This window comes from Doryrhamphus excisus, chromosome 9 (assembly GCF_030265055.1).
Source record: "Doryrhamphus excisus isolate RoL2022-K1 chromosome 9, RoL_Dexc_1.0, whole genome shotgun sequence".
Taxonomy (NCBI): domain Eukaryota; kingdom Metazoa; phylum Chordata; class Actinopteri; order Syngnathiformes; family Syngnathidae; genus Doryrhamphus; species Doryrhamphus excisus.
Window position 1 is genome coordinate 18,988,898 of NC_080474.1, and position 121,896 is coordinate 19,110,793.

Genomic DNA, 121,896 nt, shown 5'->3' on the forward strand with positions numbered 1-121,896 from the left:
AAATGTGCTGTATCAATGCATTTTTTAGTATCTGTAAAGATGTCATAAAGGCATTATTTTAAAGACAGGTTAGAAAGTAATAGAGTCGTCCCGTGTTTATTACAGTAACCGTGAAAGTAGGATTCCTTATTTTGAGATGAAATATTTTTTATTATATTTTTTGATAATTAAAAAAATTAAATTAATTAATTTAATTAAAAAAATAATTTATTTTTTTAAATATTTTTTTAATAATTTTATTAGAGCCCTCTAGACATGAAATAGCAACCCTATAGTTACCTTTACCAATTTCTACATTGAATATTTTTGTAGTTAAAGCATGGAGCACATGATTAAAGCCCTGTCGGCATGAAATAGCAACCCTATAGTTACCTTTACCCATTTCTAGATTGAATATTTTTGTAGCTAGAGCATGGAGCACATGATTAAAGCCCTGTCGACATGAAATAGCAACCCTATAGTTACCTTTACCCATTTCTAAATGGAATATTTTTGTATTTAGAGCATGGAACACATGATTAAAGCCCTGTCGACATGAAATAGCACCCCTATAGTTACCTTTACCCATTTCTAGATGGAATATTTTTGTAGTTAGAGCATGGAGCACATGATTAAAGCCCCGTCGACATGAAATAGCACCCCTACAGTTACCTTTACCCATTTCTAGATGGAATATATTTGTAGCTAGCGCATGGAGCGCATGATTAAAGCCCTGTCGACATGAAATAGCACCCCTATAGTTACTTTACCCATTTCTAAATGGAATATTTTTGTAGTTAGAGCATGGAGCGCATGATTAAAGCCCTGTCGACATGAAATAGCACCCCTATAGTTACCTTTACCCATTTCTAGATTGAATATTTTTGTAGCTAGAGAATGGAGCACATGATTAAAGCCCTGTCGACATGAAATAGCACCCCTATAGTTACCTTTACAGATTTCTAGATGGAATATTTTTGTAGTTAAAGCATGGAGCACATAATTAAAGCCCTGTCAACATGAAATAGCACCCCTATAGTTACTTTACCCATTTCGAAATGGAATATTTTTGTTGTTAGAGCACTGCTACCCTTCTCTTGTCAGGCAGTGGAGACCTGGTCTGCTTTTTAATGCTATTTACGTAATGATGAGAATAATTTCATTTTTATGTTTCACCGTAATGGTTAGCACAGTACATAAATCAGGTTATGAATCTCCTCCTCCACTGCTACGTTTTTTATGCAACAAGATAAATGGAAACGTTTCACGTTTTTTTCCGAAACATGTTCTTAGAATTTGACTGACTGCGAAGTCGTACAATTAGCATAGCGGCAACACATTTCTCAATTTACGACCCACTCTATTATGCTATTAATACTCATATGAGGTAATGAAGTACATGCACTGCCGACTGTGTTGCGTTCAGGCTTAATGTTGGTGTAAACATGCAGTGAGTGTCTCCATGTAAGGAGAAGACAGAGTGCAGCTGCAGTGTTTGTCTGTGAAACACTTCTTCTTGTCCACAGAGCAGGAGAAATACGCCATTGCACCCTGACTATTTATTCTGGACTCTATCCACAACCCCCCCACACCCCCTCTACGCTGTTACATTTCTGTTGTGGAGGCTGAGCTATCTCTCCGGTCCACCAAGGCATCTGCGGGAGTGAGCTCTGCTGTACAATAAATTGGGCGGCCCCTGGATCCACAACAGGCCCCTAAATAGGATGCCGATCTTGTTAAAACGTGGAGGACATTGCTAGGATTTCCTGTGCGGATAAAAAAGAAGAAACACTTGTTCTTCCACTTCGGGTGAGTACATACTATTTATTATATATATATAAGCATACCATATGGTAATGGATTTATTTCATTTGAACATGCATCAGATTACAATTGAATGCATCACATAATCAGTTCACAGTTCCACATGTCCAAAAGGAGTAGGAAGAAGCAAAGCTTATTAAATCCTACCCCTCCATTTGGTACTTTTACAATCAGTAACTGTTACATTTGTTCACTTCCTGCTTTCCATAATACAGTTTAAGGTTTTTTTGGGGTTTTTTTTTAAATAATGTACCTTGTACTGAAGTACAAGGTGATATGACCATCCAATGCCATAATGGGTACCATAGTAAGTGTCAATATAGTGATATGTATAGCACATCATGACTGGTTCAAGACTCTTCATCCTTGTATCCAAAAGGAGTAGGAAGAAGCAAAGCTTATTAAATCCTACCCCTCCATCTGGTACTTTTACAATCAGTAACTGTTACATTTGTTCACTTCCTGCTTTCCATAATACAGTTTAAGGTTTTTTGTTTGTTTTTTTTTTGTTTTTTTATAGATCATATTTTCCTCTCTTGTAGAGAAGTATTGGATGACATTTTTAGCTAATTGGTTATTTTTAGCCTTATGCATTATTTTAGCTGTTTGAAGATGAACTATATCAGCAAGTTGTAGTATTTGTGATTTTAGAAATAAGGAGTTAGTATGTTCTCTGTAGGCGGCATTATGAATTATCCTGACTGACCTTTTTTTGCAGTACATTACTCCATATTTCCACTCAATAAGTAAGATATGGTAGAACCAGAGTGCAATAAAGAGTGTGGAATGATTTCTGATGAAAAACGATGATAGTACAGTAAATCTTTATTATATTGCTACTGATGCCCCTTCGATGTATTTTAAGACCTACCTACCGATAGTTTATTGGCAATATTATATTACAACAGAAATAAAGTACAGTGCTTTTTATTGATGTGTTAACAAACATTAATTTAACAACATTTCATGTGAATAAATTAGATCAACTACAATAATAAACAATGTTAAATGAATAGCACTCTAAAGTAGGCAATGTTATGTTTCCATTATCTACTTTGTGTCGTAAAAGTGAAAGTAAAAGCAGTCCAAATGTGCACCATTGTCAGTGTTATGATATGAATATTGTGTTTTGTTTGCGATTTAATTTTATTTAGACAATGCATGACATTTAGAAGATAACTTTGAATATAAATCTTGTAAAGTTTGTTGCCAATATATTCGAACGTTGACACCAGCGATATTTTTTCCATTTTGTCAGCATTTCAAAGATTCCAGCTCTTTTCTAATCATAACATTGGAAGTACTGCCGGTTACGCATTCATGTTGAATGTTTTTCTTAAGTTGTTTATTTCTGTCGGCAGTCTGCGGGTTTGGAACGTGGGTCAAGAAGGTCTGTAATCGTTTATGTCTCCAGTCCCATGTTGCACACACATCCCGCCTCTTGTTAGTTTTTTACGTTTTTAAGAGCACTGATAGGTTTTAGCTATCATTTCAAATCAACACACTCATTCAGAGATACTGTTTAAAACAGGGGTCTCAAACTCAATTTACCTGGGGGCCAATGGGGCTAGGGTCAATCAAGAAAATCAATCAGTAATAAATAAATATAATAATAATAATAAAACGGCAAATAATAAAAACTTAAGAAACCACATATAGTTGGTGGGTAGACAAATTATTTTTTTCATATTAAAATGAACAAAGCATTATTAGAGCCCTGTAGACATGACAAAACACGACTATAGTCACATTTATACTTTTTTTTTTATTTACAACATATTGCGCAACTGCAGGGTCTTGAGACACATGCTAACTCGCAAACTAGAGCGCTAGCGACCTAAACGGTAGCCTTCAAGTTATTTCCTTTAAACTTAAATAGCCAAAAACGTACCACTTCCACACGGATTGGGAGGATAACTATTAACAGTTATTTAACCTTTAACATGAACATTAATCAAACGTAATAATTTTTTTCTGGGTACATGATACCATACAGCATCCATATCAAACTTGCGCGGGCCGCACTAACAAACTTTCATATCAAGGCGGGGGCCTAAAACTAGTGTCCTGCGGGCCACATTTGGCCCACGGGCCGCGTGTTTGAGACCCCTGGTTTAAAACAATGATAAACATTACCGGTTGCCATGGTTATATGAAGACACACATCATCATCTGGTCCCTGATTTTCAAGTGAAACCCTCTCCAAGTTAAACCACTTCTTCTCTGTCTTACTTAGTTCAGCAAAGAGGGGGTCTTTCCGACACAATGGCAATAATTCATATACCAGAGTTCATCTTACTGTACATGGTCCATGCAGCCATCCCTCAAGGACTGACCCCTCGTGGACCACGGCCAATTTCACTCCCGAGAGACAATCCAGATCAGAATCCACCAATCCGAGAAGGTTGTGAGAGTGAGTTTTGATTGGACACATGTATGGAAAATGATTTATTACAAACCTTACAGTCCAAGTTCCCGGTCTCCAGGCAGATTGGTCAACTGTCCCATCAAGCTCTTCTTCACCGTTGACACTTCCGAGACCATTGCCCTCCAGGAGTCCCCACCTGGAATACTGGTGGAAAACATCAAAGAGTTCATGCGGGTTTTTGCCCAGAGGCTGGAAGATGAGGAGTACCGGGATCGGGTCCGCATTACCTGGTCTATCGGAGGTCTACACTTCTCTCAGACGCAAGTGGTCTTCAGCCAGTTTGCAACTCGAGAGAGCTTCATCAGGAGTCTCAGTGGCATTCGATACCTGGGCAAAGGCACCTACATCGACTGCGCTCTCCGAAATACGACGTATCACATGACTCAGCACTACGCGGGAACAAGCGCCGCTCTTTTCTCTGTGGTTATCACAGACGGTCACGTGACAGGAAGTCCCTGCGGTGGCATCAAAGTGACGGCGGAGAAGGCCCGCGAGCAGGGAATTGGCGTTTTCTCCGTAGCGGCATCCAGGTCCGTGGATGAGACGGGAATGAGGGAGATTGCCAGTTCACCAGCTGAAGTCTTCCGGAATGACTACTTAGCTGTGGAGATCGTCAACGGCAGGCCGAGAATAAAGACGGACTCCATTGATCGTATTATAAAAACCATGGTGATCTCCTGCCTTGAATATTAATAAAGTCTAATAGATTGATGCTATCATCATCATCATTCATCTAAATCTTTTCCTTGCAGAAATACCAAGCTTATTCCGAGGTAAGAAACAGTACCAGGTATGACGTGTCTTACTAAGTCTTACAGTTTTCTCTCAAACACTGTATCTGTAGTGCTACCAACAGGGCTGCATTGAAACTCCTGGGATCCCTGGACCGAGGGGACCTCGAGGGCCAAAGGTAAGCTTAGAATCGACCGTCTGTGCATGAATGAAATGAGATCGAATGGATGGGTTGGGGTGATAGGGTTGAGAATTTTGGGTTGGGAAGTATTGGAATGCCATCAGTTGGGATGGTGTCGGTTCTCATAGACCGGATAGGATGGGATGGTTTGATTGTGATGTCTGCATTAAGATGGGGTCATGGGATTGCTTAGGTTGGGCTGGAATGGAGGGTGTGGTTGCAATTGTAAAGGATGGGATGGAATGTTTGGGTTGGGATGATTGGGGTTGAGATGAAATGGCTGAGAATGGATGGTGTGGTTTTTAAAAGAGTGGTCAGAATAACGGTACTGGGATGGATGGATGGATCACATGGTTTCAGTTCCGGGTACTCCGGTTTCCTCCTACATTCCAAAAACATGCTAGGTTAATTAGCGACTCCAAATTGTCCATAGGTATGAATGTGAGTGTGAATGGTTGTTTGTCTATATGTGCCCTGTGATTGGCTGGCCACCAGTCCAGAGTGTACCCCGCCTCTCACCCGAAGACAGCTGGGATAGGCTCCAGCAACCCCGCGACCCTCAAGAGGATAAGCAGTAGAAAATTAATGAATGAATGTTGCCTCTGACCTCACAGCTCGGAGACCCGGGTTCAATTCCACCCTCGGCATCTCTGTGTGGAGTTTGCATGTTCTGCGTGGGTGCATGCGTGGGTTTTCTCCGGGTACTCCGGTTTTGTCCGACATTCCATAAACATGCTAGGTTAATTAGCGACTCCAAATTGTCCATAGGTATGAATGTGAGTGTGAATGGTTGTTTGTCTATATGTGCCCTGGGATTGGCTGGCTTGGCTGTGGTTGCGATTAGCAGCAATATGGACCCAACAAGGGTACACAAACACAAATAATATTTGCTATAATATCAATACTTTGGCATATTTACAGGGTCCAAAAGGGGACAGAGGTCTTCCGGGGCCACAAGGTGCAAAGGGAAAACAGGTAAGAAGGTTGTGCAGATACTGAATCCTCTCTACTGAGACACTGAGATTCTGAATATGACTTTTCCTAAAACAGGGTGATCCTGGCATTGAGGGTCCGATTGGACGTCCCGGACCAAAGGTTAGCTTAGGGTTACTAACCAACCGTATCCATGTTGTTTCCATCTCAAAAACATGCCCTTCATTGTGCTCTGACGTAGGGAGAAGTCGGGTTGAAGGGTGACAAGGTGAGAGCGAATGTTCTTAGTGTTCCTCAGATGATCTACCAGTCTTACAACTTTCTTACCAACAGGGTGAAATTGGAACAAGCGGAGCAAAGGTACTTTTAATGGGATTGCTATAATAAATTATATAAAGTAGCAACATTGCCGCCATGATCGGTTTGTATTGATCTCCAAATACTCAGGGTTTGGTAGGAGTACCTGGAAGGAATGGAACTGATGGACAAAAGGTGAGCTTTGGACAATTTATAATGAATGTCCAACTCAGTGGGTGTCGCTAATGTTCCATATGGTGATGTGTTCAGGGTAAAATCGGCCATATTGGAGCAATTGGCTGCACAGGGGAACCAGGCGACAAAGTAGGTTAATTTTGTTTCCTTATAGTGAACTTTATAAGTAACATATTGGTTTTTTGTGTCTATAAAAAGGGACAAGATGGCTTCCCAGGGGATGCTGGTGATACTGGACCACCAGGTGGAAAAGGAGAAAAGGTTTGAAACAAAAAAAAAATAAATGAAGTTTCTTAGGTTTCTAGGTTTTCTAGTAGAAAATGAATGAATGAATGAGTGAATGATTTTTAGTGAATATTTTAGTGCACGGTGGTCGAGTGGTTAGCGCGCAGACCTCACAGCTCCGAGACCAGGGTTCAATTCCACCCTCGGCCATCTCTGTGTGGAGTTTGCATGTTCTCCCCGTGCGTGCGTGGGTTTTCTCCGGGTACTCCGGTTTCCTCCCACATTCCAAAAACATGCTAGGTTAATTAGCGACTCCAAATTGTCCATAGGTATGAATGTGAGTGTGAATGGTTGTTTGTCTATATGTGCCCTGTGATTAGCTGGCCACCAGTCCAAGGTGGACCCCGCCTCTAATTAATCTGAATTTGTGTCTTTCAGGGTGACCTTGGCCTACCCGGGAAATCAGGTCCTTTAGGCCCCGAAGGTGAACGAGGAGCAAAGGTAAAAAAAAAAAAAAAACAACAACAAACTAATACCGCCTCCGAAAATCCCAAAGACAAAAACACGTGTACTTACTGTGTGCAGGGCGAAAGAGGAATCCCAGGAAATCCAGGAGCCCCGGGAGACAAGGGACCACGGGTACGAATGAAGCTTGTTTTAATGGTCTTCAATTGCCAAATAACAATACGACTCTTTCAAGGGACCTCGTGGCTTACCTGGACCAAAAGGCGAAGTGGTATATTTCTACAGTATGATGATCAATGATGGACTTCAGGTGACTTTGTCAAGAACTGTTCCAAACGTCCACAGGGAAGGAGAGGGGATCCAGGACCAAAAGGAGCTCAAGGATTTGTTGGCAAAAAGGGAGAGAAGGTGAAACAATCAATCCGAATTGAAACCAGAAGTTTACATACAATCTGTAAAAAACTAAGTAAGGTCATATGACTTGAATATTATTTTTATAAAAGAAGTTAAGCACTGTAAAATATAAAAACAACAATATTAACCTTACATTAGTAAAGTATAATAATGTAATTAATTACCTGGCTCTCATTTGAAGGGAGAACGAGCTCCACTGGGACGCAGGGGACATCCAGGGGAGGAAGGACCCAAGGGAGCAAAGGTGAGCTTTCTGAGGATATTCCCAAGTCATCCTTGGACTAAGATTGGAAAAACTCTTTGAACCATATTTTGGTGAAAAATTTTCTACAAAGCGGCTGCACGGTGGTCGAGTGGTTAGCACGTAGACCTCACAGCTAGGAAACCCGGGTTCAATTCCACCCTCTGCCATCTCTGTGTGGAGTTTGGGTTTTCTCCGGGTACTCCGGTTTCCTCCCACATTCCAAAAAACATGCTAGGTTAATTAGCGACTCAAAATTGTCCATAGGTATGAATGTGAGTGTGAATGGTTGTTTGTCTATATGTGCCCTGTGATTGGCTGGCCACCAGTCCAGGGTGTACCCGGCCTCTCGTCCAAAGACAGCTGGGATAGGCTCCAGCACCCCCGCGACCCTCATGAGGATAAGTGGTAGAAAATGAATGAATGAGTTCTCCTCCTATTTTGTGTGGAAGTGGTAACTTTTTGGCTTCTTATTTTGTCTTTCCCTACTCTTGGCTATCTTTGTATGGAGTTTGCATGTTCTCCCCGTGCATGCATGGGTTTTCTCCGGGTACTCCGGTTTCCTCCCACATTCCAAAAACATGCTAGGTTAATTAGCGACTCCAAATTCCATAGGTATGAACGTGAGTGTGAATGGTTGTTTGTCTATATGTGCCCTGTGATTGGCTGGCCACCAGTCCAGGGTGTACCCGGCCTCTCGTCCGAAGACAACTGGGATAGGCTCCAGCACCCCCCGTGAGGATAAGCGGTAGAAAATGACTGAATGAATTAGCTAGCACACATGCTAGCTAAATTCTGAGTCAAATTCTAATGTTTCAACTGGGCTCCAACGTCTGTTTTTAGGGGGCCCCTGGACTGCCGGGACCAAGGGGTCCACCCGGAGACCCAGGGAGCTCTGGAGCAAATGTGGGTTGTTCAAAACATCCAACAATAGTTTACTTTGAGAACAAGATAATGACACATAACACATAATAATGAATTTTACGCAAAGCAGGGCACCATGGGGAATCCTGGAGATCCTGGATCGAGAGGAGACCCAGGCACCCAAGGACCAACGGTAGCAAAAATAGATGAATTTGTTTTATGAGCTAGCCCCGCAATTTAAGATCTGTGTACTCATATCGAATTGGTTCTGTTTTCGAAAAGGGTGACAAAGGAAGACAAGGATTCAGCTACCCTGGACCAAGAGGACCTACCGTAATGTTCCCTTTCTGGCATAAAATACTTAAATACTGCATACACTACCGCTCAAAAGTTTGGGTTCACTTGCAAATTTTGTTGTTTTCTAAAGAATTTTCATGCATTTCACAAACAATTAAAATTAATCTGATAATTTTCAAAGAACCATCTACATTTTTGCATAGAGGCCTACTATCAACAACTGTCAGTCCTCTGCATCAATCTCCTGCTATGGCTAATGCTAATCCAAGGTAATCATTTTATAAGGATAATATATCATTAGAAAACCCGTCTAAAATCTAAACTAAAACCTCTTACCATGCTGTTAACTACTCCCTACAGAGAGCAGCACAAACTGGGTCTAACAAGGACAGAAAAACGCTGCACAACTGTGCAAGAAGACAAAGTGTGTACTTTAAGTCGTCACCTGGCAGTTGCCCTAAATAGTACCCGTCAAAAACCAGTCTCAGTATCAACAGTGAAGCACGACTTCAGGATGCTGGACTTCATAGCAGGACTGCCAAAAAAAAAACATATCTCAGACTGGCTAAAAAAAAATTCCCAAGTGATCCCAAACTTTTGAGCGGTAGTGTACGTACTTTACACCTCCGGGAAGTAACTACTGTACATTCTGCAGGGGGACAGAGGTATCCCAGGTAGAAAAGGACCGAGGGGCAGTCGAGGTGAATGTGGTGCCAAGGGAGAATCCGGCGACCCAGGTCCACGTGGAGAGTTTGTAAGTTTAATGCATTCACGGTTTATTAAAAATCTAGCGAAATGGAGGGATGTGATGTTGATGCAACAGGAAATGTGTCAACAACTCCCAAGAATCTCTGATGCTGGGTGCACAATTGAGACCACCAGGGTTCAGTCGATCGATTTCTGTCAATTGTGTGCTCTTTTTTTAACAAAATTAGGGGGAACCAGGTCAGGCGGGGGAGCCCGGAGCTAGAGGAGCCAGGGGGGATCCTGGGCCCGATGTGAGCAATCAGTGCATACTTGACTGACTTTCAACAAGTGCATTACATAAGGACTCGTGATGCGTGTGTGCAGGGTGGCCGTGGACCAGAGGGCGATGCTGCACTCACTGTGAGTATATCCTTTAGGAGGCCTTTGGTCAATAATTCATACTAATTATAGCCAGGGTGTTTATTCACCTAAAACATGCGGTCCGCGGGCCAAATGTGGTCCGCAGGACACTAGTTTGAGGCCCCCGCCTTGATATGCAAGTTTGATATGGATGCTGTATGGTATCATGTACCCAGAAAAAATTATTACGTTTGATTAATGTTCATGTTAAAGGTTAAATAACTGTTAATAGTTATCCTCCCTATCCGTGTGGAAGTGGTAAGTTTTTGGCTATTTAAGTTTAAAGGAAATAACTTGAAGGCTACCGTTTAGGTCGCTCGCTCGCTAGTTTGCGAGTTAGCATGTGTCTCAAGGCCCTGCAGTTGCGCAATATGTTGTAAATAAAAAGAGTATAAATGTGACTATAGTCGTGTTTTGTCATGTCTACAGGGCTCTAATAATGCTTTGTGAATTTTAATCTGAAAAAAATAATTTGTCTACCCGCCAACTATATGTGGTTTCTTAAGTTTTTATTATTTGCCGTTTTATTGTTATTATTATATTTATTTATTTATTACTGATTTTCAATCTTACTCACTTACTATGGTACCCATTATGTTATTGGATGGTCATATTTTTTTATTAAAAAAAAACAAAAAAAACCCTTAAACTGTATTATGGAAAGCAGGAAGTGAACAAATGTATAACTTATATTTTACCACTTATATAGTACCACTGCTACTTTTACCATCTGGTAAAAGTACCAGATGGAGGGGTAGGATGTAATAAGCTTTGCTTCTTCCTACTCCTTTCGGACATGTGGAACTGTGAACTGATTATGTGATGCATTCAATTGCAATCTGATGCACGTTCAAATGAAATCAAACCATTACCATTACCAAACCCGGTCCTGATTGAAAACATAAGAACTTATTTACGCAGCATTCATAGTATAACTGCATCACTTGTTACTGCAGGACTGCGACGTCATGACATACATCAGGGAGACGTGCGGTTGTTGCGGTGAGCAAAAATATGATCACCGTGTGCACTCAAGTCCAGTAAGAAGATCTTTTAACATGCTTATCTTTTCTTGTCTCAAGACTGCGAGAAGCGCTGCGGTGCACTGGACGTTGTATTTGTAATAGATAGCTCGGAGAGCGTCGGTCTCACCAACTTCACCTTGGAAAAGAACTTTGTAATCAACACCATTAATCGTCTGGGATCAATGGCCGCTAACCCCGCGTCTCCGACCGGTAAGATTGCCTTGTGAATGCTACCATAAAACGCCTCAAGTGACAGGAGTTTTTTTTGGGTTCCAGAGTTTCTAACATCTGCCTCTTTCAGGTACAAGAGTTGGAGTTGTGCAGTACAGTCACAACGGGACCTTTGAGGCCATTCGACTCGATGACCCCAACATAAACTCCATGTCTGCTTTTAAAATGGCGGTGAAAAATCTTCAGTGGATTGCCGGCGGCACCTTCACACCCTCGGCTCTCAAGTTCGCTTACGATCACCTCATCAGGGACGGCAAGAGAGCCCGAGCTAAAATATCGGTGGTTGTGATCACAGATGGACGCTTCGATCCGCGTGACGATGAGGATCTACTCAAATACCTCTGCCGGGACAGCAGCGTTGCGGTAAATGCAATCGGGGTCGGGGATATGTTTAGAAAAGCCCAGGATGACGAGATCCTGGGCTCCATAGCGTGCGACCAAAAGGGGCGAGTCACAGGGATGAAGAATTTCGTTGACTTGGTCGCAGAGGACTTCATAGACAAAATGGAGACTGTTCTTTGTCCCGGTCAGTGGTTAAAACATTCACGGTCGTGGTCTTAAATGTTGTTTTAACCATTGACTCCCCTTCCAGATCCAGTTGTTGTGTGCCCTGATCTCCCCTGCAAGACCGGTAGGTGCACTGGGTCTGGGTCTATTTTCCCTAAGCTAAACCTCCAATAAAACTCCAATAGAAGCTATTTATTTTGTTACTTGTTCCGTGTTTGTAGAGCCAGATGTTGCTCCCTGTGCCCAACGTCCAGTCGATTTGGTATTCCTGCTTGACGGTTCCGAACGCCTCGGAGCGCAGAACTTCCGTCACATCCGTGAATTCTTACAAACGGTGCCGGATAGACTGGTACTCGCCAGAACCAGAACAGATCGCCTGCGAGCTCGCTTGGCTCTATTGCAATACGGCGACGACGGTGAGAACTTTGTGGCTTTCCCTCTCACGCACGACCCTGTTCTCATCGCCGACGGTATCGCGCGTTTGGGTTATCTGGACTCTTCATCGAACGTGGGGGCAGCCATCACTCACGCCATCGACAGAGTACTAGGCAAGGGACCGGCTCGCCAGACGAGACGCCATGCAGAAATTGCATTTGTTTTCATCACGGATGGAGTCACAGACAAAAAGAACCTGGATGAAGCCGTTAGGGCCATGCGTGGGGCGCAAGTGGTGCCCACGGTGATCGCCGCAGGGAATGACGTGGATCAAGAAGTCTTAATGAAACTGGCAATGGGAGATGAGAATGCCGTATTCAGAGAAAAGGACTGGTCTGAGTGGCGGTCAGGCTTTTTTGACCATTTTTTCCGATGGATTTGTTAACGAGTAATCACGCTGGAGACGTATCTTGTATTGGTGCTACTGATGTTAATTCCATTTACTATTCCTCTTATGCACTGTACAATCTGACACTATATCCAATACACAATAAATCGGATTTAACAGGCCGAGCTATATTACAGTGTTTTGTTTTTTTTGGTCAATTTTCGGACCTCATTGTCCAATATTAAGCATTACAAAGAAAAACAATATTAGTTTTGTTCATACAAAAGTAGCAAAAGGTCTCCACGTGGGAGGTGAAACAATAGACGACTGAACAGATAAACACAGTGATGCATACTTTTCAGTTTTTTCGCAGTCGCTCCCATTGCCTTCATTCTTACATCATGTCCAGCTGCACAGGAAGAAGGAAGGGAGGGAAGGTTTTGAGTGTTTAAGATAAAGATTAGGCCTGGGACACACTGAGGTACTCGACTATGCAGGATTTTTTTTTTTTTTTTAAATGGGCCATATGTTTTGTAAAAGAATGAATGAAAATATATTTACCAAGTCATCAACATCGCCGGTGTCATCTTCTGTTATTGTGACCGCGTCGTCTTTCTTCTCCTCAGCAAGCAGAAACTGAAGATACAGCAGATGTCAGTTTGAGGTGTGGTCAATGACAGGGTGCTTTTTCTTTTTTTTTTGGGGGGGGGGGGGCAAATATATGAAACATTACAGTGCATTTCTTACATCAATCAAATTATTTACATTTGTATTCAACTATCAGATCACAAGCTCAAAAAGGAGTAGGCTGAAGCAAAAGCTTATAAATGCCTACCCCTTTTTGCAAGATATAATCATGTTCTTCTTCTTCTTAATTCTTAAAAACATGCATACTATGTTACATTATTGTTTCTCACATATACACTTACAATATCTATATATATATATATATACACATACACACACATAACACCTCATTACTACACATGTCTGAAAAGGAGCAGGAAGAAGCAAAGCTTATTAAATCCTACCCCTTCTCCACGCTATAGCAGTTACCAAAGTGATTTTTTTTCCACACATATAATCACAGAACAAAAGAAGAGTGGGAACATCGGACACCACAGCAAAACCCGAAGCACACCACCAACCCCCTGCCAGCCAACCCACCTGGCCCCGACCCCCCCTATAGTCCCTGAGTGCACCCACCTAGTGCCCAGCAACCCAGCAGTCCCCGCACACCCTGCTGCCCTCCAATAAGAAGCCATTTTGGCTGGACCCACAAATGTGTGAGATCCCTCGGCGGGCCTACATTTGGGTGGATTGTTTGGTCTGTTATTCAACAGTCCCTGTTATTATTAAAATTGTAATAATATTATTATTGTTATAATCTTTCTCATTATTACCATTATTATTGTTATCACCATTATTATACAGTAAACCTCGGATATATCGGATTCAATTGTTCCCACTGGTTTTGTCCGATATAAGCGAAATCCGTTATATGCGTATACCGGAAAATGTCCGTTTTACGCATATATCGGATTTATATCCGGTATATGCGTAAATCGGATTTTATCCGTTATAAAAAGGCACTTCCTTGACTATGTTTCCAATGTACCTGGACGCGCAGGCAACGCTGCAAACGCTGCAAATGACGTCGTATAGCGGCCTGTCACGATTCGGCGAATCGGAGCGCCATGATGCGGCCATCCGATATATGCGAGGGAAATTTAATGGAAATGCATTGGAACGGGACTGGAGATTTTGTCCGAAATAGGCGAAATCTGTTATAAAAAATCCGATATATGCAATGAATTTTTATTGGAAATGCATTACAGAAAAATCGGTTCTTTTTTATCTGTCCGTTGTGAGCGAATTTCCGATATATCCGAGTCCGATATATCCAAGGTTTACTGTAATCACAATTAATATTACCATTTTCATCATTATAGTTGTAAAAATTTTTGGATTTTTTTTTTTTTAATTTTACAGACTACATTAACTTTGTGAGGGACAGTTACCTGAGTGGCTTCGTGTTTGGATACAGAACTTCCTTGCACCTCGTCCTGGCTAATAAGAGATACGGCATCTATTGAGCAGGAAGCAACAGGATATGAGCAAAAAAAAAAAAAAAAACAGATTCTTATTTAAATTCATTATTAAGACTTTTTGGAAATTTTGTGACATCACAAATGCCAGAATGAATCGTTTGCTGAGCATACCTTGGACAAGCAGGTCCCAGAAGACCTCCAGCCCTCTTGTTGAGATGCTTCTTTTCAGGGACTGGAGGTAGCTGTTGTACAGATCGGCATTCCTCAGCTGTGTGCGCAAAGATAAGGAACATTTGGAATCCTTCAAATGTTTTCCAAGAGAAGCACATTGACTAGCGAGCACGTTTGTGCAAGAACTGGCACCGCGGTTCAGTGAGTGATACATAAATCTCTCTTGACGAAAATGACTCGCGTTGATAACTCAACATGACGTGACCCAGAAGAGAAGCACCTGCGTGGATTCCCCAAATGGGAGATAGCGAATGTTTATTTACCTTTACTGACTGCTCTCTGAAGGCCTGGATACAGGTGATGCTTTTCATATAGTACTGCGTGTTCTTGTTGCCTAGCAACTGCTCGATTCTGTGAGTCAGCTGCTCGCAGGCTGGAGGCGGGAAAAAGGGGAGGATACGGTTTCATCATCACAGCCAAACACAAAGAGCCGGCCATTAGTCGTGATAATGGCGTACTGGTCAGTGTGGCCTCACCTTTGTTGAATGGAAGTATTTTTTGTTTGATGAGGATGCGGAAATCCCGGGAAGGATCGACGCTTCCTACCTATAAGCAACGAGGAATGAGATTCTTAGAGGTGTGAACAAAGGGTCAGTCCTATACTAGAACCTGATCCATCTATCCCACCCAGATTCTTACCGAAGTAACAGAACCTTCAGAAATGTCAGCCAGATTATACTCCTCCTCCTCCTCCGCAGGAGCAGCATCTCCTTTTGCCTTCTTGGCATCGGGCTGCTCTGAACTGTGAGTGGAAGGGGTCAGATAGAAGGAGCAATACATGACTAATATAAACGTTTAACAGTGCAGTAAAAAAAAATGTTTCATGGCTCCATAACTGTGTATATTATATTGTATTTACAAGTCTTCAGTCATCCACTAGATCAGGGGTCTCAAACATGCGGCCCGCGGGCCATATGTGGCCCGCACGACACTAGTTTGAGGCCCCCGCCTTGATATGAAAGTTTAATGTTAGTGCGGCCGATGCAAGTTTGATATGGATGCTGTATGGTATCATGTACCCAGAAAAAATTAAATTATTACGTTTGATTAATGTTCATGTTAAAGGTTAAATAACTGTTAATAGTTATCCTCCCTATCCGTGTGGAAGTGGTAAGTTTTTGGCTATTTAAGTTTAAAGGAAATAACTTGAAGGCTACTGTTTATTATGTTTGATTAATGTTCATGTTAAAGGTTAAATAACTGTTAATAGTTATCCTCCCTATCCGTGTGGAAGTGGTAAGTTTTTGGCCATTTAAGTTGAAAGGAAATAACTTGGAGGCTACCGTTTAGGTCGCTAGCTCTCTAGTTTGCGAGTTAGCATGTGTCTCAAGACCCTGCAGTTGCACAATATGTTGTAAATAAAAAGAGTATAAATGTGACTATAGTCATGTTTTGTCATGTCTACAGGGCTCTAATAATGCTTTGTTCATTTTAATCTGAAAAAAATAATTTGTCTACCCACCAACTATATGTGGTTTCTTAAGTTTTTATTTGCCATTTTATTATTATTATTATATTTATTTATTACTGATTGATTGATTTTCTTTATTATTTTCTTCTTTTCTTTATTCTTGATTTGTTTATTTATTATTATTTATTATTATTATTTATTATTTATTATTATTATCATTATTATTATTTATAGTTTTGTGTAGAAAAATAAAAAGTAAGATATTTGAGAACAGTGGAATATTTTATCAGAGCTTTTCTTGTAGAAAATTGGAACCAAAGCAAAGTTTTTTCATTTTTCTGTTTTTAATAAATGCGTTTTTTTTTTTTTTTTTTGGAAAACCTGATGTGGCCCAGCCTCGCCCAGACCCGAGCTCCAGTGGCCCCCAAGTAAATTGAGTTTGAGACCCCTGCACTAGATCCAAAAACCAAACTTACTCTTTTCCAAAGATCTGAGCACTGGTCTTCAGCTTCTTTTTCTTCTCCACCTCTTTGAGAGGAAACATCCTTTTCACCTCCTCCAATGGTGCTCCACAACGTTCCTTAATGACATCTGGGCGGTCAAGTACAGCTGCTAGCCAGGGTTCCATCGGGGGTAAGGGGGTGCCGGGGTTGACAGCCCGATGATGTAAGCACTGAGAGACATTGGATTGGGTGACATGTTTAATGTCATTGGAGACAATCATTGCCTTGAAACTTTTGAAGCTGAAAGAAAGAAAGAAAGAAAGAAAGAAAGAAAGAAAGAAAGAAAGAAAGAAAGAAAGAAAGAAAGAAAGAAAGAAAGAAAGAAAGAAAGAAAGAAAGAAAGAAAGAAAGAAAGAAAGAAAGAAAGAAAGAAAGAAAGAAAGAAAGAAAGAAAGAAAGGCAAGGAAACAAGGAAGGAAGCAAGGAAGGAAGGAAGCAAGGAAGGAAGCAAGGAAGGAAGCAAGGAAGGAAGCAAGGAAGGAAGCAAGGAAGTACTCCGGTTTCCTCCCACATTCCAAAAACATGCTAGGTTAATTAGCGACTCCAAATTGTCCATAGGTATGAATGTGAGTGTGAATGGTTGTTTGTCTATATGTGCCCTGTGATTGGCTGGCCACCAGTCCAGGGTGTACCCTGCCTCTCGCCCGAAGGCAGCTGGGATAGGCTCCAGCACCCCCGCGACCCTCGTGAGGAAAAAGCGAAAATGAATGAATGAGAAATATTTACACTTATTTTGAACAGCACCTGCCACTTTTATATTTATATTGTTATTCCTTGTTTTATTTTTATGCTTTTCCTTATTCTTATTTTGACTTTCTACAAAATTCCCCGTGGAGTTGCACTCAAATTTCGTTGTATGCAATACAATGACAATAAAGTCGAAAAAGAAGAAATTTTCTGAGGTAAAAACGGTGCACAGAACCTGGAAATGCCTCTGGAATTGCGGGTTAGGAATGTTGTGGACTTTGACCATGTCTTGTAGATCTCCATCTTCGTCCTGCTCCACCAACATCATGGAGTCAATGAGAGAGTCGACAGCCTGCAGCTGTGTGTCTGGGGATACACAATAATATCAGTTGGGATTTGGTCGAGGCCAGAGATGTTTTCATTAAAGATTGTTTACTACACTGGCAGGCCAAAAAAACAAACAAAAAAAAGGTCACATACTCTCTACTTCCAGGGAATGCCTTTAGTATTACAGTAAACCTGGGATATATCGGATTCAATTGTTCCCACTGGTTTTGTCCGATATAAGCTAAATCCGTTATATGCGTATACCGGAAAATGTCCGTTTTACGCATATATCGGATTTATATCCGGTATATGCGTAAATCGGATTTTATCCGTTATAAAAAGGCACTTCCTTGACTATGTTTCCAATGTACCTGGACGCGCAGGCAACGCTGCAAACGCTGCAAATGACGTCGTATAGCGGCCTGTCACGATTCGGCGAATCGGAGCGCCACGATGCGGCCATCCGATATATGCGAGGGAAATTTAATGGAAATGCATTGGAACGGGACTGGAGATTTTGTCCGAAATAGGCGAAATCCGTTATAAAAAATCCGATATATGCAAAGAATTTTTATTGGAAATGCATTACAGAAAAATCTGTTCTTTTTTATCTGTCCGTTGTGAGCGAATTTCCGATATATCCGAGTCCGATATATCCGAGGTTTACTGTAATTACTGCATGCATTTTTTGTGGCATTGTTTCCACAACTTTCTGCAATTTCTGTCCAGAGTTTCATTATTCTTGTTATATTATTATTGTTCACTAACATGATGATGACGGGAGAGTGGGACCAGTGCGCACTTTCTGTTTTGCAAAACATCTCAATAAATTCTCAATGGGTTTAGATCTGGACACTCGAACCACACAATTTGAGCCGGTTGAATCCTGGCATTGTCATTTTATGGAATATTGGGATATTACAATGCCATCAGGGAAGAAAGAAAACAATAATAAACATTTTTTTGGCACACAATATGTTGCAAGAACTACAACCTGATGAACTGCAGCAAACCCAATCATATTTGTTTAGTTACAATAAATCCAGGGGGTGACTTTTTTTTTTTTTTGGTGAGGCAGTGTAGCTTGGCAATCCGAATAATAATAATAATAATAAAGCTTATTTCTGATGTGCCTATGGTTACATACAGAAATATCATCAGTAAACTATACCTGAAGGTGTAAATTTCTTGCTGTCCAGCGACGCAAAGGTAAAGTGACTAAGGTCTTCCATGAAGGGAAGCTGGACGTATATGAGACACTGTAGAGAGCAGCATGTGTACAGTTAGCATAAGTTAGCATAAGTTAGCATGTGTACAGTTAGCATAAGCATCACAGAACTAGATGGGGGTTCATTCTGCAAAAATATACCTCGTAGTGCTGCTTAATGCAAGGGAAAGCTGCTCCTATTTGAGGGTTAGCGCGGCGGTCGTAGGCGTAGCGAACGATGGCAACCATCTTGAGTTCATCCAGTGCCCGCACCAGAGCGGACAGCGCCACTCCCGCATGCTGATATCAGAAGAAATATATATTATTACGAACACAGCGTCACCTTTTTACTTTTTTTTTTACCTGATCGTTAAGTGCAGCGAATATCTTGATGGCTTGATATCCCATGAAAGAATGGCGCTGAACCTGCAGGCGGCACACATGAATAACACAGAACACGTCGATGCCATGCGGAAATATGAATAACAGTACCAGATTCCGTTTGGTGAAGCCAAGAACAGCAAAGCACTTCCCATCGTGTTTGTACTTCATCTGCTCTTGATCCACTTTGGAGAAGGGAACAATATCACTTCCGTAGCAAAAACCTGGTAACACAGAACAGGGGCACTCATTTTTGAAATGTCATTAGAACTCTTTTATACACTGTAATCAATTAACTTGATCATCATGGAAATGATAATTGATTCATTCCATCTTGAGGGGAAATGGAGTGCACTACAATAAGCAATTTATGTAATGAAATATAGTCAATGAGGGACTGATAAAATTATTTATTTAGTTATTATTTATTTTTTGGTATGATACTATTTGACACTAGCATGGAAACATATCATCATGCTTACATATTTACAAAAGTAATACTGCGGAACCATGGTTTTTGCCCAAAAATTACACAATTATGTCTAACATACTAGTTGAGGGCTGCACGGCGGACGAGTGGTTAGCGCGTAGACCTCACAGCTAGGAGACCAGGGTTCAATTCCACCCTCGGCCATCTCTGTATGGAGTTTGCATGTTCTCCCCGTGCATGCGTGGGTTTTCTCCGGGTACTCCGGTTTCCTCCCACATTCCAAAAACATGCTAGGTTAATTAGCGACTCCAAATTGTCCATAGGTATGAATGTGAGTGTGAATGGTTGTTTGTCTATATGTGCCCTGTGATTGAACAAATCAATCACAATCATCTTTATTTTCAAATTTTCTGTGTTTGTATGCTTTACTTGTTCGTGGAATACAGGATTAAGTTGAATGAGATGTGTTTTCTGAGGAGAAAAACTGCTATTTTGGGTTAAATAAATAAAAATCCATAACAAATCGGGCCATGGATGCTGGATTGCGAATGAGTGGGGTAATAGCTTTAACTCTAATAGCAAAATGTGCAGCAAACCTTTAAGCACATTAAGTAGCGCATTCTCATTAATTTCCTTTTTTTGTTATAACATCATGACGGTCCTTTTCTTATCACCGCTACTCCCCTGTCAAATGGTAAAAATAACGATTGGAAAGGTCACATAAGTGGCCTGTTTTGTTTGGATTCTGGATTCTTTCTTCTTTAAATTCTTTAACCGGGTTTCCATGAAATGAACTGTTGAAATTCTGATGGTTCACTGTTGATAAATACTGTGATATGTTTTTTTTTTCTTATCACATGAGGCATTTTATCCACTCATTTTTAAGTCCATTGGTCACGGATCCTGTTCAAGGTAACATGTGATGTTGGAGCCTACCCAGGTGAGTGGTCACCACAGGGTCAAAGTTACACATACAAACAACCTGAGCATTTCTTGGACGTCTGTGAACGCCATCAGGCTATAATATCTGACCTGTCCAACCTCAGGCAGAACAAACCATTGTCTAATACAATTAACCATCTGAGTCTTGGAGAATACCCCTAGTTTAGTTTTAGTTTCATTTTCCATTTATTTTGATGAAAATATTTTTCTCTCGCTGGGTATGACCACATACAATAACGTCTACCTGAGCTTGTTTCGTAAACAAATAGCAGAGCTTGGTGGAGGGCGGAGAGTTTATATGGCTTACAGCCACGTTCATATAAGGAAATCTGCTCCTCTGTGACATCACAAAAGAACAGTTTTACCACGCCTTTTAAAACCGAGCGTTTTGAGCCATCCCAGGTCTCAATCCCGAATGCGTAAACCTCATTATAAGAAACTTTGGTGTCGTTTAACATGAGAGTACTACATTCTAACTACATTTATAGGTCAGAAAAGTGGCAAAAAGCATTATATGTCTCCTTTAAAGATGTAGTTTGAATACCTTGAATAATGTCATCCTTTGGCACCTCCGTCTCGTTGTCATCATCCAGACAGTACACGGTCTCTCTCTTCACGTCGTCCTTCTGATTGCTCTGAGCATCAACCGTGAGCCACGTTTTCTTCAGCTTCTCCTCGGTCACCTGGTTGGACACAAGCAGGATAAATTGTGAAAATAAATTTTGGACTTTCGATAAAGGAAACGGATAGAACAAACATGTGGATCATGGAGCATCCACAACCACGGCGAGCGGTGGGTGAGCATCACCACCATCAGGTACACATCGGAATATCATCACTAGCACGTGTATTCAGGCAAACTACGGCCCGGGGGCCACATCCGGCCCGCCAAGTGTTTCAATATGGCCCGCCTGTTCAAAGTATTTTATTTAAACTCAACATACAACCTGGCATTGTGGCTTGGGCCAACTTTTTGATGGTTGAGGTAGCTGCTTTATCAATTTCGTTATTTGATGTGGTCTGTTGTTTACAAAATGCTCCTGGAAAAAGGAACACAAGCACAACAGTAAAAATAATAATAATAATAATAACAATAATAATGTTGTTGTTAATAATATTAATATAATAATAGTAATATTATTATTATTATTAAAAATAATAAACAATATTATTGTTATTATTATTATTAATATATAATAATAATATATTATATAATAATATAAATAATAATTATAATATATTATATTATATTATATAATGATAATAATATTACTATAACTAATAATAATAACAATAGTAATTTTAATAAAAATAATAATAATCACAATAATAATAATACATTTAATTTATAATACACTTCACATCAAATAAATGATTTCAAAGTTCACATATCGCAGATTGCATGACACTTTTACATGTAAAATATGTGTAAAAATATAGGTGTAAAAATTGACTGTTACATGTAAAATACTATATACCCCCCCCCCCCCCCTTCCCGGCAATTTTGTTAAATCAATGCGGCCCGTGAGTCAAAAAGTTTGCCCACCCCTGCCCTAGTCTCTACACTACTTAGTGTCACTGTAGTTATCCATGTAAAGGCTATCCAGTGTTGTGACTAGTGAGTGTCCAATTATACAATATACAGTAAACCTCGGATATATCGGAAATTCGCTCACAACGGACAGATAAAAAAGAACCGATTTTTCTGTAATGCATTTCCAATAAAAATTCATTGCATATATCGGATTTTTTATAACGGATTTCGCCTATTTCGGACAAAATCTCCAGTCCCGTTCCAATGCGTTTCCATTAAATTTCCCTCGCATATATCGGATGGCCGCATCGTGGCGCTCCGATTCGCCGAATCGTGACAGGCCGCTATACGACGTCATTTGCAGCGTTTGCAGCGTTGCCTGCGCGTCCAGGTACATTGGAAACATAGTCAAGGAAGTGCCTTTTTATAACGGATAAAATCCGATTTACGCATATACCGGATATAAATCAGATATATGCGTAAAACGGACATTTTCCGGTATACGCATATAACGGATTTCGCTTATATCGGACAAAACCAGTGGGAACAATTGAATCCGATATATCCGAGGTTTACTGTATATTGTTTAATATATAATGCTCTTATCAAACCACATACAGCTTTGAAGCCAACGATGCGGATGGAAAGACTGCTGCCGATGGTCAGCTGACAGGGCCAGGCCATAGGTCGTCTCTCAATGCACTTAAACATATGAAGTTGCTCAATTGCATTCCTACAAGTTGTTCAAACAGAGCGCAAATTGTTACGTCATCAAGAAATGGCATTATTCCAATTTAAAAATAGAAGAAAAAAAACAACAATAGTGAGCATCTAGTGTTGACGAAAGCCTTCAAACCTCAGCGTGTAAATTTGATCAAGACCTTCCTGCTCATCCAGGTTGAGCATGATGTGTTTGACCATTTCCAGTCCGCTCTTCTGCTCCCTGGAAAGACCTTTACCAGAGCCAGGAGCACCAGGACCTCCTCTGCCCGCATCCCCAGCATCTTTTGCTTCATCTTCAACAGGAAAAGGTAAACTGAAAAGTAAATGCAAATATTTTTAATAGAATATTTTCATTCATTCATTTTCTACCGCTTATCCTCACGAGGGTCGCGGGTTGTGCTGGAGCCTATCCCAGCTGTCTTCGGGCGAGAGGCGGGCTACACCCTGGACTGGTTGCAAGCCAATCACAGCGCACATATAGACAAATATATAGACATATAGACATATACACAAAGACACAGTTGCATCTCTCCCAGTCAGTGAGAGTGACAGGAAGAAAAGCTCTCGGGTGAATAGGGTGAAGTCATTTGGCACCTCCAGTTTGCATCTTTATCCAGATCCTCACCAAAATCTAATGGGTTCTTGAGTTTTTATGGTGTTTTTATGGTATTTTAATCACAGGGCACATATAGACAAACAACCATTCACACTCACATTCATACCTATGGACAACTTGGAGTCGCTAATTAACCTAGCATGTTTTTGGAATGTGGGAAGAAAACCTACGCATGCACGGGAAGAACATGCAAACTCCACACAGCGACGCCCGAGGGTGGAATTGAACTCAGGTCTCCTAGCTGTGAGGCCTGCGTGCTAACCACTCGCCCACCGTGCAGCCCAATACACTATATTCAAGCAATTTAAGTGGCACACATATAACTTCCCTTGTACATTATCATATTCAATGTGATAATATTCATCTATGAGAATAATTAATAATAATAATAATTAACTCATACTCAAGTGAATATTCAGGGAAATGTTAAGATTTCTTTTTTTCCATAATTTTCATTATAATACACACTGCAGACGTGGTGACTGTACAGCAACACATGATGATACTAGCTAAAAGTAAAGGTAAAAAGGTAATACTTTAAGTTTTTGTTGTCATTTCCTGTGGACAAAATGTTTATTTTGGGTGCAGTGCCTGTTTGTTCAAGCTGAGGCAACCTGCAATTAATTGTGGCATGCACTATGACCCATTTATCATTAAATCACTAAAATTACATCACTAAAATCATCACTAAAATTAATATACATGTATCTGCTCCTGTGCAATACTATGTGTATATATTGGATATCTTGTTAAATTGTCTTTTTTACTCTACTTTTATATACTTTTTTTTTTTTAATTGACTACTGCACTGAAAGGAGAAGCTCTCCAATCTCGTTGTACATCTTGTATAATGACAATAAAGGCCATTCCATTCCATTCCATTCCATATTAGAGGGGAAGGTGACTAAATTTGGAGCTTACAAGAACTGCAAGGTGATGCCGGCTTGCTTGAGGTTTTCAATGATGACGTCCAGTTGCTCAGAGTCTGCTTCAGTAGCGAGGTCACTCAACAAGGCGATGTTGAGTCGGTCATAACTTTTCCCACTGAAAAAAAAAATGATGTCAGATCATATGAAGAACACTGTCGTACATTTGTATATACCATGAGTTATCAAATAGAGAGCTTACTTTGTTCCTGTTTGAAGGAGATCCATGCAGACAACGAGGGCATCTAACCCTGTAACATTTGTTAAGGTTTTCAACAAGTCTCATGGTGATTTCTTGTATTAGCGGGTGTACAATATGTAGAAAGATACAGTCAGCCTGCTGATTCTCTGGGTGGACCTGATTCTCAATCTCCGCCAGAAGCTCCAGATCAGGTATCATCAGGTTGCGGTGTACAGTGATGTTCTGGTACTGGTCATCCTGGGCCAGCGGGTTCTCGGTGGAGTCAGTGCCGAATAGAACCAATGCTAATTCATCCTTAGCTTCTGCAAATACCTGACATTTAAATTGTAATAATTTGTATCATGTGTGCCAGTAACCCATTTCGAATGTACTGTATTTGTGTCCGAGGTTACCTGACGTTGGACAAACTTCTGAACGACTTTTTTGGCTTGTTCAAATGATGATTCTTCACCAAGTGCTGAGTTGGACATGGAAAAGCCCACGTCCATGCACAGCACCAGAAACGACTGCAGTAAACAGAAAATAAAACCAAAAAAACTTTTTATATCTGACTGCTGTGCCCCGCCCCGCTTTTAATAATGTTTTAATTGTGTATTAACCAATGAATGTTGTATTTTGGTGGTCTTCCTTTCTGTTTACTTGCTTTATTCAACTTCATTGTTCTGTAAAGTGTCTTTGAGTATTTTGAAAAGCGCTATACAAATAAAATGTATTATTATTATTATAAACATTTTGCTATGGTTCCTATCAGGCTTGTCAACTTGCCCCCATTCGCCGCCGTCAACATGTCCCAACATGCCTTTTCCCTCCATGAAACACGCACCGTTACCAGGTAGAAAAACAACTGACAAAGTATATATCCTAGAAAGTGTTGGCAACTAAATATAAATTAAAATACTTCAATATAAATGTACTTACTTTTGACTTGGCCATACTGTTTTTGTTTCCCCGCTTTCTACCGCTGTGTTACCTGTTAAAAGATCCGGAGCAAACACGAGTTCACTTCCTGGATACAAAGAAAATAGTTCCGCCGAGCAAACACGAGTTCACTTCCTGGATACAAAGAAAATAGTTCCGCCAAGCAAACACGAGTTCACTTCCTGGATACAAAGAAAATAGTTCCGCCGAGCAAACACGAGTTCACTTCCTGGATACAAAGAAAGTAGTTCCGCCGTCATCAGCTATGCTTATGTTTGTTCCCTACGAAATAGGCCGACGTTTGTGTTAGTTAGTATATAAAAAAATCATATTAGTTATTAAGATGTTTTGATTTTTTTTTAAAGTGGAACACTGTAATATACAGAAAGGTGAGCGGATCGATTAAAATATCGGTTTTGTCCATACCAGAGTAGCAGCTTGAATGTAGATAAATCAAAATCAATACTGTTGCCATGCAACAAGGTGCCATTTTTTATTTATAAATCCTTTACATCCTGAAGGTTTATCACATAAAACATGGAATGCAACAAGTTCCGACCTGATGGTCTGAAAAAAAAACATATTTCACAGCATTACTTGGTACGTTTAGAGACAATAACAATGTGTTTATACAGTACTTTATATCATAGATTTCACCAAAGATATATTTCAGTTAGCCTTGGATAGAGATTTGAAACACATTTTTTTTTAAAAAGAGAACAACTGTATAAAACAACTATGTTCAAGAATCTACACTTAAATAGTAAAATAAATTAAACAAGCATTAAAAGCAGTTTCAACACTTGATAACGGACATTTGTATTATGATGAATGTGAAGACATATGTTGTTATTTGGACTTGGGCTTTGAATTATAGCTGGATATATCTGCATAAAACTACTCCAGGTGAATATGTAATATTGTAGAGACTGAAAGGTTCCAATGTGCGGGGAAAAAAAAATTTTTTGGTGAGCAAAAAATATAAATAGAGCTATTTTGATGTGATGATCGTGTAGAAAATAAGTGACCACAAAATGCATATACTCCAGAAAATGTGCAATGTTACAATACTGTGCAAAAGGCTGTGATTACTATTTTTTTAAAACTAATTAAAAGTTGCACGGCGGTCGAGTGGTTAGCGCGCAGACCTCACAGCTAGGAGACCAGGGTTCAATTCCACCCTCGGCCATCTCTGTGTGGAGTTTGCATGTTCTCCCCCCGTGCATGCGTGGGTTTTCTCCGGGTACTCCGGTTTCCTCCCACATTCCAAAAACATGCTAGGTTAATTGGCCACTCCAAATTGTCCATAGGTATGAATGTGAGTGTGAATGGTTGTTTGTCTATATGTGCCCTGTGATTGGCTGGCCACCAGTCCAGGGTGTACCCCGCCTCTCGCCCGAAGACAGCTGGGATAGGCTCCAGCATTAATGAATAATTAAAAGTTTGAATCAGAAAAATTCATACTCTTCAGAGTGACATAAACCATAATACAGCATAATATTAATAATAAAAATGTATTGCAGTATGTGATTTTTAACGACATTTAAAAATGATGGTGTGTCTGACTCAAATATATATTAATTTCATTCATTCATTTTCTACCGCTTTTTCCTCACAAGGGTCGTGGGGGTGCTGGAGCCTATCCCAGCTGTCTTCCGGCGAGAGGCGGGGTACACCCTGCACTGGTGGCCAGCCAATCACAGGGCACGTATAGACAAACAACCATTCACACTCACATTGAACTTGGAATTGAACTCGGCTCTCTTAGCTGTGAGGCCAGCGCACTAACCACTCCAGCGCTGTGCAGCCCCTGAAATATATATCATTTAGGTATTAGAATAATATATCAATACAAAAATATGACTCCCCCAACAGTATTTATGAACATATATTATCCATCCATCCATTTTCTATGCCGCTTACCTTCACTAGGGACGCGGGGGTATGCTGGAGCCTATCCCAGCACATGACTCAGGGCACATATAGACAAACCTAACATGGATGTTTTTGGAACGTGGGAGGAAGTACCCGGACGCACGTGGGGAGAACATGGAAACTCCACACAGAGACGCCTAATAGAGATTCGAACCCAGGTATTTTGTTTGGCCAATATGCTAACCACTCATCCACCGTGCGGACCTAACATACATTATAGTGTTGCTAAAACAAATCTAACGGTGGTCCAAGACTTTTGCACAGTACTACATGTGATGTCCTGTACTTCATTCCGTGTTACACCGACGATGTGTGGGCGAGTTCGCTCGGCGCTTTGCTCTGCAGAGTGCCAGACACCGTGTCCGAGTCCAGCAGCTCTATGATGCTATAAGGGGAGCAGTCCTCCAGACCCATTTTTCCGCAGGCCCAACCGCAGAAGCCCTTCTCAAGGTCCCTGACAGCCTGCCACCACCCACTGAGTGCCCAGGATACCTGCACCACGGCGGAGTACAGCGCTAGAGACAAAGCCATGGGCATGATGAGCACCGGGTAGAAGATGATGAGGAAGGGGCAGATTGTAATCTTGTGCCAGAATGTCCGCTCCTCGTTGTACACAAGGAAGACGTTGTACCAGGTCAGAGTGCCGTAGTAGAACGAGGTGATGAAGGAAAGGATGAAGACCACGGGGGCGCAGGAGATGCTCCACAGTACAACATGGGGTCCCTGACATACACCCAACCTGCACGCACGGTTCGAGTCATCCCCTGCCTCGCACTCCGCGTCGAGCCGCTCCTTTGACTTAGCCAGCTCACGAAGCTCCTTCTCAGTCATGGTCACGTGGATGTCGACCACTTGGCCTTTCTTCTTGCCACGCGTGATGGTGCCTGTCAGTGTAACATAGCGGCTGTCTGGGGGGAGGCTCCAGCCTCCACCTGTTAAGAGGTAAAAGTCACAGACCACATGAGATGACTGGAGACATCAGCATGGACATCTATTGATGGAATATGATCGAGTAGAACCTTTAATTTGACCAAAATACTATCATTTACACCAAAAAAGAGAGCCCTAAATGCATCTTTAGGACACATATAGGACAACAATAACTACTCTGGGAGAGAATACGTTTTTGAGGAAAATGTGACACGGTCCAACCTCGGCCAGAATCCTCTAGCGGTCCCCAGCTAATCAGAATGCTAATCAAAAATTCCTTGACTTATTATATTCATTCATTCATTTTCTACCGCTTATCCTCACAAGGGTTGTGGGTGATGCTGGAGCCTATCCCAGCTGTCTTCGGGCAAGAGGCGGGGTACACCCTGGATTGGTGGCCAGCCAATCACAGGGCACATATAGACAAACAACCATTCACACTCACATTCATACCTATGGACAATTTCGAATTCGCTAATTAACCTAGCATGTTTTTGGAATGTGGGAGGAAACCGGAGTACCCGGAGAAAACCCACGCATGCACGGGGAGAACATGCAAACTCCACACAGACATGGCCGAGAGTGGAACTGAACTCGGGTCTCCTTTCTAAAGTTGTAGCCATTTCTAAAATTGTGGGACTCCAGCAAACTATAGTGAGAGCCATTTATCCACAAGTGGTCAAAAAATGGAACACTGGTGAACCTTCCCAGAAATGGCCAGGAACCACTATTCCATAGTGAACTCGGGGTACACCCTGGACTGGTGGCCAGCCAATCACAGGGCACATATAGACAAACAACCATTCACACTCACATTCATACCTATGGACAATTTGGAGTCGCTAATTAACCTAGCATGTTTTTGGAATGTGGGAGGACCACACAGAGATGGTCGAGGGTGGGATTGAACCTGGGTCTCCTAGCTGTGAGGTTTGCACGCTAACCACTCGACCGCCGTGCAGCCCTCAAGTAGTATGTTAAGACATAATTGTGTAATTTTGGGGCAAAAACCATGGTTCCACAGTATTACTTTTGTAAATATGTAAGCATGATGATATGTTTCCATGCTAGTGTCAAATAGCATCATACCAAAAAATTTAATAATTTTATAAAAACAATCAGTCCCTCAGTGACTATATTTCATTACAATAATTGCTTATTGTAGTGCACTCCCCTCAGTTTGCCTCAAGATGGAATTAATCAATTATTATTTCCATGCATTATCATTTCCATGATGATCAGTTAATTGATAATTGATTTGGACCCCCGTCTAGCCAGTACCGGGGGGGATAGCAGCAAATGCGTTGGCTGAGTCCCTGAATGCATGTGTTTCTTTAAAGGTAATTCAAGTAGTAACGGAATATGCATCATACATGTTATTAGTTACCAGCAAAGCAAATACTTTCAAAAAACTTCAAATATGTAAAACAGTAGCAATTTTGCTTTGTAGTGACGTATACCGTTGAGAGATGCTTCATTAAATCACAGTTAAGGTGAGCTTTTGACTTGCAATTCTCAACCATAACGCTAGAGGGTAGTGTTTTCCTGAGATTGAACAACCACAACTTTGGTTGCCTTGCTTATTTAGCTTCCTGTCGTGAAGAACTGGGACTGAAGATTCAGATTGTTGATAAATTGATATCAGTGCATTATAAAGCACCACATTTTACTGTCGGTATCACCAACAGCGTTGTAAAATTTTAAATTAATTCATTAGATTATAATTTATTTAAGGAAAATGGTAATGTATCAACAATCGGTACCTGTTACATTTGTTTACTTCCTGCTTTCCTAATATAGTTTTTTATTATTTTTATTATTATAATTTTATATTATTATATTTTGTATTATTTATGGTTATTATTATTTTTTTAATTAATTTTTTTTTAATTTTTTTTTACATTTTTTGTCACGTACCGAAGTACGAGGTGATATGACCATACAATGACATAATGGGTACCATAGTAACTGTCAATATAGTGACGAATGGCTGCGTGCAGAGACGACAGTTAAGTTTGCTGATATTGTTTTGGCACGGTGCGGCCCGACAGTAGCCTGTTTTGTTTTTGCAATAAAGAATAAAATAAAAATTAAATTAAATAAAAACATTGCCGGTTGACCACCTCCTCGTCACCCTTACTGCATCCAGGTAGACTTAACAATACAATCGTTAGCCTTAATGGTGCATTGCGATAGTGGTTGAGACAAGTGGCACCGTAAACAGAAGACCACCTGTTTAATGTCGTTACTCCGACACTGGATATGATTCACCTTTTGAACACTTTTTTGATGTGAAGAGAGACAAGATGCGTCACCTTCATTGGTAGGCGTGCAGAGGAAATTAGCCCCTTCCTCCGCGCTTCTCTCGGCTCCCTCTTCTTCACCTCCTTGGTCCTCACCGGGTCCCCTCTCCATGTCGGAGCGAAAGATGATAACCGACTCGGGACGCTGCTCTTTCTTCTTCCTCCTCTTCCTCCTGACAGACGGCCCCAGGTCGCCATCGTGGTTTGCTGATGATTCAGACCTGAGAGAGATGATCTGTGGGCTGCCTTCTCCTTCAGTTTGAGATTCCTCCACACTGGTCATGCTGTGAAATCTATGAAGTCTATTCTTTATGGAGATCTCATCCGTCGTGCTCAAAGTAGGAACTGTATGAATGACATAAAGAGACACATAAAGAAGGAAAGGCATTAGAATATTAGTATTTGTGTTACAAGTAATCCACAATGCACACAATCCTGACCTATATTCAATGTCCATTCATCCAAGCACTAATGCTAGCTAATAAAATCCACTCAAAAACACCATCTCGACTCACGCATAATGACGATATTACCAATAACAAACAAGGCTTGATCGATTTGCTCACATTGTTGCTTATTTAATGTGTTTTAGCTATTTATACCGCAAATCATAAAATAGGCGACATTATATTGCACAGCTAGATGACTCATATAAATATGTGTGTGTTTCTTACGGATTTTTCCTGATTAACCATAAATGAATGAATTCTTAAGGAACTAAACAGACAATGAAAACCATTATTCGCCCAGCTGATCTCCTCCCATTTAAATCCCACCCATGTCCGCTCTTTTGTCTACCGACACCACCCGGTAGGATAACGTTCTCTTATACGAATATACACTCTTACCTTAATCAGACTGCTGTTGTATTAAGAACATTAACAATAACCGCAAAAAGATGCTACATTAGTGTTGCACTTGGCAGCAGGGAACACGGAGCCGTACAGATGAGTTACGTAAAATGACTTCCTGGATACAGTGGAGCCGAGCGCGAGGCATGCCGACAATCTACGTTAATTTGTTTCCAGAATAGCACTAGCCGTCGGCCGTACAGATGCGTTACGCAAAATGTTTTCCAGAATAGCACCGAAGCCCCGCCCCTCACTTCCGTGGAGTACTATTCGAAAATAGCAAATCTTTTACCAACACGATATAATTACATTAAATTCGGAGACCAATTAAGAAAATTATATATTGTATGAAAAAGCTATATTAATTATTGAAACGTCATCCTGAAATGTAATGGTTATTCATGATCCGGTGAATTTTTTTGTATTTCATTTCAGTTATGAGCTTCTAAGCTAGCATAGCTGACACAACAAATATCTTATTAGCATACTTAATATTGACGAATAATGTGCTTGAGTGTGTAGTTTAAAGCTTCATTTAAACATAATTAATGTTAAAGGAAATGTTAAAGTCAATGTTATGCTAGTTGAGCCCCACAAATCAGCAAATTGAAGCTAAAAATTGAGGACAGCTAATGCAAATGCTAAAGCCACTATAACTAAAATGGCATTCCAAATTTCACCGAATATTGACAGTCTCCTTTGTCAGCTGGGTAAGTTATTTTTGTACTATTTTACTAACTTATATGTATGATGTATTTGTTGGCCTCAAACTATTTAAACTCTCAGCTAATGTGTTTAGGTGTTTGGCTAGCAGAGATGTTATAATGGATTAAATGAGTTCACATGAATTAATCATTGTATGTTGACTTTATTTTTGACAATTTGAATAGTTATTGAAGTCCGTGAGCTTTCTGCGAAGAAGACTCAAATCGACCGACAAATTGAAGGTAAATCTTAACCTATTTTGGGGCCATTATGAATGAAATCCACTAATTCACGAATGTGCTTACAGTTTATAAAGCTGACATCGCAGAAAAGAGGACTTCTAACCAAAAGATGCGCAGGAATATCGAGAAACTAGATGAGGACATTGGACTGAAACAGAACACTTTAAAACACAACAGGGCAGTTGCAAAAAGGTATGGGCAGATTATATTAACGCAAAGGATGAAGGGACTTAAAAAAAAATCTGTTACAGCATGAAGGCAACTCAAGGCTTGCTGATTCAGTATGAGCGGACTCTTATAGCAGAACTGGAGAGCGCTAAAGTCAATTACAGCAATGACAAGTGGGTCAATCTATTGCTAGTGTACTACATCATATACCGTTTACAATCACACACTGCTTTGTCTTTTGTCTGTACTTCTGACCCATCAAGGGAAGCGTATGGAGACAAAATTGTAAGCTACAGTAAGCTTTTGCAGTCTCATGAAAAGCCATTTGCTCAAAAGCTGCAGGCTTACAACGTTGACATGGAAAGCCGCGTCAAGACCTGCCATGATCAAGTGACGATAAAAGCCAAGGAAGTGGTGCATCTCACTGGTAACAATCACATCATTTAGTAAGGAGTATTAGGGCCACACTGAAAAGGAAACCAGTCATAAAGTTACGACAAAAATGTCTTACTGTCAGGGGGAAAAATAAAAAATTGCCACTTAATCTGCTCAAAAGATACGTAACTGTAAAATTGTCATTGTTCTTAAAAAAAATAGGCCTTCTCTTATCATAAAATTACCGTACCACTTTATTCTTGTAATAATATTATCTTTTAATATACTCTGCTCTGCTTCGTAAATATTTTTCTTATAATATATATCAATATATATAAATTTCATTTTTTTTGGTGTGTGACCAAAATTTAAAATAAATAAATAAAACTTACATTAAACTTATACTATATTGACAGTTACTATGGTACCGTTTATGTCATTGTATGGTCATATCACCTCGTACTTCGGTACATGACAAAAATTAAATAAATACATTTTTTAAAAATTCATAAAATTAAAAAAAAAATTAAAAAAAAAAAAAATTAGGAAAGCAGGAAGTGAACAAATGTAACAGTTACTGATTGTAAAAGTACCAGATGGAGGGGTAGGATTTAATAAGCTTTGCTTCTTCCTACTCCTTTTGGACATGTGGAACTGGGAACTGATTATGTGATGCATTCAATTGTAATCTGATGCATGTTCAAATGAAATTAAACCATTACCATTACCATTCTTTCCAGCGTGGCCCTAATGTTTTAAGTTAGTGCTCGGATGTTTTATAGCTACTTTTCAGTTAACATCCAATGTTTTACCAGATACCACTCCCCCTTCATCTTCCCCAGAGAAACCAGCTGACAGGTACCTACAGAAAACTGAATAATTCGGTGTAAATGGCTAACCAGAAAAGCTGAGGATTTTTCTTTCAGTGACCCCCAGCAGCTTCCCACAACAGAACCAGACAAAGAAACAGATACTTTATCCGTGGATGATTCTCCCGCTGTGAGTCTCAATGAGATAAAGGTACTGTGGTGTATTCTGTATTACTTCATCATAGATCATAGTACATCAATCGTCATTGTCTTGTTTAAACACAAACCTAAAGAGATGGCCGAGTGGTCCGGATGATGCGGCAGATGGGGATCTTGAGGGTCAGGAGAGGCCTTCATGCAGTGCTGATGACACACAGAGCAATACGCAAATTGTGAGGTTGAATTCACAGACAGACGGTAAGCAGAGATTTATTTGGCTCAATTTATAGCATATTCAAACTCGGTAAGGTTGTTAAATATTTATTTAGAGTCAAGTGAGATACACCGTGAAGAAGCAGAGGACAAGGAGCCTGGGGCAGTAAGTAACAAGTATTAAAGTCAATTAGTAAATAAAACAATGTTTAGTTTGGGCATATGTACCCAATGTTGTGTCTTGTGTAGAGTACTTACTCGTTACTAGCAAGATAACGAGTATCAGTAGTCAATATTATATTATATACCACAGTTGTGAATGTAAGACAAGGGTCGCGGGGGTGCTGGAGCCTATCCCAGCTGTCTTGGAGCGAGAGGCGGGGTACACCCTGGACTGGTGGCCAGCCAATCACAGGGCACATATAGACAAACAACCATTCACACTCACATTCATACCTATGGACAATTTGGAGTCGCCAATTAACCTAGCATGTTTTTTTGGAATGTGGGAGGAAACCGGAATACCCGGAGAAAACCCACGCATGCAAACTCCACACAAAGATGGCCGAGGGTGGAATTGAACCCTGGTCTCCTAGCTGTGAGGTCCGCGCGCTAACCACTCGACCGCCGTGCCGCCCTTTTCACAACGTTTTTGGGAAAATATTTTTAAAGACAAACCTTTTGAACCATTTTTTCAAAGCGGGTGTCTGTGTCACGGTTGCATCTCTCCCAGTCAGTGAGAGTGACAGGAAGAAAAGCTCTTTCTCGATTAGGGTGAAGTCATTTGGCACCAGCAGTTTGCATCTTTATCCAGATCCTCACCAAAATCTAATGGGTTCTTGAGTTTTTATGGTGTTTTAATCACAGGGCACAAACAGACAAACAACCATTCACACTCACATTCATACCTATGGACAATTTGGAGTCGCTAATTAACCTAGCATGTTTTTGGAATGTGGGAGGAAACCGGAGAAAACCCACGCATGCATGGGGAGAACATGCAAACTCCACACAGAGATGGCCGAGGGTGGAATTGAACCCTGGTCTCCTAGCTGTGAGGTCTGCACGCTAACCACTCACTACCGCGCCGCTGCTATTGAAAATAATTATTGTTATTGTTATCTACTGTTGGTTGTGTTTGTTTTTTTAAGGACTGTCAAAATGTCAATAGCTAGCTTTCCTTTGTGAATCTCTTGGAGATTAGTAAAGTAGAATATCGATCTATTTATGCACAGTATGACACAATGCTAACAATGTCTTGTAATAGTGTTCTTTTTGCTCACAGGCGAAGAAAGCAACAGCATCAGAGGTAGAGGAGGGAGCAGAGGAAGAAATGGAAGAAGGAACAGCGGATGAAGAGCAGGCACCAGGCAACGAGGGCAAAGATGAGGAAGTCACTCCGTGTCAAGTGACTCATCCTCCATCTTCCTCAGTTCTCGCCGCCACTGTGCCCGTTACACCGAGATTCCACTTTAAGTAAGGTCCCATCTTTTAGGTCTACCATGCTTTTAGGTCTACCATCTCTGTGGACACGACAAGCAAGAACTCATAATGAATGCCTGTGTGTTCACTTCAGCTTCAACCCAGCTTGTTCCCCGATTCAGGAAGAGTCCGATACCAAATCTCCGGCTTTCATGTTCTCACTCACCTCTAATCCCTGCACCCCAGGCTCCTCGAGTATCGGGTTTGATGTCGTCTCTTCTTGTGATGAGGTGAGGCGGGGGGGAATGGAACATTTTCACCGGAATGCACTCATGTCCCCCATTTTGCAGGATTTACCTTTTCCATTTGGAAGCTCTTTTTTCAACGAGAAGGTATAAGTCTGTCCTCCAAATGTCATTTCTTCTGTTTTCCAACTTAAAAGCAAAACAAACCTCTGATTTCTGATTTCAGAAAAACACAGAGCAACAATCAGGCGGTAAACAGCTCATCTCTGCATGCTTATAGCGTGTTACCTTGCTTTGATCTACATGTTGCAACACGTGTGTCTCTGCAGGCTTGGACTTCCTGTTCAACCAAACGGAGCAAAATGAAGACTTCCAATTTGCTTTCGCCTCCAAGAGCCCCACGGCTAACAAAGGAAAGACCACAGATGAATTCCCCTTTTCGTTCAACTTTTAAAAAAAAAGTTTTGTACATTCGCATACAAAGTTAAGAACAGTGTTCAGATATGAAGTTTTTAAAACAAGTTTATTTGTAAAAGGTCACTTCTGTGGTTCTTGTGACGTGTTCATTTGGTCTTTTCACCATTTCTAAATATATTGCTTTCCACGATGACAACATTTCAACACCAATGCATCCCATTCCCGTTAAATATTGTAATTAAATGCATGACTATATCTATCATTTGCTTAGATGAATTACTTACAAAGATCAGCAGTTCCATCTCACAGCGTGTAAATATTTAAGGATACAGCATCTTAAATCAGCCTTTCAGTGTAAAATTAATGGACCTGTTAAGGATTAGAATGTTACAACATGGATACACAGCATTCATTCATTCACTTTTTGGCTCTTGTTCATTATTGATTCAGTAGTTTATCTCACAGGAGGTTCATTTTAACATGATTGCATTTAAAGGTCTTATACAAAGTCATTCAGTAGCATAACCTGACAAGTTTGAAACCTCTAAATTCAAATGCAATACATTCAAAATTGTACAATTCGAAATCTTACCAATACGTGTTTTGGTGTTTGTTTTTGTGACGCCACCACAGAACGACACATGAGAAAAAGTGTGGCGGTAAACACAGAACGTCTTGCAAAGTAGTGGTAACATAACTATGAAAGTGGCCTGGTCAAAATGTTTACATTCATTCATTCATTCATTTTCTACCGCTTTTCCTCACGAGGGTCGCGGGGGTGCTGGAGCCTATCCCAGCTGTCTTCGGGCGTAAGGCGGGGTACACCCTGGACTGGTCGCCAGCCAATCACAGGGCACATATAGACAAACAACCATTCACACTCACATTCATACCTATGGACAATTTGGAGTGGCCAATTAACCTAGCATGTTTTTGGAATGTGGGAGGAAACCGGAGTAAAATGTTTAAATTTTATTCCAAAAGAAGTTAGCTTCTTTTACACTTGTATGACAGTTAGGAATGTTAAAATGTTATTGACAACATTGCCTAGGCACTTAATTATAGGGTTGATAGAGAGTTTGACTCTGGAACAGACTAATTCAATTTCCATCGCTTATCAAATGTGCAAATTTTTTTGTTGGAAGAATCGCAAAATAAACTGTGTTTAACCTTTGAAGGTTGCTCTGTAATAGGAATAATTGGCTAGCTTGATACTGACATTCTCCTCCGATTTCAGATCAACATTTGCAATAAGATTGACTGTTGTAATCAAGACATTAAAAACAACTCCAGAGCTTATTTCCGTCTGTCTTCAGTGCGCTTCAAAGACTAATTAAATGCATTTTAAGCCACCATGTATTATCACTTATTTAGACGAGCGAATGAGATGTGTTTTCTGTGGAAAAAACAGACAAAAAAAAATGTTTTTGACCACATAAATGCTCAATGAGATGCCCCTTTAAGATGCCCCTTTAAATAAATAATAGCAGTAGTTAATTTTACCCTTTGCAAATACAGGAGCAGGCATGTGGAAAATGTAAATACAGGCAGATGGTTTTAAAAAAAGTGCCGAGTGCGATTAGGGAGCACCTAGAAGCCAGAGTCAATGCTGAGAGAGCGACGGGTCACATGTTCAATCTCTCCCGGCACATATTCGCAGAAGCTGGTTTGATACTTTGCCAACATCTTCAGCATGGGACGCAGGTTAAACCACCACTGGACTTTGGGCATGCGGTGCCTGGAAGACATCGTCCCGTAATAATTTCATGACTCAAGATTTGACGACCGCACCGCAAAACAATTCCTGGAGCTTACTCAAAGTCGGTGACGTCTTTGAGTTCGGTGATGGGGCTGAACGCTACGATCTTCCTGTGGAGGCCGAGGACGCACGCGGAGTCTGGCGAGTTGGCGAAGACGCGACCTGAATGAAAGGAGATCCAGCATTTAAACCGTGTGAACATCGGACATTCACACAAAACGAATGTGTGTAAAAAGCCGGCTTTTCCATGCCAACTAGTATCTTTCGCTTACTACCTTGACGGAAGTTTTCCATCAACTTCTCACTTATCCACTGGATGGCTCTCACTCCCAGCTTGGTGCCATAGTTCCTGTCAAAAGGAGACGGTACCCCTCCCTGGTGAGTTCAAGGGAACAGAAAGAAACTCGTTTATCATTGATACTTAGCACATGGCTACTGCAGTTGGATAAGTCGTACCTGCTGGAGGTGACCCAACACGTTGACCCGACAGTCAAAAATGTTCTTCCCCTCGGCTGAATACAGCTTGTGGAGGAAATCGGTTGTGTAATGATCGTGGGATTTTTCATTCCTGTCAAGGAAAAACAATGAAAATACAGCAGAGGGGCTAATTAATGAAAATTAAATAATGGTTTTGTTGTAATGCAGCTGAAAGTACCGTATTTTCTGGACTATAAGTCGCTCCGGAGTATAAGTCGCACAAGGCCAAAAATGCATAATTAGGGAGAAAAAAAACATACAAAAGTGGCACTGGAGTATAAGTCGAATTTTTTGCGGGTAACTACTTGACCAAAACAGATAGGACGTAATAAAAAAAAAACAAAAAAAAACTGTATTATAGAAAGCAGGAAGTGAACAAATGTAACAGTTACTGATTATAAAAGTACCAGATGCAGGGGTAGGATTTAATAAGCTTTGCTTCTTCCTACTCCTTTCGGACATGTGGAACTGTGAACTGATTATGGGATGCATTCAATTGTAATCTGATGCATGTTGAAATGAAATAAAACCATTACCATTACCAAGTTCTAACATTAATAAAAGAATAGAGAACAGGCTGAATAGGTGTAAGATATGCTAACATAATGGTTATTCAGCTACACAATAAATAAACATAAACAGAAAAGGTGTCCAGTGTTTATGTAACATAAACAGTTTTTTCATTTATAAGTCGCTCTGGAGTATAAGTGGCAGGAACAGCCAACCTATGAAAAAAAGTGTGACTTATAGTCCGGAAAATATGGTATATTAATTGTCTAAAAAAAACAAGTCAGTCGGTCTTTGTGCAAGCTGCAGCACCTGGTTTCGTCCAGGTAAATGGACTGACCTCAAAACGAGCCCCCGCTGGATGTCCTTCTTCATTTTCTCCGTTAGATGTTCCACGTTGGTCTGTGAAAAGGCAAAACGATGAGATGCAATGTGGAGAAAAAAACTGGATCTCTCAGAGTTATGCTACCTTCAGGTCATGGATGTTAAAGGGGTCCTCAAAGATGTAGGCTGCATCAGCGCCCACGGCGATACCGGTGCTGGTTGCTAGGTAACCGCAGTATCCCCCCATCGTTTCCACCACAAACACGCGCCTCTTTGTCCCGGAGGCAGATTGCTTTATCTTGTCACAACCCTAAGGGCGGAGGTAAACTAAAATTCAGTGTCAAGGAGAGATAACTGTAGGTTGGGTGTGTGGGGAATAAGAATTGTCAAATAAATAGCTAACCGACAGAATTGGTAATGGTAATGGTTTAATTTCATTTGAACATGCATCAGATTACAATTGAATGCATCACATAATCAGTTCACAGTTCCACATGTCCAAAAGGAGTAGGAAGAAGCAAAGCTTATTAAATCCTACCCCTCCATCTGGTACTTTTACAATCAGTAACTGTTACATTTGTTCACTTCCTGCTTTCATAATTTAAAAAAAAAAATTTAATTTTATAAATTTTAAAAAAATTAGTAGGAGGTGAACTGTTTGTTCACTTCCTGCTTTCCTAATATAGTTTAAGTTATTTATTTATGTATTTTTGTATTTATGTAATTTTTTTATATTTTTTAAATTTTTGTATTTTTTAAATTTTTGTATTTAAATTTTTTTTTATTTTTAATTTTTTTATAATTTTTACAATTTTTTAATTTGTAGAGAAGTAGAGAAGTATTAGATGACATTTTTAGCTAATTGCTTATTTTTAGCCTTATGCATTATTTTAGCTGTTTGAAGATGAACTATATCAACAAGTTGAAGTATTTGTCATTTTAGAAATAAGGAGTTAGTATGTTCTCTGTATGCGGCATTATGAATTATCCTTACTGGCCTTTTTTTGCAGTACATTTAGCGAGTGAAGATTGCTTTTATAGTTATTAGCCTATATTTCCACACAATAAGTAAGATATGGTAGAACCAGAGAGCAATAAAGAGTGTGGAGTGATTTCTGATTGAAAACAAATTTTGTCTTATTAATTGTGTAAAACTAAGACAAATTAAAAGCACTTAACTCTTAATATAGCTCTTAATATCTCACAAGTTTAGCATTACCTCCATGGCGGCATTGACAGCGGTGTCGGCTCCCAAACTGAAGTCTGTTCCAGGGACATTGTTGCTGATGGTAGCCGGAATAACACACATGGGGATACACAGCTCATCGTAACGACCTCGGGCCTCAAAGAGCTCCAGTACGCCTCGGTAGGCCTTTGATTGTTGCGAAGAACATCATTGAAGACCGTATGTTGACCAGTGCTTGTGAAAGTGTTTTAGTATACCTCAAATCCTCCGATCACGAGCAGGGCGGAGATGTTGTACTTGGCGATGTTCTCCACAACCTTCTCCATGTGTTTGCTCGGAAGGGTTCTGACGGCGGGTAAGGAGGTTTAGTATTATAGTATTAAGAAGCATACCAGACCAGTGCTCAAGACCACCTTTTGGTCCCTAACAGTGACCCCCCTTGGCCGGTCCATCCTGCCACATTGTGCCACTGCATTTCAAACACCTGCAGAGACACAGAGGTCACACGTTGCTACGATCGATCCACAGTGACGGACGCAAACGTCTGAGGCCTCACCTCTCCGTTGGCAAAGCCCTGAAAGCCGTCGTGAACAGCGTAGACCTTGTGTCCGTGAGCGATCGCCAACCTCACCGCTGACCTCACCGCCGCATTCATCCCTGCTGCTGGGGCGCCAACGTTGAGGACAGCCAGAGTGAAGTTGCTCTGAGGTGGGGCGTAATTCAGCATGTTGAAATTGAATATGTGGTGTGTGTGTGTGTGTGTGTGTTTGAGATATCCTCACCTTAGACTGGGCAGGCTTCTGGAAAGCAAGAAGCTTGTAGATGTTCCAGTTGTTTTCAAAACTCCTGCAAGAAAATCTACATATTATCTACATATCAACAACATCTTTAAAAGGCGTCTTCTGAGTGCCTTATATTTGCTTAAATATAATACTCCTTATTTCTAAAATCACAAATACTTCAACTTGCTGATATAGTTCATCTTCAAACAGCTAAAATAATGCATAAGGCTAAAAATAACCAATTAGCTAAAAATGTCATCCAATACTTCTCTACAAGAGAGGAGAAATATGATCTCAGGGAAGAAGTACATTTGAAACACTTCTATGCTAGGACTACTACGTTATGCTAGCCATAGCATTTCAGTATGTGGAATCAAACTATGGAATGGATTGAGTAAGACCCTCAAACAATGCACAACGATGAGCCAATTCAAGAAACAATACAAGCAGTTGATGTTTGCTAAATACAAGGATGAAGAGTCTTGAACCAGTCATGATGTGCTATACATATCACTATATTGACACTTACTATGGTACACATTATGTCATTGGATGCTCATATCACCTCGTACTTTGGTACGTGACAAAAAATTAAAAAATTAAAAAATAATAAAAATAAAAAAAAAATTAAAAATACAAAAATTAAAAAAATATTTTAAAAAATTACATAAATACAAAAATACATAAATAAAAAACTTTAACTATATTAGGAAAGCAGGAAGTGAACAAATGTAACAGTTACTGATTGTAAAAGTACCAGATGGAGGGGTAGGATTTAATAAGCTTTGCTTCTTCCTACTCCTTTTGGACATGTGGAACTGTGAACTGATTATGTGATGCATTCAATTGTAATCTGATGCATGTTCAAATGAAATTAAACCATTACCAAATATGTATAAATGTCTGAGTAATAAAATGCAGCACAAAAAACCAGCATGATTTATTCATGATTATATATTTTGAAAAGCCTTGATGGAGTGAAAACAGGATGAGAGGTTAATGTATGCTATGCTAGCTCAACAAAACATACACATCCTTGCGTTGAAAAAGCAAATTACTGTAATATCTATTAACAAATTGCTTTTTTTTGTTTTTATGGCGTTTTTCCCACATTAACCAGCAACAAAAAAATTAATTGCTGGAGCCTATCCCAGCTGTCTTCGGGCGTGAGGCGGGATACACCCTGGATTGGTGGCCAGCCAATCACAGGGCACATATAGACAAACAACCATTCACACTCACATTCATACCTATGGACAATTTGGAGTCGCTAATTAACCTAGCATGTTTTTGGAATGTGGCAGGAAACCGGAGTACCCGGAGAAAACCCACGCATGCACGGGGAGAACATGCAAACTCCACACAGAGATAGCCGAGGGTGGAATTGAACCCTGGTCTCCTTGCTGTGAGGTCTGGAATTGAACCCTGGTCTCCTTGCTGTGAGGTCTGCGCGCTAACCACTAGACCACCATGCAATTTCATGATGATAGTCTTCATGATGATAGTTCACCCCCCACCACCACCACCCCAACCCCTCTGTGTGGGCATGACGGGGACCACGACCTGCACCTTAATTGGCTGCTGGTCGCATCGGGAACCATTTCCCCTTCGTTCTGAGGTACAGTACATTTTACTGCATTCTATACAAGCTACTAATACTACACACAATTTTAGCAAACGTTGTAGTACTCACCCCCCACGCAATTTAACCGCCTCATTAAAGCGCTTTTCATTCATGGCGGTCTGCACCAACTTTGTCTGCAAGAGAGAGCGTACGTAGTAAACAAAGAGTGTCATTATTTGGAGGTTCTCCTCTGAAATATGAAGGTCAGGAGACAGAAGGGAGACTCACCATCTCCACGCACTCCATGAGAGGCAGACGCACCGCGTGGTTCCCCGAAAGGCCAATGACGCAGGCCGGGGTGTCAGGAGACGCCTCCATCAGGGCGACGACTGCCTCCACGCCTAATTTACTGCTCTGAAGAGGAACAGAGGCGGGATGGGAGAAGATGATTAAATTTGACCATCTATGAATAGATAAGAAATGTGATTTTAAACCATAATGCCTTCCAGCAGTGTACAGGTTGCTGAAGCAAAAGTCAACATATACGACAGACAGAGTGGGTGGAAATGAAGAATATGAGCCATTAAAACAACATCACTACCTGTGTAAAGCGCGTTTGCGGGCATTTATTTGTCTGTTTGCATTCAAACTAATTTGAAAAAGTTTTGTATAGATTTGGATGAAAATTGTCAAGAAATGTCGGAAATGTGATATGGAAAAACTGATTACATTTTGGGGATGACGCGACTCAATGTCTGGATCCAGGAAGTATTCTTTGCCCACGGCCCAGGCCATGATGCCGCAACTCAGGGGGGCCACCACACAACAGGTAGGCAGGGGACCCGCAGCGCTGCAGTGGGGCAACGCCACAGAGCTCCCAGCCACCCCAGTCGGTAAGCCCCACAAGAGGAGACACCCCAGCCATCCCCAACCGAGAACAGCCCCCCGACGCAGAGAGACCCCACTGAGGAAACACTGGATATATTCATTCATTCATTTTCTAGGCGGGGTACACCCCGGAAAGGTCGCCAGCCAATCACAGGGCACATATAGACAAACAACCATTCACACTCACATTCATACCTATGGACAATTTGGAGTCGCCAATTAACCTAGCATGTTTTTGGAATGTGGGAGGAAACCGGAGTACCCGGAGAAAACCCACACATGCACAGGGAGAACATGCAAAACTCCATACAAAGATGGCCAAGAGTGGGGAAAGACAAAATAAGAAGCCAAAAAGTTACCACTTCCACACAGAATAGGAGAACTCATTCATTCATTCATTCATTTTCTACCACTTATCCTCACGAGGGTCGCCGTGGGGGTGCTGGAACCTATCCCAGCTGTCTTCGGGCAAGAGGCGGGGTACACCCTTATACTTACGAGGGTCACAGCCAATCACAGGTCACATATAGACAAACAACCATTCACACTCACATTCATACCTATGGACAATTTGGAGTCGCTAATTAACATAGCATGTTTTTGGAATGTGGGAGGAAAACCCACGCATGCACGGGGAGAACATGCAAACACCACACAGAGATGGCCGAGGGTGGAATCGAACCCTGGTCCTCATAGCTGTGAGGTCTGCGTGCTAACCACTAGACCAATGTGCACACTGGATATATGTGATAAGAAATATAAAAACACAAAATAAGAATATAGAAAGTATATATAGGAATAATGACATAAAAAGTAAAAGAACATTAATATTAATATATTATATATATATATATAATTATATAAGAACATTAATAAAAAACAAAAATAAGCATAAAATAACCATTAGATAAAAGTCAAGTTCAAAAGGTTAAAAAAAAGAGTATACTAAGAGCTTAAGAGTTAAAAGCTAAATTAAATAAGTGGGTCTTGAGCCTATTTTTAAACATCTCAACGTTCTCTACGGACCTCAGGTCCACAAACGGCGGCCATAAAACTGGAAAGATGCCTCACCGTGTGTTCGTGTTCTGACTCTGGCAACACATAACAGGCCGGTATCGGACGACCTCAGGGGGTCCGCAATAACATACGCGTTAAAAACAACTCACCAGTATCCTGTCAAACGCTGAGGGCGTTCCTCCTCGCTGAACATGTCCCAGTACGGTGACTCTGGTGTCATAATTCAACCGCTTCACCACCAGCTTCAGAGACACATGAATGCATCTTCAGCATATTATGGGATTCTACAAAGGTTGTGTTATAATGGAGCGGCAATAAGATCCTTCAACGTACATCTTTGAGATAAGTGGAGGAGATGGGCCGCCCGTGGATATCAATAGCTCCTTCTGCAACAATTATAATGTTGAGTCTGGATCCTCTGATACGGCTCTGGAAGTACACACACACACAAAGTTATAGCGGTTAGGAATGCACCAGAGCTCTGTTTGTTTTCATATGCAACCATGGCTCGGGCATCTAGTCCGGATGCCTCCCGGAGGTGTTCCGGGCATGCCCAGCCGGGAAAAGGCCTTGGGGCAGACCGAGGACACGCTGGAGAGGGATTACGTCTCACAACTGGCCTGGGAACGCCTTGGTGTCCTCCCGGTGGAGCTGGAGGAGGTGGACCGGGAAGTCTGGACTTCCCTACTGAGACTGCTGCCCCCACGACCCGGACCCGGACCCGGATAAGCGGAGGAAAATTGATGGATGGATGGACAAAAGAATATCAGCAAATATAGCTACAAGGATAGCAGATACATAGCTGTCTCCAGACATGCATCCAACTATGGTCGCTGATAGACTATCGAAACCTGATACTGATCCTGGAGCAGCTTGCCCCATTCCTATTAGCAAAGCATAGCAAAAAACAGAACAGAACTTGGGATGGGCGTTTGACTACATTCATTCATTTTCTACCACTTATCCTCATGAGGGTCGCATGGGTGCTGGAGCCTATCCCAGCTGTCTTCAAAATGATGGCACAAATCCATTCAGGGCCCGTAAATGTATTTTTTTTAATATATCATCATATATATTTTCCAATTCCGCTATTCTCTTCTGTTCCCATACTGCCTGCAGAAGATTCCATAGTGTGGGTTTCGCTCAACTCGACAAGACACCGCAAAGAAGTTGAGACTCAATCAACATAATTAATTAACTGTATTAATCAACAATCAATTTCACTGAAAACGACATTCCTAGCAATATTTTTTTTCGATTTTTATGCCCGTCCCTGAAGTGACAATAAGTATTGACCGCTCACCGCTTCTAGACGGTCACACATGCGATCCTCCCAGCCGTCCTTCGGAGGGGCCTCTGGGATGAAGAGCCAATCGGCACCGGATGCCAGAGCGGACACCAGAGCCAGATAACTGGAGAAAAAGTCCAAATATAATAGCTGTGTGTGTTGCATGGCGAGGGGGTAAAAAAAAAAAAAAAAGGCATTTCAACTCACCCGCAATGACGACCCATGACCTCCAGGACAAATGTCCGCTGGTGGCTGTTGGTAGAACGACAAGCACGTCATTTTTGTATACTTCTGTATACAGTACTGGAAAAATATGTTGAGATTATTCAGCATATGAATACATGCATTCTTCCTGATATCCCATACTGAAGCGCTTCCCGCAGACTCATGTCATGCAATGGACACATTATACTTTCTCTATTGCATTGACATTTTACCGACTCTTATACTCAAGAAAAATAGTCTGGAGCTGCAAACATAACACAAAGTTTAGTCTTTTTTTTCTATTTGCCCTTTACAACACTACAATACAACAAAGAGAAATGCAGTTTTACCAAGCCTATATCTCATTTTTATGCTTTTTATGCCTTTTGTTTTGTTTTTTTTGATGTGGCTTTTTTGCATCACTTCCTTCCAAAGAAGAGTTAAAATAAGTGGAGTCACATTCAAAGTGCTACGACTTCAGCATTGTTTTTTGTGTGTGACAATTGTCAATATTAAAAAAACGCATAATCAAACACCTTATTATGCCTATAGTACACATTATGTCAATCGCAATTTAAAATGTATTATTTTCACAGCTTAATATAAACAGCTAATGAGTGGTTAGCACGCAGGTCTCACAGCTAGGAGACCGGAGTTCAATTCCACCCTCTGTGTGGAGTTTGGCGAGGTTACGTTGATTGTCGACTCCAAATTGTCCATAGGTATGAATGTGAGTGTGAATGGTGGTTTGTCTATATGTGCCCTTTGATTGGCTGGCCACGAGTTCAGGGTGTACCCCGCCTCTTGCCCGAAGACGGCTGGGATAGGCTCCAGCACCTCCACAACCCTTGTGAGGAAAAGCAGTAGAAAATGAATGAATGAATGAATGAATAAAAACAGTAGGCTGCACGGCGGTCGAGTGGTTAGTGTGCAAGCCTCACAGCTATGAGACCGGAGTTCAATTCCACCCTCTGTGTGGAGTTTGGCGAGGTTAGGTTAATTAGCGACTCCAAATTGTCCATAGGTATGAATGTGAGTGTGAATGGTTGTTTGTCTATATGTGCCCTGTGATTGGCTGGCGACCAGTCCAGGGTGTACCCCGCCTCTTGCCTGAAGACAGCTGGGATAGGCTCCAGCACCTCCACAACCCTTGTGAGGATAAGCGGTAGAAAATGAATGAATGAATATAAACAGTTGTTAACTTCTTTTTACACTTGGGTGCCATTTAAAGATGTTAAAATGTTAGATTAGAGTAAACAGTGCATGAGAATGAAGTGCAGGTTCCACCTTTGTGCAGTCGTCATGATAGCGTCAATGATCTCCATGATGCGGTGCAGCGCCGAGTCTGCTCCAATGGTCATGTCAGTGCCACAGAAGTCGTTGTCTATGGAACCCACCAGCCCCACGATGTTAAGGTGGCTATACTGCTTCGCCAGATCATCAGTTATCCTCCCTGAAAGAGACGCGGTGTTGTGGAAATAAATTATACTGATCAAGTACTGGTTGGGTCGCCGGTCTTTGCATGGTGGGCTCACCCTTCTGCACGAGTTCGTCCAGCAGGCCGCTCCACTCCTTGCGAAAGATGTTGGCTCCGGTGAGGCTGCCGTCGCCGCCGCACACGCACAGGTTGGTGATGCCTCTTTTTACCAGGTTGTAGGCCGCTGCCAACCTCCCGTCTCGGCACGTGAAGGCCTTGCATCGCGCGCTACCGATCACCGTCCCACCCTGAGTCGACGACGTCATAACACAACATGAGTTACAGACCATTACTACTACGAATACTGCGATTGTGATGCTAATTTAACACTAATGAACAATGGAAGGTTTGGATTCCATTCTAATATGGAACAGGGAAACATTCATTCATTCTCTACCGCTTTTTCCTAGGCTGGAGCCTATCCCAGCTGTCTTTGGGCTGGTGGGCAGCCAATCACAGGGCACATATAGACAAACAACCATTCACACTCACATTCATACCTATGGACAATTTGGAGTCGCTAATTAACCTAGCATGTTTTAAAAAAAAACATGTTATTACGAATGATTATAGTTTTACATAAATAAACATTTAACATCACTTTTAGCTTTATTGAAGACTAGCAAACACGGTAAGGGGACGGAAGAAAAAATCATTTTGTGTGCATTCTATGAACAAATAAACCACCAACACACACACACATTATAAAGATGATTGGCCGGGATCTGTCCATAGTGTCCCCATCTGGAGTCACAAATGTGTGCTTTTTTTTGCCATTATTTTTGTCACAAACCACTGGGATTCATTCATTCATTTTCTACCGCTTATCCTCACGAGGGTCGCGGGGGTGCTGGAGCCTATCCCAGCTGTCTTCGGGCGAGAGAGATGGGGTACACCCTGGACTGGTGGCCAGCCAATCACAGGGCACATATAGACAAACAACCATTCACACTCACATTCATACCTATGGATTGAATCTAATTAAGTGTTTTGCTTTTGCTGTATTTTTTTCCCCACAGAAGAGTACTAGCAAAGGATGATGTCGAAATGTGATGATAACCAGAGAACTTAGGCTACATTCACACTATGGCTGAGCGATATATTGATACTTTAATTTCTTTTAAGAATATCATAAACAAGCATATTGTTCATATCGATGTAGTGCACCCAAGTGCAAGCTAGTTAAGGCAAGCTCTGTATCTCATGCGATGTTTTTAGCATTTAATATTGCTTTTTTATTACTTTCTAACTGTTTTTGGCACCATAGCGCCCCCTTAAGCAAGTGTGCAGCTATGGATGTTCATCTTGTTGCCTCTTGCTCAGCATTTGGGCACCCCTTCACCGTGTCTGTGTGCACATAATTTATCGTTCTAATTTACATTTCAATACACTTGCATGCTATATAAGAATATTCGAATGTTACTTCAAACATGGGTTGTGCAGTTAATAAACAACTAACTGGAAGTGGACTAGCGTCCCAGAAGAAACAACTTTAGAGGTTCCACTGTACTTCTGGAACTAGAGTCCAAAGGTTATTGCTACCGTGACTGTAAAAAAAAACAATACAACAGGAGTTAAAATGACAAAAATCACGACAAGACTGTCGCTTCTCAGTAGAAGCGCATGCCTTTCAAATGCCACTCAAGGTTGCAGGTTGCATTCCAAGTGCTTCTCCTCTCGCGAGTTAAAACCGCACGAGGACAGCTAGCTACGCCACATGAACCAAGGCCCCCTTACCGGTTTATAGCCTGCGTATTATGCAGGTATGGCGAGATGGTCGAGATAAAATGTCCTATTAGAATCATAAAAAAAGAAAAAGATAGAAAGAGTGAAAACATATATTGCTACATTTTAGAGGGAGGAAGACGCTTGTGTTGACCTGCTAAAGTAACACGCGGACGTCTAGTCATAGTAAGTCAGCAGCTCCAACCTACCAGCTGGATGATGTTGGTCACACTTTGCCAGTGGGCTAGTTTGATGTTATCGCCACCATCCACCAGGCCCTGGTAACCCTAGTCAGCAAGTCAAAAAAAACGTAATATAATATAATAAATTGGATTAAATACATAAAATTTCTGTTAAAAAATAACAACTCATACAAAACTATTGGATGCTATAAAGCATAGGTTCCCAAAGGAGGGGGTAAGTAAATACAAATTACAAATGACAAACACTGAGATTTACGTAATGCAACTGAACGCTTCATATGAACATACACAGTGCAGAAGAAAAGTGGTAGCATACAGTTCTTCAATGGTCTGTGTGCATATATAAATGTCATATATCAAAGATATCGTATTTTCCGGACTATAAGTCGCACTTTTTATTCATAGGTTGGCTGTTCCTGCGACTTATACTCCAGAGCGACTTATAAATGAAAAAAATGCTTATGTTTATTTTTTTATGTAGCTAAATAACAATTGTGTTAGCATATCTTACACCTATTCTTTTATTAATGTTCGAACTTGCCTTCCAAGACGATGTAATGTCTGTTTTGGTCAAGTAGTTTGGAAAATAAATTACCTGCAAAAATGCGACTTATACTCCAGTGCGACTTATGTATGTTTTTTGCTACCTAATTATGCATTTTTGGTCTTGTGTGACTTATACTCCAGGAGCGACTTATAGTCCAGAAAATACGGTATCTCACAGTGTGGTTTATGTTTTTTCAGTGTTCAGGATGGGGGTACTGTGAAAGGTTTGGGAACCACCATTGTACAAGATGTGTGTACTATGTACTCTGTTTTACCTCATATATAAGGTAGACCTTGGCTCCAACATAAATGCCCATTCTGGTTACAGCTCGCACAGCAGCATTCATCCCTGTGCCAAAAACAGGTTCAGAATGTCAACATTGTCTTAGCAACAATACAATATTCATTCATTCATTCATTCATTTTCTACCACTTATCCTCATGAGGGTCGCGGGCGTGCTGGAGCCTATCCCAACTGTCTTCGGACGAGAGGCGGAGTACACCAAGCCAACCAAAGTCGCCAGCCAATCACAGGGCACATATAGACAAACAACCATTCACACTCACATTCATACCTATGGACAATTTGGAGTCGCTAATTAACCTAACCAATTATGTCATTGTATGGTCATATCACCTTGTACTTCGGTACGAGGTGCATTATTAAAAAAATAAAAAAAAACTGTATTATGGAAAGCAGGAAGTGAACAAATGTAACAGTTACTGATTATAAAAGTACCAGATGGAGGGGTAGGATTTAATAAGCTTTGCTTCTTCCTACTCCTTTTGGACATGTGGAACTGTGAACTGATTATGTGATGCATTCAATTGTAATCTGATGCATGTTCAAATGAAATTAAACCATTACCATTACCAAAGTATGGCAATATGTGCCTTATTTCTGTAACTGGACAATTATGAAATGAAGTTTACATGCATTAGTTCCAGTTACTAAGGTCTATGAACACTCCATCAATACTATAAACTGTAGTTTTCTTTCTTAACTACGGTAGTTTGTCATTATTGTGTGTTGTACTTTACAGTACTGTGTCAACAACGTATGGACGCCACGTACTTTAGCAATGGCTAGCTTAAATTGTACTCGAGTGTTGCTGATATTATTGAATTAAATAATAATAATAATAACAGCCGAGTTTGGAGTCACCTTGTGCGTCTCCTCCGCTAGTGAGCACCGCTATTGCTCGGCCCGCTCCCGTCATCTTCAACTTCTCCAGGTCCATCGAGGACATTTTCTTTTCTTGACAAGGAATCTGTCAATAACTGGGATAAAGTCCTTACTGTGAGAGTTTAGGCTAGTTTTATGTACTCGCTGGTCCGAAGCAGTCACTTCCTGTATAGAAGAGCGGGCTTTAACCTTCCACCTTACGTGTTGTCTGTCCTGCAGTTGACTCCGCCTACTCCGAAGGCAAAATGGTTTTGTTAACCCGTGCAGGCCGATATTCCGTGCAACAATTCTTTGAGTGGATGACACACACACTAAACACCGCCCTTCCGGTAGAGGCCGAAAAACACTGAAAGAAGAAAAATAAACCTTCGGCACGTACAACACGGACTCATTTCAAGTAGGCGTGGTTTACACAATGTATACTATTGCGACACCTTCAAAACACATTCAAATGATCATATTATATTACTGTAGTTGTAGTGTTACATTTAATATAACCATATCCTGTACTTTTACTAATTTTATTATTATTATTTTTGGAATACCAAAAAAAAATGACTGAATAGGAAAACAAAATACAAATAGATATAACACAATGTGCTCTGGAACAGGCCACAAACCTTACAGAAGCACTTTACAGCCTCACTAAACACCCTAAAATTACAGTGGGTGTTTTGTAGAGAGCATTGATCTGTGTGAGAAATTTCAAGCCAATCCACCATATATTATGTCATATGTCAGAAAAAATTAATATCACAGGCAACAGACAAATCTTCACCCTATTCTGTGCAACATGTCAGCAGTGGTAGAGATGCATTCAGGAACCACTCTGCTCAACAAACCGTCTGGCAACTGTTATTATTATTATTATTTATTATTTAACATTTATCAAAGGAGTGCGTATGAGGCATTTATTTGAGCGGAGTAAATATGATATTCATAAGAAAATCAACAGACCACCACTAGTATATTGGGTACAGTACATCAGCATTTATTCCATGCATGACTTGCTTGGATTATATTCTCCCAGATTATCAACTGTACTGTACTGTACTGTGGAAAATACAGGAATCGAACATGAGAGGACTCGGTTGATCGTAATGCCATTCAACAGGTAGAGGAGCGTAATAAAGAAACTGGATACTCGGTATACGAGGCCACATGATGTCCACGGTTAGAAAAAGCTTCACAAAAATTCAGACACAAATTGATATTTTGGATTAAATAACAGAGACAATTGCAGAAAGGAAAAAATAAAACCCAAAAATGTATACATTGAGTGGTCTTTTTGACCCTGTGTTTGTGTCCCCTGATTGGCTTTTGTTGAAAATATACATTAAAAGTACAATGTATATTGCTAAGTGCAGTACATAGCAATACTTCAAATGATTTGATCCACTAAACATAAAACTAATACTGTCCTCATATCTGTTTGTTGTGCTCTTTTTTAAAATAATACTCCAAAAAGAAGCTGCCAAAAAATGAAAAAGAACACTTACTTCATTCAAAATAAATTATTCAATAATAATGTAGGCCAGCTACGTAAAGTAAAATAATGAAAGTAAACATAATAACAATCATACTTCACAGATCAGATTACAACACATGACGTTAATTCACATAAAACACAATAAAGATGGATGAAGGTGGCTCAAATTGAGACCTGTAAAGCTTTAAAGCAAAAAAAAAAAAATGCAAGTACAAATCTTAGGTTCAATTCTGCTGCCTGCGCACCTGAAAAGTTCAATACTGATGTAAAACACATCATGAAAATGCTTCTTTTCAGCTAATTTAAGCTGATCGTTGGTGACAAAATTCTCAGTCAGATTTATATTTACTGTTGTTTATATACAGAGGAAAATAACACTGAAATTATATTACTAAAAATTAAAAATACAACTTATTTATGTCTGGCTTATACTCCTCAATTGCCACCGTCCTCCATCGCTTTGTTTTCCAGTCACCAAAATAAAAATAAAAAAAAAATCTTGTATCCCTTTTTTTTTTAAACACAGCAAGCCTAAAGTAGTATAACATTGCTGAGCATCAAAAAGCAGCAGAGCAGTATCTTTACATGTCATTGCATTTGTCGCCATCTAGCGGCTGCTATATTGCTACTGCTCTCAACCGGCAACCTGAAGCGTTCAAAAAAAAAAAAAAAAAAAAAATACAATAAGAAAATATTAGCAATTTCTTTAGCTCCACAAACAACCAGTCGCTGTGTGTCTAGCCTGCTAGACATTCTTGATCCTGAGCAAGCAATCTATGTCTCTAATCACTTTTGCAAACAATTACCCTGCTGGAAAGAGTTACATGGGAGATGCTGCACCTAAAAATGAAACAAAATGAAATGGAATGTGTAATTGCTTCATAATAGCAGTTCATTCATTCATTTTCTACCGCTTTTTCCTCACGAAGGTACACTCCCGGACTGGTCGCCAGCCAATCAATCACAGGGCACATATAGACAAACAACCATTCACACTCACATTCATACCTATGGACAATTTGGAGTCGCTAATTAACCTAGCATGTTTTTTTGGAATGTGGGAGGAAACCGGAGTACCCGGAGAAAACCCACGCATGCACGGGGAGAACATGCAAACTCCACACAGAGATGGCCGAGGGCGGAATCAAACTCAGGTCTCCTAGCTGTGTTGCCTGCACGCTAACCACTCATCCAAATTCAGCAACTCATTCATTAATTTTCAACCGCTTATCCCCACGAGGGTCGTGGGGGTTGCTGGAGCCTATCCCAGCTGTCTTCAGGCAAGAGGCAGGGTACACCCTGGACTGGTCGCCAGCCAATCACAGGGCACATATAGACAAACAACCATTCACACTCACATTCATACCTATGGACAATTTGGAGTCGCTAATTAACCTAGCATGTTTTTTTGGAATGTGGGAGGAAACCGGAACATGCAAACTCCACAAAGAGATGGCCGAGGGTGGAATCGAACCCTGGTCTCCTAGCTGTGAGCTGCGCGCTAACCACTCGACCATCATAATAGCAGTTTAAATTCACTATTCCTATAATGCAGCTTGTGTTATTAATTTGTATTTGATGTACGGCTGTAATTCCATGCTGATGTGTTACTGTAAAAAAAAAGCTAATTATTAGATATTAGTGTTCATTCTTTGTTGATTGACATGTGGTCCTGCTGCTATGATGTCACATTATTTATTTATTAGCGGCACTAAATCCGGGAACCGGCTTCAGGAAATGTAATTACAGCCACCCCTGTGGACACTACAGGCGGACGCACCCAGTGACTAATTAATAGAGGCACGGCGTCTATTCGAGTGGAGGACACTATTTGAGAATAGTATACTGTACGGTAAAAAGAAAAATGGTTGCGACATTACAGATATGCACGATTCAAACATTCCCATATACAGTAATTGGTCCAGTCCAGTTTTTGCCGGTCCTTGTACAATCCTGAGATGAGACTTGAGTGGAAAGGGCGAAGTTTTGTGTGGGTTTCGCTGATGACAAAAAAATGGATATTGTTATTATTTTGTTACAATTATTTTGCATCCTTAGCTTCAGTTATGCAGTCTTGTGGCGGCGTATTGCACATTGCAAGCTGCAACATGCATGCCGGGTGGGGGGGTGGGGGGGGGGGGGGGGGGGGTCACAGCAAGGGTTCTGATGACACGTAATGGAGTCCGACTACGAGGCAGGTTGGTCATGCTGGTGTTTATAATGCTAGCTTGGTGGTGGGCGCCCCCCCACTCACCTTGTTCTTCTGCTTGGATGCGAGACCTGCGCTCTGCAATGTAATGTAAATAAAAACCAGGTGATGACGTTTTGGTACCGGGGTACGTGATCCCGATTTTGGATTTTTTTTTTTAAAGCAATAAAAATGAAGACAGTGACTTGAGCCAGATAAAAAGGCATGTAAGTGATGCTCCACATCTGGGTCACCTGAGAGATTAACGGTGATGTAACTCGCCACCGCTCGCTGGCAGCCTTTAACCGATCGACGCTTCGATGAATGACTCGCTTATCACCGCCACAATTTGCAAAAATTGTGCAAAATGTTCCTCATTTAAGAGGCTTTTTCATCGCACTGATGTCCTTGAATTGTCCTTCAGAAGTCAAAAATAAATTATGAATGTTACACGATCTTCTGTACATTTTCATTCGAAAACGGAATCCCTGCCATGGGTTGCCTGAACGCGGTGTCGAACATGAGGGGTATGAAGGCATGGTAAAAGAAGGAGGACAAGGGGGGGGGCTGTGGTTGAGATTGCTATAAGGATTTCTGTTTACGACATCGTTGTCCTCTTATTGCTGTAGTCTCTGCAGTACCAGTGGGACGCTATTGGTTCCAGGCAAAAAAAAAAAAAAAAGTAAACGTGGATTTACCACGAAGAAGGGGCCCCTTTGTTGTTCCGAATAGTGGCATCTGAGCACTCGGCTTCTGAGGAGTCACAGTCTGAATCTCCAAACTGAAGAGGATTCTGGGAGGGGTAGAAAAAAAGCAACACATGATAATTTTTTAAAAACATTACCCTGTCTGTATCTGTACCCAAACATGGAGACGACATGCAAATCAGTGTAAAATATTACACACCAACAATCTGTCTGACAATGAAAACAGAGCATTATCATCTTTGTTTGGCTATGACAATACTGACATTGAAAGGGTGAAGGAAAATTAATTTCTGGGGATCATAATACATGAAAATATGAGCTGGAAACCTCGTATTACAAATATACAACATAAAGTGGCCAGAAATATTTCAATATTGTACAAAGTAAAAATTTGTTCTCAATCAGAAATCACTCCACACTCTTTATTGCTCTCTGGTTCTACCATATCTTACTTATTGTGTGGAAATATGGGCTAATAACTGTAAAAGAAATCTTCACACTGCAAAAAAAGGCCAGTAAGGATAATTCATAATGCCGCCTACAGAGAACATACTAACTCCTTATTTCTAAAATCACAAATACTTCAACTTGCTGATATAGTTCATCTTCAAACAGCTAAAATAATGCATAAGGCTAAAAATAACCAATTAGCTAAAAATGTCATCCAATACTTCTCTACAAGAGAGGAGAAATATGATCTCAGGGAAGAAGTACATTTGAAACACTTCTATGCTAGGACTACTACGTTAAAAAGCCATAGCATTTCAGTATGTGGAATCAAACTATGGAATGGATTGAGTAAGACCCTCAAACAATACACAACGATGAGCCAATTCAAGAAACAATACAAGCAGTTGATGTTTGCTAAATACAAGGATGAAGAGTCTTGAACCAGTCATGATGTGCTATACATATCACTATATTGACACTTACTATGGTACCCATTATGTCATTGGATGCTCATATCACCCCGTACTTTGGTACGAGGTGCATTATTAAAAAAAAAAAAAAAAAACCTTAAACTGTATTATGGAAAGCAGGAAGTGAACAAATGTAACAGTTACTGATTGTACAAAAAAAAATAATAATAATATTTTAATACTTTAATACTTTAATATTTTAATATTTTAATATTTTAATATTTTAATATTTTAATATTTTAATATTTTAATATTTTAATGTTTTAATTAAAAAAATAAAATTACATAAAATGTAAAAAAAAAATAAAAATTATATTAGGAAAGCAGGAAGTGAACAAATGTAACAGTTACTGATTGTACAAAAATAAAAATAAAAAATAATATTTTAATATTTTAATATTTTAATATTTTAATATTTTAATATTTTAATATTTTAATATTTTAATATTTTAATATTTTAATATTTTAATGTTTTTAATTTTAATAAAAAAAATAAAATTACATAAAATGTAAAAAAATATATACATTATATTAGGAAAGCAGGAAGTGAACAAATGTAACAGTGACTGATTGTAAAAGTACCAGATGGAGGGGTAGGATTTAATAAGCTTTGCTTCTTCCTACTCCTTTTGGACATGTGGAACTGTGAACTGATTGTGTGATGCATTCAATTGTAATGGTAATTACCATTACCGTATAATTTTGCAGTTTATAGGAAAGAAGAAAAACAAACAAGTACTAACCTCATAGCTGTGTTCATCCGAGCACAGTTTACCCAAGGAGATCTGCGTCTTCACCCTGCGGACGGCGCATTCCTTGTCAGACAAGCCGTCCGACTGGGTGGAGATGTCGATGGGGATGTCCGGCGTGTGCGACAGCAGCTCATCCAGGTGTTCCTCCTGGCTGGCGCTCAGCCTCTCCAGTGGGCCGCTGTGGGAATGGTCGCTGGTGTTTCCCTCCTCTCCGTCGGACACGGACAGATTCTCCGAGCTGAATGTGGAGTAGGACTGGAAGCTGCTCATACAGCGATGGGGTCTATGAGGAGCCGCATGAAGAAGATGTTTACAGACAATCGTTAAGTTAAGACACAAACATTATGATGCAATAATAGTAATGACTTCACCTCTGTCTCCTTGGAAACTCCACTTCGCTATCCACCTCTCCTTCCTCCTCTTCAGATGACTCATCTCCACCCTAAAAGATAAATAAATACAACTTATCCAACATCTCCAACCCTTTTCTTCACATAAACAGACATCAGGCCGATGCTGACCTTCCTCAGAGGTCTGAGTGTGCGTGGAAGTGCGGTGGGAAGGGTGTGCGTATTCTGGAAGGCTTCCTGTTTCTGAGCCTCGGCTTTGTTGGAGACGTCTTCATCAGAACCTGGATCTTTGCCGGGAGCCCCCAAACACGACTGTGTACCTTCTTGAGGATGGAGCAGCTCTGGTTGACTGGATACGGGCGGGGTCTCCTGACAGTGAAGGCATCCCGGGAAGGGGTGAGCCTGGCAGCAGGGACACACGGACCCGGCACCAGTACCTAATACGGGATTGGAGCTAATGGACGAGGTGCGTTGACGTGTGTCTGCATCCACGGCCGTGGAGATGAGGTCGGGGCTGGAACCGGAAACACGGCGCTGCAGGTGATCGGTCTGGGGGCTGCGGAGAGCAGCAGCGGGGCCAAAGTACCGTAAGTTATTGGCACAGTTCACAACGGCTTCTTCGCGGCCCTTCAACGGGAGCTGGGGTGCCGCCGCGGGTGGCAGCGGAAGATGATGGTGGTGATGAAGCGGCTCCTGGAGTGACTGAGCATCTTCTGGCACCGCTGCAGCAGGTTTCAGGACCCCGAGGAACTCGCTATGGCTTCCTTTGCTGTTGGCGCGGCGATGGCGGGGCTTGCTTCGGTAGCGGGACTTGCCGGGAGGCGTGGAAACTTTTGGGCTGGCGGAAAGTGGTGACGGGGACGGGAGGGCGTCCACACTCGGGATCCCATCGGAACGAAGCAAGTCAGGCCTGGAGGAGGTCCATGAAGACATAATGCAGCATATGAATGAGTGTCAATAATCAATAATGCATCTTGCTTATTTTCAAATCAACTTTATTTGTAGAGCACTTTTCCTGCAAAGACATGCAACACAAAGTGCTTTACAGAATTAAAACGATTACCATAATTAAACGGAAAAAACAAAGAAACAAAAGAAAGCCCCTCCTTCCCATCCTCCATACTACGGGTCACCCGGGCCCCCCGACTCCGACAGACGGGCGGACCCCCACATTAAAAGGGAGGAACCCCCAGCCGGCCGGGTCGAAGGGAGCCAAGGATGGCACCCCCTCAGCAGACCCGACACAGCCCCCAGTGTGGAGGACCCCCCCCTGAGGAAACACTGGAGTTAGAAGCTGAAAACTAAGAGCATAAAATAGGACTAAAAAGATAAAAACATAACACTGGAGTTAAAAGCTGAAGACCAAGAGCAAAAAAAAATATATATAGGACTAAAAAGATAAAAACAAAACACTGGAGTTAAAAGCTGAAGACCAAGAGCAAAAAACAAAACAAAAAAAAGGACTAAAAATATAAAAACAAAACACTAGAGTTAAAAGGTGAAGACTAAGAGCATAAAATAGGACTAAAAAGATAAAAACAACACACTGGAGTTAAAAGCTGAAGACTAAAAGCATAAAATAGGACTAACAAGATAAAAACAAAACACTGGAGTTAAAAGCTGAAGACTAAGAGCATAAAATAGGACTAACAGGATAAAAACAAAACACTGGAGTTAAAAGCTGAAGACTAAGAGCATAAAATATGACTAAAAAGATAAATACATAACACTGGAGTTAAAAGCTGAAGACCAAGAGCAAAAAAAAAAAATATATGACTAAAAAGATAAAAACAAAACACTGGAGTTAAAAGCTGAAGACTAAGAGCATAAAATAGGACTAAAAAGATAAAAACAAAACACTGGAGTTAAAAGCTGAAGACTAAGAGCATAAAATAGGACTAAAAAGATAAAAACATAACACTGGAGTTAAAAGCTGAAGACTAAGAGCATAAAATAGGACTAAAAAGATAAAAACACAACACTGGAGTTAAAAGCTGAAGACCAAGAGCAAAAATAAAAATAAAAAATAGGACTAAAAAGATAAAAACAAAACACTGGAGTTAAAAGCTGAAGACTAAGAGCATAAAATAGGACTAACAAGATAAAAACAAAACACGAGTTAAAAGCTGAAGACTAAGAGCATAAAATAGGACTAAAAAGATAAAAACAAAACACTGGAGTTAAAAGCTGAAGACTAAGAGCATAAAATAAGACTAAAAAGATAAAAACAGAAGAAAAGTTTAAAAATATGAGTTAAAAGCCTGATTAAAAAGGTGTGTCTTTAATCTTTTTTTTTTTTTAAATATCAACAGTCTCCGCAGTCCTGAGGCCCTCCGGCAGGCTGTTCCACAGGTGGGGGGGCCATAGTGGCTAAATGCTGCCTCACCGTGGGTTTTAGTTCTGGGTTTTGGTCTAGTTAAAAGGCCAGCGCCGGAGGACCGCAGGGTCCGCCGCGGGCGTTGATATGGTAAAAGCAGATCAGATAAATACGAAGGGGCAAAGCCGTTAAAAGAGAACCTTAAAATTGTACCAGTAACGCTGGTGAGAGTCGTACCTTTTGGCAGGCGGCAACCCGGGTTTGTGAGAAATATTTCCTTTCTTTTTGATCAGCTTTTCCACAGCATTTGACCGAACGATGGGCCTGACCAGGTGCCGCTTGTAGGTCCCGGGGTATTTCTTCTCCACTGCTTGCTCTCTCCTGTTGGAATTAGTGTAGTATTTTTAGACCTTGTATATAACACCAGTTCATGTTTGACTAACAAACACAAAAAACGGTTAAGGAATTGGCCGCAAATAAAAGGAGATGATCACAGTAAATTTGCACGAGTGGATGTCATGGAGAGAAATAAACACAGGCCTGGGAAGTTCAGCCTATAATATAAACTTAGGTCTGAACCCAGACTGACGAGTGACTCTCAAGCTGGATTTTTATCTGCATTAAACAAACTAGTACTTCAAAACAAGTACTTCAAAACAAAACCAACAACACAGTCGGCTAAATAAGGTAACCAAAACCTATTATACTGCTAAATGTGTGTTTGTATATGTACTGTATGCATGCATACTGTATTATGCCTAACAGCTAGTATTAATAATACTACATTTTATTTGTATAGCGCTTTTCAAAATACTCAAAGTCACTTTACAGAAGAATGGAGTTGAATAAAAGCAAGTAAACAGAGTAAAAGATTAATTAAAAATAATTTAAAAGATTAATTAAGATTATTACATTAAAATACAACATTAATTCGTTAATACACAGTTAAAACATGAGTAAAAGCGGGGGGGGGGCAGTCAGGTATAAAAGTTAGACATTAAAAACAGATTTAAAGAGGTGGATTTTTAGTTGTTTTTTTTTTTAAACTGGGAAGGTCAAAGAATTCCAGAGGGTGGGGGGTAGCGATGGAGAAGTCACCCCAGGATCGGAGCTTGGTCTTACAGGGGTAAATGCCAGGAGGTTGGAGTCTGAGGAGCGAAGGGGACGTGGGGGATTGTGTGGATGGAGGAGGTCTGTGAGATTATGGGGGGGTCATCAGATGGTGGAGGGCTTTGTAGGTTATGAGAAGAACTTTGGAGTGAATGCGTTGGGGAACGGTTTTGGAGGACAGGGGTAATGTGTGGAGGTGAGGAGGCGGGCAGCGGAGTTGTGAATATATTGTAGTTTATTGAGGGTTTTGGATGTAGTACCGTAGAGAATACTGTTGCAGTAGTAGTAGTAGTAGTAGTAGTAGTAGTAGTAGTCCATTCTGGTTGTGATGAATGCATGGATCAGGGATTCAGCGGCAGAGAAATAAGTGATGCTATGTTCTTAAGATGGAAAAATGCAGTCCGGGTTAATTGTTTCATGTGGGGTTCAAATGAAAGGGTGGGGGTCCAGGAGGATACCAAGGTTGCAGATGAGCGGGGATGGAGTGAGGATAGCATTTGGACCAAAAAAAAAAAAAAAAAAGAGCTTCTTCACTTACTTCATGAGTTCTTTCTCTCGCACCTCCAGCTGCAGCATGATGGCACTGAGCTCCATGTAAAGGTTGTTGGCTCTCTCCAGTTTCCTCTCATAATGTTCCCGGATGTCCAGTGCATGCCTGATAAGGTTGGAAACGTCCAAAAAAAAAAAAAAAAAAAGGCTCAACCAAATCCTCAATCTGCACTGGCACGTCAACATGAAACATCATTATGTAACAATTTCCCCAAACTGCTACTATATACTATCAGTGGCACACAAATAAACATCCATTATTCAGGTATTATAGAGGAGGATTTAGCACTCTTTTTACTTTTTATTTGGCTTTTGGCAACACTCATCAGAACTATCGACCAAATGTAAGTAGGATTGCAAGGTTTATAGCGTGTCTATAGTGTGGCTTATAGGCAAGTGTGGTCTATATACTATATATAAATATACTATACACATATGTATGCTACCTAACCCTTAAATGAATGAGTGACTGGACCCTACACTCTTCCATAAGTGTGTAAAAAATGACATTTTTATGCCAATTTTGCCATTTTGGTTAGGAATAATCACCTGTATGATATTTAGTATTATATTTAGGACCACACAAGAATGATTTCATGTTAGAAATATATTAATTTTTCACTTTTTCCATCTTTGAAAAAGAAAATGACCCCTTACAACAATAGAAAATATGAGTATCCATTGTGTGTTGCATAAAAGATAAGTTAAAAATGTGAACGGCATGATATCAAAAATATGTTTTTTGAGGAATACCTAGAATATGAAATGATACATTTTTTTCATTACAAAGATATTTCAAGAAAACAACCTGACCGGGTCATTTTTGACCCACTTATGGAAACTTGGGGTAGTAACACAAAAACAAAAATTTCTTAAAATGTATAAAAGGTAAGTTAAAAATGTGAACGGCATAATATCAAAAATATGATTTTTGAGGAATACCTGGAATATGAAATGATAAAATTTTTTCATTACAAAAATATTTCAAGAAAACAACCTGACCGGGTCATTTTTGACCCACTTATGGAAGGTTGGGGTAGTAACACAAAAACTAAAATTTCTTGAAATGTATAAAAGATAAGTTAAAAATGTGAACGACATGATATCAAAAATATGTTTTTTGAGGAATACCTGGAATATGAAATTATAACAATTTTTTCATTACAAAAATATTTCAAGAAAACAACCTGACCGGGTCATTTTTGACCCACTTATGGAAGGTTGGGGTAGTAACACAAAAACAAAAATTTCTTAAAATGTATAAAAGGTAAGTTAAAAATGTGAACGGCATGATATCAAAAATATGTTTTTTAAGGAATACCCGGAATATGAAATGATACAATTTTTTCATTACAAAGATATTTCAAGAAAACAACCTGACCGGGTCATTTTTGACCCACTTATGGAAGGTTGGGGTAGTAACACAAAAACAAAAATTTCTTAAAATGTCTAAAAGATAAGTTAAAAATGTGAACGGCATATCAAAAATATGTTTTTTAAGGAATACCCGGAATATGAAATGATACAATTTTTTCATTACAAAAATATTTCAAGAAAACAACCTGACCGGGTCATTTTTGACCCACTTATGGAAGGTTGGGGTAGTAACACAAAAACTAAAATTTCTTAAAATGTATAAAAGATAAGTTAAAAATGTGAATGGCATGATATCAAAAATATGTTTTTTGAGGAATACCTGGAATATGAAATGATAACAATTTTTCATTACAAAGATATTTCAAGAAAACAACCTGACCGGGTCATTTTTGACCCACTTATGCATCTAAGGGTTAAAAATGGCGGCACATTCAATAAAGGTTTTATGACAGCAGTACTGCAGTAGTTCTTTTTACCGGAGTTCATCCCGCCTCCGTCTGATCAGCTCTTCATCCAGCCTGTGAATGCACGTGCCTTCACTTTTGATCTTCTCAAAATGTTTCTTCACTTCCTCCCTCCATTCAGCCTGGAACATGAATGAACAAAGTTACAACCCACGCTGCCAAAAGAAGTAACACAACCCCCCCCCCCCCCAGCGTTCTTTAGATGTGTTGCAGACCTGAGACTTGAAGTACGTCTCCTGAGGAGCTCCCAGAACGTCAGCCGAGGCAATGTCGAGGTGCAGGAGGATCTGGCGGAAAGATGGTCTATTCCGGGGTTTGCCTTGCCTGATGATAATGAGTGAGAAGATTATGATCATGTGACGGTGATTCTCAACTGGCGGATCGTGACTCAAAAGTGGGTTGCAGATAGGCGTGTGTATTGGCAAGAATCTGGTGATACACGAGGGGTGCTGGAGCCTATCCCAGCTGTCTTCGGGCGAGAGGCAGGGTTACACCCTGGACTGGTGGCCAGCCAATCACAGGGCACATATAGACAAACAACCATTCACACTCACATTCATACCTATGGACAATTTGGAGTCGCTAATTAACCTAGCATGTTTTTGGAATGTGGGAGGAAACCGGAGTACCCGGAAAAAACCCACGCATGCACGGGGAGAACATGCAAACTCCACACAGAGATGGCCGAGGGTGGAATCGAACTCGGGTCTCCTAGCTGTGAGGTTTGCGCGCTAACCACTCGTCGGCCGTGCAGCCCGAAATGAAAAATGTGTTTAAAAAAAAAAAATAAAAAAAATCTTATTCATCAGTTAATCAAAAAATTAATTGTTTTATAACTGATTAATTGGTTATTAGTTGCAGCCTTGTTATGTCCAGTTTTGTTTGCTATGTATTGATGATTTTCTTAATTATTCCCTTTTAACAATAATTAAAAACATTAATTTTAATAGAAAAATTCACACAAATTGTGACCAAGTCATCCATAAAATACCAAAAAAAAAGAATCTTCTTTATATTGGCGTTATTATTTTCAATGTCAAGGTTCTAATACAGGGCCGCATGGTGGACGAGTGGTTAGCATGTTAGCCACTCAGTCAGGAGATCGTGAAGACCTGGGTTGGAATCATCTCTGTGTTCTCGCTGTACGGATGTACAGGGAGAACATGCAAACTCCACACAGAGATGTGCACTAACCACTTTCTTAAAATGTATAAAAGATAAGTTAAAAATATGAACGGCATGATATCAAAAATATGATTTTTGAGGAATACCTGGAATATGAAATTAAAACAATTTTTCATGACAAAGATATTTCAAGAAAACAACCTGACCGGGTCATTTTTGACCCACTTATGGAAGGTTGGGGTAGTAACACAAAAACAAAAAATTCTTAAAATGTATAAAAGATAAGTTAAAAATGTGAATGACATGATATCAAAAACATGTTTTTTGAGGAATACCTGGAATATGAAATGATAAATTTTTTTCATTACGAAGATATTTCAAGAAAACAACCTGACCGGGTTATTTTTGACCCACTTATGGAAGGTTGGGGTAGTAACACAAAAACAAAAAATTCTTAAAATGTTTAAAAGATAAGTTAAAAATGTGAACGGCATGATATCAAAAACATGTTTTTTGATGAATACCTGGAATATGAAATGATAAAATTTTTTTCATTACGAAGATATTTCAAGAAAACAACCTGACCGGGTCATTTTTGACCCACTTATGGAAGGTTGGGGTAGTAACACAAAAACAAAAAATTCTTAAAATGTATAAAAGATAAGTTAAAAATATGAACGGAATGATATCAAAAATGTGATTTTTGAGGAATACCTGGAATATGAAATGATAATTTTTTTTCATTACGAAGATATTTCAAGAAAACAACCTGACCGGGTCATTTTTGACCCACTTATGGAAGGTTGGGGTAGCAACACAAAAACTAAAATCTCTTAAAATGTATCAAAGGTAAGTTAAAAATGTGAACGGCATGATATCAAAAATATGTTTTTTGAGGAATACCTGGAATATGAAATGATTAAAATTTTTCATTACAAAGATATTTCAGGAAAACAACTTGACCGGGTCATTTTTGACCCACTTATGGAAGGTTGGGGTAGTAACATATATATATATATATATATATATACACATATATACACAAGTCTCACCCACCATGTTTGTTTCATGAGGATTTTAAAGCCATCCGGGCAGGTGGACGGGACAGGGAGGTGAAGACTGTTGCTTCCGACACCCCAGATGATAGCAGAGGAGTCTACATCTTTGTACGGGATCTCTCCAGTCAGCAGTTCCCACAACACAACTCCAAACGACCTGCAACAAACACCGGAAGATCGTAAGGATTTCAATTGAAAATGATACCTTCTTCATCATGCAGCACAACTCACCAGATGTCCACTTTCTCAGACACGGGTTCATTCCTGATCACTTCTGGTGCCATCCAAGCCACCGTACCAGCAAAGGACATCTTTGTACTTTTGTCGCTGAGCTCTTTGGATGTTCCAAAGTCGGAGATTTTCACAGAGTCGTTGTGGGTCACCAAAACACTATTAAAAAGACATGGAAAAAGGTTGTGGTTTGACAGTAATAAAATAAGAAAGGTTCACAAATTAGGCACGGTAGTCGAGTGGTTAGCGTGCAGATCTCAGAGCTAGGAGACCAGGGTTCAATTCCACCCTCGGCCATCTCTGTGTTTTTTGTTGTTGGTCAAAATGTGTGATGCTGCGTGTCAATCTTGTTTTTTTTCTTCTTAGATTGTACCTTTTTTAAAAAAATATTTTGACTTTATTCTTGTAAAATGATTGCAGATTATATCAATTTTAGCATTTTAAAAAATATTGTTTTGGTTAAAAAAATTACAAAATTACAAATTTTTTATATAATTGTATTTTTCAGGGCTAGCGTCCTAGTGGTTAGCGTGCAGGCCACACATGTAGGAGACTAGGGTTCGATTCCCCGCTCGGGCATCTCTGTGTTGAGTTTGCATGTTCTCCCCGTGCATGCGTGGGTTTTCTCCGGGTACTCCGGTTTCCTCATTCATTCATTCATTTTCTACCGCCTTTTCCTCACAAGGGTCGCAGGGGTGCTGGAGCCTATCCCAGCTGTCTTTGTGCGAGAGGCGGAGTACACCCTGGACTGGTGGCCAGCCAATCACAGGGCACATATAGACAAATATAGACGAATATACTCTATTGGGCTGCACGGCGGATGAGTGGTTAGCGTGCAGACCTCACAGCTAGGAGACCAGGGTTCAATTCCACCCTCGGCCGTCTCTGTGTGGAGTTTGCATGTTCTCCCCGTGCATGCGTTGGTTTTTTTCCGGGTACTCCGGTTTCCTCCCACATTCCAAAAACATGCTAGGTTAATTAGCGACTCCAAATTGTCCATAGGTATGAATGTGAGTGTGAATGGTTGTTTGTCTATATGTGCCCTGTGATTGGCTGCGACCCTCGTGAGGAAAAGCGGTAGAAAATGAATGAATGAGTTTCCAAAGTGCTGCACAGACTAGTAAAATAAAAAGTAAAAATAAAATAAAATAAATAAAGGTACAAATTGAATTTAATCCAAAACTAAAAGATCAAATAAGAAATAAAATAGTAAAAATATATATTAAAATATTAAAAACAAGAAGCAAAGCAATAAAAGTATAAAAATATAATAATAATAATAATAAATTAAAAAATAAATAATAATAATTAATTAATTTGTTGTTTGTCTATATGTGGCCTGCTAGGGTTAGTATACAAAGTGTATACAAAAGTTCAATTCCGTTTGAGCAAATAAACCGAATGCATTTAGAATATTTGGGTCCATGTAAACGTGGCTAATGTAAGCACTCAGAGGAAAACCCACTTGGGAGACTTGAGATCCCTGTGGATGATCTTATGAAGGTGCAGGTAGTTCATGCCGCTGGCGATGCCGGAAGCCCAGTCCACCAGCAGCCTGGGGGTCACCTTGCGTCCTGCTCTCAACACCTCATAGAGCTGGCCTTGAGCGCAGTACTCCATAATAATGCAGTAACACGGCGCCTGAGTACACACACCCCTGGGTAGGATAGGACACAAAAAAAAAAACGTGTGAGTCAAGAAGCAGTACATACAACACGACACACACTACGTGCTTGGAGACCTACTTAAAGCTGATGATGTTGGGATGCTTGAGTTTCCGTAGGTGTTTGATGTCCGTCTCCTTCTGTTCTCGCACCTTCTTGATGGCGACTTCTTCAGAGCGGAATTTGCCGAGGAAGACGGCTCCCTGAGCGCCGCTGCCGAGCCACTGCAACTCGGAGATTTCCTCAAACGGAACCTCCCACATATCTGGAAATGTTTAATTAACAACACAGATGGAATTTTTTTTTAAATAAAGTGGATTTGAAAATGAAATGAACAATCTCATATGTGCTGATAAGTAAGAAGTTGTATAAAAGGCTTTTAGAGTTTGCTTATTTCATGTTTACAAAACCCAATTGGGCCGTGTACCATCTACAATATACAGTAATACTATACTAGTTCATGTACTCCGGTTTCCTCCCACATTCCAAAAACATGCTAGGTTAATTAGCGACTCCAAATTGTCCATAGGTATGAATGTGAGTGTGAATGGTTGTTTGTCTATATGTGCCCTGTGATTGGCTGGCCACCAGTCCAGGGTGTACCCCGCCTCTCGCCCCGAAGACAGCTGGGATAGGCTCCAGCACCCCCGCGATCCTCGTGAGGAAAAGTGGTAGAAAATGAATGAATGAATGAATATATTCAAATATTAAAAACAAGAAGCAAAGCAATAAAAGTATAAAAATAAAATAATAATATAATAATAAATTAAAAAATAATTAGACTAATTAATTAATTAATTATATTATTATATTTGGATATTATATTATATTTTAATTATATAATTAATTTATTATAATATATAATAATTTTTTAAATTAATTATTAAAAAAAAAAAAAAGAACTAAAAGACACAGGACCATACGACTAACTCAGAGTTAAAAGCCAGAGAATAAAAGTGGGTTTTAAGACGAGACTTAAAGCTTTCGATGTTGGGAGCCTTTTTTACTTGGGAGGGGAGAGAGTTCCATAGCTTGGGGCCAACCACAGAAAAGGCTCGGTCTCCCCTGGTCTTAAGTCTCGTCTTGGGCACCACAAGTTGGGGCTGGCCCTCAGACCTCAGTGACCTCGCTGGAGAGTAAATTTGTATGAGGTCCGAGATGTATTTGGGGGCCAGCCCATTCAACGCCTTAAAAACAAACAATAAAATCTTAATCCTTGTCTATATGTGCCCTGTGATTGGCTGGTGACCAGTCCAGGGTGTACCCCGCCTCTGACCCGAAGACAGCTGGGATAGGCTCCAGCACCCCCACAACCCTCATAAGGAAAAAGTGGTAGAAAATGAATGAATGAGTTTCCAAAGTGCTGCACAGACTAGTAAAGTAAAAATAAAATACAATAAATAAAAGGTACAAATTGAATTTAATACAAAACTAAAAGATCAAATAAGAAATAAAATAGTAAAATATATATTAAAATATTAAATACAAGAAGCAAAGCAATAAAAGTATAAAAATAAAATAATAATATAATAATAATAAATTAAAATAAAAAATAATTATAATAATAATCAATTAATTATATTAGGATATTATATTTTAATTATATAATTAATTAATTATAATATATAATTATTTGTTTAATTAATTATTATTAATCCTTGTCTATATGTGCCCTGTGATTGGCTGGTGACCAGTCTAGGGTGTACCCCGCCTTACGCCCGAAGACAGCTGGGATAGGCTCCAGCAACCCCCGCGACCCTCGTGAGGAAAAGCGGTAGAAAATGAATGAATGAATGAATGAATATATATTAAAATATTAAAAACAAGAAGCAAAGCAATAAAAGTATAAAAATAAAATAATAAATAAAAATAATAATAATAATAATTAATTAATTATATCATTATATTTATATTTGGATATTATATTTTAATTATATAATTAATTAATTATAATATATAATTATTTGTTTAATTAATTATTATTAATCCTTGTCTATATGTGCCCTGTGATTGGCTGGTGACCAGTCCAGGGTGTACCCCGCCTCTGACCCGAAGACGGCTGGGATAGGCTCCAGCACCCCGTGAGGATAAGTGGTAGAAAATGAATGAATGAATGAAACAAAAAATGATCATAGAGGAGACAACCCAAATATTTTAGAACGCCAACAACAAAACTCAGCTCATTTGTGTCTGACCACACTAGCCTGCAGCATAGTGAGACTACTTTCTTCATGACCTCAATTCAAGCTGACAAACAGTAGAGTGGAAAGCATACAACGATAAGCTCACCTTGTTGTTGTAGTTTGTATTCTGTGGAATACGTCTTTCCTATGATGTTCCAGACTGGCCGGAGACAGCCGAAGAGTCCCTCCAGGAAGCCCCCCGACCCCGGCCCCGCTCTGTGGAAGTGCAGTTTAATGTCATCGGGATGATGCTGGTGACTTTGTCTTCCCTCGCCGTTGTGGTCCAAATGACAGTCCCCATCTCCTGCGTGGTCTTCCATTCCGCTCCCGCAGCCTCCGTGCTCGCAGGAAGCCGGCGAGACCGCTTCCTCGTTGTCCTGCTCCTGCAGCTGGAGCACGCTGTTGTCGAAGTGGCCACCCTCGCTCCGCATGGAGTCGACGCTCAAGGCCATGTTTGTGGGACTTACACCCCCGAGCACCGAGTCCTCGTCCTGGTTGGGTAGCTGCAGCGTCTTAAGAGGCACCGGCAGATGCGTCGGCGGGGCCAAGTCCGTGATTATCTGAGGGGGTAGTATAGAACCAGGGGGTGGAGGAGGCTGCGTTTGAGAGTTAGGCGTGTTCGATTTCTTCATGGAATCCCCGACCACGCTGAGTTTGAGCTCCTCTTTTAGCTTGCCCACCAGCATGCTGGGGCAGGAAGTCCATGAGAGCACTTCGGGGGAGCTACCCATGGTGTCATGCATGAACATGGGCTGCGTACTCCTGATGAAGAGTGGTCCTAACACACAGATTTGACGCGAGTTGAATTACCTGTAAAAAGAACAAACAGACAAGAGCATCTTGAGAACCTGTTCTTGATGAATAAACTCATTTAAACACATTCAGGGCGGCACGGTGGTCAAGTGGTTAGAGCAGAGACCTCACAGCTAGGAGACCAGGGTTCAATTCCACACAATTTCTGCGTGGAGTTTGCATGTTCTCCCCGTGCATGTGTGGGTTTGACTCCGGTTTCCTCCCACATTCCAAAAAACATGCTAGGTTAATTAGCGACTCCAAATTGTCCATAGGTATGAATGTGAGTGTGAATGGTTGTTTGTCTATATGTGTCCTGTGATTGGCTGGCCACCAGTCCAAGGTGTACCTCGCCTCTCGCCCGAAGACAGCTGGGATAGGCTCCAGCACCCCCCGCGACCCTCGTGAGGAAAAGCGGTAGAAAATGAATGAATGAATGAATGAACAAATTCACACAACCAAATCAATTTCTACTTTCTACAGCCATTAAAAACCAGAAGTGGTTCAATTATGAAACAAAATAATCCGTGCATACGAGACAGACCGAATAGAAATAGCATAATTTCTGGGAAATTTCTGGGAACAGTGACGAAATCGTCATACGCATAACCAGCCGGGGCTTTGCTATGCGGTCTGTGGAGTGTTATATCAGTAAAGCAGGGCTTAAAACTGTTGTTGTGTATTAGGGAAGCTGAGAGCCAAACAGCTGGCACACATGAACCATCCTTTGAGCATTGTTAGCCGTGCAGCCAACATGCTAGAACCCAATGAGTCTTAGCGAGAGACTATACGGTACATGTATTTACATACTGTATATACGTCTCTCTAGCTGCCAGTTTGCATCACACAATAACACAGCAAAAAGGTCAAAGAGAGGACGATCCATAGAGGAGTGAATCTAAACCAGGGGTCTCAAACTCAATTTACTTGGGGGCCACAGACTAGTAAAATAAAAAGTAAAATACCATAAATAAAAGGTACAAATTGAATTTAATCGAAAATTAAAAGATAAAATAAGAAATAAAATAGTAATATATATATTAAAATATTAAAAGTATAAAAATAAAATATAATAATAATATTAATAATAATACATTAAATTAAAAAATAATTAGAATTAACTAATTATATTTTATATTATTATATAATAATATATAATAATAATAATAATTCCTGGGGACTGGGAAGTCTGGGCTTCCCTCCTAAGATAAGCAGAGGAAAATGGATGGATGGATATTATATATTTATATTTGGATATTATATTTTAATTATTTAATTATTATAATAAATAATATTTTTAAAAATTTATTATTTTAAAAAATAAAAAAAAAGAACTAAAAGACACAGGACCATACGACTCAAACCGAGTTAAAAGCCAGAGAACATTAAACTTTCATATCAAGGCGGGGGCCTCAAACTAGTGTCCTGAGGGCCACATTTGGCCCGCGGGCCGCATGTTTGAGACCCCTGGTTTAGAGTATGCTGTATTTCACAAAAGACTTAAGTATAACTGATAATAAATAACACTGAAGTGGATATTTTTGTAGATTCCAGTAAGTGGATTGGTAAAAACTGAAGCTGTTCATTTGCCAAATTGTAAAAGACGTTGTTTCGATGTTTATGCGAACACAGCTCGTGTCGGTGGCCATATCCTGGAAGGTAACTCGAGTGCTGTGAGAGTGTTGTTCCTGCCAAGAGCTCATCTATAATGCAGACTTGTCTCTAAGCAGGTTGCTGAGAGTGCAGGGGGAAGGAGAGAATGCTCTCTCAGGTATCCAATAAATCCGTCCCTTCCAAAAGCAAAGACAATCGAGCCGTGTGAGTAGAAGACCGCACTGTAATTCCACCCCACCGATGATTCTCAGAGCCGGGGTGGGGGGGGCTCTCGATGCGGGACGCCGGTAGATGTGGTCAGCTGGAGTGAAGCGCACTGAAGGCACCGTTCATGTCAAAGCTACACGAACCGATTTAAAGCCAACTAGTCTTCTGTGGTTTTTGTGTTCATTTATCAAGTTCTGGCAAACTAAATCTGGACGTCTCGCCACCACATCCGACACCGGCAAGAACAGGAAATGGACCGCTCCCATTAATCTCTAATGGAACATCTCTACGGACATAGAATCCCATAAATAATGTCTGTGCCTGATCTGGAAGGGTTCATTTACACAGTCTTGTAATAGACTTTCCGAAAGAACAAACAGGACTTGCGGATTATTATACAGTTTTTCCTCACTAAGGTTGTGGAGTGATAATGCAAATATTCCGAAAAAAAAGCAATGAAGATGGAGTGGGGGTAGGAGGGGGGGGGGGATAGTTAGGGCTGATCCTTTAATCCCTACAGTGCTCTGGAGACAAGCTTGCATGTACTTACACAGACCCTATTCAGTCCTTGTCCTTCATAGATTTCTCAAACCGTTTGCTTTTATTTCAGAAATGTAAAGAGTACGTATATTTCGGGGGGGTTGGAACAAACCAGGGAATGAAATCGACATATCGTTCGGAATGTGTTTGTTTGGATTAGCCAGAGAAGCAAAAGTCAGGGGCGTGGTTGACGTAATCCCACTACTCAGAGTAATCGCTAGAGAAGACACTTTTGTACACAAATAGAATTGTATTGTTATTGTGCTTTGATTAAGCGTCCTACGGTTGTCCCGATACGGATATTTCACTTCCGATAAGATACCAATTACCAAGGAATTGTGTATGACGAGTGTTGCATTCAGGTCTCAACGTCTTTTTGGACTATAAAAGCAAAATGCTGTTGTTGTGATCATCCATCCGTTTTCTATGCTGCTTATTCTCACTAGGATCTCGGGGGTATGCTGGAGCCTATCCCAGCTGACTTTGGGAAAGAGGCGGGGTACACCCTGGACTGGTTACCGACCAATCGCAGGGCACATACAAACAATCATTCACACGCTACGGACAATTTAGAGTCGCCGATTAACCCAACATGCATATTGAGAAAACCCAATGCCCAAGCGGAGAATCGAACCCAGGTCTTCCCGATCTCCTGACTGTGTCACCAATATGCTAACCACCCTGTGTGATCATGTGGGCTCTATGTGGTTGTTGCCAGATAGATCTGTTGGGACGGGATTCTGGAATCAACTGCTTGTATCGGCATGCAAATACTTACATAGATAGATACATAGATGGGGCGGATATCATCTGATACCAGCCCAATATCCGATATCGATATCACATCGGGACAACACTAATTAAGCCCCCCTTGGAACACATATTATATTTACTCTGCCATAAACAAACAGTAGCATCATCTGTACCTCTATCAACTTCAATCCATTCCATAGTTTGATTCCACATACTGAAATGCTATGGCTTTTTAACGTAGTCCTAGCATAGAAGTGTTTCAAATGTACTTCTTCCCTGAGATCATATTTCTCCTCTCTTGTAGAGAAGTATTGGATGACATTTTTAGCTAATTGGTTATTTTTAGCCTTATGCATTATTTTAGCTGTTTGAAGATGAACTATATCAGCAAGTTGAAGTATTTGTGATTTTAGAAATAAGGAGTTAGTATGTTCTCTGTAGGCGGCATTATGAATTATCCTTACTGGCCTTTTTTGCAGTACATTTAGTGAGTGAAGATTGCTTTTATCGTTATTAGCCGTTATTAGTATTTCCACACAATAAGTAAGATATGGTAGAACCAGAGAGCAATAAGAAGTATTGGATGACATTTTTAGCTAATTGGTTATTTTTAGCCTTATGCGCTTAACTTATCAGCAAGTTGAAGTATTTGTGATTTTAGAAATAAGGAGTTAGTATATTCTCTGTAGGCGGCATTATGAATTATCCTTACTGACCTTTTTTTTTTTAGTTTTTTTTCCTTTAGGTATTTGATCCAAAATGGGATCTGGCAGTTTCCAAAAAAAATTGTGAAAAGCGTTTTGGAGGGAGAAGAAAGAGCGATTGAAGACTGTTTGAATCCCACTTGACTTGATGCTCCAACACACGAGAAAATGTGAAGAGCCTGTACTTTTGTCTTGAACCACAGCGCTCACTTAGCTTACTTAGACATGAGAGCTGCCCGGTGCTGATTTGCTTGTCTGGATGTGGGCCCATGTCTAAATCAGCTTTACCCCCCCATTCTGCCTTGGGCTCAAGTCCAGCTTGAGGGACTTGGACGGCCCACTTTAGGTGAGTGAAAGTCATAATCACACGGTGGCGTGTTTCCATTTCAGATATGAATCCTACTATTTCTTCGCTTTTTCTGCAGAACAGACGAATAAATTTAAGCTGGCAAAACATTTTGATGACAAATTGTTGGAATAAAGAAAAGTGTCTTCTATGAAATTGCCACGGCAATCTCAGATGACCTATTTTAATGGTGCATAACGCTGCACAGACAGACTTATACTGTATTTCCCCCATTCTTCCTGAACCTCATATCTGTTCCCAAATGCATAACGCTAAAAATAACCAATTAGCTAAAAATGTCATCCAATACTTCTTATTGCTCTCTGGTTTTACCATATCTTACTTATTGTGTGGAAATATGGGATTAATAACGATAAAAGCAATCTTTACTTTTTTATTTTTCTACACAAAATAAGATGAAAAATAAATAAACAAATCAAGAATAAAGAAAATCAATCAATCAGTAATACATAAATAAATATAATAATAATAATAAAACAGCAAATAATAAAAACTTAAGAAACCACATATAGTTGGTGGGTTGACAAATTATTTTTTTTCAGATTAAAATGAACAAAGCATTATTAGAGCCCTGTAGACATGACAAAACACGACTATAGTCACATTTATACTTTTTTTAATTTACAACATATTGCGCAACTGCAGGGTCTTGAGACACATGCTAACTCGCAAACTAGAGAGCTAGCGACCTAAACGGTAGCCTTCAAGTTATTTCCTTTAAACTTAAATAGCCAAAAACTTACCACTTCCACACGGATAGGGAGGATAACTATTAACAGTTATTTAACCTTTAACATGAACATTAATCAAACGTAATAATTTTTTCTGGGTACATGATACCATACAGCATCCATATCAAACATTAAACTTTCTTATCAAGGCTGGGGCCTCAAACTAGTGTCCTGCGGGCCGCCGCGTGTTTGAGACCCCTGGCTTAGAGTCTTAAATTAACAGGCTTTTCAGTGTGGCGTTTTCCATTTACTTTCTGTGCTTTGTGTGGGTTCAGCATGTTAGATTCAAAACGTTCAAGATTCTTAATATGCGGTATGTATGTGTGAATGGTTTTCCGTATCAATGTGATTGACAAGCGGTAAATCCCAGGTGTATCTTGCTTATCAGCAGCTGGTAGAGAAAATGGATGGATGAATAAAGACAAAGAGGCAGAGGGAGGATGGAGAGGCCAAAGAAGAGAAGAAAAAGCAGATTAGGCGGACAGAAAAGGACGCAGGGAGCCGTGAAGGGGGGGGTGATATGGAAGCAATTTGTGGGTTGAAAGCAAAAAAAAAAAGCATTGGAGAATTAGACTCAGAGGAGAATCTGAAACTAGCATTGCCGCTCGCAGCAAGATACAGTAGCACTGATGGGGGGGAAAGACTCCCGAGAGCGACAACAAAGGACACAAGAGGAGCCGGCTCCATGTGAACTGTCTGCCCTGCACGGCCAGGAGACAGCAGCACACCCACTCCACACTGCGACCGAAACAGCTGCTGCCACAACAATTCCCCTTGTGCTCTTTTACTAGGGACAGCTAGCCTGGCCCGCTAACAACAAGGACCGGAGAGGAGAGATACAGACGCACAAAAAGTGACACAACAAGCATGTTGCGGGAGACATTCCGTGACTGACACAATTTGATGGGAATGCGCAATATGGGAAGCTTGCGTGAAGCTTCGGGGTGGGGGGAGAAAGAGAAGAAGAATAGTTGCGCCCAGAAGACAAAGGCAACCACTGCATCAACCTAGAAAATCAATACACATTAGTGCATATATTAGATGCTGAGTTTATACTACCACTGCCAGTGATGTGCAGTGAGGTTCATGGCTGTGAATGCACATTGATCAGAATAGCCAAAAAAGAAGAGAAGCTTTGGTAAAAAAAAAACAAAAAACAATTATACACATTAATTTAAATGTGGCTCTAGGTAAAAAAAAAATAAAAAATAAAAAAAAAGTGGCTCTGCAAAAAAGGTCAGTAAGGATAATTCATAATGCCGCCTACAGAGAACATACTAACTCCTTATTTCTAAAATCACAAATACTTCAACTTGCTGATATAGTTCATCTTCAAACAGCTAAAATAACGCATAAGGCTAAAAATAACCAATTAGCTAAAAATGTCATCCAACACTTCTTATTGCTCTCTGGTTTCACCATATCTTACTTATTGAGTGGAAATACTAATAACGGCTAATAACGATAAAAGCAATCTTCACTCACTAAATGTACTGCAAAAAAGGCCAGTAAGGATAATTCATAATGCCGCCTACAGAGAACATACTAACTCCTTATTTCTAAAATCACAAATACTTCAACTTGCTGATATAGTTCATCTTCAAACAGCTAAAATAATGCATAAGGCTAAAAATAACCAATTAGCTAAAAATGTCATCCAATACTTCTCTACAAGAGAGGAGAAATATGATCTCAGGGAAGAAGTACATTTGAAACACTTCTATGCTAGGACTACGTTAAAAAGCCATAGCATTTCAGTATGTGGAATCAAACTATGGAATGGATTGAGTAAGACCATATATCACTATATTGACACTTACTATGGTACCCATTATGTCATTGTCATTATGCCCCTATATAATAAATCATTCATTCATTTTCTACCGCTTTTCCTCACAAGGTTCGCAGGGGGCTGGTGGCCAGCCAACCACAGAGCACATATAGACAAACAACCATTCACACTCACATTCATACCTATGGACAATTTGGAGTCGCTAATTAACCTAGCATGTTTTTTTGGAATGTGGGAGGAAACCGGAGTACCCGGAGAAAACCCACGCATGCACGGGGAGAACATGCAAACTCCACACAGAAATGGCCGAGGGTGGAATTGAACTCGGGTCTCCTAGCTGTGAGGTCTGCGCGCAAACCACTCAACCGCCATGCAGCCCTGTATAATAATATTTCTGCATATTTCATTGTCAGATTACCGAGAATAATGATGTCACACTTACATTAAAAGACATTATGGGCTCAAGAAAGTCATGGTGTATGATGAGTATTTCTGCGATATTATGTTATTAGCTACATGCAGTTACCAACATTAACTGGCAGACACGATGATCCAGCTCAGTGTGCACTCAGAAAAAAATTAAAAATTAAATTTTTTTTAAAAAATTATTAAAAAATATATTTTTAAAAAATAAAAATAAAAAATAAAAAAAATGTAAAAAAAATTATTAAAAAAATAAAAAAAATAAAACCTATTTTAAGTTTACATAGACACTCACATGCATTCCCTGATCGCCATCACTGACCACTGCTTAGAAAAAAATACATTGAAGACTAAATAATATATGCTGCAACCAAAATAACCACCATATACCATGCATGCAGGCACTCACTGATGCAGACAGTCCATCTGCCTGTGATACAATCACCATTGAAAATTACCATGTCAACTTTGCCCTTCATACAGAACACTGACACACCAAAAAAGTCAAACAAAAGCCTCTTGAGTGCGACCATACATAGCGCCAGTGTCATTGCTCCCTGGGTAAAGGATGGCGGGATGATTCCTCCTCTTCCCGACTCTAAAACCCGGCTGCCGGCTACTCATCCAGCACGGTTACATAAACATGCTTAGTATCAGAGGACAAGGGTGGGCACTACATTGCTACTCCATTGCTATTGCCAAGCAGAGTAAATAAAGACATGGATTAAGTCACAGGGGGGGAGCAAAGTTGACACACACATGCTCTGTATGTGTTCAGCCATTGCAGATTTTAGACGTGTTCAAGTTAGGAACATTATCTATGACTAACGGTGTTATCGTATCTCAGAACATATTCCGTTAAATATCCCTAGAAAGGATGAAGAGAGATGTGTTTGCTGCTCTGCAGATGTGAGAAACATCTCCAACTGTCCTTCAGAGGGCATGGAGACATACCGCATCACAAAGCAGCAGCAGCAGCAGCAGCACCACGAAGCCTAAAATAGCTCCTGCATGCACGCACCGGTGCACGACTGCTGCTGAACGCGCTCCTGCAGTGCAGACACGGAGCAGAGAGCTGATTCACGTATAAACACATGCACACGAGAATTGAGACGCTGTTTACTACACACAAAAACGACAAGAAAGAGACAAATCACACAGAAGCGGTAGAATCATCGCCTGCCTATATTCAACATATAACAACACAGCATCATTGGACTACTCACGTTGGACAAAGCTCACGTTCATGCTTCTTCGGCTCTGATGCAGAAGAGGTAAAAAAAAAAAGGGAAGATGATAAATAAAGTACTGGTTAGGGAGAAGAAAATCAGGAGAAAAAGCAGGAAGAGGGCGAGTCAGAGGTTGGAGAATGACAAGCATCCCAGTAGCTCAGGCAGCACCCCGACTGTGCGTGGGTGGGTTGCAGCGTCACCGACATGCTCACGTCACACTTTTCATGAATGGAGCTGTCTGACGCAGGGAGGACGAGGTTCACAAACCTGAGGAGGAGGAGGAGGAGGGGAGTCTTCTGCACTGACTCAAAGAGGAGGAGCAAAAAGAGATGAAGGGGAAAAAAGGATGGAAAGGGAGGTGAATGTAAATTGGAGCAGCACCAGCTGGGAACAGCAGGTTGGGTTGTGTCTCTCTAAGTAGGACATTATTGTTTTTTTTTTTATTTTTTTTGCAAAAGAAAATCCCTTTAAATGAAATCACATATCAGTTCAGCCTGCGCCTATTGCATCGAATCATCTTCAGCAGCAAGACAAACACAGCATCAGGGATATGAAAAATAACACACATAAACTATTTCCCAATTGGAAGTAATATAAATAATCTGTTCCAGTGTCAAACTGTCATCACCATTTACTGGAGAGACTTTTTTTTTTGTCAGAAAAGTGTCAAACTTACCACTGAAACATGAAATGCTCAAGTCTCAATTTTAATTATGACTGACTTACTGGTCATATAAGTGTAAAAAGAAGTTAAGCACTGTAAAATAGAGAAACAACAAAACACACTACCTTAACAAGACAACAAGAAGAAGAAGTATCGGGATGCTGCTAGAGTCCATTTACTTCATGTAATTCCCATCAAAACAGGATTAAGTATAAAGGATACTGAATACGGGCTGCACGGCGGTCGAGTGGTTAGCACGCAGACCTCACAGCTAGAAGAGCCGAGTTCAATCCCACTCTCCCTGTGTGGAGTTTGTGTGTTCTCCCCGTGCATGCGTGGGTTTTCTTCGGGTACTCCGGTTTCCTCCCACAATCCAAAAACATGCTAGGTTAATTAGCGACTAGGTATGAATGTGAGTGTGAATGGTTGTTTGTCTATATGTGCCCTGTGATTGGCTGATCACCAGTCTATGGTGTACCAAAGACAGCTGGGATAAGCTCCAGCACCCCCGCTGTGAATGTGAGTGTGAATGGTTGTTTGTCTATATCCAAAAACATGCTAGGTTAATTAGCGACTCCAAATTGTCCATAGTTATGAATGTGAGTGTGAATGGTTGTTTGTCTATATGTGCCCTGTGATTGGCTGGCCACCAGTCCAGGGTGTACCCCGCCTCTCGGGATATGGATAGCTGGGATAGGCTCCAGCACCCCCGCGACCCTCGTGAGGATAAGCGGTAGAAAATGAATGAATGAGTTTCCAAAGTGCTGCACAGACTAGTAAAATAAAAAGTAAAAATAAAATACAATAAATAAAAGGTACAAATTGAATTTAATCCAAAACTAAAAAAATCAAATAAGAAATAAAATAGTAAAATATGTATTAAAATATTAAATACAAGAAGCAAAGCAATAAAAGTATAAAAATAAAATAATAATATAATAATAATAAATTAAAATAAAAATAATTATAGTAATAATTAATTAATTAAATTATTATAATACTGTGGTGCAAAATCTGCACATTTGTGCAAATTAAAAGGTAATTGTTTTCTGTGATATGTTAGCCAAATTCCTAATTGTACAACACATACCACATGACACCAAACCATAGAAAAAATAAATAAATCTATCTTCTGTATTTCAAAGCTCATCTACACATACGATAAAAATACAACAAAATATCACGAGAATGTCAACAGGGGTTCAGATTATTCCACTGTGGAAGCCATTTAAAAAAAATAAAAATACAATTTCAGGGCACCCAGAACGCTGTGTAGTGAGATGCAGAAACAATAACATTTACAGTTTCTTTGAAAATCCCCTAGTGCCTTGCTGTGCTGACCCATACGAAGATTGTCTAGTGCGTTATGCTCTCTACCTCTGTCTTGGTTCTCACCTGAATGCACACACACACACACACACACATACACACACACACAAAAGCAATGGAGATGAGTCATATGACATTTATTAAAGTTCATACTGTGCAAAGACTGGCACTGAGAACATACACAGTCAGAGCAGCTGCAGAGGAGTTGCTGTTTGCGCTATTATCCCAGTGAAAGTATGGCACTGACTCAAACCTTGAATCATGAAAAAAAACACACAGAGGAGGCACGAATCTGTGTGTGTGTGTGTGTGTACAGTATTTGTGCATGTGTGCGCCTCCCAAACCAAAGAGACTGAATGAAGAAAGAGGTTTCTACTAGTGAAAGGAATGGCTTTGCTTTGGGAACAGATGCCCTACCTTGTAGTCTAGTTACAGGCTCAAATCTCTTGGGATGCATGGAGTGCGTGTGTGTGAGTGTTTGGTTGGGGGAAGAATCCAATCTCTGGCCTCCAACCACACCCCAGCAGGGGATCCTGCTCGAGGAGGAGGAGGAGCTCCAATATCCCGGGGTGAGGATAAAGAGGAAGCCGGCCCTCTAAATGGTGTGAAATGGCAGTCCAATGACTAAGTGCACAGATGGTAGAGGATAGTGTCCAAGTGGGACACACATTAAGGACTGGTTTGGGTACCTAACGTCTAGGTCACAAACCAACGTACAAAATATAGTCGCACTAATTATACATGTGGGATGCATTTGTGGACACACAACTGATGAAAAAATTAACATTTTGTCTAAAACTAACGCCAGAAAAATGTAAGCGCAAGTACATTTTGTTTGGCCGGTCTATGGTTCTAAAATCAACATGTCATACCTACACTACCGCTCAAAAGTTTGGGATCACATGCAAATTTATTTGTTTTCCAAAGAATTTTCCTGCATTTCAAACAATTTTTTTCCATTTCACAAAATTAAAATTAATCAGAAAATTTTCAAAGAAGAATGTACATTTTTGCATAGAGACCTACTATCAACAACTGTCAGTCCTCTGCATCAATATCCTGGTATGGCTAATGCTAATCCAAGTTAATCATTTTATAAGGATAATATATGATTAGAAAACCCATCTAAAAATCTAAACTAAAATCTCTTAGAGAGCAGCACAAACTGGGTCTAACAAGGACAGAAAAACGCTGCACAACAATGCAAGAAGACAAATATCTGAGAGTGTGTAGTAGGTCGTCACCTGGCAGCTGCACTAAATAGTACCCGTCAAAAACCAGTCTCAGTACCAACAGTGAAGCAAGACTTCAGGATGCTGGACTTCATAGCAGGACTGCCAAAAAAAAAGCCAGATCAAAGACGGGCCAAAAAATTCCCAAGCGGTAGTATATGGCCACTTTCTTGCGTAGTTTCTTGCATTTTTTTTTCCACATAAAACAGCCGTAGGAACTCGTATAACCGAATGTGGTACTTTTATTCGACAGACACTGAATAACAACAAAAGGTAAATGATAAAATACTTTGCCGTTTTAAGCTAAAAACATTCCTGTGTAGACAGCTCCTATAAGACAGCAGGTCTGCTCTAGTTAATTATTACCAAAAATGACAGCAACATATATTAAATACCAAAAGGAGCAAGGGATTCAAATGAAACTGAATTGTTTGCTGAGCAGTCAACTTCTAGCTCCGCTTTCAAGGCGAAATTCCAAAGGTCAGCTGATCTCCAGCGTCTGTGCTCATGTGGAAAACAAACAACAAAGACTAAAGCATAAATAAAAAGGACATTTCTAAAAGTTTTGTAGTAGCGTCGTTGCTTGAATACGCAGTTTTTAATGATCTTTCAGTACACATACACTTTATTTGTACTCTGGAATTCTGACACGACGACACACGACACAACTCAGCTGAGTTCTGAGCCGTTTACCTTTTGTGCAATCGGTCTGGTTAATGATTATGCAGTATGTGATGTAAACGTGTAGCTATGAAGGCAGCAGGTCAGTGGAAGCCCCCACTAATAAGATTTTTGTTTTACAGTTACTGAGCCTCGCCTCGAAATCTTAAGTCTTTATGTAACATTGATGGTTTCGCGGGCGGCAGGCGGAATGTTTCCTCCCACATTCCAAAAACATGCTAGGTTAATTAGCGACTCCAAATTATCCATAGGTATGAATGTGAGTGTGAATGGTTGTTTGTCTATATGTGCCCTGTGATTGGCTGGCCACCAGTCCAGGGTGTACCCCGAGTTCACTATGGAATAGTGGTTGCTGGCCATTTCTTGGAAGGTTCACCAGTGTTCCATTTTTTTTTACCACTTGTGGATAAATGGCTCTCACTGTGGTTTGCTGGAGTCCCACAATTTTAGAAATGGCTACAACTTTAGAAAGGAGACCCGAGTTCAATTCCACCCTCGGCCATGTCTGTGTGGAGTTTGCATGTTCTCCCCGTGCATGCGTGGGTTTTCTCCGGGTACTCCGGTTTCCTCCCACATTCCAAAAACATGCTAGGTTAATTAGCGACTCCAAATTGTCCATAGGTATGAATGTGAGTGTGAATGGTTGTTTGTCTATATGTGCCCTGTGATTGGCTGGCCACCAGTCCAGGGTGTACATCGCCTCTCGCCTGAAGACAGCTGGGATAGGCTCCAGCACCTTCCGCGACCCTCGTGAGGAAAAGCAGTAGCAAATGAATGAATGATAGTTTCGCCTTAGAGCTTCTGAAACAAAAAGCTACGAGTCCAACCTGAGTCAGCCGTATTGCTGCAGTGGCCCAAGCTACGTATCGCTAGCTGTCACGCTCGCTACAACACATGACACAGCTCAACACACGGATACAACACAGTCGGTCCGGGCTCCGTGCGTCTTACCTGAAGTGTAAACCACACTGCCGCTGCCCCGTTATACACACTCATTACTTTTTCACCAACAGCGAAACAGCACCACTGACAGCTCCTGTGTCCCCTACATCAATAAGAGAAAAAGCCCCCATCGCAGATCACTTAGGCGAGATTACATTTCCAGCTGCCATCAGGAAGCAGCCAGCCTGCTGACACACTGGCTGATGAGGTGAATGTTGCTATTATACAGCCGGTTGTTGGTGGCAAACGGCGTTATTGTAGTCTGATGCTGCATTCAAAGACTAACAAGAAAATTACTGCAACGCTGGTAACATGTTTTTAAAATAATTTACCTTATTACAATCACAAATGAGCTTTCATTTTCATTTCGCCGATATAAATTTCATTAGCTTGTTGTGACAGTTATCAATTGTAATCCAACCAATATTTTCACACACGTGACCTCACTTTTTGACATTTGTGCGTCACTAAAAATTATTAATTTATTATTTATTAATTTATTATTAATACATTATTCATTTATAATAATATTTATTATTAATTCATTAATAATATTTAGTATTAATTCATTAATAATATTTAGTATTAATTCATTAATAATATTTAGTATTAATTAAAAATTATGAATTTATTATTATTATTTTATATATTATTTTTAAAAAGGGCTAGGATTTTTTCCGCATATACATTCATTCATTCAATTTCATTAGCTTGTTGTGACAGTTATCAATTGTAATCCAACCAATATTTTCACACACGTGACCTCACTTTTTGACATTTGTGCGTCATTAAAAATTATTAATTTATTATTTATTAATTTATTATTAATGCATTATTCATTTATTAATAATATTTATTATTAATTCATTAATAATATTTATTATTAATTAAAAATTATGAATTTATTATTATTATTTTATATATTATTTTTAAAAAGGGCTAGGATTTTTCCCCCATATACATTCATTCATTTTCTACCGCTCATAAGGTTCGCGGGGTACATGTACACCCTGGACTGGTGGCCATCCAATCACAGGGCACATATAGACAAACAACCATTCACACTCACATTCATACCTATGGACAATTTGGAGTCGACAATTAATTAACCTAGCATGTTTTTGGAATGTGGGAGGAAACCGGAGTACCCGGAAAAAACCCACGCATGCACAAGGAGAACATGCAAACTCCACAAAGAGATGGCCGAGGGCGGAATTGAACCCTGGTCTCCTAGCTGTGAGGTCTGTGTGCTAACCACTCCACCATGACTTAATACCATGACTCATAACAGCGGTAGGTAGCACTGTTTAAATTAATTAAACAATCACATGACCATGAGGCAGCATAAAGGTACCACAATACAATAGAGCCTTAACTCCTGAGACCAGACTGACAAAGATTGTGTACCTCACCCACAAGGACCACGCCTTCAGTGGATGGATGGATGCATGGATGGATGGATAAAAAGAGGCCGACCTGGCTCTCTTGGTTGTTTGCACAAAGAACGGCACGGATGAGTGAATCGTGCATACGATATCCTGCGAACTGAGAGAGAGGCTGATAATGTTTGGTGAGATTATCATGCCGAGCCCAACGACAACCCACAGCTTAACCAATTTGTGTTGAGAGGAAATTACATAACAATGAGGGAAGATTCAGTCCATGCCACAACAATCCATCTATGCCTCATCCCTTTATCTTTAGTTATGAGTAAACTAAAGATGATCTCGGCGAGTATTCATAGCATCGGTTGGGTGCAAAGCAGAAACCCGAAGAAAAGCATGAAAGAGATTTACTAAGCATTTGTTGGTGGAAGAAAAGAACAGTCAGTGGCCTGCTTGGTTTTACGGCTGTGTAATTGTTTGTCTTAGCTGCTCTACTGTGTGAGAGCTAAGACAAACATGAGCTGTGTAAAGACCAGACAACCTTAATGCCCCGGGCAATGGCTACATTTGATGATAGGAACCGTAACAAATCTGAGCGTCGGGATTGGATTATGTTCGATCGCTGAGGTTCTACTGTGTCTTGCCACACAAATACAGTAAACCTCGGATATATCGGACTCGGATATATCGGAAATTCGCTCACAACTGACAGATAAAAAAGAACCGATTTTTCTGTAATGCATTTCCAATCAAAATTCATTGCATATATCGGATTTTTTATAACGGATTTCGCCTATTTCGTACAAAATCTCTAGTCCCGTTCCAATGCATTTCCATTAAATTTCCCTCGCATATATCGGATAGCCGCATCGTTATGCTAATCTTGTTGATGTCACTGGCTATTGTCTTTCTCCTGGCTCCAGATTTAGGACAAATATAAAAGTGAGTGACGTCAATAATACTAGCACAGCAGTGAATGAAATCTTAACCTCACTATTGGAAATAACGTAGGCCTGACGGGCGTAACGGGGCCTAGCTTAATTAACAATTTGTTATGCTCAGAGTCCGATAAAGTTAAATTCTCATTACCTTACGTCTCTTGTCATTGCACAGTCCAGGTACATTGGAAACATAGTCAAGGAAGTGCCTTTTTATAACGGATAAAATCCGATTTACGCATATACCGGATATAAATCCGATATATGCGTAAAACGGACATTTTCCGGTATACGCATATAACGGATTTCGCTTATATCGGACAAAACCAGTGGGAACAATTGAATCCGATAGATCCGAGGTTTACTGTATTATATTTGTAGTTATACTATATAAGTGTGTGGGGGTGGAGCGGACAGGAAGAACTTAGTTTGGCATGGGTTATGGCCACTGTTAGCGATTCTTGCGCCTGTTGTGAGAAAATTCAAACCTGCAATAAAATCCTGTTGTTTTGGTGATCGAGTCTGGTGCTTGTTTGTCTCACCGAACATTACAGTAATATTACGGACACCAAGTGATCAGCGTGGAATACTACATATATATACTACAAGGATACGCCATAAGATGGTAGTAGCTTCAATTGAAGTATAATGAGTAGTCAGCATTATGTAAATAAATGCCACGACTATAGTTTAGATTGTGCTGTCCAATAAAAGCATGGATATTATTTCTTTATTATTTACTGTAATTTTGGCTTACACCTCCAGTCTGCCATCACTAGCGTACAAGATAACCAAAGCTTGAATATAAACATATAAACACTAGCCACGTTTACATGAGGAGTTTTTCTCTTTCCGAATGGAATCTTTCCGAATGACCTTTCCGAAAGCAATGGTATACATGGAAAGGAATATTCCAATCGCGTGTCTACATGCGCCACTATAATCAACCAGAATAGTCAACGGGGGCATGCCCAGTAAAACGTAAACACCAACATCACGTGATACCGACTTCCTCGAGTTTTTCTTTCCCTTGTTGGAATAACTCCGTATTGCCAGTTTTTCCTTCGTCCAGTCTTGAAATTTAGTCTGAATCAAAAACAAACTTTCCTTAGCAGTCCAGTGCCGATTGCTCGCCTCCATTTTTAAAACTGAAGAACGTCTGGAGCTGCGCGTTACGTCATATCTCAGCATTCGCTGAAAGAACGCACCCGAGAACAGGAAAAGATAAAGTTCAATCTTGATAATATTTTATAATTAAACTCAGGACATGTTTTATATAGATATGTATTTTATTTTTTTAATAAAAATGGACTTGTGAATGGCGTATAGAAGGGTTTAGATTCTGTTCCACAGATGGCGCTAATGCACACCAAAGCTGCTTGCCAACCGCCAATAAACAACAGAAGAAGAAAAACACCACAAAGAAGACTGCAACTTTCCGATTGAGCGGGTACAAGATACCTCAATCGGATTGGGGAAAGGAATATTCCACCCCTGGGAATCCGATTATATATTCATTCGGATTGGCACTTTTATTTCGGAATGAGGTGTATACAAAAGTTCAATTCCGTTTGAGCAAATAACCCGAATTGAATTGGACTATTTGGGTCCATGTATACATGGCTACTGTGCACTATTGTATGTTTACTTTGAACAGACACTCAATATACACTAAAGACCACCTGAATGGATTCAAACTGCATCGTGTTATCATCTCCAAACGTGCATGAGTGTACGAACGCAAAAACACCAAATGTCAGCGCTATCGCCAAGACGAGTGGCCTGCATGACGAGTTCATGTGCTCCGGTTCTCCACTCGTGTGTGTTAATATGCTCCCCATGAGGCGCTGCAGGCTGTGGTAATTATAGAAGCCCAGCTAGCAGACACATCACAAGAGCGCAGTACATTCAAAGCAACGTGCCCTTGCATGAATAGCAGTGCATGTATGCATGCATGAAGACACCACTTTGTAAATGGTTGGAACAACAATATGCGTTCACTGCGGGCGCATATTGAGTCAACCTTACTGTAGTTGAAGGGGGAACATAATGTGTTCCGGGATACTGGTGGACTCCTGATTTCTTCTGATTTATAAACCAGATTTGCTTTCCCCGCAGGACATAAAAACAATCCGTCCCAGGGTTAAGCTGTCACAAATATCACGCCTTTATTAACTGTATAAGCACGCAAGCAAGCAAAGCACTGTTAATATATAAAAACAATAACATAGCTTTAACTTTATTTTTATTTAAAAAAAAAATATTTTATATTTTCATTATATTTATATAATTATTATAACATTTTATAATAATATTATATTACAAATATATTATAATAAAATTATATTATAATTATAATAAATTTTATAATATTTATTATATTCATTTTATTTTAACTTTAAAGGTGATTTCTGATTTCCATTAAAAACACAAAACTTTATTTTTATTTGAAAAAAATATTTTATATTTTTATTATATTTATATAATTTTGATAATATTTTATAATAATAATATTATATTACAATCATATTATAATATAATTATATTTTAATTATAATACATTTTATAATATTTAATTTTATATTTTTATTTTAACTTTAAAGGTGATTTCTGATTTCTGTTAAAAACACTGTACCTCAACTTTGACTTGTGATAATATAGCCTTAACTTTATTTTTATTTTTAAAAATATTTTATATTTTTTATATAATTTTTATAATAATAATATTATATTATAATTATATTTTAATTATAATAAATCATAATATTTATTATATTTTATATTTTTATTTTAACTTTAAAGGTGATTTCTGATTTCCGTTAAAAACACTGTACCTTAACTTTGACTTATGATAAGGCTGCTTACTTTACCTAACTTGTGTTGAGGTGGGTGCCCCAAAAACATCAACAAAAAGCCAAAGAAAAAGCAACACGCATGTGCACAGCTGCTGATTTTGCGGTTTGAACTCCAAAGTTGTGTGTGTGAGATCCAAATAACACGACTGAAGGGGCATTTGAATTTTAGAGGTTCTTCGGTAAGTACGACAGTTTCAAGTATACTTGCTGTTAAATGCATGGCCAATATTAGCTAGCACACTTGGGCTTCAACAAAGCAGAATTAAAATAACTCCCTAAAGCCCACAGCTGTAAAGCCCCTGCCCAAACATAAAGCGATGTCGGGCTTAACCCACTTCTCAACAAAATCCAAATCCTGGCACTGGCCGCACAGCAGAGCGTCTGGGATTGTGTCCAATAAAGCACTGGTAAAAGGGAGAAATGCCAATGAAGCAGGATATGGATTACTTACCTTATTAATCAAGCTGATATGTCCTGACTGGTGTTTTTGCAGGCTGCTTTGGATGTCACGAGTCGGCCCTGTGTCTGCCGCATAATAACAAAATGTGGAGGCTGGTGGAGCTCAGACTGGGTTGGTGCAGGAGAGATGTCCATCAGAGGAGGGATGGATGAGGGGGGAAAAGGGCCTGGGGGGGAAAAACGGGAGAGTAAAGACCCAGAAAGAGAGGGAATGAGGATGACAAGACATCCATGCTCACGTCTCCTTCTTCATGCCAACGTTTGTTGGGACGTTTCCACTCAACTGACCTTCAATGGCTGTACATTCAGCACAATGGAGTGTACTGATATGAGATGTATTTTTACTAGCGCTTGGTTTTCTTTGTTAGTTTCATATCACATATTGGTATCGAGACGAGTAATCACAGCTAGCCCTACGGGGGAAATTGAACATTGTTAACATGATAATATTAGCATGCTAACATACTGTTTTTTTGCATCGTATGAGTATCCTGGCAAGACTACGGAGGCAATTAAACAAAACTCCTGACCCCCTCACAATTTTGCTAGGTGTTCCTCATACTGTGTTTTTAACATGATATTAACAATGTGATTAACAATGTTAACATGATAATATTAGCATGTAAACATTGCTACATGCTAATATTTGTTAATATTTGTTAACACAGTTTTGTTTAATTGCCTCCATAGCTCAAAATAACATGCTAATAACAAATATTAGCATGTAGCAATGTTTACATGCTAATATTATCATGTTAACATTGTAACATTGTTAATATCATGTTAAAAAAACAGTATGAGGATCCTGGCAAGACTACGGAGGCAATTGAACATTGTTAACATGATAATATTAGCATGCTAACATACTGTTTTTTGCATCGTATGAGTATCCTGGCAAGACTACGGAGGCAATTAAACAAAACTCCTGACCCCCCCACAATTTTGCTAGGTGTTAGCATGCTAATATTATCATGTTAACATGATAATATTTTACATACAAATGTAAAATATAGTACTGCCTCAAACAGTGAGGCAGACTGCCTAGCTGTGATTAACATTGTTAACATGATAATATTAGCATGCTAACACCTAGCAAAATTGTGGGGGGGTCAGGAGTTTTGTTTAATTGCCTCCATAGTCTTGCCAGGATACTCATACGATGCAAAAAAAACAGTATGTTAGCATGCTAATATTATCATGTTAACAATGTTCAATTGCCTCCGTAGTCTTGCCAGGATCCTCATACTGTTTTTTTTACATGATATTAACAATGTTAACATGATAATATTAGCATGTAAACATTGCTACATGCTAATATTTGTTATTAGCATGTTATTTTGAGCTATGGAGGCAATTAAACAAAACTGTGTTAACAAATATTAACAAATATTAGCATGTAGCAATGTTTACATGCTAATATTATCATGTTAACATTGTTAATAACATTGTTAATATCATGTTAAAAAAACAGTATGAGGATCCTGGCAAGTTAACAAATATTAGCATGTAGCAATGTTTATATGCTAATGTTATCATGTTAACATTGCACAGCATCCAGCAGCATCCAACATTGCTAGCATGCTAACATGAGCATAATGTTTGTTGGGACGTTTCCACTCAACTGACCTTCAATGGCTGTACATTCAGCACAATGGAGTGAACTTATATGAGATGTATTTTTACTAGCGCTTGGTTTTCTTTGTTAGTTACATATCACATATTGGTATCGAGACGAGTAATCACAGCTAGCCAGTGGTTTTACTAGAAAAAAAGAGCTGTGTGTTTGAGCTTACAAGGATTCTTTATTTAGGCCAATGCTTAGACCAGAGACCACTGTTTGAGGCAGTACTATATTTTACATTTCAGTTTAATATTTATCTTCATATGTGATATGTAACTAACAAAGAAAACCAAGCTAGCCTTGCAAGAAAAAGCTATTTTAGGTGTGCATGTTTTACATTAGGCGCTAGTAAAAAAATGCATCTCATATCAATACACTCCATTGGGCTAGCTGATAGCTTGATACCACTATCCGTTACGAGCTTTACTGCAACCTGCAGAGCAGACTAAACTTGACCTTGGCGTTTAAGCCTTTTGCAATAAAAATTATTCTCCCAAAAAACACATCCAAGCTTGTTATCGTTTTTTTTCCCCATTTGCAACTGCTCAGATTTGCTGTAAACCAGGTGTCCGATATCTTTGCGCCATAGTTAAAACCACAAAGGAGCTCTGATAGCGGTGCAACCGTCCAGCCGAGGGGACTACAATCGGCTAATTGCTGCTGACCTGTAACTGCATGCAGCACACAGACTGACAAGCCAAAGCCGTCAGTGACATACGTGAACACTTGCTCTGCAGCAGTCAGGGGATGGAATGCAATATCCTGACAGCGCACAGCATCCAGCAGTCATGCACACGAGACACACATTAGCCGCTGACTGATAACATATGGTGGAAAAAAACAAACAGCCAAAACAGGTGATGGTAATGATATTACAGTGTCGTGGTAAGGGAGGGATCAGTGAATGTCTGGCGGCTGGTCACAAATGAATGCCGTTTCATCACAGTACAAAACATATATTAAAGAAAACCCAAGAAGAGTATTAAAATGATGCAAATAGCAATAGACGTTATTACGTAATCACATTCAGTATTTGTACAAACTGCAAACATAGCAAAATTTTCAGGACAATTTGCTTTAAAAACAAACAGCAGAAACAGAACCACAAAAAACAGTATGAGGATCCTAGCAAGACTACGGAGGCAATTAAACGGAGGCTAGGTGTTAGCATGCTAATATTATCATGTTAACAATGTTAACAAATATTAGCATGTGGCAATGTTTACATGCTAATATCATGTTAACATTGCTAGCATGCTAACATGCTAACATGCTAGCAATGTTAACATGATAATATTAGCATGTAAACATTGCCACATGCTAATACATGCTTACATGCAAATATTATCATGTTAACATTGCTAGCATGCTAACATGTAAACATTGCCACATGGTAATATTTGTTAACATTGTTAACATGATAATATTAGCATGCTAACACCTAGCCTCCGTTTAATTGCCTCCGTAATCTTGCCAGTATCCTCATACTGTTTTACGGAGGCAATTAAACAAAACTCCTGACCCCCCCAAAATTTTGCTAGGTGCTAGCATGCTAATATTATCATGTTAACATTGCTAGCATGATAATATTAGCATGTAAACATTGCCACATGCTAATATTTGTTAACATGATAATATTAGCATGCTAACACCTAGCAAAATAGTGTGGGGGGGGGGGGGCAGGAGTTTTGCCTCCGTAGTCTTGCCAGGATCCTCATACTGTTTTTTAACATGATATTAACAATGTTAACAAATATTAGCATGTAGCAATGTTTACATGCTAATACTATCATGTTAACATTGCTAGCAGCAGACAGACAGTGCACAGCATCCAGCAGCATCCAACATTGCTAGCATGCTAACATGAGCATAATAGCATTTTTAGCGATTTCTATTAATTATTTCTATTCTATTACTTAAACAGAAACGTTCTATCATAGTAGGTGTTAGCATGCTAAAATAATTCTACTGCCATTTTTAGCATTTCCGGAGGTAGGCGCTTAGCAAACACTTTCATGTTACCATTGCTAGCATTCTTTAAGTCATTCAAACACTTCCATTGCAATGAATCTAAATATGTAAATGAAATAAATGTAGGTCGAAGGTAGACTGGATTCTAAACAATATAAACATTAGGTCTATTGACATCTGACACCACAGAAATGCATCACTTATCAGTGATGATGTTTATGATTGCACCTGCACTGTACCATTTTATGAGATCGATTTCTATCATGATAGATCATATAAGAAGGCAATTTTGGCTGACAACCCCAATAACAAGCACACCCAATTAACACAAAACGTACATCACATCACTGTACTGTGTGGTTGTATATTTCGACGGTACTAAACCTCAAGAATAAACACACATTACTCCTGCAACAACCCCTTATTTCCTCCCACTGTTAAAGGAAAAAAACACACACACAAAAAGCCTCATTATGTTGCTTTAGCGTGGATCAACACTCGGTTACATAATGAAAGCGAAAATGAACTATAACCCTGTCATGCTCTTGGTCGCTAATGGCGCTTTATCAGCTGATTCCGCAGAGAAAAAAGCATAAATAAGTGGTGTTTATTCGTGCCTATAAACCACAACAACAGCAAACTAATACCATTTTAAACAGTAGCTGTAGTGTTCCTGAATGCAACGCGACTAATTGACAGCTGCCCTTCCGCCGGTAAAAACAACGACACGGTCCACAACGTTTTAACGTAAACACTACACGATTTCTTTTAGTTAATTCATATAACTTACATGTGCTTTTCTTTACCGTTTGTCTCGGTACAGCTCCGCCGGACGGTGTCGAGATGTCCGTCAGCTCTCTCACTCGTTCTCAGGCCATCTATTTACTGTCCAATCCCCTGAAGCTAGGGAGCTGCTGTCGTCACTTCCGGACTCTCCACACTGTGCACCTGTAAATAAACCCCAGCGTTTTGCGTCACCAAAGATCGACTATTCTGTGAAGGAGTCTTTGTCTTGCAACATCATGTAAACCAGATCTCAAACTGAGTTCCGTTCACCTCAATTTCTCGTTCTGATTTTTGAGGCTCGATTACGTAATTAATTGTAATTCATTAACGTAATTAATTTTAGGTCACGGTATTTCATTTTATAATGACTTGTTAATTCCTCCATGCCGTTGCTGTTGTTAAAAAAGAAAGAGTGAGATGTTACTTTTCTTCCCCATGTTATGGTGGTAACCTTTGACCATAGGTTGACTCTTTATAGTAAAATGCAAATTTACAGTAAATCTTTCTATCATTTCTATTTTCTATTTATTCATAGATGTCATAGATGTATTACATTTTTTTATATGTGTGGAAAAAATGTAAAATGTACAAATCGAAAGCGATACTGACCTCTTTTCACCTGCACAGTGTACATGAAACTATGCTGCCAGACAGCTGCAGACAGCAAACAAACATGTGTGTTTCATGCTCTCTGTTGACACAGTGCGGAGTGAAACTACACCCATGGTATTAGGCACGCCTGCTTGAGGAAACCATTGGTGGTTGTTACATTTGAAATGTGTTATAATATGTACAGCAACATATATATGTTTACTGTAGCTCTCAGTATGTTGCAGTGCACTTCTATGATCATAATAAACAATGACAAGGGGTGATTTTTAGTGACGCAAAAGCCTTTATTTATGTAAAGTAAAAAAATAAATGGAAGTCCACATTCAAACTGGCAACACAATCACATATGAGAAAGCATTCAGGTATCACATTGCGAGCATGCTAACGTGCTAGCAATGTTAACATGATAATATTAGCATGTAAACATTGCCACATGCAAATATTTGTTAACATTGTTAACATGATAATATTAGCATGCTAACAGCATGTTAGCATGCTAGCATGTTAGCAATGTTAACATGATAATATTAGCATGTAAACATTGCCACATGCTAATATTTGTTAACATTGTTAACATGATAACATTAGCATGCTAACACCTAGCAAAATTGTGGGGGGTCAGGGGTTTTGTTTAATTGCCTGCGTAGTCTTGCCAGGATCCTCATACTGTTTTTTTAACATGATATTAACAATGTTAACAAATATCAGCATGTAGCAATGTTTACATGCTAATATTATCATGTTAACATTGTTAACAAATATTAGCATGTAGCAATGTTTACATGCTAATATTATCATGTTAACATTGCTAGCAGCAGACAGACAGCATCCAACATTGCTAGCATGCAAACATGAGCATAATAGCATTTTTTGCGATTTCCATTCATATGAACTTAAACAGAAACTTTCTATCATAGTAGGTGTTAGCATGCTAAAATAATTCTACTGCCATTTTTAGCATTTCCGGAGGTAGGCGCTTAGCAAACACTTTCATGTTACCATTTCTATCACTTCTATTTTTTACACAATCACACACGAGAAAGCATTCAGGTATACTTTGCCGAGGATCACACTTTTATTCGTCCGTTCGATTGCTAACACTGCAGCCTGTGAAATGGCTTTCTTTAAATGGGTGTGCATTTTCAGCTATATGTGCCATAACTATTGTCCAAAATAGCGCTTAGTTGTTGGACATCTGTCAGTTGATTATGGAGAAATGTATGTTAAGGAGTCAGAAACATTCATGTAAAGAACATACCTGAAGATTGTGCATACTTTCAGTAAGGTTACATTAAATTTGATTAGATACTGAGCAGCAGCAGATATGGCTTAAGTGCTTGCAGTGCAACAGCGTGGATTTTTAGGGAAAACGGTGTGCCCTCAAAAGCCTTGATCCATGCCTGGAGCCCCACCAGGAGTTCCAATTAAGAGTTCCTATTATGCAGCATGGCGATCCGCCTCAGTGAGTCGCTATGGTCTAAGCACAGTCTAGTTTTGCAGCTGACCTCCAGCCACTGCAGAGAACCACGGCTGGACATCACCTGAGAGGGTCAGAACATCCATGTTATGGCCTGGAAGCATCATGCAGAGGACAGCAGATGAAGATATCTTCTCACCATGTTGATGATATCCTCGGAATCAGCGCTTGAGTCCAAGTGAAGGTTGATGACTGTGGTTTCCACCCAGGCGTTATCTGTGTTCCTGGTGTCGTCCACGTAACCTTCAAACACCTGAAGCACAAAAACACAAAGGAATACACAATCAGACAATAAATGATCAATTATTGATTTTAATAGCGGAAGTATGTATGCCAATATCACATATATCAGGCAATAGTTTTCATTCATTTATCACCATTACTATGAATTGTTTAATCTAGTATCTGTTTATTTTCATTTATTTTCTATTTATTTCGGTGCATTCAAAGGCCGTTGTACTTTACTGCATTGATATTTACTCACCAAAGTGTGGACCTACCAGTGTTCCCTCGGCTATTTTTTCATGTAATTTTTCATACAAGTTCTTGCCCATGGTTCTCATCAAAGCCGTTGGCAGCCGATCCACAGTTTCGACGGGTCCCTGCAGGGGTTTAATTGGGAGATGCAAGGTAAATGTTTACTTTACCATAAGGGACACAAAATGACAGCCGAAGCTACCTGACCCTAACCGCTACTCATTAGTTCTTCAGTAACTAGTCTACGATATTCATAACTACTCTAAATGTATCTGCCTTAGGTCCTCAGTAACTACTCCAGTCATTAGTTCTTCTTTAGTTCCTCAATAACTACTGTAATAACTACTCTAAATGTATGTGCCTTAGTCATTAGTTCTTCATTAGTTCCTCAGTAACTACTGTAATAACTATTCTAAATGTATGTGCCTTCGTCATTAGTTACTCATTAGTCCTTCATTAGTTCCTCAGTAACTACTGTAATAACTACTCTAGATGTAAGTGCCTTAGTCAGTTCCTCGTTAGTCCTTCATTAGTTCCTCGGTAACTACTGTAATAACTACTCTAAATGTATGTGTCTTAATCATTAGTTCCTCATTAGTCCTTCATTAGTTCCTCGGTAACTACTGTAATAACTACTCTAAATGTATGTGCCTTAGTCATTAGGTCCTCGTTAGTCCTTCATTAGTTCCTCAGTAACTACTGTAATAACTACTCTAAATGTATGTGCCTTAGTCATTAGTTCCTCGTTAGCCCTTCCTTAGTTCCTCAGTAACCACTGTAATAACTACTCTAAATGTATGTACCTTAGTCATTAGTTCCTTGTTAGTACTTCATTAGTTCCTCAGTAACTACTGTAATAACTACTCTAAATGTATGTGCCTTAGTCATTAGTTCCTCATTAGTCCTTCATTAGTTCCTCAGTAACTACTGTAATAACTACTCTAAATGTCTGTGCCTTAGTCATTAGTTCTTCATTAGTCCTTCATTAGTTCTTCAGTAACTACTGTAATAACTACTCTAAATGTGTGTGCCTTAGTCATTGGTTCCTTGTTAGCCCTTCATTAGTTCCTCAGTAACTACTGTAATAACTACTCTAAATGTGTGTGCCTTAGTCATTGGTTCCTTGTTAGCCCTTCATTAGTTCCTCAGTAACTACTGTAATAACTACTCTAAATGTATGTGCCTTAGTCATTAGTTCTCCGTTAGAACTACTTCATTAGTTTCTCAGTAACTACTGTCATGACTACTCTAAATGTATGTGCCTTGGTCATTAGTTCCTCATTAGTCCTTCCTTAGTTCCTCTGTAACTACTGTAATAACTACTCTAAATGTATGTGCCTTAGTCGTTAGTTCCTCGTTCGCCCTTCCTTAGTTCCTCAGTAACTACTGTAATAACTACTCTAAATGTATGTACCTTAGTCATTAGTTCCTTGTTAGTACTTCATTAGTTCCTGAGTAACTACTGTAATAACTACTCTAAATGTATGTGCCTTGGTCATTAGTTCCTCATTAGTCCTTCCTTAGTTCCTCTGTAACTACTGTAATAACTACTCTAAATGTATGTGCCTTAGTCGTTAGTTCCTCGTTCGCCCTTCCTTAGTTCCTCAGTAACTACTGTAATAACTACTCTAAATGTATGTACCTTAGTCATTAGTTCCTTGTTAGTACTTCATTAGTTCCTGAGTAACTACTGTAATAACTACTCTAAATGTATGTGCCTTAGTCATTAGTTCCTCATTAGTCCTTCCTTAGTTCCTAAGTAACTACTGTAATAACTACTCTAAATGTATGTAACTTAGTCATTAGTTCCTTGTTAGTCCTTCATTAGTTCCTCAGTAACTACTGTATTTTTGTGTACCTAATTGTAAAGTCAAACCACAATGAATTGTCAGTGGGACTCACCCCAGGTAGAACCAAGGTCTTCAGGTGCTCATCGGCAACAGCCAGAAATTCCAAAACTGACCGTCCACTGTCCCTCACACTGGACAAAGAAAAACATCCAACCTAATGTATATCAGATCCTGGAAGCCCACATTCCACTTGGATCTGTTTGATTTGACCCCACCGTGTAATCACAAGGTCTACATGCAGATTTGGACCCAGATGGTTGAGCGAACCCTGACCCCTGATGCCGGTTCTCCCTCCAGGGTTTCTAGTGTCAATTATGGAATCAGATACATGAGACAATGAAGCATGATGGTAACATGACTGTACTGGGCCGTGAAGAACCATACCTGTAGTTTTCCAAGATGGATTCTGATCTGTGAGGAAGACAACAACAGGCTTAGTTCATTTAAAATTATGGATTTGGATTTTTTTTACTTTTTACTGTATTTTGCGTGGGGCGGCACGGCGGTCTAGTGTGAATGGTTGTTTGTCTATATGTGCCCTGTGATTGGCTGGCCACCAGTCCAGGGTGTACCCCGCCTCTCGCCCAAAGACAGCTGGGATAGACTCCAGCACCGCCGCGACCCTCGAGAGGACAAGCGGTAGAAAATGAATGAATGTTGACTCTGTTGCAAGGTAGTCGAGTGGTTACCGTGCAGGCCTCACTGCTAGGAGACCCGAGTTCAATTCCACCCTCGGCCATTTCCGTGTGGAGTTTGCATGTTCTCCCCGTGCATGCATGGGTTTTCTCCGGGTACTCCGGTTTCCTCCCACATTCCAAAAACATGCTAGGTTAATTAGCGACTCCAAATTGTCCATAGGTATGAATGTGAGTGTGAATGGTTGTTTGTCTATATGTGCCCTGTGATTGGCTGGCCACGAGTCCATCAGTCCCCGCCTTTTGCCCGAAGACAGCTGGGATAGGCTCCAGCACCGCCGCGACCCTCGAGAGGATAAGCGGTAGAAAATGAATGAATGTTGACTCTGTTGCACGGTAGTCGAGTGGTTACTGTGCAGGCCTCACAGCTAGGAGACCCGAGTTCAATTCCACCCTCAGCCATCTCTGTGTGGAGTTTACATGTTCACTATGGAATAGCGGTTGCGGGCCATTTCTGGGAAGGTTCACCAGTGTTCCATTTTTTGACCACTTGTGGATAAATGGCTCTCACTATGGTTTGCTGGAGTCCCACAATTTTAGAAATGGCTACAACTTTAGAAAGGAGACCTAAGTTCAATTCCACCCTCGGCCATGTCTGTGTGGAGTTTGCATGTTCTCCCCGTGCATGCGTGGGTTTTCTCCGGGTATTCCGGTTTCCTCCCACATTCCAAAAACATGCTAGGTTAATTAGCGACTCCAAATTGTCCATAGGTATGAATGTGAGTGTGAATGGTTGTGAATGCACGGGGAGAACATGCAAACTCCACACAGAGATGGCAGAGGGTGGAATTGAATTTGGGTCTCCTAGCTGTGAGGCCTGCGTGCTAACCACTCGACTACCGTGCAGCCCAACATAACATAAATTCAAACCTACATACCAAATTTCTAATTAAAAAAAAAATATATGTATGTTGTGAGGGCGGCACGGCTGTCGAGTGGTTAGCGCGCAGACCTCACAGCTAGGAGACCAGGGTTCAATTCCACCCTCGGTTATCTCTGTGTAGAGTTTGCATGTTCTCCCCCCGTGCATGCGTGGGTTTTCTCCGGGTACTCCGGTTTCCTCCCACATTCCAAAAACATGCTAGGTTAATTAGCGACTCCAAATTGTCCATAGGTATGAATGTGAGTGTGAATGGTTGTTTGTCTATATGTGCCCTGTGATTGGCTGGCCACCAGTCCAGGGTGTACCCCGCCTCTCAAAGACAGCTGGGATAGGCTCCAGCACCACCGCGACCCTCGTGAGGAAAAATGAATATTTTGCGTGATGTCACCCATGATGGCGGTTTGAATTCCAAACTGCGGTGAAGGGGCTTTACAGGATAGACTGCAAGTGTTACAGGAAATAACAAAATCCTACCCATCCACGTTATCTCCTTTGTCCTCTGCGCTATAATAAGAAGGCAAGTATGAGCTGAAGCTGACCTGAAAACAACAACAGTAACACAAAATGGTCCGTCACATGTAGATCAAAAATATTTGCGGTATGGAGCAGTGGGTGAAATGTTAATGTAAATGTTAATTACCTCCCACGGCACCTTCTCCTCGGGCACCGGGAAGCGGGTGACTTTGCTGTTGGGGTAGTGGAACTGGCGTGCCTTGAAATGGAACCCATCCGATTCTTTCACCGATGTTTCGGACAAATCCTTCACTGTTGGAAGTACGGCTGCAGCAAAGGGAACAAATATGTATGTTTTTGTAATAAATATATATATGATATGGAATGTAATGAAATAGGAAGAAAGGTGCTAGCAGACTGAGTGGTTGGTCTTCTTTCAAAGCAAGACCCCTGGATTTCAGACTGTCCATAATCCACTGCAGGCCTTTGGCTGACTGGACAACCTGCATGATCAAATTCAATGAAAACGACGCGTCACAGACCGCGACTTGTACTTTTGTAATATCTGCCACAACAACCTGCTCCTCCAGTCGCGTCAGTCGTTTCATCAAGATCACAGAGCTCATCTCCTCTTCCCGCTCCAACCTATCAGTTATGGTGGCGATTCTTTGGGGAGAAAAACAACAAAAGAGTACGTGAAAACGACTCTCCGTCGTTCCTTTGGAAAACGTATTGCGTCCTTCTTACTTCTGCGCCGTGTCCACGATGCATCGCTCCATCGTCTCACTCTGCTGCTGCTGCGTGGACAGCAGGTACCTGTCCTTCATCAAGGTCTCCCATGACAGCAGCTCCTCCTCCTCAATGTGAGGGAGCTCCGTTCCTCAAGAGAAAGATTATGGAATGTTAAAAATGTGTGTATTAGCAGGTTACTTCCTGGTTCATGGAGGATGATATGATATTATATATATATATATACATATATATATATTATATTATATATTATATTATGTAATATCCAACAGTTACTGATTGTAACTGTTTCATATTAACATATTATATTATATTAAATTATAATATTGTATTATGATTTATTATATATTATATTATTATATATTATATTATAACATATTATAATTATATAATTAATTATAATATATAATATAGTATATAGTAATATAATATAATATTAATATAATATTATATATATAATGTATAATATAATATAATAATACTGCCATATGCAGTATCAAAAATTGTTAAATCTTAATAATAATAATATAATATAATAATATATAATGATAATCATAATAATATAATAATGTAATGTAATGTAATACAGCTTCAATGTAATGTAATCTAATGTAATAAAGATAAAATAAAGTAAAATAATGTAATATAATATAAAATAATAATATATATAATGATATATTAATAATATAATAATATAATAAATATAATATAATATAATAAACATAACATAACATAACATAACATAACATAACATAACATAACATAACATAACATAACATAACATAACATAACATAACATAACATAATATAATATGCCTTGTGCCTTTTAATGTTCATAGAATGGATTCCCAATCTGTGGCGTACTCACTAAACTTTCTGGATTTATGGGATGGCCTGCACAGCACCACGTTCCTTATGAAGATGTACAGATGGCTGAGGATGATGAAGGGAGGAGGGGCAGCAGGGCGGCTATGGTATTCCTTGATAAGCTCATATCTCTGGAACTTCCATATTCGATCAGTGTTGTCCTGCACTTCCTGGAATGTGAAGCTGAAAAGAGATAACAAGAGAAGACTCGGGTGAAAAAAAACGTGCGAGTATGAAGAATGAAGTAGTGGGACGACGTACTTGAAGATGGCGATCAGCAGGTTGAGCAGAAGTATGTTAGCAAAGAGAAGGTAAACACACAGCATGATGATGGTGAGCCACTCCGGGAAGGCTGGGGTTTGGTTTTCATTCAGCACGGGACATTTGGGCTTTAAGGGATCGGTGGCGTTCATGCTGCAGGAGTCCATGTCAAACGCAGCGTCTGCATTGGGAAATCACATCTTTTAAACAAGGCACGGAATAGGACGGGGGTGCTGGAGCCTATCCCAGCTGTCATCGGGCGAGAGGCGGGGTACACCCTGGACTGGTGGCCAGCCAATCACAGGTCACATATAGACAAACAACCATTCACACTCACATTCATACCTATGGACAATTTGGAGTCGCTAATTAACCTAGCATGTTTTTGGAATGTGGGAGGAAACCGGAGTACCCGGAGAAAACCCACGCATGCACGGGGAGAACATGCAAACTCCACACAGAGATAACCGAGGGTGGAATTGAACCCTGGTCTCCTAGCTGTGAGGTCTGCGCGCTAACCACTCGACAGCCGTGCCGCCCTCACAATATACATATTTTTTTTAAATTTGAAATTTGGTATGTAGGTTTGAATTTATGTTGAATATTGGGCTGCACGGTGGACGAGTGGTTAGCACACAGGCCTCACAGCTAGGAGACCCAAATTCAATTCCACCCTCGGCCATCTCTGTGTGGAGTTTGCATGTTCTCCCCGTGCATACGTGGGTTTTCTCCGGGTATTCCGGTTTACATTCCAAAAACATGCTAGGCTAATTAGCCACTCCAAATTGTCCATAAGTATGAATGTGAGTGTGAATGGTTGTTTGTCTATATGTGCCCTGTGATTGGCTGGCCACCAGTCCAGGGTGTACCCCGCCTCTCACCAAAAGACAGCTGGGCTAGGCTCCAGCACCTCCACGACAGTATCCCTCGGATACTGTGAACATCCAGCAGCAACACAACATTTTGGCATGACTACTATTTTGATGAAAAATATACTGAACCAGTGCTGCACAGAGGCCGGGTGGTTAGCACACAGGCTTCACAGCTAGGAGACCCAAGTTCAATTCCACCCTCGGCCATCTCTGTGTGGAGTTTGCATGTTCTTCCCGTGCATGCGTGGGTTTTCTCCGGGTACTCCGGTTTCCTCCCACATTCCAAAAACATGCTAGGCTAATTAGCGACTCCAAATTGTCCATAGGTATGAATGTGAGTGTGAATGGTTGTTTGTCTATATGTGCCCTGTGATTGATTGGCTGGCCACCAGTCAAGGGTGTACCCCGCCTTTCGCAAAACAAATGGCAATGGAAAAAAAAACATATATTTGAATCCCATAACGGCTGCACGGCGGTCGAGTGGTTAGCACGCAGTCCCAGGTTTAACACAGATTTTTCTAACACCTAGATCTACAAACAATGTGATACGGACTTCCTTATATGGGCTGCAGATTGCCTACACTCAGTAAATGCCGGCCTACTGTACGTATCCGGAAGTCCTCGGGAGCGCTTGGGAGCGTGACCAATCACAGCGGAGTGGGCGTGTCTAGAGCAGTGCCGGAGTTTGGTGTACTAAATTAAACATACTGCTTGTGTCACAAGCAGGAAGTCCATGGAAAACTGCAGGAAGAGGTGCAGAATCTGGAAGATCTAGAAAGCTTTCGTGTGTAGCTGCTCAACAGGAGTCCACAACTCAATACAAAGCGCCAAAAATGAGCGTAATTGATCCCCTTTAATAGCCATCAACTAAATTGTATTTATTTGTATTTCTGCTCACAATCCACGTTGGTGGGAACGTTGCCAAAGATGATGAGATACGGCTCGTAAACAGCTCCACGGATGATCCATTCCAGACGATTGTCATTATGGATCAGGATACCCTGTTTGGCCACACCGTACGCCACCACCCAGATGCTCAGCAGGAACATGAAGAAGAACATGTCCATCATCTGGATCAAGAGTCAAGATGTAAACACACCAGTTAAGATATAATTCAGAAACATTTCTGTATCGGATCATCTTTTATGTATGTGATTTTTGCATATGGATTGTCTTACCATTCTCCTGACAATGATAATCTTAGGTCCAAGTGTACGACTGATGCTGAAGATGGCCATGAGACGCAAGCAGAAGACTACAAAATCAATGCAGAGGATGATCTTACCGGTATAGAACAGCTTCGTCGTTAGCCTTCAAGACAAGAAAGTGGCCTTCAAGACCAACCAGGAGATGGACCACCATTAAATTTAAAGGTAACTCACCTAAACACGAGGCCGATAATAAAGAGGATGATGGACAGAACGTCTAAAATATTCCACAGTTCTCGAATGTACACCCTGGCTTTCTTATGGAACCCAAATCCATCTGGGTCATAAAACAACTGAAGTGAGAAGAAGATATTGATATTGCTATGAGATATTGTTGACAGTTAGAATAGCATTTAGTGTATGAATTTCTTCCAGTGATAGCAGAGAAGACACATGTGATTATAACCATAGAACCAGAAATGAAATGGTTTACGATATAAGTATCTCTTACCTGCCGGACCTCCTCACACACCAGGGAGAAGAGCCACACATATAGCAGAATCTCCCCAGGAGAAGGTGTGGCCTGGAAGTCCATCATCAGCACCACCGCAAACAGGAAGAGGAAAGCGAAGTACGACACAATGTTCCAGTAAAACTTAACCTGCGGGGAACTGTAGAGGCCGGTCAGTCTGGTCCAGCAGTTCAGAGACTTCATGGTGGTGAGGTCGCTAATCGGGAGCACGAAAGATCACAAACGTTAACAACAACTAGAAAATTCCCACGGAAATTTTGATGGGCTTGCCACGTGTGCTGTGAACCTCGGGCCCGGTGCGCCAACGGCTACCGTGCTAGCACCTAGCAAGACAGCCTCAAGTACCGAAAAGGTTGATGCTGTCCCATAGTGTCCCCACATCATGCCATGTGTCTATTTGCCTTTAGAAATGAGTAAATTAGCTAAAATGCTAACATGCTAACAGTCATCATGCTAGCACCTAGCAAGAGGGCCTCAAGTTTAGAAAGTGCCAAGGTTGTCCTATAACCTTCCTACATCATGCCATGTGTGTATTTGCCTTTAGACATGAGTAAATTAGCTTAAATGCTAACATGCTAGCAATTAGCACTTAGCCACAGGGAGAGTTGAGAAGTTTATCTAAAAAATGAGCCGTTAATCACGTTTCTACGTGGCCGTATGGCTGAGCTACAAGGCTGTGAAAAGTCTGTAAATTCTCGTTTTCCCTAGAATGTGGCTGTTCTAAAAATAGAACAGGTGTATCTAATCTAGTGGCCCATTTTTGAACGTTTTGGTGAATAGCGTCGCCATGGTTACACAAAATGTTCCAAAAAAAAAATACCGCTGTAGTCCTGAGCGTCAGGATTCCGGCGGTGTAACATGTGTGGGGGTCCTTCTTGCGTTTTTTGCCGCATTACGCGCACAAAAATGGGAAGATTAAGATATAATAATAGCTAAAACATCACAAGGAATAACAATATGGGCTTGCTCAATAATGCAAGCCCATAATTATTACACTGAAAACTAAATGTTTACTCACCAGCTTTTGACTTTGGTTGTGAACACACTTCCTGTCACACTCTCCACTGTCTTTATAGCTTTGTTTTTTTCCACTTCCCGTTGGATTAACTCATCACGTCTAGAAAAAAAAAAAAAAAAAAAAACATGTACAATCCACCGGGAGAGACTAATGAACATTGTATATTGATTTGCTACACAAGGAAACAGAACCATCAAAGTCGTTTCTGCACATTATAAATTATTCATCAACATCATCAATCGATAAGGACGCTAATAATGTCTTAAGAGGCATTGCTACCATCTGGTGGTGCCTTCAAGTACACACAATTACAAAACTTCATTCATTTTTTACCGCTTATCCTCACGAGGGTCGCGCAGAAGTGCTGGAACATATCCCACACCCTGGACTGGTGGACAGCATATCACAGGGCACATATAGACAAACAACCATTCACACTCACATTCATACCTATGGACAATTTGGAGTGGCTAATTAACCTAGCATGTTTTTTTGGAATGTGGGAGGAAACCGGAGTACCCGGAGAAAACCCACGCATGCACGGGGAGAACATGCAAACTCGACACAGAGATGGCCGAGAGTGGAATTGAACTCGGGGCTCTTAGCTGTGAGGCCTGCGTGGTAACCACTCGACCGCCGTGCAACAGAGGCAACATTCATTCATTTTCTACTGCTTATCGACGAGGAAAACAGACATGTGTGCACATGGCAACATATTGAGTTAGTGATTGAGTTAATTTTCATTCACTGTGTGATTAACTAATTCATATATGTATTATCATTCCAGACCGAGTCCCGCCAAGATTTCTTAATCTTGTCACATTTTAATCTTGTAGCATGAGATCTTGTCACACCGCTAGCATACAGGGATTGCTATGTTTACGTTTGGATCTGAACAAAACCATTCAACTTCACCTGTAAGTCAGAAAGCCAGTGTAGATGAGTGGAAAGCATATCATGCAGATCATCACTCTCCACACATGATTGTCCACCGAAAGCTCCCCACACCAGATCTGAGTCAAGAGGGCCTGAGGAAGGAGGGGGGGGGTCACAAAAGTCATTGCTTTTTTTTGTTTGTTTTAATGTTTAATTGTGTTTATGGTAATGGTAATGGTTTAATTTCATTTGAACATGCATCAGATTACAATTGAATGCATCACATAATCAGTTCACAGTTCCACATGTCCAAAAGGAGTAGGAAGAAGCAAAGCTTATTAAATCCTACCCCTCCATCTGGTACTTTTACAATCTGTAACTGTTACATTTGTTCACTTCCTGCTTTCCTAATATAATTTTAAATTTTTTTAAAAAAAATTACATTTTTTTAATTTTATTAAATTTTATTTTTTTAATTAAAATTAAAAATATTAAAATAATAAAATAATTTAAAAAATCAAATATTTTATTATTTTTATTTTTGTCCCGTAGCAAAGTACGAGGTGATATGACCATACAATGACATAATGGTTACCATAGTAACCGTCAGTAAGTAAATATAGTGACATGTATAGCACATCATGACTGGTTCAAGGCTCTTCAAAAATATTATTTTGAATAGTTTATGTTTTTACCATGTTAAATTGCTGTTCATATATAGTGAAACATGATGCTATCTGTGTTAGTTATTTAAAAAAAACATCTTTTTGGTCATACTTTTACTGAAGCACATATGTAATAATAGACTTAGACACTTATTGAGGTGGATTAAAAGTGTCGAGATAACTCATGCGGGGGCATTATCACCGTACCTGAACACCCGACAGCGCCACAAAGCTTTTACAGTTAGCTGCCAGTGCCAGTCTCAGGCATGTGGTCCTCCCCCATAATGGCGACACGCGAATCAGCAGCTTTTTAGCCCGCTCTTCACCATTGCTGTAACACTGTGTGAACACACCTGCAACACAGGAGATGGATGAATCAGCCTTTTGTCATTCATGTGACAGTATACAGTATACAATATACAATATACAGTATACGGCAGGGGTCTCATACACGCGGCCCAAATGTGGCCCGCAGGACACTAGTTTGAGGCCCCCGCCTTGATATGAAAGTTTAATGTTAGTGAAAAAATTATTACGTTTGATTAATGTTCATGTTAAAGGTTAAATAACTCTTAATAGTTATCCTCCCTATCCGTGTGGAAGTGGTAGGTTTTTGGCTATTTAAGTTTAAAGGAAATAACTTGAAGGCTACTGTTTATTACGTTTGATTAATGTTCATGTTAAAGGTTAAATAACTGTTAATAGTTAGCCTCCCTATCTGTGTGGAAGTGGTAAGTTTTTGGTTATTTAAGTTTAAAGGAAATAACTTGGAGGCTACCGTTTAGGTCGCTAGCTCTCTAGTTTGCGAGTTAGCATGTGTCTCAAGACCCTGCAGTTGCGCAATATGTTGTAAATAAAAAAAGTATAAATGTGACTATAGTCGTGTTTTGTCATGTCTACAGGGCTCTAATAATGCTTTGTTCATTTTAATCTGAAAAAAATAATTTGTCAACACACCAACTATATGTGGTTTCTTAAGTTTTTATTATTTGCCGTTTTATTATTATTATTATTATTATATTTATTTATTACTGATTGATTGATTTTCTTTATTCTTGATTTGTTTATTTATTTTCCATCTTATTTTGTGCAGAACAATAAAAATTAAGATATTTGAGAACAGTGGAATGTTTTGTCAGAGCTTTTATTGTAGAAAATCGGAACCAAAAGTTTGTATATTTTTCCGTTTCTAATAAATGCATTTTTTTTTTTAAAACCTGATGCGGCCCAGCCTTGCCCAGACCCTAGCTCCGGTGGCCCCCATTTAAATTGAGTTTGAGACCCCTGGTATACGGTATACAGTATATTCATACCTATAGCGTGCCTTTCGTAGTCATTGGCCAGCTCTAGCATGTTGACGGCTTCATCCGCATCGTTTTCTTCCTCCGCCATTTTCTTTAAGATCTTACATGCGGCCAGAGCAGCGGATATGCAGTCTGTACACTGTGTAAATAAGAGTACACTTAATATACAAAATATACAAATACAGTTCCCCAGCTTTGTCCCTATTGTCACAACCTGCTCCCAGGCAATTTCGGATAGCTCCTTATTGTTTTGTACAACTGCCCAAAGAAAAAGGTCTCTAGCTGGGTCTCTCTGGGCCTCGGCAAGGTCCATCCTGAGGGGAGCTTGGGATCCTGATAGGCTTCTTGACAGCTGGAAGGACAGCGAAAGGGATTGGGTAATGTGCTTCTGTACGATGGCTAAATTCTAATCTCGTAACGTTTCCTGTACTTCAGAAGTACTAATAATTGTTTAAATATTCTGCAGTTTGTGAGTCAATGAGGAAACTTTCCTAAAACTGTTCTTTCCAAGCGCCTGCAAGGCATGCTGGGTAGTCCATCCACCACAAAAATATGAACAATATGAACAGCAGATATCTACAGCATCTTAACTCATCTTAGTAGTGTGGAGTGGATACCGCAAGTTGATTAATTTTGATTAGATTTAGTTTTATTTAATTGTAATGACTGTTTTTATTGTATTATGTTTGAAGTTTGAAATGTAATTTTTTTGGACCCCAGGAAGAATAGTCTGCAGTGAGGACTAATGGGGATCTGTAATTAACAATAATAATAATAACAATAATCTTTGCTTACTTCTATGACAAGCTCCTCAACATATTTTGCAATTAAGCAAAAATGCAAAAAACACAGAACGAGTACCACAGCCTACCCAGCATGCCTTGCGGTGCTGTTTTTTTTTTTTTGGGGGGGGGGCATGGGTAGATATTTATTTGAATGGAGTTGTGTTGTTTGAATGGCTTTTTTCTGCAAGCTACAGATTGCATCTGATTATTTTGGGACTCAGTGCTAAAAAAGCACTGCAAATCATTTTGCCGGGAAATGTTTTTATATTAAAAGTTTTTAAAACACGCTTGGCGTGACTGATTTGGCCTGCTGTCTGCAGTTTGATCACCGCTGGTCTAAGAAAATGTTGTGTAAAAAGGCACAATTTTTTTGCTGTTATGATTATTTTAGTTTTATTTAGTTTTTTTGTTGTGGCTTATTTTGCTCACCGATGCTGCATCCTCCATGTTAAACTGATACGTCATGGTCGGCGGAGGGTAGATGGGCTGGGTGAAGTTGCCCAGCAGGTGCCGCACCTCATCGGAAACGAAACTCAAGCAGATGCCCTCACTCGGTCCCGCCTGCACCCGGTTCTTGAGGACAAAGACTTTCCTCCTCCGGCAGCAGGATGAGTGGACACGTTTGGCCAGCTTGCGGAGGAAGAAGCAGCTGGGCAGCTTTTTGTAGAGGTCACACAGCGTGTCTTCACTCTGCAGGAACTCTCTTAGACTCACGCCGTTCTCCAGAAGGAGACTCACAAACTGGGGCTTGTTCCCTGCCAGGGCCGAGAACATGGCCCAATGGAGGGCACCTGACTGGAATGGAGAGTAAAGCACATTTTAAGGCAAGTGACTGCAAGTATAGCTACGGGAATCATCTGATTCACCGACCTTCCACTGGCTTTCGTCGGTGAAGATCTCGGTGGCGGCTATGTCCACTCGGTTCCAGACTATAGCCAGCTCCAGCTGCCTCCTCCAGCCCTCCATTTCCTGTGACTCACTGGCCCTGGAAGCTAAGACGGTACCGTATAATGAGAGTTAATATGTGTAACATGGCATATTTCCTGTGCTGGAATGATACAATATACAATATACAGTATACGGCAGTGGTCTCATACACGCGGCACGCGGGCCAAATGTGGCCCGCAGGACACTAGTTTGAGGCCCCCGCCTTGATATGAAAGTTTAATGTTAGTGCGGCCCGCGCAAATTTGATATGGATGCTGTATGGTATCATGTACCCAGAAAAATTATTACGTTTGATTAATGTTCATGTTAAAGGTTAAATAACTGTTAATAGTTATCCTCCCTATCCGTGTGGAAGTGGTAAGTTTGATATGGATGCTGTATGGTATCATGTACCCAGAAAAAATTATTACGTTTGATTAATGTTCATGTTAAAGGTTAAATAACTGTTAATAGTTATCCTCCCTATCCGTGTGGAAGTGGTAAGTTTTTGGCTATTTAAGTTTAAAGGATATAACTTGAAGGCTACCCGTTTAGGTCGCTAGCTCTCTAGTTTGCGAGTTAGCATGTGTCTCAAGACCCTGCAGTTGCGCAATATGTTGTAAATAAAAAAAAAGTATAAATGTGACTATAGTCGTGTTTTGTCATGTCTACAGGGCTCTAATAATGCTTTGTTCATTTTAATCTGAAAAAAATAATTTGTCTACCCACCAACTATATGTGGTTTCTTAAGTTTTTATTATTTGCCGTTTTATTATTATTATTATTATTATGTTTATTTATTACTGATTGATTGATTTTCTTTATTCTTGATTTGTTTATTTATTTTTCATCTCAAGCAAATGCCCTCACTTGGTCCCGCCTGCACCCGGTTCTTGAGGACAAAGACTTTCCTCCTCCGGCAACAGGGCTAAAAAAAAAAAATCAGGAAGGACACACACACTTTTTCGCTTTATATCCCAAAATTCATTAATTTTTCTTGTGCTTGGAACCCAATTTTTATGACAACGATGAAATAATTTTACAACACTGAGCTCCATAAATATTGTCCGACCAACAATTTGCTTGCACTTTGCATCAGCCTGCTTAACTGCTGCAACGTCTCCCTCTGGCTTTTAATAACGAGATACTGGTGCCAGTCAAGAACCGAAAAGGAGAACACATTTCACTTTTGGCATCAGATCCTCTCTCAGTCAGCAGGAAGCCGGCCAGGAAATTGTTTTAATAATTAAATAGAGGTCAGAGATGGAAACAATTTGAATGTGGAATAACGAGCCCACCTTTGAAGAGCGCTTGCAGAATGGCCACATCCACATCCCCGTGACTGTCCCCGCCACCTCGGAACACCGTCAGCAGATGAGACATCCTGATGATGTCCTGAATCTGTCACAGGATGTGGACAATTTAAATTAAATTAAATTAAATTAAATTAAATTAAATTAAATTAAATTAAATTAAATTAAATTAAATTAAATTAAATTAAATTAAATTAAATTAAATTAAATTAAATTAAATTAAATTAAATTAAATTAAATTAAATTAAATTAAATTAAATTAAATTAAATTAAATTAAATTAAATTAAATTATTCATTCATTTTCTACCGCTTATCCTCACGAGGGTTACATGGGTGCTGGAACCTATCCCAGCTCTCTTCGGGCGAGAGGCGGGGTACACCCTGGACTGGTGGCCAGCCAATCACAGGGCACATATAGACAAACAACCATTCACACTCACATTCATACCTATACCTATACCTATACCTATACCTATACCTATACCTATACCTATAAAATAAAATAAAATAAAATAAAATAAAATAAAATAAAATAAAATAAAATAAAATAAAATAAAATAAAATAAAATAAAATAAAATAAAATAAAATAAAATAAAATAAAATAAAATAAAATAAAATAAAATAAAATAAAATAAAATAAAATAAAACAGAGAATGTATTTACTCACCTTTTTGGTCCACTCGATGATACTGAGGTCAGAGAAGTTGTCATACTCGTGGCTGAGGAACTTCTTCAGCAGGCGGTGGATGAGGCTGATGGTGACCTGGCTCACAGGTAGTCCCGCCGCGTGGGCAATCACGTCGGCCATTCTTCCAGAGCCCTCTAAGACCACACACGGTGTGTCGTTGAGCATGGCTGTGTAGATGGTCTGAGAGTGGAGAGACACACAGATACAAATATAACATGGTTGGACCGGGAGGAGACAAAGACAACAGAAGTGAAGACTCACGTTGAGAGTGCCTGCTCCTCCATCCAAAACCACACACACCACAGGGATGGTCACTCCAACAGCTGGCAATGAAAAACACATGTTGTGGTTTAAAAAAGCAGCATAGAGGAAGTGACAGCGGTGGAAAATATAATAAAATATACTAAGTCATGTGATGTTCAGGCTCCCAAATATGGTTCCTTGTATTGATTCATGAGTCCATCAGATATTATTTACCTGGAATTGCATACTACCTTTGTTTCCGAGAGGCTTTCCGGAAATGCACTTCTCCAGACGACTCCGCAGATCGATTTCAACACCGTAGCGTCCGTGTGTCCCATCATCCACGAGCAGGAAGTGAGTGTGGTTGTTATCAAGGCACGGCATTCGACCCTTAACATCCATCGGGTAATGGGCGGGGAAACAACCCTGAAGAGAAGATACTTTAAAGTTCATACAAATATACGTATACTACATAAGTGATGAATATAACCATGAAAATGTATTATACAGTACCTGTGAATGCACCAAAACATCTCTATTGTTAATGACTCCCCATGTTGCCAGTCCAATGGTGACAATCTGGCCCTGCATGGAGCTGCTCAGGGAGTAATCCCTCACCGCCTGGCCGACATGCTTCATTACACCCGTGTTGGTGCCGCCTGTGATGATCCAAGCACCTGGATATAGCAGAGCAGTGTAGTATTTAATAACGTAGTACAAGCTAAAAGCATTTAACTATATTATATTTGGGGGCGGGGCGGCACGGCGGTCGAGTGGTTAGCGCGCAGACTTCACAGCTAGGAGACCAGGGTTCAATTCCACCCTCGGCCATCTCTGTGTGGAGTTTGCATGTTTTCCTCCCACATTCCAAAAACATGCTAGGTTAATTAGCGACTCCAAATTGGCCATATGAATGTATGAATGTGAGTGTGAATGGTTGTTTGTCTATATGTGCCCTGTGATTGGCTGGCCACTAGTCCAGGGTGTACCCCGCCTCTCGCCCAAAGACAGCTGGGATAGGCTCCAGCACCCCCGCGACCCTCGTGAGGATAAGCGGTAGAAAACAAATTTAATTTAATTTAATTTAATTTAATTTAATTTAATTTAATTTAATTTAATTTAATTTAATTTAATTTAATTTAATTTAATTTAATTTAATTTAATTTAATTTAATTTAATTTAATTTAATTTAATTTAATTTAATTTAATTTAATTTAATTTAATTTAATTTAATTGGCTGGCCACCAGTCCAGGGTGTACCCCGCCTCTCGCCCAAAGACAGCTGGGATAGGCTCCAGCACCCCCGCGACCCTCGTGAAGATAAGCGGTAGAAAACAAATTGAATTGAATTGAATTGAATTGAATTGAATTGAATTGAATTGAATTGAATTGAATTGAATTGAATTGAATTGAATTGAATTGAATTGAATTGAATTGAATTGAATTGAATTTAATTGGCTGGCCACCAGTCCAGGGTGTACCCCGCCAAAGACAGCTGGGATAGGCTCCAGCACCCCCGCGACCCTCATGAGGGAAAAAGCGGTAGAAAATGAATGAATGAATGAATATTTGGGGGCTGTTTTAACTGTACAGATAAGTTAGCCGTACAGGTAATGTATTATGTAACTAAATCAAACTAAAATAAACAAAAATTACTTAGACTACGATGTTCCAACCATACTAGCAGTGATGATATTGTTTTTTTTTAAATTCTCCTGCCCCTTCAGATTTGAATTGCGACAATCTCCTGTTGCATAAAAATTGGAATCGCACCTATTGTATTGCATCAGGAGTCACTTTATAGCTCATTGGCGACCATAGAGATCATTGATCGGCACAGTTCAATGTCCGTTTAGCAATGACAGGCATTATCCGATCTCCCTGCTTGCATTGCATGCAGCCATATTAGGAAATATTTGAGTCGTATTATGTTTTTAGCCTCAAATGATGGCAGCCAGCGGCACGGCGGTCTAGTGGTTAGCGTGCAGACCTCACAGCTAAGAGACCAGGGTTCAATTCCACCCTCGGCCATCTCTGTGTGGAGTTTGCATGTTCTCCCCGTGCATGCGTGGGTTTTCTCCGGGTACTCCGGCTTCCTCCCACATTCCAAAAACATGCTAGGTTAATTAGCGACTCCAAATTGTCCATAGGTATGAATGGGAGTGTGAATGGTTGTTTGTCTATATGTGCCCTGTGATTGGCTGGCCACCAGTCCAGGGTGTACCGCGCCTCACGCCTGAAGACAGCTGGGATAGGCACCAGCACCCCCGCGACCCCTTGAATGAATGATGGCAGCCGGATTGGATCCCGGAATATCTGGTTCTAAGCACTTTTTTTGTGGGTTACACAGCTATGACACAAATCAGCATAGAAGAAACAAACCAAGAAGCAAAAAGCTAAAAAAAATGCACAATTTGGAGTTCAATGGAAATTTTGGTTAAAAAAACAAAACACATATCATACACGCCACTAGATGACAGTATCACTACACAAACAAATGTTTGAAGGATTTCGGTGAGCAGTTTTACTTTATTTTAGTTTTATTAAACCATGGTTAACTTCTTTTTATACTTTTATGGCAGTTCAAAATGTTTAAATATTATTTATTTAAATAATATTACTTTTTTTAATATTTAAATAATATTTAATAAAATTATTTATTAAATGTTTAAATATTATTTAAAATATTGCCTATACATTATCATATTATTATTATTATTATTATTATTATTATTATTATTATTATAATCAAGGCTTTGTGATGGTGACATTTTGGGGCAAGGACCGAATCAACTTTTGGACCATTGTGATGGTTTGATGGTTGTGCTAGTACTTGCATGTTGTCAGAGATGCTAACCTGTTGTCTGCGCCACTTTGATGAGGCCCCTTTGGAAAACATTCTTGAGCCGCGTCTTCAGATAGAAGTTCTTGGCTCCTCCGGTCACTGAGATCAGTAGGTTTGGGGGAGACAGCTTCCACTGTTCAGTCAGTAACTGGTACAGGACCTCGGGACTGGTCTCTGTGGACACTCGGGCATACTGACAATGAAGGGAAATGTGTCCAATATAAGGCCTGTGAGCATTTTTGGTACATAAATTTAGAGTAGTAACTAATGAAGAAGTAATGAGGAACTAATGAGTCATGTTGAGGGGTAATACTTTACAATAGGGTACTCAAATGACAGCAGTTAACAAGGAGGAAACCTACCTAACCCTAAAAACTACTCATTAGTACTTCATTCATTCCTCAGTAACTACTATGAATCTAAGTGCCTTAGTTCCTCAGTAACTACTCTCTACTCATTAGTACCTCTGTGACTGCTCTAAATTGATGTGCCTAAGTCAAGTTCTCAATAGTTCTTCAATAATTCCTCAGTAACCACTCTAAATGTATGTGCATTAGTGCCTCAGTAACTATTCTAAATGTGTGCACCTTAGTTCTTCAGTAATTGCTCATTGGTTCCTCAGTAACTACTCTAAATTTATGTGCTTCTGTTCCCCAATAACTGCTCTAAATGTGGGCGCCTTAGTTCCTCAGTAACTACTCATTAGCTTCTCAGTAACTACTCTAAATATGTGAGTAAATGCCTTGGTAACTAATCTAAATGTGTGCCTCAGTCATTAGTTCTTCATTTGTTCTTCAGTAACTACTCATTCGTTCCTCAGTAGCTACTCTAGATGTATGTGCCTCAGTTCCTCAGTCACAACTGTAAATTTATGTGCCTTATTTCCTCAGTAACTACTCTAAATGTATGTGCCGTAGTTCCTCAGTAACAACTATAAATGTATGTGCCTTAGTTCCTCAGTAACTACTCATTCATTCCTCAGTAGCTACTCTAAATATATGTGCCTCAGTTTCTCAGTCACAACTATAAATTTATGTGCCTTATTTCCTCAGTAACTACTCTAAATGTATGTGCCTTAGTTCCTCAGTCACAACTATAAATTTAAGTGCCTTATTTCCTCAGTAACTACTCTAAATGTATGCGCCTTAGTTCCTCAGTAACAACTATAAATGTATATGCCTTAGTTCCTCAGTAACTACTCCTAATGTATGTGCCTTAGTTCCTCAGTAACTACTCAATCGTTCCTCAGTAACTACTCTAAATGTGTGCCTTAGTTCATCAGTACCTATTCATTCGTTCCTCAATAACTACTCTAAATGTATGTGCCTTAGTTCCTCAGTGGCTACTCTTAATGTATGTGCCTTAGTTCCTCAGTAACTACTCTAAATGTGTGCCTTAGTTCATCAGTACCTATTCATTCGTTCCTCAATAACTACTCTAAAATGTATGTGCCTTAGTTCCTCAGTAACTACTCATTTGTTCCTCTGTAACTACTCTAAATGTATGTGCCTTAGTTCCTCAGTAACAATTATAAATGTATGTGCCTTAGTTCCTCAGTAACTACTCTTAATATATGTGCCTTAGTTCCTCAGTAACTACTCAATCGTTCCTCAGTAACTACTCTAAATGTGTGCCTTAGTTCCTCAGTAACAACTATAAATGTATATGCCTTAGTTCCTCAGTAACTACTCTTAATGTATGTGCCTTAGTTCCTCAGTAACTACTCATTTGTTCCTCAGTAACTACTCTAAATGTGTGCCTTAGTTCCTCAGTAACAACTATAAATGTATATGCCTTAGTTCCTCAGTAGCTACTCTTAATGTATGTGCCTTAGTTCCTCAGTAACTACTCTAAATGTGTGCCTTAGTTCCTCAGTAACAACTATAAATGTATGTGCCTTAGTTCCTCAGTAGCTACTCTTAATGTATGTGCCTTAGTTCCTCAGTAACTACTCTAAATGTGTGCCTTAGTTCCTCAGTAACAACTATAAATGTATATGCCTTAGTTCCTCAGTAGCTACTCTTAATGTATGTGCCTTAGTTCCTCTGTAACCACTCATTCGTTCCTCAGTAACTACTCTAAATATGTGCCTTAGTTCATCAGTACCTATTCATTCGTTCCTCAATAACTACTCTAAAATGTATGTGCCTTAGTTCCTCAGTAACTACTCATTTGTTCCTCTGTAACTACTCTAAATGTATGTGCCTTAGTTCCTCAGTAACAATTATAAATGTATGTGCCTTAGTTCCTCAGTAACTACTCTTAATATATGTGCCTTAGTTCCTCAGTAACTACTCAATCGTTCCTCAGTAACTACTCTAAATGTGTGCCTTAGTTCCTCAGTAACAACTATAAATGTATATGCCTTAGTTCCTCAGTAACTACTCTTAATGTATGTGCCTTAGTTCCTCAGTAACTACTCATTTGTTCCTCAGTAACTACTCTAAATGTGTGCCTTAGTTCCTCAGTAACAACTATAAATGTATATGCCTTAGTTCCTCAGTAGCTACTCTTAATGTATGTGCCTTAGTTCCTCTGTAACTACTCATTCGTTCCTCAGTAACTACTCTAAATGTGTGCCTTAGTTCATCAGTACCTATTCATTTGTTCCTCAATAACTACTCTAAATGTATGTGCCTTAGTTCCCTAGTAACTACTCATTTGTTCCTCAGTAACTACTCTAAATGTATGTGCCTTAGTCATTAGTTCTTCATTAGTTCCTCAATAACTACTGTATTTGTCTATACCTTATTGTAAAGTGAGACCGGATTAGGTAGTTTCACTCCTCATGAACTACTGTAATTTCGTGTACTTTATGAATGTTACCTTAAAGTGTTACCAGTAAAGGTAATGTTTTACCTTGGTCGTCATCTGCCTCAAACCACCAAAGCTGATGTCCCCGAAAGCGTCTGTGGGTACTTCACGGACATGTCTGTGTGCGTCCCACACCTCGCCATTGAAGTCCTCTTCTTTGATGGCCTCGGCCGCATGCTGGCTCTTCCCGTAGCCACACATGCACACATCCTCTCTGTGGCAGCAACAAGAGGTCACGGAGGGTCAATGACAAGGTCGTTTCGTGGAACCTTTTAAACACAGGAGCAAGTCATACCTGGCACCTTTTTTAAAGAAGCAACACTCCTTCTTGCGGATGTTGTGTCTGATCCAGGCGGCATGCTGGAAAGAAGGTGAAAGAGAAAGTACCTTAATGGCACCACTCGCGCTTAAGGTCAGATTCTGGATCAGCTGAGACCCTCCTGTCTCCGCCATAGTCCCTGCAACGCTACACAAGACAGGCCGAGTCTGGGAGCAGGTAGCAGTATGGAATAGCTTCCACGGAGTCCAGCCTGTTTGTGCTGTCTCATTCCTCTCTTATACTCGTGTGATGTCAGTGAGAGCTAAGCAGGCTGCCAGACCTCCCATTTACCGAAAGTCAGATGCCGGCGATGGATCGATACATTACATCAACTGATGGCGGATTAATTACCACTTTATAACAAAAAAAAAAAAAAACATTAAAGATGCAGCACTTGGAAACATAACACAGATTGTATTCAATGGCATTTCACAAATAAGTGGACAGATTTTATTCAACTCCAGGCATCTCCGTGATGAACACACAGCTAATGTATAATATCAATGTATAAATTAAGATTTCTGTGCATGCCTTGATAACGATTAAAACAGAAATATGGACAATCAAAGGTAATAAAAGGTGACTTACATTTATTCAACAAGCCTCTCTTTTTTCTCTTTTCACTTCTAAAATGTTGATTTGGGGGGGGGAGCCATTCATTTAGGGGGCGTTTGGATAAAATTATCTGAAAATCAATTAATAACCGTGCTCGTTAGCTCATGTATGCATCTATTATGCTCATTTTTCGGCCCTTTGTATTGAGTTGTGGACTCCTATAGAGAAGCTACTCACAATAACCAGCACGCAAAGCTTTATAGTTCTTCCAGAATCTGCACCTATTCAGCTGTATTTTTTTTTTTTTTTGGTTTCGTGGTTCCCGCAAACTGTGAGCAGTCTGATGAAAATTGATCTCTATAGAAGCCTGGGGACCGTCTCCAAATGTTTTCTTTCTTTGGTTTTTGTATTAATTCAATGCCAACTCCTCAGTAAAAAAAAAAAAAAAAAGTAGCTATTGGCTATGCAAGAAGTCGCTAGATGACGTAATTTGTTATTTGGCAATTTTGGTTATTTTTATTAGTGTTTTAGTCAACAATTTATGGATTTTTATAATAATAATCATGAATAAATTCAATTCTTTAACATGTATGTTCAATGAATTCACATCTGTGAAGAGTAGGACAACAAAAAAAATGACATCTTGATTTTGTTTTCTTTGTTTCTCATAAGATTTAAACTCTAAAAAAAATCATATTTTTTCTTCACTATTTCAGTTCTATGCCACTGTACTAAAATTATAAATCTTATCTTGTTCTTCCATTTCTGCTATTTCCTTTTTCTGCAACTTGATTAAAAAAAATAAATCCATCTCTATTTGTTGTTTTGTTTGTCATGGTATTACAACTTAAAAGAAAGTACACTTTTTCCTTAATATTTCAACTTTATGCAACTAAAATGTCATATTATGCAATGTATTATTGTGTTATTCTGGTAAACTTGCAACTTTTTACATTAAAATTAACTTTTTTTCTGAATAGTTAATAATAACTTTATTCTTGTAAAATTACTGCATTTTTGCTGTGTGTGTTTTTATGGCTTTCTTATTAAATTATGAGTGTGTCGAGGGCCAAAAAAAAGTTGTATTAACATATACTAAACTATTAATACAACTTAATAAATGAAAAGGCACTTCCACATCTTTAAGGGTAACTAACTATATGTCTTGTTTTTAAAAAAATCACAAATACTTGATATTTGATTGATTTTTTGAGTTTAAGTTTTATTATCAGAACTGAAGAAATGAAAAATAATATAATTGATGAGTTTTGCAGCGGCCATATTTATGTTACATTGTGTCATAGTCATTTGTGATTACTAATATGTTACAAAAATACATATTAAGGTTGGCAATGGACAGTATTTAACGTGTGCTTTTGGGAGGTAAACAAGTCACTCAATGTATTGGCATCGGTATCTTCAAAATGACAAAAGAGTGGTATCAGTAACTGGTATCACCCATCATGTCTTAGAATGCCTGTAATAGGACTTCATTTAAAAGCGAGGCTCCGCCCACCGCAGCCAACCATTGTAAGGCAAAAGTGTATCACAAAATACATTCCTCATTCTGCTCCAAAATATTTAAAACCATTACATTTATACCAAGAGTAAATATTAAAAGTGGAGAGACCAAACCGTGTCCTTTGAGAGTTTAAAAAAACAACTCGGCGATTAGGGATGACGTCACCAAAATGCGCCCGCTTTTGGCGCCATTTAAGCTGCGGGAAGAGTGACCGTCGTCCTTTCGATCCACAAATAAGGTAGGTTAAACAAGTAATGTGTGTGTTCTTCTCTAAAAAAAAACGACAGAAACCGAGTGTACACCCTCGTCTTCCTGGTCAGTATTTAGAACTTTGAAAATTACATATACTCGCTGTAAAGATAAGCTATACTATGTTAACCCAGAGTCTAACACTAGTTAGCTAACCAGTGCCCGGCTAAATAGCTCACTATGCTAAAATAAGAATGAATAAATAAATCTGGCTGCCAGTTGCTAACCTGAGAAGGACTTTGCCTGTTGATCTGCATAAATATATATGTGCAGTGTTGATGGGACCAGCTAACTTACTTTGTCAGTTGAACTGATGTATGTATGTATGTGTGTGTGTGTGTGTGTGTGTGTGTGTGTGTGTGTGTGTGTGTGTATGTTATTCGTTCTTACAGTAAGCTGTTTACTGTGTACAAAAACCACTGTAAAACACAACTGCCTCATGAGGTCTTGTGTATGCTATAGTGTCAAAAAATATTCTTGTGACAGGTTTTGGGAGTGGGGGAGTCAACCACTAAAACTAAAATTGCCTAATGTTTTTTTTTTTTTGCACGTTTTAAAAACAAGGTCTTGTGTGTGTGTGTTATAATGAAAGCACTAACTTTAAAAACACTTGTGTGACAAATCTAAAAATAACACTAACTCAAAGGGTTTTTTTACAGGAAAAATGGTAAAACAAAGGGCACACAAA

The 121,896-nt window shown here is 39.9% G+C and overlaps 6 protein-coding genes across 12 annotated transcripts; 1 reads left to right on the forward strand and 5 right to left on the reverse strand.

Annotated features, from left to right (window-relative positions):
• Nucleotides 1-1,409: 1,409 nt before the first annotated feature.
• LOC131136034 (collagen alpha-2(VI) chain-like) lies at nucleotides 1,410-13,228 on the forward strand. 3 transcript variants are annotated; one of them, XM_058082498.1, is made up of 28 exons: nucleotides 1,410-1,788; nucleotides 4,040-4,207; nucleotides 4,290-4,900; nucleotides 4,984-5,004; nucleotides 5,076-5,141; nucleotides 6,066-6,119; nucleotides 6,195-6,239; nucleotides 6,319-6,345; nucleotides 6,411-6,437; nucleotides 6,525-6,569; nucleotides 6,645-6,698; nucleotides 6,768-6,830; nucleotides 7,233-7,295; nucleotides 7,380-7,433; nucleotides 7,495-7,530; nucleotides 7,605-7,667; nucleotides 7,855-7,917; nucleotides 8,758-8,820; nucleotides 8,906-8,971; nucleotides 9,061-9,111; nucleotides 9,731-9,829; nucleotides 10,011-10,073; nucleotides 10,147-10,182; nucleotides 11,139-11,184; nucleotides 11,265-11,417; nucleotides 11,509-11,964; nucleotides 12,031-12,069; nucleotides 12,167-13,228. In XM_058082498.1, the coding sequence occupies exons 2-28, from the start codon at nucleotides 4,069-4,071 to the stop codon at nucleotides 12,763-12,765; spliced, it is 3,102 nt and encodes a 1,033-aa protein (XP_057938481.1). In that variant the 5' UTR covers nucleotides 1,410-1,788; nucleotides 4,040-4,068; the 3' UTR covers nucleotides 12,766-13,228. The 3 variants fall into 3 exon arrangements, with proteins under 3 accessions (XP_057938481.1, XP_057938479.1, XP_057938480.1); XM_058082496.1 differs by having other exon boundaries at nucleotides 1,411-1,788; nucleotides 4,040-4,216; XM_058082497.1 differs by having other exon boundaries at nucleotides 1,413-1,788; nucleotides 4,040-4,216; nucleotides 8,909-8,971.
• Nucleotides 10,898-25,946, reverse strand: xrcc5 (X-ray repair complementing defective repair in Chinese hamster cells 5). Its single transcript, XM_058082500.1, has 21 exons — nucleotides 25,798-25,946; nucleotides 25,272-25,385; nucleotides 25,008-25,191; nucleotides 24,880-24,928; nucleotides 24,673-24,795; nucleotides 23,269-23,448; nucleotides 23,031-23,145; nucleotides 21,423-21,561; nucleotides 19,618-19,730; nucleotides 19,489-19,551; nucleotides 19,288-19,425; nucleotides 19,090-19,177; nucleotides 17,827-17,957; nucleotides 16,878-17,074; nucleotides 15,630-15,732; nucleotides 15,467-15,536; nucleotides 15,254-15,363; nucleotides 14,931-15,027; nucleotides 14,730-14,797; nucleotides 13,270-13,344; nucleotides 10,898-13,117 (listed from the first exon to the last, which is right to left on the reverse strand). The coding sequence occupies exons 1-21, from the start codon at nucleotides 25,810-25,812 to the stop codon at nucleotides 13,103-13,105; spliced, it is 2,187 nt and encodes a 728-aa protein (XP_057938483.1). The 5' UTR covers nucleotides 25,813-25,946; the 3' UTR covers nucleotides 10,898-13,102.
• Nucleotides 25,947-27,275: 1,329 nt separating this feature from the next.
• Nucleotides 27,276-36,468, reverse strand: tmem169b (transmembrane protein 169b). 2 transcript variants are annotated; one of them, XM_058082706.1, is made up of 4 exons: nucleotides 36,136-36,468; nucleotides 34,403-34,478; nucleotides 30,978-31,310; nucleotides 27,276-28,664 (listed from the first exon to the last, which is right to left on the reverse strand). In XM_058082706.1, the coding sequence occupies exons 2-4, from the start codon at nucleotides 34,470-34,472 to the stop codon at nucleotides 28,030-28,032; spliced, it is 1,038 nt and encodes a 345-aa protein (XP_057938689.1). In that variant the 5' UTR covers nucleotides 34,473-34,478; nucleotides 36,136-36,468; the 3' UTR covers nucleotides 27,276-28,029. The 2 variants fall into 2 exon arrangements, with proteins under 2 accessions (XP_057938689.1, XP_057938690.1); XM_058082707.1 differs by lacking the exons at nucleotides 34,403-34,478; nucleotides 36,136-36,468 and adding an exon at nucleotides 31,814-31,937.
• A 222-nt stretch (nucleotides 36,469-36,690) lies between these two features.
• On the reverse strand, nucleotides 36,691-51,922 carry pfkla (phosphofructokinase, liver a). Its single transcript, XM_058082700.1, has 22 exons — nucleotides 51,684-51,922; nucleotides 50,794-50,867; nucleotides 49,979-50,056; nucleotides 48,103-48,292; nucleotides 47,855-48,020; nucleotides 46,571-46,615; nucleotides 46,379-46,487; nucleotides 45,409-45,504; nucleotides 45,225-45,317; nucleotides 43,459-43,584; nucleotides 43,300-43,364; nucleotides 41,607-41,670; nucleotides 41,381-41,527; nucleotides 41,238-41,308; nucleotides 41,082-41,169; nucleotides 40,858-41,010; nucleotides 39,784-39,948; nucleotides 39,655-39,716; nucleotides 38,787-38,898; nucleotides 38,606-38,705; nucleotides 38,387-38,492; nucleotides 36,691-38,309 (listed from the first exon to the last, which is right to left on the reverse strand). Exons 1-22 carry the CDS (start codon nucleotides 51,766-51,768, stop codon nucleotides 38,162-38,164), a joined length of 2,343 nt encoding a protein of 780 aa, XP_057938683.1. The 5' UTR covers nucleotides 51,769-51,922; the 3' UTR covers nucleotides 36,691-38,161.
• Nucleotides 51,923-52,281: 359 nt separating this feature from the next.
• si:ch211-45c16.2 (mitogen-activated protein kinase kinase kinase 13) lies at nucleotides 52,282-94,358 on the reverse strand. 3 transcript variants are annotated; one of them, XM_058082698.1, is made up of 16 exons: nucleotides 94,211-94,358; nucleotides 89,821-89,995; nucleotides 70,295-70,998; nucleotides 68,087-68,270; nucleotides 67,807-67,998; nucleotides 66,342-66,500; nucleotides 66,109-66,267; nucleotides 64,143-64,251; nucleotides 63,940-64,049; nucleotides 62,076-62,192; nucleotides 60,665-60,808; nucleotides 58,282-59,020; nucleotides 58,132-58,202; nucleotides 57,752-58,043; nucleotides 56,080-56,174; nucleotides 52,282-55,193 (listed from the first exon to the last, which is right to left on the reverse strand). In XM_058082698.1, the coding sequence occupies exons 3-16, from the start codon at nucleotides 70,935-70,937 to the stop codon at nucleotides 55,070-55,072; spliced, it is 3,138 nt and encodes a 1,045-aa protein (XP_057938681.1). In that variant the 5' UTR covers nucleotides 70,938-70,998; nucleotides 89,821-89,995; nucleotides 94,211-94,358; the 3' UTR covers nucleotides 52,282-55,069. The 3 variants fall into 3 exon arrangements, with proteins under 3 accessions (XP_057938681.1, XP_057938680.1, XP_057938682.1); XM_058082697.1 differs by having other exon boundaries at nucleotides 94,227-94,350; XM_058082699.1 differs by lacking the exons at nucleotides 89,821-89,995; nucleotides 94,211-94,358 and adding an exon at nucleotides 79,338-80,162.
• Nucleotides 94,359-95,476: 1,118 nt separating this feature from the next.
• On the reverse strand, nucleotides 95,477-121,480 carry trpm2 (transient receptor potential cation channel, subfamily M, member 2). 2 transcript variants are annotated; one of them, XM_058082696.1, is made up of 34 exons: nucleotides 121,436-121,480; nucleotides 118,859-118,923; nucleotides 118,609-118,777; nucleotides 115,762-115,942; nucleotides 113,418-113,581; nucleotides 113,156-113,330; nucleotides 112,923-112,984; nucleotides 112,641-112,841; nucleotides 111,957-112,059; nucleotides 110,602-110,723; nucleotides 110,161-110,526; nucleotides 109,161-109,298; nucleotides 108,956-109,085; nucleotides 107,850-107,995; nucleotides 107,017-107,129; nucleotides 106,102-106,200; nucleotides 105,213-105,279; nucleotides 105,063-105,134; nucleotides 104,786-104,904; nucleotides 104,582-104,714; nucleotides 104,302-104,473; nucleotides 102,532-102,712; nucleotides 102,272-102,453; nucleotides 101,401-101,533; nucleotides 101,232-101,319; nucleotides 101,072-101,156; nucleotides 100,841-100,980; nucleotides 100,675-100,739; nucleotides 99,007-99,033; nucleotides 98,838-98,924; nucleotides 98,675-98,753; nucleotides 96,796-96,897; nucleotides 96,435-96,548; nucleotides 95,477-96,359 (listed from the first exon to the last, which is right to left on the reverse strand). In XM_058082696.1, the coding sequence occupies exons 1-34, from the start codon at nucleotides 121,463-121,465 to the stop codon at nucleotides 96,243-96,245; spliced, it is 4,227 nt and encodes a 1,408-aa protein (XP_057938679.1). In that variant the 5' UTR covers nucleotides 121,466-121,480; the 3' UTR covers nucleotides 95,477-96,242. The 2 variants fall into 2 exon arrangements, with proteins under 2 accessions (XP_057938679.1, XP_057938678.1); XM_058082695.1 differs by having other exon boundaries at nucleotides 105,063-105,279.
• Nucleotides 121,481-121,896: the final 416 nt, after the last annotated feature.

Coding starts and splice junctions, on each gene's coding strand:
- LOC131136034 (XM_058082496.1), top strand. CDS start 4,069: ATGGCAATAATTCATATACCAGAGTTCATCTTACTGTACATGGTCCAT. Junction 9,112..9,730: donor CTGGACCAAGAGGACCTACC/GTAATGTTCCCT, acceptor TACATTCTGCAG/GGGGACAGAGGTATCCCAGG. Junction 10,183..11,138: donor AGGGCGATGCTGCACTCACT/GTGAGTATATCC, acceptor TTGTTACTGCAG/GACTGCGACGTCATGACATA.
- xrcc5 (XM_058082500.1), bottom strand. Junction 24,796..24,879: donor CTCCTTCAAACAGGAACAAA/GTAAGCTCTCTA, acceptor TTTTTTTTTCAG/TGGGAAAAGTTATGACCGAC. Junction 19,552..19,617: donor GCTTCACCAAACGGAATCTG/GTACTGTTATTC, acceptor TGCCGCCTGCAG/GTTCAGCGCCATTCTTTCAT.
- tmem169b (XM_058082706.1), bottom strand. CDS start 34,472: ATGAAGGCCTCTCCTGACCCTCAAGATCCCCATCTGCCGCATCATCCG. Junction 31,311..34,402: donor CCACTCGGCCATCTCTTTAG/GTTTGTGTTTAA, acceptor TCATTCATACAG/TTCCTACTTTGAGCACGACG. Junction 28,665..30,977: donor CTGCACGCCTACCAATGAAG/GTGACGCATCTT, acceptor ACCTCTTAACAG/GTGGAGGCTGGAGCCTCCCC.
- pfkla (XM_058082700.1), bottom strand. CDS start 51,768: ATGTCCTCGATGGACCTGGAGAAGTTGAAGATGACGGGAGCGGGCCGA. Junction 41,528..41,606: donor AGAAGCCTGCCCAGTCTAAG/GTGAGGATATCT, acceptor GCCCCACCTCAG/AGCAACTTCACTCTGGCTGT. Junction 39,717..39,783: donor TTAACATCCATGACCTGAAG/GTAGCATAACTC, acceptor GCCTTTTCACAG/ACCAACGTGGAACATCTAAC.
- si:ch211-45c16.2 (XM_058082698.1), bottom strand. CDS start 70,937: ATGTTCATGCATGACACCATGGGTAGCTCCCCCGAAGTGCTCTCATGG. Junction 62,193..63,939: donor CGGAGGCGGGATGAACTCCG/GTAAAAAGAACT, acceptor CAACCTTATCAG/GCATGCACTGGACATCCGGG. Junction 58,203..58,281: donor CACTCAGACCTCTGAGGAAG/GTCAGCATCGGC, acceptor TTTATCTTTTAG/GGTGGAGATGAGTCATCTGA.
- trpm2 (XM_058082695.1), bottom strand. CDS start 121,465: ATGCAGATCAACAGGCAAAGTCCTTCTCAG. Junction 104,715..104,785: donor ATTATCGGCCTCGTGTTTAG/GTGAGTTACCTT, acceptor CTTGTCTTGAAG/GCTAACGACGAAGCTGTTCT. Junction 101,320..101,400: donor ATCGTGGACACGGCGCAGAA/GTAAGAAGGACG, acceptor TTCTCCCCAAAG/AATCGCCACCATAACTGATA.